Raw genomic sequence first — 105,671 nt, forward strand, 5'->3', positions numbered from 1 at the left:
GCCATAATGCTTTGCGAGGAGGGCTCTCGGCGCAAAGCATTCTGGGATATATCTGCCTCTTCTGAGGCCTTTTCTTCTCATACACTTCGTTGACACTTTTTCTCTTACGACCCTCTGCCATTTTCAAAGAGAAAGGTGAGCTTCAATGACTGTCGGAAGCCGTAGCTCTCCACCGATATACGCCGCATGTGCAAAAAAAGATATCTAAGGGGGCGAGCACTTAGGACAGCCTTATGTAAACATATCACCAGAATGATTGACAACTAGGAGGACCGCTTATTTAGATGATCCACCCGCAAATAAAAGATCTTCCTTTATATCTTTAAGTGTAAACCCTAAATCTGACCTGGAGCTGGTTATTCCTCCCTTATAGTTTGTTTTAGTTGTTTTAATAAATCGCATCCATCATCTCCAGTTGGTGCATAATGCTGCAGCAAGGTTTTTTGAACAGGAACTAACATTGAACGCATCACAGCAGTTGTTAAAATTGTTAAATGGATGCTTAAGACTCGGTTTAAAACTTTTCCTTTAAGACTGTGGAAAATCTTACACTCTATTCTGGTTAAAATGATCTTATTGTTTCTTTCAGCTGTTTTTTTTTTCTTTTATTATTTTATTTATTGTACATTTTCATTATAATCGTTTCATTTGCACTCTGTTACCCACTTAGATTTACTATATACCTGTGAAAAAGGCCAAATCAAGTTTCCTCGCTGTCTTACTTGGTATTAAAACTTAATTTAGTTTTTTATATTTTCATGTTTGAATTGTTATTTTACACTTTTTTTAAATTATTTCTTTGTACCTCTTTTTGCACAAAGCTTTGCAGTAAGTTTTAATTTGTTCTTGTCTGCTACAGGTGCTGGGTGCCAGATGCCACTAATAATGCTGCAATGGAACTGGTAAATGTTTGCATACACACTCAATATTGTTTTTTTTTTTAGGAGCTAAATGCTTATTTTTCCTTTTTTTGGCTATGGATTTTTACTAATACCGAAGTTCGTGATTTATAAATCCTATAAACACCGCAGGTAAGTCAGTTTTTCCAATGGGTTTGGGTTATATTTCATGTGTTACACTTTAATACTTGAAATAATGATGAATTTCTGAGGAAACGGGTGATAAATAAGCAACATGCAGGATTTATTCTAGATCTGCTCTGGAAAGAATATTAGAAGTTAGATTAAAGGTGCTGCAGCTTTACTGTCAGATGTCTGGACTTTGACTAGGCCGTTTGAAAATCTTGTTTTGTTTAGCTTATTGACTGTTTTTTTTCCAGTTTAAGTGAATTTATTATTATTTTAGATAATCTGTATCTTCAGAATGATTTATTTTTGTTAAATTTGTTTTATTTCTGTCCTGAATAAAGTTGATGAAACACCATTTTCTTTTTTAAGCCTCTTCTTTTTGCCCACAATGACTTAACTTCTCTGTTTCTTATAATTTCTTACTGTGTGTCTAACCGTTGGGTTCCTGCGCCTTGTTCACTAAACGTGTCTCTAAACAGCAGCGACGCACGAAACATCACATTTGCCTCTGACCTTTAAAGTCGAGTCGATGCCTCAAACATGAAGGAAAAAGTGTTGCAGTGAGAAATGTTGGGAGACGGGGAAGGGGGACGTGTTACTTTTCTTCGCCATGCCCAAGGCTGCTCATTACCATCAGGAGGGGAGGTAATCATCGAAGTGATCCACTTTCAACGCGGCTGATTGGGACCAAACTGGGGAATGAATACTTCACTGTGCTTCACTTTGTGGCCTTGTTCTTATTTAGCCCACTTTATGGCCCACTTCTGTTCTAGATTATCGATTTTTTGGGGTCAATAACCACTTTTTAAACTCAAGTCCCAAACAGTTATTAGTAAATATTAGAGATTAGGGCTTAAGCAAATCATCAGATTAATCGTGATTATTGGAGTAATCAACTTATTTGGTAATCGATTAGTCGTTTACTTGAGTGTCGAGGTTCTGAAACGTCTTTAGCTGACAGAGTGACCCACTTAGAGCAGAAATTATACCAAAATTATTAAAAAAATACATAAACATTTTGCTTTTAAGATAAAAATCTTCGTCTTTCAGTATGCTCTATCCAGAACTCAAGAAGAAAGGTTTTAAGTTGATCTGGTTTCATTTTGCAAAAAGTCTTCTTCCAATTATGGATTAATCGAAAAAATAATCGAAAGATTAAGTGATTTTTTTTTTTTATAATTGTTAATTGCAGCCCTAAACCAGATGTCAACCTGCGAAGAAACTGCAACTTTTTGTTTGTTTTAGTTATTTTTTTCTTTTCTTTTTGCATTTTTCTGAAAGTTTGTCCTTCATTATTAGACTGCCGCATACTTTTAATCAGTTCTCATGACTGTTTGCCTGCAATTTAACATTTTATCATTTTAAACCCAGCCCCTAATTAAGGGTTGTTTTATTGCATATTTTACTTATTTTTCCCCACATATTTAATGATTGACTAACAGAAAAACCTTGTTTATAAGAAAGCTGTTAAAATCCATATTTCTAAAAGTCTTGCAGCATGGTGCTCTGATCAGATGCTCTGGGCTGCAACAATAGACTTTAGAACATCTTCTTGCTGGAAGGTGAAGTCTGCTGCTGATTTGCTCCAACATGATGTAAATCACTTTTCCTCCATAGCTAGTATTTTTAAAGTAGGACCAAAAGTTAAATTTCAATCCGATTGCACTAGAGTTCATTCTTCATGTCCCTGATATGGTTTGTTGTTAACTGATGAGGAACTTATGGTTATCTTTAGAGCAGAAACAATCAGATTAATCATGTTAATTGATTATTGAAATAATCATCAACTAATTAAGTAATTGTTAATCGTATATATACGATATATATATATATTAATCGTTTAGAGTATAGAGACTTTAAAACATGCCTTTAGCTGTCAGATTAACAGTATTAAACTAAGATTGGAAATTAATAAATATATATTTTATCTTTAAGGTAAGAAAAACTTATGCCTGTCAATATGCTCTATACAGAACTCCTCAAGTGGAAAAGTTTTATGCTGATGAAGATTCTTAGTCTTTTAGGTCATTTTAGGTCATAGTCATTCCGTAAAAGTTTAAAAAGTTTATACAAGGCTTTGTCTATAAAAGACTCAAAAACTCACTTCGGATCCAGACATTTGAATTGAGAAAGCTTCCTAGAGAGGAAGCAAAACATCTTCAAATCTTGGAAACCGAGTCCAGTGGATTGTTTTTTTTTTTCTTTTCAAAATTTTTACGTAATGGAAAAGTTTGTTCCACCTGGTTAAATCCGGTAAAAAAATAGTTTTACTATCCGATTATTAATTGAAAAAACAATCTACAGATGAATCGATTTGCAAAATGGTCATTAGTTGCAGCCTTTAGTTATCTTGCCATTTCCACTGGACTATTGTGTTGTGAATTTGTCTCTCCTGTGAGTTTAGGTGGACAGTCGTGTCTTGGTAAGTTTGCTTAGACAATCTCAACTTTCCTCCTAACATACCTGCTGTTTGTTCACTAGTACTCTCCAACAGTCCTTCACAAAGTGACTTATTACTATCTAGGCTGTTTGATTTCATTTAGGAATAACATAATCAAAGGTTGTTGTTTTTTTGTTTACGTCAAACTTTTCCATATTTGTGTTTCATCTCGCAAAAAATAAAATCTGATAAACTGTAAATTTTGTGGTTATAAGTTGAAAAAAAGTGACGTTTGTGTTTATGTTGGACTTTATTTCTCATTAAAATCGTCTCTTTTTATCCATTTTAAATGCAGACACAGAACTTTTTCTTCTAAGGGTGTCTATAAATAGTAGCCTGGCTGTTTAAAAGAGCAGATTTTGGTAAAAATAGTGAAGATCTATTTTTTGCAGCGTGGTGGCACCGCCTCCTCTCTGTGCGTAAAGACGCATTAAGAGTTGGAGCAGCGCCTGATAATCCACACAGGAGCTGCAGCTCAGCCTTTCACTCATGGTTGGTTTGAGGAGCCGGGAGCTGGTTTCAACTCTAACTTTATAAAATTTATCAGATTCTCTCCTCAAACCTTTATTTTTTTTGTTGCTTATGTTTTTGCTTCCTTCAGCTTCTGCTGAGATGTGTTGCGCGCTCCTGACAGGGAGGTTATCGCTGTGTCACTTAAGGACATCTGGATACTGAGGGACTGGATGGATAGCATGTCTCCGCAGCAGCGGCAGGACAGCCTCACCCGGGGCGGCCAGCAGGAAAACAGACGGGTGAGATTTCCTCCATCCTCCACATGAATGACTGTTTTATCTGCATGTTTGAGGGGGAGACAGGGCAGGTCAGAGGTCAGGACTTTCACTCAACTGTTAGACTAGAGTTAGGGATGCCTAGATCTTCGCATTTTTGTTTTAATGTGAGCAAAAGATATTTGAATTGGATCAAATTAATCTAATAATTGTTTTTATTTGATAAAAAATATGTAGTACTATGCTGTCGAAGACTCTTTATAACGGATAGAGAAGAATAATGGATGAAATATGGAGCTAAATAGAAATATACAAAGCTGTTAGAATGGCCTAGTCAAAGTTCACACCTAAAAGCTGTTTACCTCACAACATGGAGGTAGTAAATACTTCAAATTAGTTTATTCTGTAACAGCAACTGTTAAAAAAAGTTATTCTATCAAAGCCCTGCTGCGAATTCTTCCCTCTCCACTGGTTTTATTTCCATTACCAGCATGATGTTTGAATAACAAACACTCAAACTGGATCAACTCATCCTCTGAGCACAACTGCATCTTTTTTTTTTTTTATTCTACACCACACAATAGCAGATCTCCTCTAATGCTTTCTTCTCGGATGTTGACCCAATGAAGAGTCCTTTCAGTTTACTGGAAAATGCCACATTTTTTAATTTATTTTACAAAACACACATACTTCAATAAATGCATGATGACACTCTGCTCTAAAGGCTTTTAATAGTGACCCAGGCCCACAGCATAACACGTCCTCTGCTGTACTTGACCTGTTTTGAACATATTACTCCTTTGCTTCACCCTAAACGGCCCTGAAGTGTTTATTGCTTCTGAAAAACACTCAGTTTCAGTCTCTTCATGCTGCTTCTTAACCCTGTAATGCCAAATGTATCATATTTGATACATACGGTTTCTGAAATGTTTTGCGTCTGACACCTTTTGCATAATTTAATGGTAAAAACTTTGCTCAAAATCCTATTGTACACAATCAGATATACCTGATAACAGAGGGCAGAAGACTACACAAAAAATAATCTTAACTTATCGCATAGTAATAAATTATTAATATCAAAAATGTATTTCCGTTTTTTCTTTTTACATATTTTGTGAAAAGGCCAAATAAGGACTTCAAACCAAAAAAAAGTAATTTTCTGTTTTGTTTTATTCTTGGATCGGGCTTTAAAGGGTTAAATACGGCTGCTCTCCTTGCTTTTAAAGTCACAAACTGTTATATTATGATAAGTTCAGCTCTAGCAGCTGCTTCCCCAGTTTAACCACACATTTTCTCATCTTTCACATGTTAAGTGACGTATAGAAAAGGTTGTTTGGGATTATTGACTGAAAGTTCAGAGACAGTAGGATCAATCTAGAGAAAAAGCCACACTAGAAAAACAGATTAGTGTAATTTATAGGGAATGTTTGGGGTAGAGTGACTATTTAATTCTCATCACTACATAAATGTGTTTTAGGTAACGTTTTCCAGTAAGTGTGTCTGGCTGTTTCCCCCCTCTGTTTATTAACCTCTAACTGATCTAGAACTGGTTACTGGTTCTATTATAGAACATCTATCTCCCCCCGACATTTGGACTGTTTCTGAGTTCTGAATGCTGACATTGTGAAGCAGGGAGGATCAGGAATGTTTCACCGCTGTGCGACCGTGTGAAATCAGTGATGTTAAGAAGTGAAACGATGGGATTGTTGATATTTGGACAGAGGAAGACGGATGAGTCTAGCTTTGTTTGTTTTCTGCTCAGTCCTTTTTAAACTTTGAGATCTGGATTCAAGCAATAAAAGAGTCCTTACTCCACTTTTAATTAGCAAATATTCTATGAAAGAGTTTATGACAGGCTAATTTCATGTGAATTTTAGTTGTGCTTGAAAAGCAAACATGCCGTCGGTTGTAAACGAATCATATTTATGCGATAAAGTCGGTGTTTAGCTTCAAATACCTGCTAAAATACTTAATAAATCTGCGATTCTCTTCGGTAACCTTTAAGACCACAGATCAGACCTTCCTTCCCATCAACTCTGAGCAATATTCCTCTTCCTACTGAAAGAAAGCACCCCACAGCATAATGCTGCTAACACCATGCTTTACTGTAGGTTGATGTGCAGTGTTATTGTTTTGCATGTAGGCTGAAAAGTTTGATCTCGGTTTTATCCGACGAAAACATCATCTTCTCCTGAATGCTCGCTGTGTCTCCAGCAAGGCTTCTGGGCAAACTGTGCATCAGGTGATCTCTACCAAGTGGGTTAATCTTACATACTATAAAAAAAAAATGACAGTTATGTAATGGCTGTTTGTTCCCCCGCTTTAGTCCCACAAATCCTTTCACAATTAGATTAAACGAAACCTATTGATCCCCGTGGGGACACGGAGATAATAGGATACCAATATGGCTGCAAGCAACAGCTGCTGGACTTCAGCGCTGCAGAGATTTGGAAATACTTAATAGGTGGAGAAAGTTAAATCAGATTACTCGTTTTTTTTTCTGTGAATTGGAAAACATTAGTAAGGTCAACTTTTTTTAACCTGCCGCTGCTTGAGAAAGCAAACAATGGCTTTGAAAAAAAAAAAAAAAAAGCATGCTTACCTTTAAACCTTCTATTTATTTATAGCCACAGGTCTCAATTAAATCAATCCTAAAGCATTTAACCAAACAAGCAGGTCAGATTTCTATCCAATTATAAGAAACTAAAGTGGGTCAGTTTATAATTGAATAGTTTCTATAAAACCTAAACATAAGATTACCCTAAAAGAATTTTCTATGGTAAATAAGATATTAGTTGGAAGAAACATCTGCAGCAGAAACCTTCAATAAAAAGAAAAACAGTCAGACGGCTCGCTGACTGCACGGGATTTGGCGACTGTTTCTGATTTCTCTTTGTTGAAACCTTGTTTTTGTTTCAGCGAATGAAGTTCCAGAGTTACCGACGTCAGTCTGCGCCGTCTCTGGTCATCACCAAGGCTCTCACCAGGTCCAAAACTCTGTCCAGGTACTGACAAAAAAATCCAACCCTGCACAGTCGGTCACTAGCATCAGACGTGGCTCATGAGCCAAACTCTAACTAGGGCTGAACAATTAATCGCATTTTCAATATAATCGCGATTGAAAAAAATGCAATTTCCAAATTGCGGACGTCTGCAATTTTTGGCTATGTAACAATTAGTTAATCAGACGCGTTCTTTAGGTGATAGTAAAATATTTAAAGTGGATTTGCCTCCACATGGAAGGGAAGACAGTTGCAGCAGTGAGATAATCTAATTTTATTACTTGTTTTAGAGTTTATATATTTATACATAGCACTAAGTACCAGTTAATCAGTTTAATACATAGACTGGTTTGTTGGTTGCACTTTGGACTTCATGTTTAACAAGGACTGATGTCCAAATCAGTTAAAAGCTGTTCTCTTGAATAATATTCTGATTAATAAAAACATTAAAAGTTCTTGATTTAAATAGTCCTTGTTTACAATTGTCTTTATTTAGAGGCCATTTTTGTTGCTTGTGGTTATGTAGAGAAAAGTCAAAATTAAATTGCAATTTTGGTTGAAATATATCGTAGGCAGAATGCGATCATTAATTAGGACACAGCGTGTCTTTTAGCACCTAATCTGCACAGCGATGAAACAGATTGATTTGTTGTTTGTATATGTTTAAAAAAAGACATGATCAATTAAACTGGGGGAAAAAAATTGCATTAAATCGCAATATAAAGAAAAAAAATTTGCAATTAGATTATTTTCCAAAATCGTTCAGCCCTAACTCTAACCTGTCCAAATTAGTCCAACCGTTGCTTTCTACCATGTTTATACCGCTCTTGTTGACATTTACACACGTGCAGAGTTTGCTCTGACTGCCAACCCTCTAAGTAAAGTGTTGGATCCACTCTAATTGATAATCCTGCTGTTGACAAACTTATCCAAGGATCAGGCGCCTATTAATAGAGTGTGCCTTTGGACATATGGAAGGGGAAAGTGAAGAATAAGTAACCTAATTAAAAAGCTCCTGCAGGAGATGGGGCTAACTACTGAACATTAACCAATCAGACATGTCAGGTCACCACATTTAGACTGAAACAAAGCTTTGGAATAAACACCTGTTAATTTTTTATTAGACAAGATGGTTTTAGTTCATAAGTCAGATGGCTGCTTATCCAATAGGGAAAAAATAATGGAGGATTTTTCCCGCCAAAAACCAAGAGCTTGCTTTTTTTCTTTTAGAGAGCAGGATTTCCTCTACTTACACTCAAAACTTGTAATTCTCACTTTGAAGACTTTGATTCTCTCAAATCTTTTCTCTTTTCCATCAAATGTTTGATTCTGCTCTCAGTTTAAATGCTTGTTGCACTGAAATTTTTCTCTCGACTCTCCTTCCTTCCTTCTCCTCGCGTTCAAACCAGCCTCTGCTTGAGTCAGAGATACATTTGCAAACCCATCAGCTCTGCTTGCGTCTTTTTTTTGCTCTTTCTCAGACTGGGGTCAGATCATTGCCTTGCAACCTTTCCGGCCAATAAATTACAGTTTTAGAAAGGGTGCGCTTATTTTCTTCTACTGAGTTTGCCTGTTACTGCATACTGATAATGCAATAATTTCCAAATGTTTTCTTCGAACCCAATCGTGTGCAATGGTCTTCGATATGGCAGATCAAATATTTATATGAACTCATAGAAAAAACTGATCAAGGAACCATTTTAGCCTCAATAAAAGTAGGCGACTTAATTGAGTGTCTTGGAATCGAACCATCTTCAGGCCTAAGGTAAAAATAAAATTCCTTCTTCCTATAATGCTAGTCAGGGCAGATGCTAATTCTGCCTCCAACAGAAAATTAGACGACTTTTCAATTTAATTCAGTTTATTCCTATAGCTCCAATTCAAAACACGTCATCTCAAAGCACTTTACAGTTCACCAGATCATACAGTAAAATTATTTCAAAGTTTTCTATCTAAGGAAAACTAGTTGATTGCATCGACTCATTCACTCTTCATTAATCTCTCACACTAAGCATGCCTGTAGCGACAGTGAAGAGGAAAAACTCCCTTTTAACAGGAAGAAACCTCCAGCAGAACCAGGCTTAGTGTGAGCGTCCATCTGCCGAGGCATTATAAACCCTTATAAAGGTTTAAGTTTTTATTATCGTTTCTAATTGATTGTGTTCTCAGCTTCTTATTTTATTAAAATGTATATCATTGCACAATTTTAATATCAGTAAGCATCAATAGGCCAACTCGGTAGAGGAAAACAAGTGCCGCCTTTCTGAGGCTGTCGTTCCTTTGGCTGGAAAGGTTCCTAGGCGACGATCCGACCCCAGTCTGAGAAAGGGCAACAAAAGAAAATTCACAAGCTGAGCCGACGGGCTTGCAAGTGTATTTCTGACTAGAATCAATATATATATATATTAATTTTTTTTAATCACGATTAATTGCATCAATGCCTAAGTTAACTCGCGATTAATCGCATTTTAATCACACATTTTTTTTCTAATTGAAAATCATTTAAATACTCTTGATGACATACAAAAAATACATACAGGCTAGGTTTGTGCCAATGTTCTTTTTTTTAAATGAGAACAGGTCACAGACACTGATTTATGCCATAGAAACATATGGCAAGAAGATGGGGAGGCATGTAGCAAAAAATAACAAATATGTAGCCAAAAAAAAGGCCCTGAAAACAGGCTGATGTAAAAGACAGTCTTTACAGTTAATACAGTCTTTTGAACAAAGACAAGCATTTTACCCTACTGCTATAAAATGTAGTAGAGTTAACATTAGATGTTAATTAACCAAGGTAATAATGAACAATTTTCAATCAATACATCAAAATCAATAGACCGACATCACTAGATGGAGGTAGTCTATGCTCTAGAAAGTTACTTTTCAGCCTCTTAACAAAAATGAGAACACACACACACACACACACACGCACACGATACTGACCTGTGATGTACACAGACAGCAAGAGTGCCGTAGCAGATTCCATTTCACCTCAGTAATCTGTTTTCTCAGCGTATTTCAGGTTGCTACTAGTTACCAGACACTCAACTTGTTTGTTGGAGGTGGGGCTTAAAGAAAAGGCACTAGCGCTACCCAGTGTATGAGCGTCTTTTTTCCTTGAGGAGCTCCGCTCTCGAAGCCTATGAGAAATGCATAGACTGGGGGAAAATAGCCCTGCCTTCCCGCAGGCTGCAGCGGGATGTACTTGGAAAATTGTACCATAAAACCACATAGCGTTAATCTCACGTTAAAAAAATGATCGCCATTAAAATGGCCTCGCGTTAACGCAATAATAACGCGATAATTTTGACAGCACTAATATATATATATATATATATACACTATATTGCCAAAAGTATTTGCTCACCTGCCTTGACTCACATATGAGCTTAAGTGACATCCCGTTCCTAATCCATAGGGTTCAATATGACGTCGGTCCACCCTTTGCAGCTAGAACAGCTTCAACTCTTCTGGGAAGGCTGTCCACAAGGTTTAGGAGTGTGTTTATGGGAATTTTTGACCATTCTTCCAGAAGCGCATTTGTGAGGTCGCACACTGATGTTGGACGAGAAGGCCTGGCTCTCAGTCTCCGCTCTAATTCATCCCAAAGGTGTTCTATCGGGTTGAGGTCAGGACTCTGTGCAGGCCAGTCAAGTTCATCCACACCAGACTCTGTCATCCATGTCTTTATGGACCTTGCTTTGTGCACTGGTGCACAGTCATGTTGGAAGAGGAAGGGGCCAGCTCCAAACTGTTCCCACAAAGTTGGGAGCATGGAATTGTCCAAAATGTCTTGGTATGCTGAAGCATTCAGAGTTCCTTTCACTGGAACTAAGGGGCCAAGCCCAGCTCCTGAAAAACAACCCCACACCATAATCCCCCCTCCACCAAACTTTACACTTGGCACAATGCAGTCAGACAAGTACCGTTCTCCTGGCAACCGCCAAACCCAGACCCGTCCATCAGATTGCCAGATGGAGAAGCGCGATTCGTCACTCCAGAGAACGCGTCTCCACTGCTCTAGAGTCCAGTGGCGGCGTGCTTTACACCACCGCATCCGACGCTTTGCATTGCACTTGGTGATGTATGGCTTGGATGCAGCTGCTCGACCATGGAAACCCATTCCATGAAGCTCTCTGCGCACTGTTCTTGAGCTAATCTGAAGGCCACATGAAGTTTGGAGGTCTGTAGTGATTGACTCTGCAGAAAGTTGGCGACCTCTTCGCACTATGCGCTTCAGCATCCGCTGACCCCGCTCCGTCAGTTTACGTGGCCTACCACTTCGTGGCTGAGTTGCTGTCGTTCCCAAACACTTCCATTTTCTTATAATACAGCTGACAGTTGACTGTGGAATATTTAGGAGCGAGGAAATTTCACGACTGGATTTGTTGCACAGGTGGCATCCTATCACAGTTCCACGCTGGAATTCACTGAGCTCCTGAGAGCGACCCATTCTTTCACAAATGTTTGTAAAAACAGTCTGCATGCCTAGGTGCTTGAATTTATACACCTGTGGCCATGGAAGTGATTGGAACACCTGATTCCAATAATTTGGATGGGTGAGCAAATACTTTTGGCAATATAGTGTATATATGTGTATATGTAAACATTTGCATTTAAGTGAAAAAAAGCTTATTCTTCCGTCAATATGCTCTATCCAGAACTCCTCAAGTGGAAAAGTTTTAGTTTTACCTGGTTTCATTTCGTTAAAAAAAATCTACTTTGAGGAACCTTTGGTTATCCCGATTATTAATCGATTAATGAAAAATGAACAACAGATTAATCGATTGGCACAATAATCGTTAGTTGCAGCCCTAATACAGTCCTTTAGTAGGAATGTATATGGTTCATCCTTTAAATTTTAAGCATATAAAGGAAATAAAAGTATTGAAACCTGATTAAATACTTTAGACTTTTAGCATTTTTGTTTTTATACCTTATTATATACCTATTTATATACCTATTTTATACCTATTTATATACCTATTTTATACCTATTTAGTGCCCTCTGCAATAACGCTGTATAATAATCATGTTAAATAAGAGACTGCATATATATATATATATATGCGTGTATGAGGACGCACTGTATATACCCCCATACACCTTCTCCTCCTTTTGGCATCTCCTTCTTTTTGACGATTGAGCCGATGTAACGAGTAAATTGCTCCACTATGAGGTCAATAAAGTCAATCAATCAATCAAATCCACAAGTTTATTTATTTGAGTTTTTCTGGGTATCTATACACTAAAGACATAGAACACTTTGGTTTAATTTGGCGTTTAATGTATTGATGGTGACATCTGGAAGACCTGAAAACGAATCTTTAAAATATCTGAAACCACTGTAGCAAAACTGATCATTTTAACTTTATAAACCTGCACTAAAGAAGCACTATCTCACTCTTTATGCAGCTTTGGGAAACTACTTTTTTTAGTTATTTTAATAAACCAGAGAGCTGCATGCCAGCCTCTCCAGGTCTTAGTTAGTTTATTAAATGTATAAAAGGAAAACGCACCATCTACATCAGCACCTCATAGAGCATCTGAGTCGAATATAAACTCCTCCATTATTGCTGATAAAGGAAGCTCCACCCATTAGCTCACAGTACCTCCATTATGACTCTAACCTCCTTGTTTTTTAGGTTCAAATAATCTTAGAACCAGATGATAGTTATTATCTCCTCTAGAGATGAAAGTGGGTGTGCTTTCTTTTCACCGTGGCTGTAAGTAAGAAAGCAATGAGTCGGCTGCTGTGCAGCATTACCGGTCGGTCACGCTGCTTCCAGAACGGGAACGGTCGAATCAGATCACAGAGTTTGTGGTTGCTTTATCTAAGGGAGCTAATATTAAATAACTTACTTTAGCAGTTAACTGCTTGATGTTGTTTGCACATAAATCCTGGACTTTGTGCTTGTGAATTCAGTTGCCCCGTGTTACCTGCAGGGTTAGGATATCTTCAGCTGAGTATTAAAGAGGTCATAGAATGATTCTATATGGTATTTGGTCCTTAAGGTCTCTGAATAGGGTGTGTAACATTGGTTGGACTGAAAATGGCATATTTACTGTTCTATGAGCCCTAATGCAAGCCTGGTTAAAAGCCCTAGAATGAAACGACAAGTTTTCTTCCATTTATGGTATGCTCATGAATATATAGATGAGCTGTGCTCTGATTGGATGGTTTATAACGAGCAAAGCTGCTGAGCAAAGACACATTATAGCAACAAGCACTCACTCCCTGAAACATTAAAATTTTTGATATGGTAGGGTGACCAGACGTCCTCTTTTACTCAGACATGTTCTACTTTTCATACCTGTAAAAATATCCAGGAGGAATTTACAAATCGTCCAGGATTTTGGTCGACTACAGTGCAGCACGTAGTTGAAACACACCAGGCATTCAAACCGAGCCGTCAGCTCCTGGGCAGTGGGGGGGCGGAGCGACCAAACCTGACCCGGTGACAGTAGCCTGGACAAAGGCCGCCCCGTGCTTCCCCCGGCATGACTCTCTGCTGAGGTCCAGTCCAGTCAGCGGCCCCGTAGTCGACACTTATTAACCACTGGGCTGGTCTGTATGTCAATTTCAGGGCATGGCAAAAGTACAGGCCAGAACCAAATAAGGCAACATCCCAGAGTTTACGTCAACTCGCTTCGTTTGGATTCGCCCGTTTTATGGTGAAAGTTTAGAATTGTGAGATTTTTGCAGAGAAAGGAGGTGTCGATGGGGTTTGAACATCTCCGTACGTCCATTTCACCCACTAAACTATCGTCCTCCATCTATAACAATGTAAACTCTGTTTTGCATTCTATGACCCCTTTAAAGACGCAGCAGGTTATGGCTTTATAGAGTCCATGTGTCGTTTGATCTTCTGCTGTCTGCCTTTTTTCCAGGGAGAGTTTCCTGGTTCCTGCGTTTCCAGAAACCTGCCCGTTAGTCCAGTCCTTTCTGGTCGGCCCCGAAAGGTTCTTCCTCCTCTACGGACACGCCCAGCTGAAGACGGGCATGCAGACCCAGGACAGACACCTCTTCCTGTTCAGTGACATCCTGGTGGTAGCTAAAGCCAAGTAAAGCCCCAACAGCGTGCAGCCTTGCCTCTGTGTGTTCAGTTGCATCAATCAGTGTGCGTTTGCGTGACGACTCTGTTTCCAGGTCAGCCAACAACTTCAAGCAGAAAGCCCAGGTGTGTGTGTGCGAGATGTGGACGGCGAGCTGTATGGACGAGGTGTGTGAAGGAAGCACCGCCCCGGAGCGGAGCTTCGTCATGGGCTGGCCCACCTGGAACTGCGTCGCCGTGTTTAGGTAACACACATTTACACCGCAACAAACAATAATCCACACTTTTATTATGTAAACACAGACGACATGGATGATCACACACCCCGCAGATTAGCTCAGCTTTTTTTTTTTTTTTACGTTGTATTTGTAGGATCTATTCCACATGTTCTAAGCTGATCTACCTAAACAGCTCTAGATGTTTGTGTTTCAACAGATAAACACTCCAGTGATGCTAAAAGCTGAGCCTAAATGCTTGAGTAGGTAAATAACAGGGTCTAAAGACTGTGGTTGGTGTTTTTCCTTATTATAAATATAAATTGTCTTAACTCTTTGGAAAAGTGTCTCACTTACTTGCTCAATTCAAGAAAAAATGCTGTTATTTTAGGAAAAAAGTGTGAGATGGTGACGCCACCGCTGTCAGAATGGATTTAGTATCAGTTATTTATTATTTTTTAAGCATATTTATTTTTGCAAAACTGCTGTCAAATTGGGTTAATTAACATTTATTAAATTTTTACTTTTCTTTAGCAAAAGTGCTGTCAAATGCCCTGGTTTTTTATTACTTATTCAGGGCTCGATGTTAACCTTTGCCCGATCACCCAGGGCAAGTAGTTTTTATTGTCGGGAGAGTACAAAAAAAAATATTTATCACTCAAAATTACTTTAAAATCACCGACATTCGCTGAAAACGACCCACAAGCGTTGCCGGCGCCATTTTTGTTGTTTTGTACACATTCTCGCGTAATTTGAAAAAGCTGCGTGATTTTCCGCTAGATGGCGTGATTCACCTCTTGGGGAGAGAATTCTGCAGAGCAGCAGCTGGATGATGAATTTAATCTATACTATAATACACGCTAGATTAAAAATGATCAGTCAGGGATTAGGAAAATAATAATAATAATTATATGCGCACAGTGTAAATATTTCTATCATATGGCAGTCTTCTGTACAGTGGTACGACGGAGTATTAGGGCCACACATGAAGAGAAAAAATATTTTTGCCATGACGAGATTAAACTCGACATGTCGACTTTATTCTCGACATGTCGACTTTAAAGTCGACATGTCGAGAATAAAGTTGAAATGTCATGTTGAGTTTAAGCTCGCTCTGTCGACTTTAAACTCGCCATTTCGAGAATAAAGTTGAAATGTCATGTTGAGTTTAATCTCGACGTGTCGACAATAAAGTTTAAATTAGTTCAAGAGAGCCAACCGCTGCACAGGATACATGCACAGAATCCTATACAGTTGCAGCACGTCAAAGACTACCTTCACTCTTAAAACGCAGACTGCAGCTGTGGAGCGCGGTTGCTCTTTTCTCCAAACTTTGGAATGTCGAGATTAAAGTCGCCACGATATATCAACTTTATTCTCGAAATGGCGAGTTTAAAGTCGACACGTCGAGATTAAACTCAACATGACATTTCAACTTTATTCTCAAAATGTTGAGTTTAATGTCGACATGTCGACTTTAAAGTCGACATGTCGAGTTTAATCTCGTCATGGTAAAAATATTTTTTCTCTTCATGTGTGGCCCTAATACTCCGTCGTACAGTGGTCATACATTAAAAAATGTTCATAATATTTTTTTCTCTTAGACATTGGAGTGGTGCATTTAAATGTTATAGAGCTAAACATGTTAAATTGGTGAGTAGTAGTAGTGTAAGTTTTTAACCTGTCAAGTTTTTTTTTTTTTACATTACAATTTATATTTTTCCAAGCACACAACAGTTTAAAGCAAAGTTTATTTTTGAAAAGAATGTGCAGGAAGGATTGAAAAGCATGTTAACACGGTAATGTAGGCTTGAGTTCATTATTTGACGCATTCAGATACACACCAGGAACCTGGAAACTTACTGAATTACAAAAAAACATTTAAAAAACAAACATGTTTCATTGATATATATACAAAAATGAATATTAGGAACTATATTTATCAAACATTATACTGGGCAAGTAAAAATTGTTTCTGGGCAAATGAAATATGAAAGTCACTTGCCCAAAGGGTAAAAATCCTTAACGTCAACCCCTGATATTACTGTTGTCAGAATTGTTTATTATTATTTATTTTATTATTTCTTTGCTACACTGTTGTCATAATGGATATTTTTTTTTTTTCTATCCATCCATCCATTTACTGTCATGATTATCCCAAACGGTGTTGCGACACCTAAGGACAATTTAGAGAAGCCGTTTAACGTGACAGTCATATTTGTTTGACTGTGGGAGGAGAGAACCCATGCATGCTCAGGGAGAACATGCAAACTCGATGCAGAAAGATCCCGGGATTCGAACCTGGTACCTTCTTGCTGCAAGGCAACCCACTGCACATCTTTTTTTTCCTAATCTAATTTCTTTTTTTACAGCATTGCTTTCAGAATCGGCTAATTATTATTAATCTTATTTTATTATATGCATTTTATTCTAATATTGCATCAAAATGGGATATTTATTAGTTTATTATTAAGCTGCTGTCTCATAGGATTATTTTTTTCTTTATCTTCTTATTAGTTTCCATTATTTGTAGTAATTTAGCTCCCAAATTTGGCCTAAAGTTCATGTTAATTCAAAGCTTTTAATGATTAATGTAAATGTATTTTTTGTATTAAGAAAAACTTTAAATAATTACAGAAACAGTCCAAATTAAACATTCATGCTCAAATATATTCAAACATTCCACTTATGATATAATCCAGCCCTTTAATGAGATGGAGAGAAATAATTTCACTATTAGCTAAATGGAATAACTTATTTTAAAACTTTCTCGCTGACAGGTAGATGAACTTTTTTATTGTAATCTAAAAAGTTTCATTAGATTAGTACGGAAGAGGATTAGGGCCACTGAAAAAAAAAAAGTTAACTGATTTTCAAATTTTATTTCAGTTTAACATGGGGAAAAAAGTCAGAATTCTGACTTTAATCTCAGAAGTCTGACTGAATTCTGACAATAAAAAAAGTTAGAATTCAGAAAAAAAAGTCAGAATTCTGAGATTAAAGTCAGAATTGTGACTATACCATACTGAAATAAAATAAAAAAAATCTGTTAACTTTTTTTTTGTCTAATCCTCTTTCGTAGATTAGAGGTTGAAAAAAGTCAAATTAATTGATGCTAAAAGGAGATCTGATGTATTTAGAACTTCATTATGTCCAATCTTCAACCATTTAGCTGTTTGTTTGAATGGAAGGTGAACATTTACCAAATATTAGCGTGATTATTTGTTTATTTAAGCGTCTAGATATAATTTGCCGTTAAAATATTTTTAATAAAGTGAGATATGAGACCAAACATGAATTCTGGGTCATCTAATGAGCTTTTAGAGATGAGAGCAGGAAGCCAAACCTGCAGTTCTTTCTCAGATTTCCAGCGAAACTAAAGAACAAGAACTCTGGACGTTCATTTTCTGGTTTTAACTTTCTGAGAAGAGCTTCTGTTTGGTGTAAACTCGTCCGTCTGTTATGTTTAACCCTCTTCATGCTTTCTCGTAGCTCATCTGAGCAGAAGGAGAGATGGCTCTCCCTCCTAAAGAGGTAAAAAAACTCTCCTGTTAGTTTTTCATTGTGATAAGTACAACAAAAATCATGCAGTGAGTTTATTTACGTCTTCCCAGTCGGATAAAGGAGGAGAAAGAGAAGGAGGAGCCTAAAACAATCCCTCTGAGAGTTTACGGGAAGGGACTGAACACCTTTGCTATTGTAAGTTTCTGTTTGGTGTTGTCAGTAGCAGATTGTTTTATTAAGATTCCTCCGTCTCACCGTCTTTCTCACTTCTCTGATCAGACCAAAACTCTTCCTGTCAGCAACTGGGATTCAGCCAATGAGGTGATCCGCCTGGCCCTGCAGCAGTTTGGCATTATAGTGAGTGAGCCAGATAAGCTCTGCCGTCGGGCATCGATCTGATAGCTTAACCTAAAAATATCCGTTTGTCTGATCGCCTGTCTGTTGATTTTAGGGAAATGTCAAAGATTTCCAGCTGTGGGTCGTCTCCAAGAGAGACAACACACCTTATCCTCTTATTGGTGAGCCACAAACAGCTAATTTAGTGCTACGTTTGCAACCACAAACGTTGGAATACTCTGAAATTAATCAAATTTGAAAGGGAATTAAATGTAAATATACTTTACAGTGAGGAGCATCATTTGAGCTTTATTTGCTGGGATGTTAACTGCCACACTAGATCCATTCATTGGCAGTGAGGAGTGTGACCGAGCTGCCGGGGAGAGACGAGGAAAGTTTTCATATAAGGCGCTTTGCCATCTCCTTCTCAGGTCATGAGTTTCCCTTCAGCATCCAGATGAGTCATGTGAGAGACTCTGGGGTTCAGGGAGGAGGAAGCCGGGACGTCGCAGCGCCACCTGCGGACAGACAGGTGGCCATGAAGGTGGAGCAGCTGCAGGTGTACAAGCAGTGTCAGTTCATCCTAAAGCCTCGGCCTGCAGAACCACCGCAGCAGCAGTTACCGGCAGGTAAAGTCTCTTCTACTCCCCGTATTTTGTTACTTATTCAGATAAAAAAGAGGTTCCTCATGTTTTCCCACTGCAGATTTCTCCCAGAAGTCGTTCAAACGGCGGCGTTCGCTCATCACCTGGGCCTTCTGGAGAGGCTCCTCATCTCACCTGAACGAGCTGTCGCTGGCCGGAGCCACTCAAGGCTGCTTGTTCGGTCAGCCGCTCAGCTCCATCTGCGTGGAGGACGCTCTGCCCAAGCCCGTCATGGTCAGTGGCTCCTCTACACTGGAAAAACAATCTAGAAATAAGTAAAAATGTCTCAAATTAAGTGTATTTACCCTCAATTGGAGGAGGTAAATGAGATAGTTTGCCAATGGAATGAGTATTTTTACTCTTAAAATAAGATATTTAGATGAAATTCACTTGACATAAGACAATGCAATTATGTTTTCTTATTTTAAATGTAAATTGTTTTGTTCCATCGGCGAAATGTCTCTTTTACCTTCTCAAATCAAGAACAAAATAAGAAAAAAAGAACTTATCTAGATTTTTATTTTTTTCCCCCAGTGTATTTGTAAGGGATTTGCACAAACCAGCCAGAAAACCACTGAAATTTTCCCCAAAAAGTCTTAATTTATTCCCAAAATGTTCAAAAAATGATAAATAGGCCCAAAAACAGAGGTAAACAAAACAGAATTTAATTCAGGCTTTAACATAAAGAACTGTTGACACCACCACAAGAGGGATAACTGACTAACAAACTAATAAACAGATAGAAACTGGCCAGACACTAAATATTCTTTAAATGTAACTAATTAACAAAATTACCCAAACTAAGAATATTTAAATAAATAATAAATACATTTCCCTTCCCATTACAAATGGTTCGACCCACGGAAGAGGATTAGGGCCTCTGGAAAAAAAAAAAAAGTTAACTGATTTTTAAATTTTATTTCAGTTTAACATGGGGAAAAAAGTCAGAATTCTGACTTTAATCTCAGAATTCTGACTTTAATCTCAGAATTCTGACTTTAATCTCAGAATTTTGGATCTTAATGTAGATGGGCACCATAAAGTAAGAGATGTGGAGCACTCAGCTTCACTGACAAAGATGTGAGTTGTTTGAGGTGGCCAGATACACATTGGTGGAAAATTATGGAATTAGGCAACTTTTTACGTGCCCGAGGGTCCCCTCATTAATGGAGGAGCAGAAGGTCATTAAAACAAGAGAGCTAGTCTCTACAACAGACATGGCTATGGCTTGATGCTAACATGTTTGTTAGCTGTCAGAATTCTAAGAAAAAAGTCGGAATTCTGAGTTTAAAGTAATAATTCTGACTTTTTTCCCATATTAAACTGAAATAAAATTTTAGAATAAGTTAACTTTTTTTTTTTCCAGTGGCCCTAATCCTCTTCTGTATCAACCCGCTGATTAGCCTGCAAAATCAATTGAGGAAAGCTGAAGCTCATTGCAGCCCTCCATAGGCAGATCCCAAGAAAAAATAAATTAATCAATTGCATCTTGACAAAAAAAATAACCTGACAAATAAAGTTAACTAAATGTTTGCACTGCAAAAAGCTAACTTAAAGTCAGGCTAATGAAAATAAATGAAATGTGCAACTCATTTTGAAAATGTAAAATGTAAGTTACCACACAGCTTCAGAATGAGACAGCAGGCTGTCACAGTATTGAATATGTGTGAAAATTCTAGGAATAAAACTCCCCCCAACTCTTCAGTTACATAATCAAACACCAAGAAACGGCAAGAAATTCAAGCTTTTATGTGATTAATTGGATTCCTTATAATCAGTCCCGCAGCATCACACATCCTCAACCCTATTTAACAGTTGACAGGAGGGGAGGGGCTTTCTCACTTTCAGATTAGTAAACTCCACTTTTAGGTTTGTGATGTTGGACAGAGATAAGCTTAGATCCTCTTATAGGCTAATTTTGCGAAGATTAACAAATATCTCTTTTTTTTTTTTGCTTTGAAAAGAAAACACCAGAAAACAGACATTAGATGACTATTAAAGGGGAAGCATCTTTTTTAAAACTGAGGTATTAATAAAAAAAAAAATACATTCAGATGGGTGTTTTTTAGGCTTTTATACATGGAGATTGATTTACCGAGGATACTTTTGATCATACTTTCAAACATCTGAGTAAAACAGCTTGTTATTGGTATGAAATCAACCCGTTTCCCCATCAGGACATGCTGATGTTTCTGTACCACGAGGGTTCCTGGACCCGGGGGATCTTCCGGCGCTCAGCGGGAGCCCGGGCCGTTAGAGAGCTGAGGGAGTCTCTGGATGGCGGACAGCTTCAGCTTCCTCTCACACGGGAGCACATCTTCATCATCGCCGGAGTCTTCAAGGTACGGAACCGCTCCATCTTCCAAAAGCAGTTCCACCCCCGTCACATTTTCTTACCTTAGAATAATAAATCCACACCAAGTAATGCGTTGTTTGAACTTTTTATTCTTGTTGCATATACAATCTGAAAAGTGTGGCATGCATTGAGTCAGGGAGGCTAAGCTCCCAAGTTCAGCTGAGATCATGTGAAAAAGGTCTGCTGGTTTTCTACCAACTATAAGGCTGAGAGCTAAAGGTTTTGTTGAGCTTTTCTAAAAACTCATCTTGTTTTCTGCTCTTCAGCTTAGTGATCTAGGTCTTGGTCAGCGGCGCTTTATAGATTGTTTTATCTGCTTATATCAAGTTTATTAAAGTTCCAGTAAACAGAGTATATAATTCGATGACAGATGTTTGATATTTTTGACCCACATCTGTAAGCATTATTTCTGCTCAGCCTCTGCAGGGAAGTTCCAGCAGGACAAGCTGTTCACAGCAGAACAGCCCCGGTAGTCTTATTAACGTAATCTGGATTATCATCTCTTAGCATCTGGACAGATAACGAGAGAATAAACCGTCATGTCTCCATGCAGCAGCAGTAGACTCTTCCCATTCACCTGGATTACTACTCTACATTTTGATTAGGTCACTCTGTTATGCAGCTCCACAGTGACCCCTGGAGGCGTGTGCAGGGATCACACGTGTGCATTTATTTGATGGCTTACCTGATTTGCTGCAGGATTTCCTGCGGAGAATCCCTGGGAGTTTATTGGGCTGTGAGGTGTATGAGGAATGGATAGATGTGCTGGAGGAAGAGGAGGAGGAGGAAGAACAGGTCCAAGACATAAAGAGGTAACAGCTTCTCCGCTTTTTGGGAAGAATTCAAACACACAGCTTGAAGGTTGTCGGTACTCTCTGCAGGATGATTCGTCGCCTGGCTAAAGAGAACGCGCTTCTGCTCCGCTACCTGTTAGCCATGCTGCATGCGGTCCAGGCCAACGCTCAGGAGAACCAGATGACCAGTTTCAATCTGTCAGTGTGCATCGCTCCCAGCTTGCTGTGGCCTCCTGGCGCCCCCTGCAGTCCCGAGGCGGAGGGAGAAGGAGCCAAAAAGGTTAAAATAATGCTTTACGTTTCTTTTGAGCTGCAGAAAAAAATATCTTAAGAGTTTGAGTTGGGATCTGCTGCTGTTATAGCTATGTCATCACAGCATTATGCTGCCACTACCATGCTTTGTGTTGGGGAGGTGAAGTATTAATTGTTGCATTGATTGTGCTCCAGGTGTAATCAGACCTGCTTCCATTTTATGATTTAATTCCTTCTGGAAAGCCTCCATACTTGTCCTAACTGCCAAAGCAGAATAAAACTGGGACTTTTTCTTTTCTTGCATTTGTTACACATCCCTCCTTCTCTCCATCAACTAATTTTAAACCACTTCATATCAAAAAGTGTTCTTGGAGCCTAGCTGGAGAACTAATGATTTTTTTTTTAAAGAAGTATGGATTAATAGCCTAATGCCACGATGTGGAATGTGACCCAGATTTTACACGTGGCTCCTCCTGGTTTGACTCCCGACATTTCAGATTGTTTTAAATAAATCGGATTCAGCAGTGTTACTGGAGCTGAATGAACACAATGCTGCTATTCTGTCTGAGGAGCTGGAATCTGCTGATCTCTGTTTTGTGAAACCTGCAGGTTAAAAACGAAACTTTTAATCATGTTAGCAAACACATCAACTCACTGGAAAACCTAAAAGCCACATCAAGCTTTGTTTTAGTAGATTATCCGGGTTTTTAAAGAGCTACATTTCAAAATCTGGAGTTTCAGTTAAGTCAACATCAAATAGCTGTTAAAAAAATAAAATAAAACAACAGCAACACTTTCCTTTGAATGCTTTTATTGGTTGGTTTCCTTCTTCCAGGCTGAACGTGTCTTTGGTTCCTTTGTGTTGTGCAGGTTTGTGAGCTGGTGAAGTTCATGATCGATCACTGTGTGCAGATCCTGGGGGAGGAGCCCTCCTCTCTGTTTGGGGGGCCTCCGCAGAGACGCAACAGTGAGGAGAGCGGATCAGGTAAACAGTGACGCTTTTCATTTAGCTTTTTTGATGAGAAAGTTGAATATTGCTCAGAGTTGGAAGGAAACGATGGCAAACTTTCTCTAATCCACACATTTTAAACACCTGTTATGCTAGATGAATGACACTTCTGCCTGTGGTGCTTCTATATTATATTTATTTTTTTGTTCCTGTTAGAACAATCATTTGGGTTTAGGTTTAAAAATCTAAATCTCATTATTATTATATACTGTATGAAGGGCTGGTAGATGGTTCCTCTGGTAGCAGAAGTACCTACAGCACTGATGCTGCCACCACCGTGCTTTTCTGATGTTGGAAGTGAACAGAACTACTTCTGGAAGTTCTGATCTTAGTCTAATTAAAGATTTATAGACATTAAGCTACAGAAATGCTGAAGGAAAGTGTCCAATTAAACCCATTCTGCATCACTTCCAGTAAATGTAAAAGTTTCCATTTATTGTTTTTTTTAAGCTGCAGACAGTTAGAAGATGGTCCATTAAGCTGTTCTGTTTTCTTGTTAGAGTCCTGGGTTTACCCTCTGACCGATTCGTCCTACGACAGTTTGGAGAATGAGCTGGACGACAGCAGCGGGGGCTCACCGGGTTTCTGCAGCAGAAGACCCCTTCGATCCAAACCCCTGCAGAGCAGCCTGGACTCCATCCTAACGTTCAGCGACTACGACCAAGACACCGACCCAGAGGTGCCGCTTAGCAAGGCTGAGGGCCTGCTGGGTGTCCGGCTGCGCTCGGCAGAGAGGCGCAGGAGGCAGGAGGCCCCAGCTGTGGAGATCCCCCCCTCCCTGGACTCTCTGTCCCTGGAAGCTCGGCATTCGCAGAGGCGGAGCTCAGAGCCTGCTATAGCGTACGCGGGAAAGTTCTGTCCGTACATGTCGGGCAGTACGGACGGGCTCAGCTGTGAGGAGGAGGACGAACAATCAGAAAGGCGGAGCAGCAACATGTCCAGATGTCAGAAAGCGAACAGCGGAGGCGCTCTGGGGGCCAGCTCATCCAGTTTGTCCTCTCTAGGGTCTCCAGCTCCAGTTCGCTCCTCCCTGGACTCTCTGGACTCTCTGGACTCCCTCAGCGCAAACCAGACCAAACCAACGCCTCCACCGTCCGGCTCTGCTCCGACCCCGAGCGTTCACGCTAAAGACCAAACACCCAAAGAAGCTCACCACCGGGGGGCGCTGATAGGCTGCATGGGCCTGCACCCAAACTCATGGCTGAAAAAGGATCGAAGGCTGTCCCTAACTCACCAAGAGAGCTTGGAGAAAGACGACGAGGACAGGATGGGGGTGAGTAGGAAGCTAACTCCTCTTCATTTATAAAAAGTTTAATCTGAATTACTGATAACAAATCTATGAGGTATAAATAAGGCGTCACACAGAGGGAGAACATGGCTGAGAACATGCCATTCACTTTAGCCTGATGTTTACAGATGTTAATAATTAATGAAGCTGCTTTAAGTCGTCTAAAATGATCTAGAGATTTAAAAAAGAAAAATGGTGGAAAGCTGGATTCAGTAAAGGACGGCTCTGAAGCTTCTGAGGGGAAGCTTGTGGTTTTTGCGATGCGAAAGGCGCCTTACCGCAAAGCAAAGTAGTTCAAACATTTTTGTATATTAAAGGCACACTATGCAACATTTTTCAGTTAATTAATGTGTTCCATAACGTTATGGATGATTAAATGAGTCATTTCAGGTTGAACAAAGGTATTCTCGGCCGCCCTGGTGATCTGTGGGGGAAATACCGCACTTGCAATTGCAGGAGCACCGACCCGCACCCACAGGCTCAGAAGTCTCGCGAGAGTCAGTCTTGCTTTACGGCGAGAACTGCTACACGCCCCCAGTTAAAAGCATTCTCGTTGCTAGCACAGTGGCGATCTTTGTGCAGTTATGCTACGTTCACGCAGCAAAATCGCGTCTGCTGCTTCATTTTTGCTGCTTGTACCAGTTAGTTCTGACGCGTGGCTGAGGCAGCTTTGCTCCTCTGGCTGCGCGGTGCAAAAGTGTGTCTGAGGCGCGTTGGGCGGAGCTTCACTATCCTTTCTCTGCCTTGCAGCTATATTTGCTGTGATCAGTGGGAATAAAGTAGTTTTAATGTGTTTAAGTGAGAAAATACACCTGAAAACGTAATCAGTGCCGTCAGTTCATTCAGATTATTATCCTGCCTTCAATATTGTTTCTGTCGGAGCCGCTCAGACCCCCACATACCAGCGGTGCGCCGACAGTAGGAATCCCTTCATCAGCAGCCTCTGGCCAGGTCGCCTCCTCGCGGTTCACCGCGGCAGCTGGTAGGTGTTTTTCATCTAAATAATCCAAACTGCATATTCTGCTGGCAGATTTCTGCATTTTAAGTTAATTTAGGCGTCAATAAACTGTTTAAGAGGAGAGATCATAGCCTCTGATCATCAGCGCTGTGTCTCTCTCCCTGCGTCAGATGATTAAACTGCTTCAGCTGCTCAGACGTGCTGCGCCTGCTGCTCGAAACGCGCCGCGGGACCTTTTGCTGCGCCTTGACGCGCGTCCACCATTGACTTTGCATGTAAACTCGCTGCTTCTGTCGCGCCAGCTGCGGTGTGGACGCAGCATTAGTCATTCGTTGCGTTCGCCTGTCTGCTAAGCTCAAAACAACCGCGCCTGGCTTGACGGAGAAACCAGGAGAACAGCTGTGCATATTTACGACAGTGCACTTTTACTTTCGCCCTCTGGGGGGAGCCTCGCTGGAAAATCAACACCGGTTGCATAGTGTACCTTTAATGTTGAAAAACCCAATCAGGGATTAAACATGAGTTTGAAGTGAATCGAAACAAGCTGTTTAAAAAAATCAAATTGTAAGTTAGAGAAAAGAAACTAAACTAGGGCTGCAGCTAGGGTTGGGAATTGAAAAGATTTTCACGATTCCGATTCCCTTTTCGATTCTATTAAACGATTCGATTCTTTATCGATTCTTTTTTCGATTCCAATTTGGGGGAAAAAGGAGAACAAACAGTTTGATTATCAGAATCAACTTTGTTTACTTAACTATTGCACAATCTTACAAACTCAACAAGATCAAGATGTCCACAGGAAATGTGAAACTGGAGTAACATCTGTGTTTAAATGAAAAATGAATACAAGAACAAACTTAATAACCAACAATGTCTAATAACAAATGATGGGATAATAACCTATTTTAAATAACAAAAAATACTAATTATAAAAAATTAGTAGGGAAAATTAACAGTTCTTTTGCAGAAAGATGAGCATATCTGCTTTTTCTGGAAGGATACGGGATCTTTCAGGGCTTATGGTGTCTCCAGCCGTGGAGAACACCCTCTCAGATGGGGTGCAGGAAGCCTGCACACAGAGGTAGTTTTCAGCCAGTCCAGATAGCAAGGGCAGCGTATCTTGCTTGTTCCACCACCACAGTGTGGCGCTATCCCTGCAGGGGATGGAGGGCAAGCTTTTATAGAGCTGGATTTCCTGATCTACCCTCTGGGCTAAGGAAAGACGGGGCTTTGATTCAAAAAGTGACCGCAGCTCGCTGTCTTCCTCCTCGAATAGTTATTTCCAAATTGCGTAACTTGCGTAACTTACGTAACGTACGTAAAAAACGTGACGTAAGTCATGCTCCCCAGAGCCGGCGCTCTAGGCTCTGGTGCTGCGGGAATCGAAAAAAGAATCGTTCAGCGAGCTGCCAAACGATGCCATGGAATCGGAAAATACGGAACCGGTTCTGAACAGGAACCGGTTTTCGATTCCCATCCCTAGCTGCAGCTAACGTTTATATTTGCAAACTGATTAATCTGTCGATTATTTTTTCGTTTTAATAATCGGATAGGCAAAGGTTTCATTAAAGAAAATATTTTAAGAAATCCAACCAAGTGAAACTAAAACTTTTCCACTTGAGTTCTAGATAGAGAATGTTGACAGACTGAAATCTTTAACAATCTTGGTATAATTCCTGCTCTGTCAGCTAAAGGAATGCTATAATGTCTCTATATTCAGTTAACAATTAATTGATCACTAAATTAGTGGACGATTATTTAAACAATCGATTAATCTGATTGTTTCAAACTAAACTAATTGTTTTTTAAACCGCCTACAAATCGCTTTAGTGCATGCAGTACTTTATTTTCTCCATCTTTCATTTTGATTAAAAAAAGCTCGTCTCTGCCGTGTTTCTTCACCCTACGCCACATCTAGTCCGGGATTGGGTTTGGCAATGCAAATGTGCAAAAATTAGATTTTTCCATCTGTGTGAATTTCTCTTTATGTACTTCAGAGAAGCAGCTAGGCTCTCTCTTCGCTGTATTCACTCGGCTAGAATCGTGACCTTCTCCCTGTCTGGGGAAAACATGTAAATCGTTAGCTCGGGGCGTGAAAATCAGCCTTGGTATCAACACGTCTTAAAGGTGCAGTAGGAGATGTTTTCTGACGCATTTTTTAACATGTGGATTTAAGATATCCCGCTTAGCAAGCAGTGAAATAGAAGGTCTGGAAGTGAAACTAAAATAAATGGCTACAGTGAGAAATCTGTGAATAACCCCCAACCAAAGACGGCCCTTGTCCCTCCGCCCTGTGCGTGTACTCTGACACATGAATGAATCGACCCCTCAATGCTCTAGCAGGACGCCATTGCTGGAAGCTAGCCACTGTTATGCTACGTTCACACCTAAATCAGCAGGAGCAGCAAAATTGCGCGTGCTGCTTCATTTTTAAAGCTTGTACAAGTTTAGTTCTGATGCGCGACTGAAGCATCTTTGCTGCTCTGGCTGTGCAGTGGAAAAAGTGGGTCTGATGCGCACTGGGCGGAGCTACCCTATCCTTTCTTTGCCTGGAACAATGGCAGCTATATTTGCTGTGATCAGTGGGTAAAAGTAGTTTGAATCTAGTTTGAAGTGAGAAAGTCCACCTGAAAACATCGTCTGTGCAGTCAAGTTATCCAGATTACCATCCTGCCTTCAAATATTATTTCTGTCGGAGCTGCTCAGACCCCCGTACACCGGCAATGCACTGTCACTGGGAATCCCATTCAACAGAAGCCTATGGCGCGGCCGCCTCCTAGCGGTTCGCGGCGGCGGCAGGAAGGCCTTTTTAATATACGTAATCCAATCTGCAGGCACCAGGATAAAAGCACACGTTTTAATAAACTGTTCAGAGGAATAATCATAGCGTTCTGCATCATCAGCGCTGCAGACAGCATTTGTGTTCATGTGTTTTGAAGACGTGGTTTCGAGGGGTGAGAAGGGAGAGGCATGATTGTGTATGTTCAAAAATAGCTGGAACCATTTTTCCAAGAATCTCCTACGGCACCTTTAAGCTTGAGCTTTTAGCAACAAAAGCTTCAGTTTGAGGAGAAAACTAGGAGGGTCAGGATCAAACATCCAGTGGTCTATGATTTAGAAGCGTGGTTCATTCTTTGCCCGGCCGTCAGAGGGCAACACGGGCCGTTTCTCAATTCACAAGAACGTGAGCACGGACTCGTGTCGTCCCCAAATGTATTCTTGAAAAGAACACAGGAAAGCGTGGCTCTGAGAGAACGGGACACGCAGAATTGGAAGAGCACAAGGGCTGAGGTTGATGACGTTTCACGAGCACATAAGAACGCACAAGTACAAATATCGAAACCACAGACCTTCCCTTCTAGCAGTAAATTCAGAGTAGCTTGTTCTCCTCCATTTGAAGAATGTTGATTGTCTGTGTATTTATACCCAGAGAGACTACTTGAAGGGTTTTTACCAAACTCTACAGACTAGCGTTAGCGAGTACATTTCCTCACAGGGTGGAACAGCTGAGAAAGGAGCAACGAAGCTGATCTCCAACAATCAGCCTAAAACCAAAACATCCCGCAGAGGCTCAAAGGACGCAGGAGACAAAGGGAACAGCCGACCCTCCAGACCAGAAGCCTCCAGCCCCTCCCTGCTCCGGCGAGCTGCTGGGAGCCTTCGCTTCAACAAACCCACCAGGGTCCAGTCTCCAGATTCTGCCCTGACGGTTCAGATCAGCGACCTCGGAGGTGATGTCGTCACTAAGCGGTGCGAAGCGCCCGAAACAAAGCAGCCGCTGTTCTACAAACACAGCGGGCCGTCGCTGTCCCTGTTCAGACGACAGAGGACTCCCACCGTGGAGGACTGTAACAGCCGGCTGTACCGGCGCCGCGGCTCCGAACCGGAGCGGCTGGTCGCGGACCGGGCCTCCGCCTTCACCAGGGTCCGGCTGCCCAGCGACCCGGGACTGAAGCCGCCAGAGGCAGATCGGCAGGCCCGTCTCTTGCCTCTCCCCCTGCACCACCAAAGCAGTGAGCGACTACTTCTCCTCCCACCCTCACAGCGATCCTCAGAGCAGCCAGGAGGTGGCGCTAGCCCTGGTGGAGGGTCAAAGAGAGCGGTTAAAGCGATGCTGTGATCCTACAGCCGAGCCTGATCTGGAGCAGCTTCTGTTTGCTGAAGAGTCGTACGTCTGACAGTAGGAAACACTCCAAACACTCATCGCTCTATGCCCTTTAAGTTCAGTTATAGAAACCAAGAAGAATTTCTAAGATCGTTTTAATCTGCTTCTATAGAAAACTTCTCCTCTTGCAGGTTGCTTAGTGCCTTTAAGGAAAAGTTCATTTTCAGCTCCTATCAGAACCTCCCACAATAACATTGTAATAACAGATGGTTTTATATGCAGCTGCCAACTTTACCTGCTGTTGCCTTTTTTCTTTTATTTAAATCAGAAACTCCACCTGTTGTCATTGGACTGTATGGTGGCTGTAAAGTTTAAGCAGATCAGTACAGATCTACTAACTCCTGCAATGTTTACTTAAGACTTAGATTTTATTTGTCATTTTGTTTACACAAGTGTAAAACAAAAAGAAATTTCGTTTGGAACAGCTCTCTGGACAATTTCATCTTTTTTTAAAAGTGCAAAATAGTAAAAATGACTGTAAATAAATTGCTATAATAGTATAAATGCAATCTAATATAGCTCCACTTTAAACTTTGCATTTATTTTACCTAAGTGAAGTTGCCCCCCCTCACCTTCTTCAAATGGATGTCAATTAACTCGACTCTGTGCTCGCTTGTGCAGCAAAAATCGATGTTTTTGTTGCTTTTGCCTTGAAGATATTAATGAAAGGTTAAAGGTCAACCAGTCCCCCCATTATTATGAAATCAGACAAAATTGGTGTCAATCACCTCGGCTATGTTTGTGTAGCAAAAATTTTAATTTGTGTTCCTATCATTGTAAAGATATAAAGAAAAATTTTCTCCAGGGGTCATCAGAGGTCAACCACCATCTTTAAAAGGATTTCTGCACAAATCAACTTTGTCTGATTTGAAGAAGGGGGGACAACTTCGCTCAGGTGTTTATTTTCACCTGAGGCTGTGTTGCTTTGTATTTTAGCTATAAACGAACTTCCTTACACTGTAAAACAAATAGAATATAGTTCAATTTAGCTTCTAAAGAGATTTTAAAGTGACTGATTCAGAGGCGATTCATTAGAAAGGTGATTTTTTTTTTATTATTTCTTTTTATACACCAGTGTGTTCCAGTCTTGTACAGACAAGACAAAATAGATCTGTTTAGGAATTAATTATTAAGGCGATACATTTTTTTTTTTTTACAGTGTTTTAAAATTAATTCACACGTGCATGTTAACTTTTACCAAGTTTGCTATGATTGTTAAAATTAGGAGACCAGATTATAAGGTTTAACTCGGTTTGTACATAAGTACATTGTATTTGATACTAGATAGACAAATTGCTGGTTACAGTTTGCATTTCACTCTAGAAAATGTTTTATAAAAAAAAAAATGAAACAAAAAACTGGACGACAGATCTGTGGTAGCCCACAGCACCACCACTTTCCTCCCACCATCGTGCATTCTTCAGTCGACGTTGCAGCGTCCCAGTTTAAGCCGAGCCGTCTTTGCTTTGCCGGATGTCTGCCACGCTCTCTGGGACTCGGGCCACCATGCCGTCCAGGGATTTGGTCAGGCAGATCTGGCAACCCAGACGAGATCTGCGGCGGATTAATAAGATCCAACACACATGCTTAGTTTGGTTAACTTTTTACTTACTTATATTCAACTTAATCTGTTAAAGTGGTTTATTTATAGGATCTACAAACAACAAGTTAAACATTTTTTTGTAGGATGGTTTGGGCCGTTTTAAACTTACTTTTGTACCTATTAAATATGGACTGGAGTTTCCTATAATAAATATCTATTTAATGAAGCACAGCCTTGGAACTTTCATTTTCCTTACAAAATACACCCAAAATGATTTTTTTCTTTAAATAGTTAAAAGAAAAAACTTTTTAAACTTCAAAGAAACCTTGTTTTAGGGTTTATATTATATATATATATATAAAGCTAAAAACTACAATGTATTACAATGTAATGGTATTTAATCTAAATATTGTTTTTGCCTACAAAAAAACATATTGTTTAAATTTGGTGTGTATCCAATATTGACACTAGTGATGTAAACAAATAATCCACTTATGATTAAAAGTCGATAAATGGTTAAATTGCAAGAGTGGAGGCTATGGAAAGCTGTTTCATTTAAAATTAAATAAATTCTGCTATTGATAAATATTTTAAATCATGAGTTATTTACCTTATAATGGAGTTGACACTTATTTTGTAAAGCTTCCGTACGTATTTCAGTGACTTTTTGATCTTTTTTTGTCTTATTTAAATGAGGGTGCGGGGTTTTATCTGCTGGTCTGACGTCAGTGATTCAAAGTAAAACGGGAATTAAGTTTCCAAATAAAAAACAGAGGAAGAAAAGAATTGATGCCATTTTTAAAAAATCTTTCTAAATTTATTCAACTGATTAACAACGTATGAAAACAGAAGCATCCCAGACTTAATGAGACAAGGTGCCTGTCTTGATAGAATTTTAGTGATGAAAACGAGAAAAAAAATGGAAAAAGGTTAAAAAATAAAATTCACTAAAATATGTAGTAGCTTTTCAAAATAAGTGTCAAAAAATAAAACTCCATTATGAAGTAAATTTATATTAAAAATGAGATCAGAAAAATAAAAATATATTGTAAAACATGGATGAACGGTCTTCGCCATCTACACGGCCGAAAAAACAGCCTTAATTGATATCAAGGTCTGACGGGGTCTCCGGGATGTTTTTTCCTTGTTCATATAGTCAAAAAAAACGCATGCCTAATTTTGTGGCTTAAAAACCTTTGACTATTTGTGCCCCCGTGTATAGGAACTATTTTTCCTCCATTCTGTTTCTCATATTGGTGACGGGAAGGACACTGTAGTATCTGAGCTACAGACGGTGAACCTTTCACTTCATTTCCAAAAACCTGAAGTAAAAACGAGCCAACCTCATTCAGTAACAAGTCGCTGTCACATAATTTGCTGAAAAATGTCTCACAGATTTCTGTTTTGTCAAACTTCCATGCTGCATATCAGCAAACATCCTTCTAAATGAAGCTCAACTGTCCAAAATGGGGGTAAATTCATGTTATAAAAAAATCTAACTGTTGGTTTCAGGATGGTTTGAGTAACGCTAAGCTGCTGTGACGAATGAATGACTTCCTTACGTCTCAGTCAAGCCATAAGCCAGGTCCAACATGTCCATCTCCTCGTCTGTGACTGGCCCCAGCTTCTTGTAGACATCCTCGTCGAAGATCAGATGACACGTGGAGCACGCCAGGGTTCCCTCACATGCTCCTGCAACACACACAAGCTCATTTAGGCCTCCAAAGTCTCAAACTGAGAGTCCTGCTCAGGCGGGTTTTCTTACCAAAGCCATCAAAGTCCAGGTCTTCGTTGATGACGACGTCTAGCAGAGAGTCTCCAGGCAACGCCTTCACTGTGATCTTCTCGCCGTCTCGGTTGATGAAGTTGACGGTCACTTTGTTGTCTGACCTGAGGCAATAACTGAATTAGAATCACATTTTAAAGCTTTGCTATCTACTCTATTGAGCCACACTTGGTGTTTCAGTCTTATTGAACTTCAGTGGGAGGATGAAATAATCTATTTGGCATCTATTCCTTTTTAAATATATGAATTTTCTGCAATACATCACTCCAAGAGTCACCTTGCCATTTAAGGCAATGAGAGGGAAGCTGGTTACACCCATTAAAATAAGGAGCAGCGCTGATGGTATCAATACAGAAAAGGCAAATGTGATTTCCTCTTTGTGTCATTTCCTCTTGCTGCCGCTCATGTTAAAGGATTCATATACTAATTCTTACAGCTTTATATTTGCTCATATTTCTGTTGTAAAATAACCAAAAAATGCAATTCCTTCTACCACCAGCAGGGGGCTGTAATCATACAAAGGTTTTCCTTGATCTCTGAGGGCCGGTTTGAGGTCAATAAGGAGAACGGGGCTGAAATCCATCAAATCAATGCAAGCCGAATCACAGTCCGACTAGAAAGAAGTCCCAATTAGTATAACTGCATTAAAATAAGTCATCAGGATCACCTTAAAGTCTCAGAGAGCCATGAGTGGATTGCCCTGTGAGTGACCAGAGCCTCAAAGTCCCGGTAACTTACATGTCTTTCCAATAGCAAAACAAAAACGTTTAAGATCATTAATCAAAGCAGAAACCACCATGTTTAACATCAAAATGAATGTACTGGGTCTGGAGTCTAAAGGCTAAACTGGGCAAACTCCAGCTTAAACTCTAGAAGGTTGGACTAATAGTTATGTTTTATAACGTCCCAGATCCTGGCTGGACAGAAATACAGCTGAGTTCTGTTAGCGGAGCCAAAAGAAGAGGGGTTCCTCTGCAGCCAGATAAGGAACGTTTCCGAAACAGCAGGACTAAACAAAACAAATCACCGCAGTTATATTCTAGATGCATTAGTCCCACAAATCCACCAAATGCAAACCTCTACATTCGATTTGTTCTTTAAAATGAATGATTATCTGGATGTTAGAATGATGATCACGACTGAAGCTAAATATTTTAAAGGTAATTTTTATCCTTGAGGTGTTTATGATAAAACCCTGGAGACGATTTACTCCTCCATCCTGTTACCCGAGCAGAACACCTTATCCCTGCTGAGTGATCCCATTTGTTAATGACTGATGTCCTCAGAGGACCAGCTGTCTCTTTTCATGCAAACATTACACTCACTGACTTGTGGAAAGCCTCAGAACCAGGGAGAACCATAAATAATCCACTATAAAAAAATGGAGGTATTAACCTGCTTTTCCTGCACTGCGTGACCTTATAAACCAAACACGTGTTCAACTTTGGACAGCCACATGGGTTCCTCGTCATGTTATTCACAACTCGCTCGCATTTGGATCTGACGTGGGTGTCAGAAGGTGAAACCTTCAATCTTCAATCTTACACAGACTAAATGTTAGTCATGGAGTAGTTGAGATTAAAAACATTTACACATCTAAGCGTATTTTTAAAGATTTGATTATCCTTAAAGTACTTCATGTAGATTGGAATAGATAATTAACTGCTTAGTTAGTTAGTCAGAATGATGGGATTAAGAGATTTAAAAAAAGATTGATAGGATTATAAAATAAAAAAGGAATGATGGGATTATGAGATAAAAAAAAAAGAATGATGGTAGAATCATGCTGTGGGAGTGCTTTTCAAAATCAACTCCGAAAACATTTTTTTCGGACATGTTGAAAGGTCAAAATCTGGGTTTTAACGGGGCTTAAAGCAGCTTCTAAGAATTCAAACCAGGTGTGAACAATGGCAACTTTAAAAGGGAGGTGATTCTAGCCAACTTCACCGCTGCACTTTAAGACGGGTGGTTGGAGATTGGACTCCTTGAAGACATAAAGAAGATAAATCTGCTACGGGAACAAATCAAAGCCTGGAGGGTCAAGTGGTGTCAACCAGACTGGTGATTCTTCATGACCGTAAGTTGCCAGCCACGCAGCCTGGATCAGAGGACGGAACAGAAACACCAATAACAGTAGTAGTTAACAAAACTTGAAAAATGCAAAATTAACATATAATAGATGGCTATAGTGGCCTTGTAACATTTGCTTTATATGTAGGTAATGTTCTTCTAGTGTAAATGTTACTTTTTTAAGTTTAGTAAGAAAACTTCTCAAGAAAACTTTATTTTTACTGTCTTTAAAAGTTTTATTCAGACCTTGTTTCCTGATGTATAACCCCTTCCGATTATTGTTGTGGAAACAGGGAGGGGACACGGCCCCCTCCCCGACCCACCGCAGTGGGTAATTCCAGGCTACGTCAACCACAGATGGAATTGAACTCAGACTCTGCACCACTGGCGCCTTACAGTCGCAGAAAATCCCACTCTGCTGTGACACCTGTCACACTTTGGATGTTTCTCCGGGCGCATTTATCTTTTTGTTTCAACTTCTACATTTGTTGGAAAAATAGTTTCCTCTGTGGGATTCGAACCAACAAGCTCCCAGCTTGAAAGCAGACGCTTTAACAATCACACCACAGGCCCTGTCTCTCTTTGCTCCTCTTCTCGTCACGCATTTATCTTTATGATTTCAATATTCACTTTGAATAACCAATAAAAACTTGAAGTTGCATGTATTTTTTTTAGAGTGTTCTTTTCAATGAGACAAAGCAGGAATTGAACTCAGGATCCACCCAACTCTAAACCAGCATCTCTTCTCACTGAGCTACCAATGCAGATCTAACATCTTTCTCTTTTTTGTTTTCGTAGCCATTAATAAAATGTAACCCATCTATATGCTTAGACAACTAACAAATACAAAAAACAAACATCAGATGACTCTAGAAGGCGCTGTCACTACCCGAATGTTCCAGAAACGTGATCCGTTCTGCACATTCGCAAACTGATATACATCCGGGGGTCCATAAATAATGTAATTATGGTACTAAAATTACTTATTTTTCACCAAAGAATGCTAATATACATCTTTAAAAAATGTTTTATGACTTCTTTGAGACCATTGTTATGCTTTTTACATTTTCTCTGTTAAACTGCTTCTCTGACTCATCATGGGACATGCTCAGAGCAGTCCGGCAAAATATGATTAAACCATTTTTATCTGCGTTTCAGTTGTTTCCTTCTTTAGATTACGCACTATATAGCATAAGAATAAAATGAAACGAAAACGCAAAACTCAAAAAGACTAGATTTATGTTGAAATCCAAAGCCGAAAAAGTTGGCGACCGGAAGCAGGGTAGGATTCACGGTGCAGATTGGGCAGAGACAAGTGATAAAACAGAAGGGATTTTAAGACATTTATTTTCTCAGAAATACATTATTAACCTTTAACACATTATATTTTATTACGTTTGCTATTTTGAGGGAGGTAAAAAAGTCATTTGGGTATTTTGAACTAATCATTTTGACTTAAAGAAGAGTTCTTTCAGCATTGCAGTACTACCACCACCATTAAAGGCACATTAGACAATGAAAATATAACTGTTCTTTAATTCGGCATCCTTATGTCAGAGCTGAGTCTCCTTTCTGGAACTCTACATTTCTATTATGGAGTTGATTAAGTTGAAATTTTTTAAAGGGTAAAAAGACAAGGTTAGCAGAGAAGTCTCTTTTCAAGTCATAAAAGAGTCAATGTGACATGATTCCTACAGTAAACAGGAAGCAAAGGGAGTCCAAGTCATGTTTTCAATGACTATCATGGTAACACCCAACACAGTCCCCAGCTACATAGTGAGACTAGACTCTAAAAACAAAATGGGAACATAACCTTTTCCAGAAAGGACAATCAGATTCATATTTAAATTGGGGAATCAAGACAAAAACTCAGAGACTACAGATGCATTAACTCCCCATCCTCTAATACTCAAGTCCACAGTCAGTCAATCTTCTCAATGAGAAGATCTTAGTCAACCTTCCCTATTCTAAGAAAATACTCCCTAGTGTATGGAGTCAAGCATCCCCACCTGCCATAACATTTATTGTTTTGAGCAATTGGGAGGTTTTACTGGAGGCTGCATTAGTCAGGGGTTAAACCTACAACCACAGGAACCAAAGCACAGATCCTTTATCCTCTGCGCCAACCAACCAGTAAAACACAACCATCATTGTGGTTAAATCTCATTAATATCTGCAGATGATGTATAAAAAAAATAATTTTTTTTTAATTCTCTATTTCAAGCATATTAAGACTCTGGTTTTCAGATTTAACCAGCATTGAAATAGTCATCACCTTATGTAATGTAGTGATGCTATGAGATGAGCCGAGGAGTGTGTCGAGCGTGATTCATTTAGAGGAGGGGCCAAAATCGATGACCTCCAAGGCCTCGCTACCGTAATACCACGTGACCGCTAGGAAGTGGTTCAAGAAGTGCAAGAATTCTGACAGGCATTTAAACAGCCTCAGTATTCAGTCAAGATGGAGTTTGTAGGAGCTGCTGTCAACTTGATAGAGTTTGGATAGATTTTAAGAATAGATTGGTTGTTTTTCCAACCAATCTAGTTGTTTAAAATATTTCGGTTAGAATAAACAATGTAGTGATCGAAATCTGAGCAAGCCACCCGACACAGTTGTAACGTTAGTGTTAAGTAGTATTTTCTCCATTGTACAGTTAATCACATAAGTGGCGTCATCTGTAGGACACAGGCTGCCTCTCCTCTGGTTGATGATTCAAAACCCACCTTGGACTTTTGAGAGTTGCTATTATACTTAATTATTTTGGCTAATGAGACTAATTTGCATTGGTTTGCCCTAGTAAAAATATAGATTGGTTAAAAACGCTGCAAAATTAGGTCGGTTTAGCCAAAAGATTGGTTGAACACAACTTCCAACCCGACTGAAACCAAAAAATGTGGAAAAAAATATTATGTTTGATTAAAAATGACTAAAACCTTTCCTTTTGCTCATTATTGCCCAATTTGTACAAACACTTTCACTGTCTGCTTGACTTTATTTCACTAAAATGGCAGAAAAACTGTGCACCTTAAACAATTGTTCGAATAAATTTTACACTTACTTACCAACCATAAACAATTTCAAATGAACTTAAAAGGGGGGAAAAAAGAAAAACAATTGCAAAAAAAAAAAAATCAGATTTTATTACTAACTGTAGTTCTGCACTCCACCAGTAGGTGGAGCCTTATGAACTGTGGGAATTGATGATTTATTTGGCCAAACGGATCAATGCCTCATGAGGCTTCATCTCACCATCATTAGAATAATTTCTGCTACCTCAGATATTCCAGCCAAATTATCTAATCTCATATGCCGCAGTGAACGCATACAGAGGCTGCCAGCTTTTCTTTTTTTATTTGCTTTTTTTAATGTTAAACTGTGACCTTTAAACTAATTTAGCCAAGCATCAGATCAGATTATATTAGATCTTTGGGCTTTCTATTAATAATATCTACAGTTAATTCTCAGGAAGCACAGTCAAAATACATGAATATGTTGTTCTAGACGTGATCTCCATTGGTATTTGAAATTATTAAAACATGGAAGTTGGTGTAATTGACCATAAATGTTAGTTTTTGTTAATTAAGAGTCAAGATAAGTGATTTTTTTCTATAGCTTTGTATAAAGAAAGACCTCTGGGTATAACTACAAGGGAAAAAACTAATATTTGTATAAAACAATACAAGCCAGTAACTTTTTTTTTTTTTTTTGTTTTTTTTTTTTATTATATACTAAACTCATCAGACTATACATATTGTAGTATTTGGTTTCAGACAAGCTGGGGGGGGGGGACTTTTTCAGTTAAATTGGGGCTCAGTCCCCAATGTTCCCAGGTCCTGGAAACGCCCCTGGTGGTTGGAGATTAATATTAGTCAAATACGTAACTGATCCGAGTACAGTGAAGATATAGTAGTTTAAGAAGCAGTTTTAAAAACAAAACAAAAAACAACAAAAGATCCTTTATTTCAAACAGCCTTTTTAATCCGTTAGTGGATTTGGGGGAGAATAACTCACCTGAGAGGCGGTGTTCCTGCAGAGAAACAGCGCTCTGCCGTCCGCCAAGCTCCCCAAGAAGCCGCCGCCGTGCTTCTCCGCGAAAATTCCCGTAAAGTGACCTGAACGAACCGCCTCCCCGCTGTTACCAAAGCCATTGGAAGATGGTAGAAAGTGAGGCGTTAAATAACGGAGCCGCTGGGATGTGAGGCGAAAGGCTCGCAGTGTGCTCTCTGGTGACCGACCACCGAACGAGTCCTCGAAGTTTGCTGTGGACAGAGGCTAGGCTAGCGGCGGGGCTAGCTGGTTTAAGTCGCGGAAAGTCACTCTGTCACTGTCGTCTTCATTGCGTAACGTCTAACATATGGCCACCGCGCGCTGTATCAACCTCCAGATCAATTAGCTGATTAACCTGACGGCCAATGGTGCCTGGGTTAGCCGTTTAAAGCTCCAAGGAAGCAGACACTCTCTACTGTAATCACACGGATGCCGTCAAGCTACCGCAGCTAAATGTTTCACTACTTCCCCAACGTAAAAGCTGCATAAAGTCTGAATTGGGCGTCACTATCGCTGCCATATTGCGTGTGGCACTATTTTTTCTCCTCACAGCTTGTCTTTAATATGACGGAGTATTAGGACCAGGCTAGATATTTTTATTTTATTTTATTTAATAAATAATAAAGCATTACGAGAATAAAGTCTCGTAATGGAACGACTTTATTCTCAAAATGTTACTTAATTCTCATAATTTTACGATTCATATTTTACATTATTCTCGTAATTTTACGACATCATTCTTGTATGACTATTCTCGTTGCGACTACATTCTCATCATTTTATGACTTTATTCTCGCTTAAAAAATTATTCTAGCTTGTCGTAAGATTGAGATTGAAAGCTACTCGATTTCATTGATCCCAAAAGTATCCGATACGTGAAGAAAAATAAAGAAAAAAATGTATTTTGTTTGGGAAGTTAGGAATATCCGACTGTCCTAAAACATGATTGATCAGTATCTGACTGAATGTAACACAAAGATAAATACAAATCCAACGTTCTTATTGATTGTTTTACTTACAATTCTATCAGCAGAACTTCCTAATTTTTTAATTCAAAATATCAATAACAATAAAATATATTGCATAAATCTGTATCTTTTCGACAAAAACACGTTTACAAGCATAGTTACGCGTGGTTACGAAGAGCTTGCCACTCACAATATGGCGGACGCACTTACTCATGGCTCTCAGAGAATCTAGACTTTTCCGTGTATTTGCATAAAACTACCAACCGAAAATGGAAATACATATCTTAAGTAGGTGAAAAACAGCAAAATACAGCGGCTTTGTTAAATAAATAAAGAAATACAACAAATGTTAAGATGTTTATTCTTTTTAATCAAAAAAACATGCCGTTTAAATGGCGGAATTCCTTTTAATTTTGTAAGCAAGATCGACCCGCTTCCTGCTTCCTTTGTTAACTTTATTCTGCCAACAGAAGACCCTCCATACTCATTCTCTTCTGTGCACATATTTTGCAATCTGGGGTTAATGTTTCTTTTTAAATCAATGTAAGCATCCTGCCAGGTTATTTAAAGTATTAAATGCTGGAAAGCATCCTCAAGGACAACTACACCAATGAAAAGGGGGCGGGGCACAAAAACAGACGTCAAATCTTATTGTAACCTTGAACTTTTGAACTGTTTGAAATCACAAAGCAGCTTGTTATGCAGCTTTTCAACTCTATATATCATTTGTACTTTATTTATTAGACCATAACAATTTTCACTGCTGAGCCAAATTGTCTGTTTGAGGATTTGTTTAATTATTGAACTAAAACTCAACATCTGAAAAAGTGTGGCACGTATTTGTATTTAGCTGCACTGTGTCAACACTTTGCATAACCACACATGAAGCAATATAGCCTAAAAATACTTTAACATTTTGTTCATTTATCTTTTTTTTTTTTTTTTAGCAGGTTGTGTAAATCAGAGACTGAAAAAGTGCGTCTGTTGTACATCTGTAACACAGATTCTCTAACAGATTTTGTTATGGATTTTATCCACTCAGTATAAAACTGCATTCATTTTAACCCTTTGCATGAGGTTTTGCAAGGGCAAAACTTTGCATTTCATATAAACTCTCTGCATATTGCCTGATTTAACCCACCTAAGCTTTAGATTTCTGCAGCTCCTCCAGTGTTATTATTTTCGGTAATTCCAGTTATATGAGCATCTTAGTATAGGTTTGATAGCGGTTTTAATCATGGTAAATAGATTTTTAATCTAACCCTGTTTTGAAATGTATGTAATCTCTGACCTGTTTATTTTGTCTTTTGCTTGAAAAAAAAATGTCTGAGGCCTTCATAAAACAGCAGATTTAGACTGAGATCGGACTGCAAGCACATTTGTTGCCGCTTTGTTTTGTCATTTCACGCTGCAACCACGTTTTCCAAATATTGATTGAGCTTCGCCACCTGAACCTCTGAGCAGTTCAACCTTCCCATCTTTCAAAGACTCCAAAAATATCTTGTTTACAACATGACAGAGCTGAAAGGGAAAACTTTACAGTTATCAGTAATTTATGTTGTATATCTTAGATCTGTTTTTCTGCACTATCATACCTTAATCAGGTTAAAGTCCACCAAATATCAGTACATTTTAACCAATAAGTCAATCAGATTAATCAGTAATCCTATGGACTGTAATAATAGAGGAATTTATGACTGAGGCTAGAACATAAAGGCTAAGCCTTTCTTTCACTCCACGCTCACAGTTGATCACTGCAGCCTCAGGTAAGCGGAGAATCTTTACAGAGAACAAAAAGTGCTACAACGATTATCGAGCTGATTAATAAGTGATAGGGTAGGTTTGTCTGGCATAAATATAAGAGAGAAAACAATAATTGAAAGTTGGTGTATTTGTCTTACAGGATGTTTAAGTTTGTGTTGCTGTTCCTGACACTGTCAGGTAAGATCTACACTGTATGTTTTATCTTTCTGGGTTGCTCACTTTATAGATGATACAACCTTACTTTAATATAGTGGGTCATAAATGGTTTAAAACAAATGTGGTGTCTTTTCGGTTACGAGGCAATTAATTTTTCGAATTACGGATTCCTTTTTAGTTATAAATAACAAATCCTTGTATTTTGGTATATTGCCATGGTAACATGATTGCTGACTGGTAAAAATCAAAGATGTTTGTAGATTCATTACAGGATTATATGATGACTCATGTGCTAATTACTTATAGAACATCTTATTATTGAATGGAAATCCATCTTTTATTGTGCCAGCAGCATTTAAGAGAATAAAATTTAGGCAAATTCAACTTTAATTTGACTGTTTATTAGTGAGTGGAAACTAATTTGAATTCCAAATAATTATTTCTCTTAACTCAATAAAAATGTCATTAGAAAAACTGAAACATTTTGAATTTCTTTTTAGTTTAACTGTTTTGTAAAGAGCATGTAGAAACTTTAATTTAGAGATTTGTAGTTTCCTGTTTCCTAGGGGTATGTATTTGAGGTGATACAGAGCTAAATCTTTTCTTAAAACTGATAAAATAAACATGACCCTCAAGGAGGAAGATTTGTGTTCATCTTTACATGTCAGTAAATAGCTAAAGGATATTATTACCAGCTTACATTTTAATTTAAAGTAGGAAAAAAACTGAAATCTTAAAGGAGGAATTAACTTAATGACCCAACCCTGTAAAATGTTATATGGAAGAAGACTACATGCTATTCTATTGGCTGGAATAGCTGCTGAGTGATGACTGGACTCCAATCTGAAAGAGCACAAAATAAACAAACAAAAAAATAAATCCTCTATACTGCCAGGGTTGCCAATAAATGTGATATATATTGATCCAAATGTTCATGCCTACAACCTACATAGGTCTCCAAGCTCTTCCGATCCCAGACCCTAGACGGCAGAACGCTCCAACCTACCATCTCCCAAATGGCTTTAGGCGGGGCGTCCAGCACCCTGATGCCCGTGAACCTGTTCCTGATGGATTCAGACAAGGAACAGAACCCTCAAGGAAATTCCTTGTTGACCTGAACACTGGACTTGTCAAGGAGCACATCAGTGAGATGGACAGGAGAGTGGGTGAGTGCAGACACAACACTGGACCTTTTGCAAACTATGTTGTGAATTGTTGATATTTAAGTTGGACTGAAATTGACTCAAACTGCAGGTGTAAATGATTCCATTCTATTTGTTTGAGCATGAGGGCTGCAAACCTTTTCATCCCCCATTTCTTCTGTCTTTCAGTCTCTGATGTTCCAGCCCAAAGAAAAGGAGCTGGTTGGGTACGGATGGAGAACCCTTCTGCTGTTCATCTTCTGGTACCTTTCAGAGGGGAAAAAGAACCTAGAAGATCAATCCCAGCTTTGTTCAGACAGGGAACCGAGCCAAAGATGTCAATACCAGTTGCTTTCAGACAGGGAACCGAGCCAAAGATGTCAATACCAGTTGCTTTCAGACAGGGAACCGAGCCAAAGATGTCAATACCAGTTGCTTTCAGACAGGGAACCGAGCCAAAGATGTCAATACCAGTTGCTTTCAAACAGGAAATCAAATCCAGAAGGTCAATCCCAGCTGGTTTCAGAGAGGGAACGGAGGAAAAGATGTCAATACCAGTTGCTTTCAGACAGGAAATCAAATCCAGAAGGTCAATCCCAGCTGGTTTCAGAGAGGGAACGGAGGAAAAGATGTCAATCCCAGTTGCTTTCAGACAGGGAACTGAGCCAAAGACATCTATCCCAGTTGCTTTCAGACAGGGAACTGAGCCAAAGACATCAATCCCAGTTGCCTTCAGACAGGGAACTGAGCCAAAGATGTCAATCCCCGTTGCTTTCAGACAGGGAACTGAGCCAAAGATGTCAATCCGGAATGATTCAAGCAAGAAAGTTGGGCAAAAAATATCCATCCCACTTGCCTTCAGACAAGGAACAGAGCCGAAGTTGTCAATCCCCATTCATTTCAAAAAGGAAGTTAAGAAAACAATGTCCGTTCCAGTTTCTTACAGACAGGGAACGGAACCAAAGATGTCAATCCCGGTTTCTTACAGACAGGGAACGGAACCAAAGATGTCAATCCCAGTTTCTTACAGACAGGGAACGGAACCAAAGATGTCAATCCCAGTTTCCTACAGACAGGGAACGGAACCAAAGATGTCAATCCCAGTTTCTTACAGACAGGGAACGGAACCAAAGATGTCAATCCCAGTTTCCTACAGACAGGGAACGGAACCAAAGATGTCAATCCCAGTTTCCTACAGACAGGGAACGGAACCAAAGATGTCAATCCCAGTTTCTTTCAGACAGGGAACGGAGCCAAAAAATTCAATCCCAAGTGCATTTAGACAGGGGACAGAACCATCTAGAGCCACCGTCAAAACTTCGAAAGTTGCCTGTAAAGGGGAGATCATCTACGGAAAATGCTACGAGTTCAACCCAAAGTTGTTGGCCTTCAAAGACGCCCAGGTAGGACTATTTACAAACCCCTGTAAGTATGTGTACCCTCTTAGAGGTTTTTGTTATTTCAGTTTTTTGTGTTCAGGCTAGATATTGGACATTTAACTGTGACAAAAAAGCAGAAACAAACATGGTTAGACTTCTTCCTAGCCTTTACCAGGAATAGTTGCAACCCCTACTGATTAAAATTGTTTCCATTTCTGTTCTCCTCACTTTGCTATAAATAATATAATATTTCCTCTGCACAGGCCTTTTGCAGAAATCTTGCCCCAGATGCTGAGCTGGCCTCTGTGACGAGCAGAGATCTCCATTTCCAACTGGTTTCCCTGGTAACTAGGGGTGGCAAGACCAGCCCTATGCTGACCTGGTTGGGAGCCACAGTCAAGGCAAGTTATTTTCTCAATCAAGAACTAACATTTCTAAATAAGGGGAAGAGTATTTCTGGAAATACACACAAAGAAAGCAGTATTACAGCCCCTCTTCTCTCAGACTACCCAAAAGCTCGATGATGCAAGCAGACTGGCCATGTACTGAGGCACTAAAGGAGGCCAAGGAGAATGTCATCAGATATGTTATCAACAAGACAGATAATGTTATTCTTACCTTGATGAAACATTGACCCTTGAACCCTTATTTGGAATAGTTTCACTCACTCCAGTTGCTAGGAGAGCCTAAACTGTAGACAGATAACTAGAAGATGAACGGTGTTATAAACTTATAAGGTCAAACTCACAGTTTTGAGATGGTTACTTACCTCATCACGGGCATAAATGTATACTTCTGGTGTTTTTGGATCTATTTAAACACGTTTTTTTTCCAGGTGATGTGTTAATTCAATAGCAATTATTTTACAGACATGAAAAGGAAAAATCTTCTCAACTTAAATCATGTAGATTAGCCAACAAACTCTTGATATATGTATATTTCATAAGAAAATGATTAATAAACAAAATCTATAAAACATAACATTAAAAAACATAGATAATGAACATACGGCAACACAAAAAGCTAAAAATTTAAACTTCAGCTTTGTTCTGTTTGAGCTGAAAATTTTCAATTTATGACATCATATGTCGATATATATTGGGGTCGTGATTAGGAGAGCTCTGGGTGAGCAGCTTAGTTATGCAAAATCTATACCATATGTCCTCATGTATCCACCCAGTTATAGGATATAAAGATTAAAAACAGTAGGGCCTAAAATGGAGCCTTGTGGAACACCATAGCAAGTTTCCTATATTTACAAGAATTTTTCTTTTATTCATCTATTGGAATGTTAGTTTAAGGACAGATTCAGAGTCCATTCAGTCTGAGCCTGTCTGATAAGAGGGCATGGCCGTACTAAGCTGCACTGAGGTCTAGTTGAAACACTATTCAAGGTGGGTCCTGATCCATATGATATCAGAAACTGTTTAACATATTTGGGAGTGCAGTTTCTGTGCTAATACTTGTTTGGTTAGTCTATTAAAACTGAAAACAAGGTTATTGGATGGTAAGTACAAGGTATTCAAATGTTTCAGCACGGCGAAAAGAAAAATGCTCACTTAGGATTTCAGGAGGAGAGCGGAGTTCTGCTTCAACATCTTCGATATTCACTCAAAGGCACATACAGACAAGTAAAAATGCCCTTTTAAGATCAAACTTGACAAAAAAATAAGTTAAAGCTACAGTGTGTAACTTTTAGCGACATCTAACGTCCAGACTGCAGACCGCAGCAACATGAACATCTCCCTCCCCCACCGCTTCTCCCCCCCAACAGTACGGCGAGCGTTACGGGACAAAATGTCTTCCACGACGTCCGCATCACCTACCTTCTCAAGTGATGAGGTTTGTTTACATAGATAATTTTACAGATAGTATTCTCAGGCATAATACTGCCATCTATTGTTCAGTACCGTCTCAGTTCATCTCTCTCAACTTGCCGTTGTTATTTTCGAGCGTAATGGGCGATCTTGCAATCGCTAGTTTGTTGGCTCTGCGCTGCCGTAGCGCAAAGATGTCTGCCTCCATGGCTGCGAGACCCGCTCCTATGTAATTATAAATAACGAATTCTAAGGCAACGCAAATATTAAGGTTGAGAGGCTGAGCTCGTAGATGATGATAAATAACATAGTTGTGTATAATATATTACATTTCTGACTGTATATCCCTGTAATTATTACACACTGTAGCTTTAACAGGCCATGATAAAAAGAAGAATTATGAGAAATGTCACAATGACGTTTTTAAACCTGACAATATTTAACTGTCACACACGGTGTTGGCAGCATCATGTGAGCTTGTTACATTTAGCAAAGAAAATAGAATAATGGTTTCTCTGTATTCTTGAATGAATAAAGCCGGTTACCATTACACCTCAGGGCCTCATCTTCAGAAACATTATTAGAAGCTAGATGCTCGCTAAGATACCAAAACATTTAAGTAAATCCAATCAGAACTTCATCACCGAATTGTTGATTTAAATAAATAAATCACTACAGCAGAGCAGTTGAAACTGATTTAAAACCCCAAAATAAAACAATATTACCCTAATACTGAATGTAAACCTTCTGCCAACATCAAGGTGATAAAACTGGTATGTAAAAAGAATGATTTCTTTGCAGAACCAGCAGGCCTCTTGGGTGGACGGGTCGGACTGGAGCTACTCCGACTGGATGCCGGGACATCCCAACATTCACACCGACAAACCAGTCTGCGTCGAGATGTTCAAGATAGGTACGAAGCACCCTCACCGGACATTCGCAAACACATTGAATAACATTCATATATTGTCTGAGAACGTCGTCTAGTAAAATTAAAGGCTTCTTATAGGGGAAACACAGTGGCTGATAGAATATAAAACAAAATGGCTTCTTCTACTTGCTTTTCACACATCTGTCCCTACTCACTTTTTCAGATGAGAGCTGGTGGACCGCAGCCGACTGCGAACTAAAGCGAGCCTCCCTCTGCTCGTACCCTGTCACTGCATAAAGATACAGTAGATGATGTGAGATACGTCTACTGCAGGAAAAATCATCCCTACATGTGTTTGTAGTGTACTTACCAAATCACATCAAAGGATCTTCCCTAATAAAACCAAGCATACAAAAAATGTGTTTCTCTTTTGAATCTAGGACAACTGATTTATTATTTTTTTTTTTTTTATGAAAAATATTAACGCCTCAGATGTTAAAATTTTAATAGACAAAGATTAGGGACGTGTTTTACGGTCTAATTTAAGTAGAAACAATTAGTGTTGCGCCGATGCCATTTTTTGGCCCCGGTACCGATACCTGGCTGTGCATAATTGGCCGATACCGATACCATCTGTTTGAAATTGATGTATGTGTGTATATACACTATATTGCCAAAAGTATTTGCTCACCTGCCTTGACTCACATATGAGCTTAAGTGACATCCCGTTCCTAATCCATAGGGTTCAATATGACGTCGGTCCACCCTTTGCAGCTAGAACAGCTTCAACTCTTCTGGGAAGGCTGTCCACAAGGTTTAGGAGTGTGTTTATGGGAATTTTTGACCATTCTTCCAGAAGCGCATTTGTGAGGTCGCACACTGATGTTGGACGAGAAGGCCTGGCTCTCAGTCTCCGCTCTAATTCATCCCAAAGGTGTTCTATCGGGTTGAGGTCAGGACTCTGTGCAGGCCAGTCAAGTTCATCCACACCAGACTCTGTCATCCATGTCTTTATGGACCTTGCTTTGTGCACTGGTGCACAGTCATGTTGGAAGAGGAAGGGGCCAGCTCCAAACTGTTCCCACAAAGTTGGGAGCATGGAATTGTCCAAAATGTCTTGGTATGCTGAAGCATTCAGAGTTCCTTTCACTGGAACTAAGGGGCCAAGCCCAGCTCCTGAAAAACAACCCCACACCATAATCCCCCCTCCACCAAACTTTACACTTGGCACAATGCAGTCAGACAAGTACCGTTCTCCTGGCAACCGCCAAACCCAGACCCGTCCATCAGATTGCCAGATGGAGAAGCGCGATTCGTCACTCCAGAGAACGCGTCTCCACTGCTCTAGAGTCCAGTGGCGGCGTGCTTTACACCACCGCATCCGACGCTTTGCATTGCACTTGGTGATGTATGGCTTGGATGCAGCTGCTCGACCATGGAAACCCATTCCATGAAGCTCTCTGCGCACTGTTCTTGAGCTAATCTGAAGGCCACATGAAGTTTGGAGGTCTGTAGTGATTGACTCTGCAGAAAGTTGGCGACCTCTTCGCACTATGCGCGTCAGCATCCGCTGACCCCGCTCCGTCAGTTTACGTGGCCTACCACTTCGTGGCTGAGTTGCTGTCGTTCCCAAACACTTCCATTTTCTTATAATACAGCTGACAGTTGACTGTGGAATATTTAGGAGCGAGGAAATTTCACGACTGGATTTGTTGCACAGGTGGCATCCTATCACAGTTCCACGCTGGAATTCACTGAGCTCCTGAGAGCGACCCATTCTTTCACAAATGTTTGTAAAAACAGTCTGCATGCCTAGGTGCTTGAATTTATACACCTGTGGCCATGGAAGTGATTGGAACACCTGATTCCAATAATTTGGATGGGTGAGCAAATACTTTTGGCAATATAGTGTATATGAAGAACAGCATACTACTTGGATGTAAAATAATTGCCATCATGGCTTTATCAAGCTGCTGCCTACCTTTGTGAAGCAGGAAAAAATACTAATAGAAAGTGAATCCGGTAGAACTTTTTATTGCCTACCTGGAATTGGTGACAGTAGTTGAATAAACTTTTGGTTCTCAAAATGGTATCGATGCCGATACCACCATTTTAGAGCTGGATCGGGCCCTGCCTGATTTTGGTATCGGTGCAACACTGGTTGCAAGTGCTTTTTGATCAAGCTTCAGGAACGAATTGCTGGATTCAAAACATCTGAAGCGAGGTGGTGAAGTCCTGAAACGGCAAAGGAGCACAAACAGATTAACACTCATTTCCTGCTTTTTTTTTGGGAGTCATTTTAATAGACAGACCAGTATTGCTCCACATTTTCTCCCTTTGTGAATAATGGTTCTTCCAAACTGGTGCAGGACTTAAGATTTTTTCACTTTGTACACACAATTGTATACAAAAAGAAATTTTGTTGAGTACAGCTCTCTAGACCGTTTCCTTTTTTATTGTGTAGCCTTGATAAAGGTAAGCAGCAGTGATGAAAAAACACTGTGGTGAAAAAAAGTGATGTAAACATATGACTGTATAGTTACAGTTCCAACAATCTCTTTTTTTAATATATATATATATTCTCCATTTATATAATATTTAGCAGTCTAAATTACATTTAATTTATTTTAAATTCAATTTAAAGACCTTTAAGCCTATCTTCATGTAGATAGGTGGGTACTATTGAGGTAGTTTCTCGTTTGGTCTAAAGTTAATCAGACCCGTTTGTGACAAATTATCCTTCTTTTATAAGTAATCATAATGAAGTCGTAATTAAACAGATAATTTTTTCATGCAGTTATAAATAAATTAAATATTTTTATGCCTTTTATCAACTTTTGTTATCTTTTTCATGATACATAAAATCCCTTTGATGATCTAAAACATTTAAATATGGCAAAAACCTAAATGTTAGATCTAAAAGTAGGGATTTTTTTTTTTTAATAGAATAAAACCATAAAAATTGTTTAATTTAGACAAGACTTTAATGATCGTTTCCCACATGTGTATACAAAGCAGTTTGTACAGATTAGGGAGCCAAGTTAAAACGACGCTACAACTTTTAGTACCTAGAAAGTGCAAAAAGGACATTTAAAAGACGCTGAAATAAAAATCATGCTGTACATTATATATATTTATACTGTTTTCATAAATAATCACAGATATTCACACATCCATTAAGGTGACGCTCACAGAGGATGCAGCTAAGACACAAAATAGTATTTCCGATTATTAATTGAGTCCTATGTCATTGGTTCCCATTGAGACTGTTGAGGTTGGACATGTGGAATGCTGCGCTAAGTTGGTTTTAGGGACAAATGGCTTCAATGATGGACCAAGCTCCACTTTGTTGACACAACTGGCATAAAGGCACTCTGTTTGTTGCAGTCGTGGAGCAGCTCAAACAGTGGTCTTTTATGAGAACAATAAATACGTATTTTAAAAAGGAAAAAAAAAAATGCATTCAGAAAACAATTTAAGCACCTTTCACAGAAATCTCAAAAAGGATGCAGTTTGGTCTTTGCACTACCCCAAGCTGTGACATTTAAATAAAAACTAAACAAGATGAAAAAAAAAAAAAAAAAAGAGCGACTGAGGCAAAAATGTGGTGCAAAAATAGCAATCATAGCTGCTTCATACTGCAGAGTAAATAACTCATAATAAATCTCTTACTAACAAGGCATGCAAAACATACATGACGCCATGTAAAAAAAAAAAAAAAAAAAACTTCACTGATAGTCAGTCATGGAGCAGAAGTGATGATAGGAAAATTAAACAAGACGCTCTGGGATACGGAAGCCTGGATTGTTCAAATTAGTGACACGCTATCCCAGTTAGAGCAGAAGGAAGACTGGAATCAGAGGAAGGAATTGTATTGCTGCTAACACTGACATCTCGTACAGCCCTTACGCATTTCTTCATTTTCACAAGTGTGCGGACAGCCAGAGGAACCCCTAACTTTGCCAAACTGGAGTCTACAGGTGAAGAAATCAGATAGAAAACGTTGCTACTCATAAAGAAACACAAGTTCAAGTAACTCCGAAACATTCAGCCGCTTGTTTTCCCAGCTAAATCTAATGGAAGTTAGGTGCTTCATAATGTAGTGTTTTAGCGATTAATCTTAGTGTTAAAGCCTCGATTTATAAGAAAAACAAACAAATTAAAAAGATTTAAGCAAGATTATATGCTTTTGTTTGTATATTTTGACAATGCTGGCCGTATTTATTGTTATCCCTGGTTAGGATGTTTCAAATGCCTTAAAACCAGTTTTAGTGTTGCAGCAAATTCTCGGTAAATCCTTAATTTTAAGTACATACGTTCAGTGGCATCCTTGCACTATTATACCTAGACCCACAGCATCAGAGATCCTCCTCAGTAAACTGAGAAATAAAAGGCTTTTCCTACGATTAAGCCTTTTATTCCACTCTAGAACCCCCCAGGAGTCTTTAAAAAAAAACTTTCATTTCGCATATTTCAGTTGAGATATGCACCATTTTAAAAGAATTGACCGTCGCACAAACATTTGCAGCCTTTGGATTTCCTGTAAATGGATGCAACTGAAGCATTTTTTTTTCAAACCTGCCCAAGTCAACGCCTACATTAACAATTAAAAAGATTAAAACTACTGGAACTTTCCTAAAAAAGACTGGATTAGGCTCAGGTGAGTTTATCCGCTGTCTCTAGTGAGCAGGATGGTGAAAGAGAGGCAGAAATCGGCAAAGCTCATCGTTAGAGAAGCGGAGCAAAGAGTACATCTTAAAATATGCTGAGATTTGCTATACTGGGATTTTAATTTGACACATTTTTCTACAGTAAACAAACTAAACACCTCCCCCCACGGTCTAGGATGTATGATGCTGTGGGCTTGCTTCCCTTAAAATAACAGGAACAATTAAAAGGTATGTTGTTTTTTTTTATCCCAGATTATTTAGAAGAAAGTTTACGGTCGAATCAACACTAAATAAATATTTTTGATTTCTACTGGTTTTTCAGTGCAGGATCTTTTCAGGTGTTCCAACAAATGAGTCCGTCTCTTTATACAAACCTATTGAAAAAAGGCATAGAGTTAGTTTTGCGAGTGCTGGAGCTGATTTACTGCATAAGGCTGGAAACCGAGAAGACTCCCAGCCGACATAAACAGAGCCATCTGTCCGACTCAAAATAAAGGTCACTTACATCTAGCTTGTTGTCTGTTTTTTTTATATATATATATTGGCGATACGCTTCTCATTCAGACAAACACACACTTGTTTGATTGTTATATATGGTGAGGAATGAAGAGGGGGGTAGTGGTGGGATGTTCTGCAAAGGAACCACAGCGCCAGCGCTTTGATGGTCAACCAAAGCAGGACAACACACCCAGAAAAGATGGATGAGCAGGATTTATGACGCCACTTTCCAATCAGTCGCTTGCTCAGCTAAAGAAAAAAAATGGAGGAACTTAAGGGAGTTTATGAAAAATGAGGAACAACCGGATGTGAGGGGTAAACAGGAGTCAGGGATCAGTTGCTCTCCTGATGGGTGTTGTATTCCGTCTCCGTTGAGATCTGAGTCATCCTCTTGCTGGAGCCCCACAGCTTTCGTGTGATCTGGCTCGATCGCATCTGGGAAGAGCGGAGGAAGAGGAGGAGGAAGTCGGAGAAAGGGAGTTCAGGGGGGGAGGGGGGATGGAGAGTGTGGGGAGAAAAGTGTCAAAAGGAACAAAAGAAGGAGGGAAAAGGGGAAAAAGGAGGGATGTGATTCATGATCGCAGCTTGATTGACTTGTGAGGTAATAAAGAAATACAATCAAGGCTTGATTGACTTTGGTGAGTCAGTCTAAGCAAAAAAATGAGGAAAAGCTGGAAGGTGCAATGATTAAAACAAAGCTCCCACATTTATAACTATTTTGGCACATCGTTATTATTATTATCAGTCTGTTTTTATGGCTTTAGTTTGAAGGAGTTTCACAGCATATTTATTCTGGATTGAATATAAGCACTGAATTCTCAATTCGATGATGTGGAAGAGCGGGAGACGACGTCCCTGAGGAGGAGAGGTGAGGCGTGCGGAGGAGGTTTCACATGTTTGGGGTGGGCGAATGTGTCTCTAATCTACAGTTTAAATCAAGGGGGGAGAAACAAACGACATGCTAGGGTCTCTGTGGACTGGAAGTGGGGCTGAACACCAACTGGTCCCGCTGGTGGAGCAGGCGCGTCGGCGAGCGAGCCCTCAGAGGGGCCAGCAGCGGGGAGGCCATAAGGGGCGACCCCTCCAGGCTCTGAGCGATGTAGTTCCGCAGAGAGTTCTTTACCTCCGCCGGCTTGCCCACGCCGACGATGATCAGCTTGCCGTCGTCCAGGCCCACCAGGACGTGGCTCTGCTCCTTGGTGACGGAGACGCTACGGACGGGAACTCGCATGGTCATGGGCTCGGAGCAGAGAGACAGGCTGGAGGAGAAACAAACGAAGCGTCACGGCGGTGCGTGGAATACCTGAACACAACCGTCTTCCTCACCTTAAACCACAAATTAAATGCATTTCTCCACTCACTGTTGCCCCCTACAGGCCATTAAGCAACACACTAATCAACTGACAATGGGAGGAGAGTTTTACCACTAGCTTTTAGGCCGGATTAAACGCACTTTTCAGATTTCACTTTTATGCATTAAATTCTGTCTGAGGTTTTACTGCAATCCTGCAGATCGTTTGCTTACCTGTACAGATCCCGGATGGACAGGTATCCTTGCTCACTCCCAATGATTACATACTCCCCTGAAACACACATATCAGTCACCTGCTCCTTCAGCCCCTCACTGCAGAGGTGCTTCCCGTTCACAGAGTAAAGATGAAGAGTGTTTTTGTCCTGAAAAAACACAACAAAAACTAAGCACAGCTCATGCATCTCCTGTATTCAGCCGGTTGATACGAATGCTACTACGTTTACTTTGAGTGTGGCCTTGCCCTCCAGGCACGTGTGGACCAGCAGGTGACCCTCCCAAGACACGGCCAGGTGGAGGATGGACAGCGGCAGGGAGCTGTCACACGGCGGCCGCAGGCAGCGCATGTACTGACCTCGGCGGACGGTGTGGATGATCACCGTTCCGTCCTGGAGGCAAAACAATTTGCATCTTTGGATATTTGTTCTGCTAATACCATAAACCTAATTACTACAGAGTTGTTTTTCTTCTTCTGTCAACCTAAACCCTGAAAATGGTGATATTATCTAAAGAAAACCAAAAATACAAACTGATATGACATCCTACCACTAGATGGCAGCACCATAAAGGATAAAGGGAATAGAAATAATGCTGCCGTCTTACTCTTGAGCCAGAAATGGCCATATCCAGCTCCGTGCTGATGGCCACGCTGACCACCTCATCCGTGTGGCCGTATAGCACCTGGATGGGTTTGGAAGAAAGACCCACAGGAGCTCCGTTCTTCAATAAAGAAAGCAGAACACAACATGAAACCACTTTTAACACACCGACCGTGTTCTTTGTTCAGAGGCGCCCATCTGCTCCGACCTGCTGCAGAACCTGCCACACCATGCAGGTTGTGTCTCTGGAGCCAGAGATCAGGTGGATGCCGCAGTGGTCGGTTGATAAGCAGGTAACCACATCTGAAGGGTGGAGATAAAAAAACATGCAAAAAAAAAAAATGAGGGAACTACAAAGAAGATGGAAACAGACGCTGATCATCTATTTCTTTACCCATGTGTCGGATGTGCTGTCCCACGGTCTTCCCCTTGACCAGCGAGGTGACCCTGAGGCTGTTGTCCCAGTGTCCACCACTGAAGAGCAGCTTTCCGTCATGGGAGACAACAAACAGGCCTGCTGTGAGCTCCACGCCGGGGGCAAACGGCCCTGACAGGAAACGCTGGGTTCTAGAAGGATATATATATAAAAAACGATGATGACTTGATGTCAGAAGTATCATTTCTCTACATGTAATAGGATCATCGTGCTCACTTGGTGTTGGACACTGTGGGGTCCTTAATGAACGTGAAGTAGTTGGAGATGTTCTTATTGTAAGGCAGCCACCCATGGGTCCCCACCAGGCAGTTATGACTCACCGTCACCTGGAGGCGCCATAACATCCAGAGGCGTTAATGCTAACATCAATATAAACCCTTTTATTAGAGGAAGGAAAAACTCACCATTGTGTCGGGGCTTCCCTGGCTGATAAACGAATGGGACTGGTTCTTTGGTACGACGGCTTTAACCAGCGGCACGTTGTCGCTGATGCCCTGCAGCGTGTGGGGGCAAACTTTTTTTTTAGTTTTTTTTTTTTTTTTAAATCGTTCTAAACTGTTAAGTGATTCTAAATACCTCAACAAAGAAGGACTTGAGATCTCCGAGGTGTTCGAACATGTTAAGAGGACTGGAGTCCTGCTGAGCCTTCCTCTTCTCCACCTCCTCTTGAGACAGACGGACCGGATGGGGCTCCTACAGTCCAAACGGAAACACAGACTCAATACGACTCTGGCAGTAAAGACGCAGGAGGTCATTGCATCGCATCGCTGCTGATTTCTTTAACAATAGGACTCCTACTAGAACTCCCACTGGCCATAAATTTGACAGGTGACATTTTTCGCAATGAAACGCGTTGATGTCATCAACTGAGATGGTTCTAGTGTGCGATATAAACCCATTGTGGATACGTAAACCTTAAAACAGGTCTAATATATATTTTTCAAAGCCTGTATTGTATACTAATATAATTTGTCTTCTAAATTTATATTAAAAATAAATCAGTAGAGTAAGACTGTTTTACTACACAGGTTCAAAGTTTGAAATTACAATTTTATTTACAGAAATTGATTGATTCCCCCCAAACATTTCCCGCAGAGCACCTTTTCACATTCACAGGGTTCCTACAGCATAAGGCAAGTTAAATTCAAGACTTTTTAAGACTTGAAATAGAAATTTAAGACCAAATTCACAAGAAACACAAGAAAAACCTGCTTGCGACAACTTAACCCAAAGGTTTATTTTAACATAAACCACTAACCTGACTCCGCCAGATGGATTTGCTCTGCATATCCATCTGGAAACCTTCCGTTGAAGTAATTTTGGGAAAGGGCGAAAATACTGGTTAGCTGATTGGCCTATGTTGGTGATAGACGGGCCAAATAAACCAATAAGATCAACGAAGCATATGACGTAACAGAGCGACGACGAAGAGGAGCCAATTGATAGATCAAACTCTTGCCGAAACCAGTCGGGAGAAGAGCAAAAACATCTTTTCCTCTGAGAAAAGCCTCCAGAGGAGTGTTCTCATAGGTGGACTAATGACCGGGCCTACCGGGCCCAGGCCCAGGGGGCCAGAGGCCCCAAGGGGCCAGGCCAACTTGGCCCCGCGGCCGCGACCCAAGCAAAACTACTTTTGCAAAAATAATAATCTTAGGCCCCGAGGGGCCAGGCCAACTTGGCCCCGCGGCCACGATCCATAGAGGGTAAGAGGCCCCAAGGGGCCATGATTCATAGAGGGTAAGAGGCCCCAAGGGGCCAGGTCAACTTGGCCCCACGGCCACGACCCACAGAGGGCCTGAGGTCCTAAGGGTTCAGGCCAACTTGGCCCCGCGTCCATGATCCATAGACGGTCAGAGGCCCCAAGGGGCCAGGCCAACTTGGCCCCGCGGCCACGATCCATAGACGGTCAGAGGCCCCAAGGGGCCAGGCCAACTTGGCCCCGCGGCCACGATCCATAGAGGGTCAGAGGCCCCAGGGGGCCAGGTCAACTTGGCCCCGCGGCCACGATCCATAGACGGTCAGAGGCCCCAAGGGGCCAGGCCAACTTGGCCCTGCGGCCACGACCCACAGAAGGCCAGAGGCCCCAAAGGGCCAGGCCAACTTGGTCCCGCGGCCGCAAGCCACAGAAGGCCAGAGGCCCCAAGGGGCCAGGTCAACTTGGCCCCGCGGCCACGACCCACAGAGGGCCTGAGGTCCTAAGGGGTCAGGCCAACTTGGCCCCGCGGCTATGATCCATAGAGGGCCAGAGGCTCCGAGGGGTCAGGCCAACTTGGCCCCGATCCATAGAGGGTCAGAGGCCCCAAGGGGCCAGGCCAACTTGGCCCCGCGGCCACGACCCACAGAGGCCCCAAGGGGCCAGGCAAAATTGGCCCCGCGGCCATGATCCACAGAGGGCCAGAGGCTCTCAATCATTATTATCAAAGCTAATTCTCAAATTGGATGGATCACACAACCTCACTCACATATTCTTTATCAATTATTAAAGGTTGTTTCTGAATTTTGATCACAGAACTTAATGCAAATATTCTTGATTGATTGACAAAGCTCATTCTCAAATTTTGATTACACAACCTTACTCTGACAAATTATCACTATCAAAAAGCTCTATCTCGAATTTGGATCACAGAATCTCACTCAAGTATTCTTAGCTGTGCCCCTCCCCCATCGAGTCTTTCATAAACCGGTCTGTTCTTTTAGAATCTCCTCATTTGGTATTTTGAACTCGTGAGAGACTGCTCAAAATTTGGTTTCCTTTCCCTCAGTTCAGACTCAGAGATAATTTGAAATCATTCAACAAGAAGTTTAACGCGCGCACACACACACACACACACAGACACACACACACTTGAGTTGAGCATTACTTGGAAATTCTTATATTTTCCATTTTGCTGTTACTATCAGCATCTTCCCATTTTGTCCTTTTCTTTCGAAAAAGTTTACAGTCTGACATTTGTCACTGCTGTCAGTTAATAACTTTTTGGTCTTTGACCCATTTTGTAATTTTCTCGATTCGATCGTCACTGACCACTCTCTCCTGTCTGGCAGACATCGTTGCTGCCATCATAGCTAGCAAGCTGCTTGCAGATAGCAACATTTTGGTGTCCTTTGTGAAAATATTTAGATAGAAGACAAAAGTGCACAAAGTTGTACAATCATTATCTTTTCAAAATATTTGTTTCACTGTCAGTGTGATTGACCGACTTTGCCGCTAGATTTCGTGTCTTTTGGCCATACCTGGCTAGCGACTAAAAACATAATTTAGCGACTTTTTGGTTGTGAAGATAAGTGGTAAAAGCAGATCTGCCTGTTGGTCTTCCCACATTTTGCCATTTGGTACTTTGCACTCTTGTTGGTCACTCCAAGGCATTTGTCCCTGCCTTCAGCTAGTCACTTGGCTCTTTTGGAATATATTTCACTGTAATTGGCTCTCTCTCTCTTTCTCCTCAGTACAAATCAGTCTGTTCCCTTGCCATTTAGACATTTTCTTGATTCGATCATCACTGACCACTCTGCTCTCCTGCTGTCTATCAGACGAATCAGTTGATTCTCTGCTCTCAATTGGCTATGCTAGTAAGCTGTTATTCTCTGCTTTGGAGTGTTGATGCTGGGTTGCTAGTTTTCTAAATCACCTCACACACTTGAAGGAAGCAGCACCGATCATAAACACACAAACAAAGTCACACACACACACACACACACACACACACACACACACACACATAGTTGGTTTATCTGTTGTGATAGGCAAAGAGCCAATGTGCAAAGAAAGAAGGGAAATATGGATCATAAACGTTTAAGTGGAGGAGCTAGAAAAAAAATTCAGCAAGAAAAGAAAAAAAAGGAATCAGTTTTACTTGAGAGTGTTCCAAATATCTCCAGCTTCTTCAGTACAAAGACATCTGCTGAAAGCAATTCTATAAATGCTACTGCAAATTCAGCTAAGGTTAGCAATGCACCTGAGCTAGCATGTAGCTCCCAAGATACTGAGACCACTACAATTGTAGACACTGAACCAAATGCTTCTGATGCTTATGATTCAACCAATTCAGCAGTAGCCAGTTGGTCGGATGAATGTGAGGTCACTGCACCTCTGGACAGCATAGAAAATGAGCTGAATCTTTCTTCAACACCATCTACAGTGACAACTCTACCTAGTGATCCCGCTAAATGGGCTGAGACCCTCACTGAGTCAATGAAGGAAGTTCTTATTCAAAGAGGTGCAAAATCATTTCACAACCGTCACAGCCATTATCCAGCTTCTGTGAGGAACAGTGGGCTAGGAGGCAAAACCCGATGCCTAAACAATGAACATTTTACTTCACACTTGCCCAATGGACAACGAGTACAAAGAGAGTGGCTGATGTACTCTCCCTCTACTGGTAATGTTTACTGCTTTGCATGCAAACTGTTTTCCCCAAAAACGCATTCTTTTGTGACAGGCTATTGTGATTGGAAACACTCAGAAAGATTTTGTGAACATGAGCGAAGTGCTGAGCACATAACCTGCATGCAAGCAGTCTTGAACCGCGCCAAAGGTGCCACAGTTGATGCAGACCTGTTCAAACAGTTTCAGGCAGAGAGCAGCTATTGGAGGCAGGTGTTACAAATAGTTGTTGCAGTCATTAAATTCCTTGCAGAAAGGGGCCTTGCATTTAGGGGTAAAAATGAATCGTTAGGGTCTCCTCTCAATGGGAACTACCTTGGTATTCTGGAGGTCCTGGCTGAATTTGATCCCTTTCTAAAGGATCACATCAGAAAGTTTGGGCAGATGGGTCGAGGTAATACCTCATATCTGTCCTCCACCATTTGTGAGGAATTCATTGAATTGATGGGTGCAAAAACCAAACAGGCTATAGCAGATGAACTGCAAGCAAGCAAATACTACTCTATCATTGTGGATTCAACCCCAGATTTATCTCATGTGGACCAATTGACATTCATATTCCGTTTTGTTAGCAAAGAGGGCAGTGTTGTTGAACGCTTTGTGGGTTTTGAGCCCATTACTAGCCATACAGGTGAAAGTTTGGCTAACTGTGTCATGTCTGTGTTGGAAAATCTAGGGTTAGAGCTTTCAAATTGCAGGGGGTAGGCTTATGATAATGCCAGCAACATGTCAGGGAGGTATAATGGGTTGCAGGCTCACTTAAAGAAAAGCAACCCATTAGTACACTATATTCCATGTTCAGCTCACTCTTTGAATTTGGTGGGAGTCAACAGCATTGACAGATGTGGAAATGAAGTCTCTAAGTATTTTGACTTGATTCAGTCTATTTACAACTTCACAACTGCATCCACACACCGATGGGACAGGGTATTTGGCAATTCCAACATAGATCTCACACTTAAAGCTTTATCCAACACGCGTTGGAGTTGCCGTGCAGAAGCTACCAAAGCACTGTGGCAGAACTACAGTAAAATAAAAGCAGCACTACAGGTTATTTCCACTGATGACACAGAGAAACGAGACACACGAACTGAAGCTGACAGTCTAGTGCGGAAGCTGGATTCACTTGAGATGGCCTTCATGGCAGGCTTTTGGGACACTGTTCTGTCCAGATTTCAGGCCACAAGTCTGCAACTTCAAAAAGCAGACATGGACCTTGGTACAGCAGTTAGATTGCTGGAATCTCTGCGCACCTTTGTTCTCTCCCAAAGAGATCTATTTGATCATTTTGAGCAGAAAGCCTTAAACATGTTGGGTGGCACCCCATCTTACAGGGCTGAACGGACGAGGAAACGTAAAAAGTTTGCTGATGAATCAGCATCCCCAGATGTTGTGCTTGAGGGAAGGCAACTGTTTCAAATAGAGACATTTATTGCCTCTATTGATCAACTGAGTTCAAGCCTTAATCACCGTCTGGAGGCTTACAAACATCTGAACAATTTGTTCAGTTTCCTTTTCTCTTTGGATACAGAGTCCAATGCTTCAGTCCTTCACAAGGCCAAGATTCTCACTGAATCATACCCATCTGACCTCAATGAAAGTCTTGGACAGGAGCTTATACAGTTCAAATCTTTTATACAGCTCAACAACACTGATGAGGAGAGGACCCCTTCAGGACTGCTCAAAACAATAATACATTTTGGACTACAGCCTACGTTTCCTAATACATACATTGCGCTACAGATTTTTCTCACTCTACCGGTCAGTAACTGTGAGGGAGAACGCTCATTCTCTCTTCTGTCAAGAGTAAAAAATGAGCTGCGCACAAGAATAACTCAGAAAAGATTAAATGCGTTATCTCTAATGGCAATTGAGAGTGAGCTGACAAGAGAGTTGGACTTCAATGATGTGGTGGATGATTTTGCAAAATTGAAAGCACGAAAGAAACCCCTTGCTTAAAGGTGCACTGTGTAAGATTTTTAGGTTATTACCAGAATTCGCCCATTCACTAATGTTAGGCTACCTGTTTTCATGAATACTTACCACCACCATAAAATTCTAAGTATCCATTATGACTTGGAGAATTGCACTTTCGCCATTTCTGGGAAGTGTCACCTGGATTGTGAAGATAGGATTGACTTTAGGCAGAAGCTTGTTGCTTTCTCTGGCAAACTGAACCTCAAGGAACTTTTCAACTTCCCCACTATCGTGAAGGGGCCATCAAAAGATTTCAGTGTGTCCAGCATGTCTAGTCTCTTACTCTCCTTTCTTTGAGCCATCTCGTTTCTCATCTGCCCTACTCTTGAATTTTGCCTTCATGAATTTACTCCAGTTGAGTTCAACCTCCCTTTTTGCTTGTGCTGCTGCCTTGAAACCTCTGAAGCTCCTGGCACTTCTGTAAAATTATTGACCTATTGACTGCGTTCAGTGTGCCCAACTTCTTCAGTTTGTAGTCCACCTTGCCACATTGTCTCTCCATCCCAATGTTGTGCACAGGGGTGCCATCAATGTTACTAGCCTGTTCACTGACAGGGTCCATTGGGAAGGTCTCCTCATCCATCCTCTGCCTGGCCAGGACAGTCTTCAGATGGGGCAGCATGAGATCTGTCAGCTGCTTCACTTCATCCAAGTATTCGGCAGCCACGTCTGACACTGAGTTCAGGACATGTCCAGTGCCTGTCCAGCCACTATAGCATTCTTGGAAATGGGCTATCTTGACCTGCATGCAGCCCTTGTACCATGAACTGGCCTACACCTTTCTTTGTGGTGCTCTCCGATGCATGTTATCATTTTACCTTTCTCCTTCTCCTCAAGCTTAACCACAAATAGATACAGACTTTGAGCCTCAATTTGCTGCACAGCTGCCGTTATGCCAAAGTGTTTTCCTAAGATATTATTTTATTTTTAATGATAGAAGGGAGGAAAAGGGGGCAAAAATCATGTCCGATTTAGTTTTTTGGGTGGGGTGGGGGGTTTATTTCATGATAGCTACCAACTTCCAATACATAATATCTCTCAAATGACCCAATGCACCATCACTGAAGTGGGCATAATCATTTTCCAAAATGTTTATTTTTAGGCCATTTATCCCCTCCCCCTGTGTCTGTGTGAAACCTGTGCTTGTCAGTGTCTGTGTGGTATACCTAATAGTGTGTGTGCAGTATGTGCACTCTTCTGTACAGGACAGTGTGCATGTCTGTTCACAGTATACAGTATTTCTTGCATAGTGCGTGCGTGTGTGTGCGCCCGCACGCGCGGGGGGTTGAGGGGGCAAGACCATGTCAGGCCCAGGGGGCCAAAATTTCTTAATCCGCCCCTGAGTGTTCTGCTCTTCTTTCAGTGAAGAAATACTCTGTAATTCCGATAAAACTTGCTCGATAGCCACGCTAACGCTAGTTTCATCGGCTGAAGCCGCCATGTTCTTTAGACTGAACTATCGCGCTTCTCGTTGCGTCACACCTCAACCCGCCTCAAAGCCAACGCTGATTGGACGTTCGTTTGGTGAACGGCCCCAAATTTTCTTCAACGGAGAGTCCCCAGACTGATTAGCGAGTGAAATCTTGAAAGCTCGCGAGATCAGGATGGTCTCACGAGGCTAATAAACCACTGCACTAATGGTTTAAATTTTGAAAAGCTTCCCATACAGGAAGAAAGCTAAAAACACACAAATGACAGATATATCTTAACAAATATTTAACTTAATTTACAAACTTTGTTTTAGCAAATCAGTTTTAAAGCCACAAAATAACCAGTTCTAAGCCTTTTTTTCAGCTATTTTTCTTTGTATCGTTTTCTTAGTATGTTTGCTTTGGTGATAAGTGGAGGCGTTGCAGAGACAAGGGTGGAACAAAACTGAGAAATACCAGCTGTTTCTCTGTAACTCCATTTTGACGCTTTCTGTTTCACGCTTCGCATGTGCGACTCCACTGCCTTAATTCCCATCGTTCCGAGCTTGAATCGCTTCTTGCACACAATCCACTGTGCCTCGTGTATGTTCCCTGGTACTGGTTTTAGCCATGGAGAACACTCTTGGCTGGAGCCAATTTCGGTTACATGTACATGTATAAAAATAATCCTATTTATGATGTTTTAAAAATTAAGACCTACGAAAGACTGATTTAAGACATTTTTATACCAATTAAGGCCTTAATTTTATTTTAAAGAATTCAATGCCTTTTAAGACTTTTTAAGCACCTGTGGGAACCCTGTATTCATGACAAACATCATATTAACGTTTTTTTGTCCAGCGCTGAAGCACCTGGCGCTGTTTTCTGTGCCTCGCCAAAGCTGCTCTTCAGAGGTGGAGGAGTTGAAAACCTGGTTTGCCCGCAACTGTTTTACCAGTTTAAGGATAACATTTCTGCGTGAAGAAGTGACATTCAAACAGCTCCTGAACAAAACCAATGCGTTTATAGCTGATGTTTCCAGGAGATCATAAATTACAGCCACGGGTCATCTTCCCGTCAGAGCTTTTACAGAATCCTTTCTTATCATCTGATCCGACAAATCCACGCCGACCTGTGTGTGGTTATAGTAGGCCACGGGCTCTGGTTTGGCTTTTGGGCCGCTGAGTGTACTGGCTGAGGTGTGGGCTGTGCTTGAACAAAAGTTTTACTATTGTCTGATGGGTCACGGATACGTCTGCGTTTTCCCGGGGGTGGGTGATCATCCTCGGACTCGCTGTCAGAATCTGAGCCGTTTCCTCCCCAGTCCTCCTCCTCGGTCTCTCCCCCTCCTCCCGAATTGCTATCATCAATATGTTGTTTTAATTCTTCCTCGGAAAGCCAGTTTTTCATATTAGCCAAAGAGATCTAGGTAGAATGTTGGTTGCTAGGCAACGGTACGGAACGTCAATCAACCGCGGGAAGAATTTACCATTGCAACTAATAGAGCCGTCAAAATGACGGTTGTGGGAGATTAAAGTAAAATTAACCATATTTATTTTTTTACGTTTTAATTTTATTTAAAAAATGAAGGGAAACATAGAAATATAGAAACAGAAAAAGCCAGTTAACATGAGCAACATAAGATTAATTTTAAATAAAGTTCTTTCCCTTTAAAACCTTAGAACCATCAAAATGACGGCCTTGGGAGTTCTAGTGTTAAATGGTTTTCAGGTAATATACATGCGGGGAAGGTTGAGGTTCACCTTGAGTAGCTGGCAGGGAGTCTGACCAAAGTTGCTGATCATGCCTTCGACGGCCTTACGCTCCTTTTCATCAGTTATTGCATCCAAGTCTACGGCTCCTGGAAGAACATCAGGCTTGAAATAAACAAACTGATCACAATGAAAGTCTGAAACAGAGCAGACTTTTTTTCCAGGAGAAGAAGGAACCTTTGGTTCTACTCTGGTTCCTTATGCTTTACCCTCATAAGTGCAGTAATAAAAGACGTTGAGAGCCTCCACAGCTGCAGGGCCCCTCTGTTTGTAACCGAATATCAGGTCGATCCACTCGTGCAGGTGGGCCGAGACGTGCTCAGACTCCTGTTACAGAAAACAAACGTGACCGTCCACCATCAGGTGGATCACATCCTTTAGAGCAGAACTGGGCCTTACCAGAGCTTTGCGGTGCTTGTAGATGAAGTCCTCTGGGGATTTGGCCCATTTAGGCAGAGCAACATCATTCACCCTCTCCTTGGAGATCTGCAGGCGGCCCAGATCGAAACCTCATAAAGAAGGAAAAAATATATAAAGAGCAAAAAAAAAAAAAAAAGGGAGGAAGTAGGCATTCATTTAGCAACGCCGCTCACTGTTTTGGTTCTCCAGAAATTCAGGGAAGTAGAAGAACTCCGGGATGAGCTCCTTGACGTCGTTGGGGTTGTCCATGAGGGTTTGCCACGTCGCTGGAATGGAATGGAACTGCCGGTCGGCGCAGTCAAACCTGGGAGGAGTGCATGGTGCCGTTAGTGTGCCCAGCTGTTAATAAGAGAAAATGATGCTTGAGAAATGAATCTTCCTTACCGCCCGCTCTGCAGCTGGATGTGCAGGGAGGTGAAAGGCTCCACTCGGATCATGTAGTGCATCACTCCAGCAGCGTTAGAGTAGTGGGTGCCGTAGTGGAACCGGTCAATAGTGCCTGTTGGGTCCTCAAAGCTTTCATACCTAAGGAAAAGACAGCAAAAGGTCAGACTCTGCTGCTCTGACATCCTAAAGCTCTGAGTACAATAACAGAGCAGGAAAACAGTGAGTACTTCTCTCTGACTGCTTTAGCGTTCCGTTCGTTCTGCACCGCTACCGGCTTGGACAGGTCCCTGAAAACCTGCGGGTCAGAGAGGTCCAGCTCCTCTGAGGTGTAGTCGGCCAATATCCAGGGAAACTGGACAAACACAGAGCAACCCCCTCAGGAACTCCGTAAATCACACATCGTTCTGTGTCGGTTCAGTGAACATACCACCGGGTACTGAGACAGGTCGTTGTAGGTTCTGCCTGCAATCGTGTTGAGCTGCATCAGGTAGTCAAAGTTGGAAATCTCTCTGTTCACCCATTTCTGCAACGACATAAAAATGAACTAATAATACATAATAATAAAGTTTTTCCTGTGTTTCTAATTCAATTATACCTTCCTGATAAGGATGCGCATTACGCAGCCAGGTTTCCATACTTTTTTTTACTCAATTATTATTATTATAATCCACTTAATTTCGAAAGTAGGACTAAATTCAATTGTATCTGCATCTAGATTTGACTCTCTCTCTACTCCAAACTGAATCTGTTTGTGTTGCAAAAGCTACAACATTCATTAAAAATGTCTGAAATCAAATGAACTTTCTAACCTGTGTGAGTCCGGATGCCTTCAGGAGCTCCTGAGGTGAACGGGTCCCATAAAGGCTGAGCGATCGCAGCAGCAGCATGCGGCTGTACACTTTATTCCTCACCTGTTTATTAAACAAAAAAACTATTTAGTCATCTATTTTTAAAAGAAGATTGAGGACTTATGCACTTTTATGATCAAATTAATTTATTACCTCTTTTTTAAAGTTTAGGAAATAATTTGTCTGGTCAATGAGGAAGATTTCTAGTGCTGAGCGTCGAAGGTTATATCGCCGGAGGTGGACCTCCCGGATTTGTGAAAGGGGCCACTTGAAGTCATGGCCCACCCCTTTAAGGGCAAAAAACAAAGTATTAAAGCAGGAAGGCAACAGAGTTTCTTCTCCAAAGGTAGGCTGCTCACCCTCCTCCTTCTCTTGGCTGCTGTCATAGAAATAGATGTGTTGGGTGGTGAGCTCAAGGCGCCCAGGAACCACATCCACCACCGTCACCAGCTCACAGTCCTCCAGCAGCACCATCTTCTCCTTTTGACCCACCTCCTCTGCTTCAGTCCTTCAGGACACAGCAGAGAGTAGGTGACGGTTACAAAACAGAGATATCGGTACGTATAAAACCTTCTATTTGTAAATGTTTGTCTAACTGGTTGCCGGCGGCAGCAGGGTCGTCCTCCGGCAGCTCCAATATGTCGTCTTCCAAGTCGCTGACTTTGACTTGCTTCACAGCCTCCAGCAGCAGAGGTTCTGGATTTGCACGTTGCTGGTGGACACCTGAGTGGACCAGAGAGATGACAGGATAAAACCCCTTTATAAAGTTCTTTCATTTCTTAATATTAGAGGAAACTAAGCTCATATCATCCTACCCAGGTTGTCTCTCAGAGCACTGGCCTCTCGATGAGGGTCAAAGTTGTAATTACGGACTAACTTTAGCCTCATTCTGGAGAAGTTCTCTGCGCTAGACACTCTCCAATGCATCTCATCTTGTTGTCTGTTGAAAAAAGTTCAGAAATACACATATAAGAGTCCTGAAAGCAATCTCCCATGTATAGGGCCGAGCTGATTTAGCTACTTTGATCACACACAGCAGAGAGAGAGCTGGACATTCAGGAGATACCAGAAAGGCCAAACAGAGTACAGCAAGGACGAGCTCTAAACTTTGAGATGTGAACCTTGCATCCTTTTGGAAATCTCAGAGTCAAAACCTTGGCCGTTTCTTAATTCACTAGAACGCGAGTACGGACTCGCGTTCTCGTCAAGTCCGGCCTTGACAAGAACACAGTAAAGTCTGGATTTGGCGAGAACCCGACCACGCAGCATAGATATGGGTCAATTGGAACAGAAGCGTACTCATGATGTCACCACACGCTCTTCTAGAGCGCTAGTCTCTGGATAGTAATAAAGTATTACTTTTTTCATTTAGTGGGGGAATAATGATGGATACAGTAAGATAAACACAAATCAGAAAATGAATTTTGCCAAATAAAACAAATAAAATCGCCATCAGAGCCAGCAGTCCTTCACACACGGCTATGTCGAGAAAGGACTGCTGCAGACGGGCTAACGTTAGCCCTGGCTACCGTTGGCTTTGGAGCTCAGCTGGTTGCCGCGGTCCTCTGACGTTTTAAAGTATAATATTCTCGCCTCAAATGATCTTAAAACGTACTTTTATTGAACAACAGCAACAGAAAAGAGAACTTTTAACTTTCAATGGAGTGCTTCATTAAAAGCTGCTGCTGCCGCGGTGCATGCTGGGACAGCTGTCAATCTCAAGAACGAACAAATCTGCTCTGATGCATACTCGATAAAGAGGGCGGGGCAAGAACAACATCCGGGGATTTGGTGCGTTCTCATGCTCGCATCCTCGGCAATTGACGAGTACACGAGAACGCTCAAGAACGCATATTGAGAAACGGCCCTTTTCTAAAAAATGTTCCCAAACTACCTGCGCTAATATCTAATCTATGCTAAATCGCATACAACACTTAACATTTCTTGTTGTCCGGCTCGGTTGGCTTCATTTTTAGAAAAGCTCATATCATCTCCACTTGTGACTTAGAAATTGTCAGACAGCTTATTTTACCAGGAAATTATGGAAATATTTTTCCATCTAGGCTAACACATACCATGCTAATGCTAGTTCACCAATTTACAATGTTTCTATAATATATCCAAAGAAAGCCCATCAGTATATTTTACACTAATCTAAGTCTGTACTATATTTTTGCTTAAAACTATAAACCATATATGACTGAACAAGGCAGAAAATGACAAAAATATTCACTCTTATTGTTTTTATCATTTTATCGTAATTAAATTAGCAATATAAAAAAAGAAAATCCAAGATAAAAGCTTATTTAAAGTGCCCTTCTTAGAGAAAAGGGGAGGAAAAAAAACAGGAAGTGCCAGGAGTTAACGTACCTGTCAGCCCATGGACCCCTTTCACACACCAGGCCGCGTCGTGCTGCCTTCCACTGCCTGAGGGTCGCGCTGTTTTGGCTGTGCTGCTGCTTCAACATATTGTTATAGCGCAGGTTTTCTTGGCGGCTGCGTCGCATGAACGGCTCCACAAATTGCTCCTGGAGAAAGGAAATGAATTACGCTTCTGAGACGGACCAGGGGACGGTCATCATCGGGTCGTTCTGCTGTTAGTTCACCTGGAAGCGGATCTTACTCTCGCCCCTCTCTCGTTCCCGCTTGTGCAAGCTGACCATGAACGCCTCATAGCACTCCTTCCAGTACAGAGCCATGGTTTCATGACCCTGACTGAACATCTCAATTTCATATTGCTTCATGTACGGAATAATCTGTAATCAGTGAAAACAAGGAAAAATGTTTACTTTTTTGCATCATAAATTCTAAGAAATAAATTAATCAGCATCAGTGAGTCGGACCCTCGTACATATTTATCGAGGTAGACGCGCCACTCGGGTGAGTCGCAGTAGAGCTTAAAGTCCTCGAAGAAAGAGGGACTTCCATTGGTGTCGGGCAGCTGAGGCAGGTGCAGCTCCATGTAGAGGAGGCGGTGGACTTTGGAGAGCAGCGTTCGGAGCACCGGAACCAGGAAGGAGTACGTCTCATCTGTCTGCTCCTGGACGGAGCGCCGCAGGATGCCCTCCAACTTCCCCAGCAAGTAGCAGGCTTCATCCTGGCTCGACACTTCTTTGGTTTGCAGGATGCCGTTAAGCTTTGCTGAGGCCAAGGCACACACCTGAGGAGAATTCATGGCATCATGGCACATGCTTGGAATTGTTCTTTGGAAGAATAGGAGACAAATTTACCTCCATGTCTTCTTGAGCCATGAAGCCCAGCAGAAGTCTCAGCCCTACTTGGGAGAGCTGGAACCACTGAGTCCCAGCAGAGTACCACACCATGAGGCAATCCATCAGAGTCACAGTCTCCTCTAACACCTTGTCTGTCCACAGGGCTGGGTTGACCAAACCCTCCGCCTGCAGGAAGTCCTGCACAACGTGAAGCAGCCGAACGGCGTTCTCTGTGTGATGCGGTAGCGAAGCGGCCGAGGCCTCCCGGTTATCGGTCACAGCCCACTCCAACATGCGCTCCAAGAGACTGGAAGACAGAAATCAAAACATAAGCAAGAGTCGGAGAGATGTAACTGTTAAAACAGTAGACAGGATGGTGACCTCAGCTTGATCTGGTCGACAGGAAGCAGCAGCTCTTTGGTAGTCGCGAGTTTGGTGAGAGCTGAGAAGACCTGCCCCCGTTCCAGCCACGCCGAGTCATCGGAGCCCTCCACGCCTCGCCACATCACAAACAGGACGATCTCCAGCAGCATGCTGCAGAGCTCCTCCTCTGCCCTCTAGAGGGCGACATTACACCACATTATTGTCCTCCTTTACTCCATCCTACTCTGTAAATCATGCATGCAGGAAATAACAGGATCCTGCAGAGTGGATGTAATCTGCCCCTCCTATTGATTTCTGGTGAACCGCTGAAACCCCCAAAGGTTTGCAGATGAAAGGGAGCTCCCTGAGGAAGCAGTGACATGTCAATAACTGATGGAAGCTCTTTTTATTTCCTTTCAGATATTTTTACAGATAAGTAAGGAGCACAGAAAACATGTGGAACAAGGTGTTCTGGTCCTGCTGTGGTGAAACTTTTCAACAGCAGTGAACTGACAGTTAATTTTACTCAATATTTAAAGGACAATTTTGCACCACGAACAAACGGCTACAAATAGAACAATTTGATTTAGATGCTAGAATGGTCGGGTCAAATCTAGACTTAAATCAAAGCCAGAATCTGGGGCTAAAACTGATATCTCCACACAATTTGATCACATGAAGCCCCCAAAACACTTCAATGATTTAAAAGGTAATTTAGAAAATAAGTTCATAAGGAAAACAAAACAAAAATGATAAGAACTTGGGATTGATTTTAAAGGCATACTATGCAACATTTTTCAGTTAATTAATGTGTTCCATAACGTTTTGGATGATTAAATGAGTAATTTCAGGTCGAACAAAGGTTTTCTCGGCCGCCCTGGTGGTCTGTGGGGGATATACCGTACTTGCAATTGCAGGAGCACCGACCCGCACCCACAGGCTCAGAAGTCTCGTGCATCGTGAGAGTCGGTCTTGCTTTACGGCGAGAACTGCTACACGCCCCCAGTGAAAGGCATGCTCGTTGCTAGCGCAGTGGTGATATTTGTGCAGTTATCATGGCAAAATTGGAACAAAATAAATGATTCATTGCGTTCGCCTGTCTGCTAAGCTCAAAACAACCGCGCCTGGCTTGATGGAGAAACCAGGAGAACAGCTGAGCATATTTACGACTGCGCACTTTTACTTTCGCCCTTTGGGAGGAGCCTCGCTGGAAAATCAACACCGGTTGCATAGTGTACCTTTAAAGATGAAAACAAAGCAGTCAGTCCGACCTCACCTCCACATTGTTGAAGGATTCCCCCAGTGAGATGTTGTCACTGAACAGGAAGCTGTCTTCAGTAAAAGAGGCTGTTGCATCTTTATCCCCCGAGTTCCCAGGGAGGGGCTTTGCAGTCTCCAGTGGAGAAGGAGTGCTGGGCATGCTTGCAGGCGTTTGGCTTCCACTCTCTCCGCCCTCACAGGCCTGAAGGTGTGAAAGATCTAATGTCAAGCCTCCTGATTTACTCAGCACCCATGGCTTGATGGGGAGCTGCGGCTCGGTGGAGGCGGAGGAAGACGGCGTGTCCAACAGCGAGATGACATCGGCATCCAAGCTGTCCACGGAGCGCGTGTCTCCTACGCTGAGCCGGTCGTCCTCCAGCCGGTCCAGGCGGCCGGCGCTTCCTGCTCTTGGCCTCCTCTCCAGCGGCAGCTCCAGGCGGTTATTGCCGCCGCAGCCGTTCCGGTTTAAATCCAAGCTGCAGTTGCTGGCTGTGTCGGAGCCGCGCAGCGTCAGGGAGCCGTCGCCTCGGAGGTACAGCCGCACGAGCGTGTCCTGCCAACACTGCTGCTTGGAGATCTGGCTGGCAGCTTCCTGTTGGGACTGAAGCAGCTGGTACACCTGAAGGACAGGGACGTTTATTAACCACAAAGGAGGTGGGACATGCAGCATGGAAAGCAAGAAGAGGCAGGGTAATATCAACACCCTTTCTTACCCTCTTACAGACAATAAGGCGCACACTAGGTCCAGCCCGGTGTGTGAGCTGCACAAGAGCCATCAGGTCCTTGTAGTTCACAACTTGATCTGCAGGATTCAGGACATGTTGATTGATCGAATGAAGCAGAAGTATCTTTAAATAAGCGGATTTTAAAACAACACTGACCTGTATGGAGAACCTGATTTAGGAGGCAGCGGATCAGAGTGGGGGTGATGTGAAGCTCGGAGAAAACCAGAGACAGCCCGTTGTAACCAGCTTCCCTCAGCCGTAAGCGCTGCTTGCTCCTTTCATACACCCGGTCGCAGCGCAGCATCCGCTCAAACAGCTACCCACAGGACAACCAGGGTTAATTCTTCAGAACGGCTGCGGCTTTGGCAGGAAAACCAGCAGACACTCACCTTAAAGACCAGCTCCCTCAGTCGGTCTGAGTGCTTGTTGTTGAGCAGAAGCGTGTAGCAGGAATCTGCAGCTGCAGGCTCAAAGAGGAGCAGGAAGAGCTGGTCTTTGGCCGGGCTGCTCTGAAGGAGGCTGAGTAACATCTCCAGAAGACCACACAGCTGCAATTAACAGAGTCACAGCTAAAGTAAAACATTTCTATCAATTATATTTTACATACCTTAAATCTACATCTAGTTTAATACCTGAATTTACCCGGATGCAGATTGTGAACATTCCTTGAAGAAAGATATCTTTGGTTTGATGTATCCAGCTGTTTTATTATAGTTTTTTTTTCATTTATATTTTCTGTTACTCCACTGTCTCTGATATTGTTCTATTTTGTTAAAAAGCTAAAAAAAATTGACTAGTTTTTCAGGGGTCAGGAAGGGTCAACTCATAGCTTGATGCTCTATGAGCGAGCGTCTCAATACAGTCGGCTATTGAACAGAAAAACAGCGTCTTTGTTGGGACCAATAATGGTAATTTTCTCCTTATAAGAACCTTAAGAGCAGAGATGATGATGCAAGCATTTAAATCTCATACTGGTGGATGATGACCAGCCTTTTAACAGCTTTAAAGTATTTTTTTTATTCACTTTCTGAGAATAATAATGAAAAATCAGTTATTTTAGTCATTTATTAATCTATTTTTTTTAAACTAATTAATGTAAAAGAGATCATTATATTAAATAAGGTTTAGAATTTAGGAAAAAGGAACTTTATTTCCCATTAGAAATTAATTTTAAATGAAATAAATGATGAAAGTATACATAGATGCACATAAAATGATGTGTTATATAGCTAATGTCTTAATTACTGCTGTTAGTAGGTTATTACATTATTAAATTACATTTTTAAGAGTGTGTTTACTAGAATTGAATGATTAATTGATTAATTTTTGGAAAATATCAAGCTTTTTTTTCCCCAACCAATGCACCTCTTGGGCTTCCATAGCTCAGACTGACATCATTTCATCACTTTTTGCTTTCAGATGTGTTTTTAGAGCTGTTAAACTAACTCATTGTGTCCCACCACCAGGGTTGTCAAAAGTATCGACACTCAAAAAAGTATCGATACTGAAACGTTGTATCCGGATACAATACTCGTTTTTAAAAGTATCGATACAGTGTTACCTCCTGTGGCACCTAAACGGTCGTTCATCTAAAGTGCAGAATAGAGGAAAACGCACCTTCTGAACACTGTGTGATTGAATAATTCTGTGCACTTTTCAGTTTCACACTTTTTTTTGTAACAGGTGCAGCTGCTGAGAATTATTTTTGTTTCTTAACCGGTTTGGCTAGTATCACTGTTATGTGTGCAAAGCATAGCCAAGGAAGGAACACTTAATTTTAGTTTTGTAAGTTTTTTATCAATCTTGCTTAATACTGTGCACAGCAAACAACCTCAAAATATTCTTCTTATTGTTTATTGTATTTATTTATTGTATTTTAATTATTAATCAAAATATTTCTCTTGAAATTTGGAGTTTTTATCCTTGTGGTATCAAAAATGGTATCGAGTATCGAATATTTTCCTTAGTATCGGTATCGAGTTGAAAAGTTTAGTACCGTGACAACCCCACACACCACTCGCTGCGAATATTTAGTGTGTTATATGTGTTATATTTTCATTGTTTTTGTTGTGAAACACGGTATTATAAGCATTCAAAGTTTCAAAGGGTAGATATAGGCCCCGACAACACGAAGCCAAACCCTGGCCTAAACGCACAAATTTTTAACCAAACCAGCCTCTCATCCATACGAAGCCGGCGTTTCGGGGGTCTGTAAACAATCTTTTTTTTATTCAGCCTTCAGAGTGGGAAGATTCTGAAACGCCGTTTTCGCGTTTCCATCTTTAAGCTCTAACCGCATTTTTCTTTTTTTACACGCATGCGTCATAGCGTCGCCTCTAAACACGCATGCGCGACACAGCATCACAACAACAATGGCGCCGTTGCTGCTAATGCTACTCACCCTGCTGTCGGGCTTACAACAGAATCTTCTTCTTCTGGAATATCTCCAGGAAGAACAGAGCAATATCGACGACATAGTTCAGCACCTGAATTTGACTGAACCACGAAAATGGACCCGCAGGGCAACCATGTATAAATATTAGTGCGCATGCCCAACATTTCGTCGCTTATTTTTGCTTTGGCACCACAGCGCCACTTACAGGCCTGGCATACATTTTGCAGCGTTTTCATGCATTCGTGTGGACGCTCACATTTATTTTACGTCTTCGTCTTTACGACAAACGTTTTGGAAAATATCAGCGTTTCGTGTTCGTTTTGACTTCGTGTGGACGGGGCCTTAGTTGCCCTTTAGGGAGAAAAAAATTTATTATTCTGGATCGCCGGTTCACCAGAAATCGCCCATTAATTTGATGATAAAATTAGAAGACAATTATTTTAACTATCAATTAATCACAATTAGCAGTCAAAGCCCAAAAAAAAAAAACACAAAGATTTAAACGTGAGAACAGATGGTGAGCTCCAACTCACTTTATCATCCCAGTGTAGCATTATGTTGGCGTAATTTAAGCAATATTGGAGACGCCACACATATTTTTTGGGATTGTCCAGTAATACGAGGATTTTGGAACAATATTAGAAATGAAATAGAGGGAATATTAAAGCATATATGTCTCCAGAACCTGTGTTTTCGTTTTGGTTGGGAGCCATAACTAAAAAAAACAGATCAGAGATAAATAGCAGAGAAAATAATGACTGGGCAGTGGAGAAATGTAAAACCAAAGCAAATGACTGCAAGCCTGCAGCTAAGTATGGAGACTGTTGTACAAAGATTGATTTGTATTTTAGAATATCTGGGAATCTGATGGAGAGGAAGATGGGATGAGATGCCACTGGAAGGAGAGGTCTAATGGAATTCCTCTATAGGAAGGGATCCTGCTCGGCCAACGATTACAGATTGTGGATATTGTCTGCTCTGCCTGTCATCATAATTCTGAAGACTTCTGGTATTTTGTTTTTGTTGTGACGTCTACTACTTAAGTTTCTGTCAGGAAATTTTATGTAAAATTATTAAAATGGTTAAATAAAAAGTTCTAAAAAAAAGATTATGAGCTGTAAACTCACCTGGTCTTCATCTCCAATGGCAGCGATGTATCCCAGAATGCTGTGCATCTCTTCCTGTGACATGCCCTTGCTGATGTAATACTTGACGAGGCCACAGAGGGATGCTCGGATGGTCCGGATGTCGTCCTCGCTCAGGTCGTTCTCCTTGTTAGCGTTCTTCCTGGAGGTCGGAGCAGGTGATAGTCAGCGGGTTACTATGGAAACAAACTAAAAAAACTGAGAGGTGTACCCGTAATAGAGGCGCATGGTATCCAGCAGGAATTGAACTCCGTATTTTTTCCTGAACTGCTTCCTGTCATCCTTGATGACGGTGGACATGTATTGGATATGACCTTGGGGGAAAAAACACATTAAAAATAAACCTAAATTCAGAATAAAGCTCAATCATGCAGGTCCTCACCGATCCGCAGAGGGAAATCTCCTTTGTTCCAGGTGTTGAAATTGAAGAGCAGATGTGCTTGGATCTGCTGCAGCAAGGCCTGGTTCTTCTCATGGGTTACCTGCTCAATCAGCAGCTGCACGGCGACCAACACGCTGACATCCACATGACCTGCAGGAAGCTGAAACCAGACAACACCGGAACGGGACCCATTAGCCGAAATCCACACGACACTTCCCAGCCGGCACACATGCAAACTGACGGGTCAGCGTGCAGCAGATTGCAAAGACGATAAGAAAATAAGTCATTTACAACACAAAGAGGAGCTCATAACACACAGGGAAGCTCTCGGTTGAGGCGATGTAAAACCGAGAGCTTTGACTCCACAAACAGATAAGGAGAAAAACAAACAACACATCAGTTTTATTTGGATCCCTACCAGCTACAGGGTGTGGTCACTTTGCTGAGAATTACCTTCACCACATCTAAGAGGTTTTAATTTAATCTGCGTCTCTGTGGAGGCTTTAATTTTCCCTCGGTGACAACACTTAAAGTCTTACTTCTATCCCTGCACTGAACAAACAAATACAGATGCAACTACAGCAAACAGACGACTGGAAAGATCAGGGCGAGTGAGACTTAAAATAAGGGACCAAAGAACGGATACAGAAGGCACAAAATAAGTGGATTACTGTGATTATGATGAAGACATTTTCTAAATTGTTTCAACCCAAACTTTAGAGCGTATGAGGGAACAAAACACACTTCCCTCCTAATCAGAATTTACTCCTAGACTGTGAAGCACTTAGAAAAGTTAACTAATCTGATCTGAAGTAGGAGAAAAGAGTCATAAAAGAAAAAAATCAAAGCAAAAGGAAGATTTTTGCCATATTTTCAATTGAAACCAGAACAAAAAAGTTCATGTCCTTACTTAGGAAGCTTAGGAACTCTTTAACAATGTTATGTTTTTATTTTGTTTTCCCTCTGCTGTTTTAGATCATATTTGCTTTTTAATTGAAGCTAAATAAACAGAATTTAGATTTAAATCAGAAACTGTATGAAACGATTCTAATTCAGGGACCTTTTGCAGAAGGACTCCCAGTGTTCCCACGCCATGCGAGTGGAGCAGATTCTCCTGGTTGATCGGGTGTCTCTGTAGGAAATGCTTTAGCATCAACAGGAAAGTGGCCACCAAGTTTTTCTCCAGGCGCGCCTCTGGAAAAGAGAGGAAGATTCAGATTTCTCAACATGTTGCAGCAGCTGGCTTTGTTACACAAACGCTGCGGCATGACGGACCTGAGGCTCTGTTGGATGGGAGGATGACCCAGTCTCCATCAGCTGGTGTGCTCACATCTGGTGTGATGAAGTCTGATGCAGCTGCAGGATCGCCCCCCTGCTGGTCAGGGGTCACACAGGCCAACTGCTCCAGCACTGGGAACAGCACCGGCAGGCCACCGACACAGTTGATCATATCCTGTTCCAGAAAAACAAGAGACAGATTTGAAAGCTTCGGAAACATTTGAAAAAAAATTCCTCTGTTAGAATAAAACGATCTGCTGCCCTGACCTTTATGTCCCAGTTGACGACTTTGTTCCCCGTCAGACGCCCGTGCAGCAGATTGGGAGAAAGGTCGAGGCAGATGGGATTTCTACAGGCCTGCCAGCAGAAAGCGAGCGTTTATTTGCAGACTTTACCTTCACTGAAACTAATGTAACCCCAAGATTTTACAACAAGGTTTAAGGGGATAAGAAAGGGAAAATGTGTTCCAATCACCTTAGGTGAATAATGCAACAGCAGCTTGGCTGAAATGTCACTCAGTTCTGATTCTTGGGCCTTAAATGGAGAGACGCAGTTAGGACCTAGAGGGATAAAACAAAACAGAGAAAAAACAAAAATCCCCTTAGGATCTTTACAGTAGTTGTTATCCTGGTTTTTATTTCATTTTTAGTCACTACTTTGTCAAAAATGCTTTAGCATCAAAGTCTGCAGGATTCTTAAACATTTTCATAAAAACAAAAATTCAAGATTATACAAAATGAGAGAAAGTGAGCAAGAAAGTAGGGATGGAAGAAGATAGTGGTGCAAAGGATCATTACTGGTCTGTGATCCTTAAAGAAATAGTACACCCAAAACATGATTAGCCTTCATTTTCTACTCACCCCCATGCTGAACAACACTCTGGAGTACTTTTTTAATATCTCAAATGCATCTGGAGATCTGGGAGGCTTCTTGCTGTCTGCTGACATTCAAATAATGGAGGTCTATGGCGCCCGAGACAGAGAGGTCCATAAAAGTCCACAAAAAACGTGTCAATATTCCTCCATACTGCTCGTCCAATGTATTCCAAGTGTCCTGAGTGGGTAGCATCCAGAATTTACTCGAAACGAAGTCATTTAGAATGTTTTTAGAGCATAAACAGTAGTGCATAGGATTTCCTGAAAGCGCGCACCGGTGCGTTCATGACGCTACGGAAACCGCGGCAGACCAAACCAGATGAAAGTGCGCATTCAGCTCGGCAAAGAACTCATGCTCTTCCTCAACACTGAAGTCCTCAGACATTTTTCTTTCGTTGTTTCTTTCTTTGCACAGGTAAACAGCACATTTCTTCTTCTACGCTTGCATTATTGGCAGAGCAGACGCTGAATGCGCACTTTCATCTGGTTTGGTCTGCCGGCTTCCGTAGCGTCGTGAACTCGCAGGCGCGCGCTTTCAGGAAATCCTATACGCTACTGCTCTAAAAACATTTCAAATGACTTCGTTTCGAGTAAATTCTGGATGCTACCCACTCAGGACACTTGGAATACATTGGACGAGCAGTATGGAGGAATATTGACACGTTTTTTGTGGACTTTTATGGACCTTTCTGCCTCGGGCACCATAGACCTCCATTATTTGAATGACAGCAAGAAGCCTCCCAGATCTCCAGATGCATTTGAGATATCAAAAAAGTACTCCAGAGTGTTGTTCAGCATGGGGGTGAGTAGAAAATGAAGGCTAATCATGTTTTGGGTGTACTATTCCTTTAAGGATTTATCTCCACGGTTTGGGACTCAAGTGGTCTGCGGACTAACCGACGAGATTAAATAAATAAAAAGGCGTGTTCATGTAGAGAAAGCCTGTATAATCCAATCAATTAAAACGGAGCGGTGATCATGGTCATAATTGGAAGAGAGGAGCTTGAAAAACCACCTGCAAGGGGAACGCCGTTTTTTTTTTTTTTTTTTACATTGGGCCCTTGATTTTACTTTATTACATCATGTTCTACTCACCCATATTAGTTTTTTGTCATTTGGAGCTAATATGCAGTTTTGTTATATCCAAGTAACGTCTTCCTTTGGCTAAACGACTTGAAGGCACAAACTAAACTGTTCATAACTTATTCTTTATGGTACGCCAGCATTCATAATATGTAGGCGAATCACTGTCCCCCAGACATCCATGGTTATATTTTTTTATATTCATATGTTTTAAAACAAAGCGGCGCGTGTATGACGTCATCTGTGCGCCGGACTGGAGTTGTGACAGGCAGCCCGGGCCACAGGCGGCTACGCTCTACTAATTCATTCGGCTAGCTAATCTGAATCGTTCAATTCCATTTGGAGAGTGAGATCATCTGTGGTAGTAGCACTAGACATCTTCCAGGCATGTGAGTAAAACTAGCAGCAGTTCAGTGGACAAGAGGAATGAATGGTAGCCGGCGTGCAAGGATGACGTCACAAACACACATTTTAAAAAATCTAAATCTAAAAAATATAACCGCGGATGTCTGGGGGACAGTGATTCCCCTACATATTATGAATGCTGGCGTACCATGAAGAATAAATTATGAACAGTTTAGTTTGTGCCTTCAACTTGTTGCCCATAGGAAGACGTTACTTGGATATAACCTAACTGAATATCTTCGGAACAGCTCCAAATTACACAAAACTAATATGGGTGAGTAGAACGTGATATAATAACGTAAAATCAAGGGCCCAATGTAAAAAAAAAAAAAAAAAACTGGTGTTCCCCTTTAAGTCGCATGTATGGGAGCATTTTGTCTTCCCTGTCAAATACAATGATGTTAGAGGAATGGTGGTGGACAAAACAATGAAAATGTGTAGCCATTGTGGCACAAGAAAGCCATATGAGAGTGGAATTACATCTAGCATGGTAACCCATTTGAAGCAACGTCATCCGAGGTTTAGCCGCAGTATCAGACCGGGCTAAAGCTATAGCAAACGCTACTGGAGTTTTTATAGCTGCAGACATGAGATCATAATCCGTTGTGCAAAACAAAAGCTTTAAACATATAACAATATGTGCTACAGTCACGGTATGTAAATCCCTCGCACATTCACTTTAGCGAAAAATGTGTTCCTCATCTGTAAGAGCAGGAAAAAAAAACGTGTTGCTGAACTTTTAGTTTCTGTTGCGCTCTCCACATGCAGGTGGACGTCCAGAGCAACGGAAAGCTACGTATACAATGACCTGTTTAAAGCGATTTAAAGAAGGTTTCATGCATTTTATTGCACTTTAATTAAATTTAATTTAATAAGAATTTTATTAGTTCTTATAAGATCTTTTTTAAGATTTTTTTTGTTAGTCAGCAAAGATGTTAAAATAAGTGTTAAACAAATCTAATGGAGAGCAAAGTTATAGTTGTCATTTTTTTTTTTCTGGTGATCCGATCCGTAACTCAAAACCATGATAAAATCCAAACTGTGATTTTTGTGATCCAATGCACCACTAGAAGAAGGGAAAAGGAAAAGAAGGACATGAGAAAGAAAAACAAAGAAGGATTTGGGCGAAAGTTCATCATGAATGAGAGTAGGAAGGATGACAAAGAAGAAAAGAACGACATAGAAACAAAGAAGCAACACAGGAATGGAAAAAAAAGGAATATACACTCACCGGCCACTTTATTAGGTACACCTGTCCAACTGCTCGTTAACACTTAATTTCTAAGCAGCCAATCACATGGCGGCAACTCAGTGCATTTAGGCATGTAGACATGGTCAAGACAATCTCCTGCAGTTCAAACCGAGCATCAGTATGGGGAAGAAAGGTGATTTGAGTGACTTTGAACGTGGCATGATTGTTGGCCAGAAGGGCTGGTCTGAGTATTTCAGAAACTGCTGATCTACTGGGATTTTCACGCACAACCATCTCTAGGGTTTACAGAGAATGGTCCGAAAAAGAAAAAACATCCAGTGAGCGGCAGTTCTGTGGGCGGAAATGCCTTGTTGATGCCAGAGGTCAGAGGAGAATGGCCAGACTGGTTCGAGCTGATAGAAGGGCAACAGTGACTCAAATAACCACCCGTTACAACCAAGGTGGGCAGAAGAGCATCTCTGAACGCACAGTACGTCTAACTTTGAGGCAGATGGGCTACAGCAGCAGAAGACCACACCGGGTGCCACTCCTTTCAGCTAAGACCAGGAAACTGAGGCTACAATTTGCACAAGCTCATCAAAATTGGACAATAAAAGATTGGAAAAACATTGCCTGGTCTGATGAGTCTCGATTTCTGCTGCGACATTCGGATGGTAGGGTCAGAATTTGGCGTCTACAACATGAAAGCATGGATCCATCCTGCCTTGTATCAACGGTTCAGGCTGCTGGTGGTGGTGTCATGGTGTGGGGAATATTTTCTTGGCACTCTTTGGGCCCCTTGGTACCAATTGAGCATTGTTGCAACGCCACAGCCTACCTGAGTATTGTTGCTGACCATGTCCATCCCTTTATGACCACAATGTACCCAACTTCTGATGGCTACTTTCAACAGGATAATGCGCCATGTCATAAAGCTGGAATCATCTCAGACTGGTTTCTTGAACATGACAATGAGTTCACTGTACTCAAATGGCCTCCACAGTCACCAGATCTCAATCCAATAGAGCCTCTTTTGGATGTGGTGGAACGGGAGATTCGCATCATGGATGTGCAGCCGACAAATCTGCGGCAACTGTGTGATGCCATCATGTCAATATGGACCAAACTCCCTGAGGAATGCTTCCAGCACCTTGTTGAATCTATGCCACCAAGAATTGAGGCAGTTCTGAAGGCAAAAGGGGCTCCAACCCGTTACTAGCATGGGGTACCTAATAAAGTGGCCGGTGAGTGTATATAAGGCAACAAAAACGGAAAAATGAAAGTCAGGAGTCAAGAAAGATTGATGGAAAAGTGCAGCATGAGAGAAGAAATAAGAAAAGACTTAAAAGTAAGGGAGGACACAGGAAGAAAGAGATGTAGAACACAAGGAATATCTTTAAACCCAGTCTCCAGTCATCCTTATCTGCTTACCAGCGCTACAGATGGCTTTTATGTGACTGGGTTGAAGCGGCTCATGAAACACCATGACGCTTCCTAGCTGGCCCTGCAGGGACGTCGGACTTCCCCACTCGCTGTCCTGAGTCCCAGCTGAGATCAGCTTGGTGACGGACTCGGGCTTCCCCCCCAGCAGCCCCCCCCAGGTCTGCGGCGACAGGATACCGCCCAGTGAGGTTCGAGCTGTGGGTGTGGAGGCGGAGGAGAAGGGCGGGTCGGGGATTTGCGAGGGAGGGGGAGTGGTGGTGCGTTGGCCTGCAGAGCCTATGCAGCAGGAAATAAACGGCTGCAGATGGAAAAAAATATATATATATATCAAGAAAGCATAAAAAGAACATCACCAGGTAAAAATCGCTAGTAGATATCATCTTACCTCCGTCATGATGGGGTACTTGAGGGGGGCGGACAGTTTCTGCTGCCCATCCACGTAAATGTAGACGAGGCTCTGTCCGAACGGCCTCTTTCCAGGAACATGCACCACGCCGATGCTGTGCTGGGAAACGGAAATCAAAGCGCCTTTATTGGATCATATCGGACTGCTCTACCTGAAACATTAACTCTCCACTATGGTGAACAAACACATTTTGATCAGACGTACCCAGAGGGAGTCACAGAAACAGTAGTCTGGCAGCATTACTGTGACATACTCCTTCTTTGTGCAGACAGCCACCACCAGCGCTCCAGCAGCGCTGATAAAGGCCTCAAACCCCGTTCCTCCAGGGGTGAAAAAGCTACGCAGACAGAATAAAAGGAAAAATTGAAGATTTAAAAAGCTAAAGGGTGATTTTTCTTTTTCTTTAGATAAAGTGGAGCCAAATTACTTCATCGTCAGCATTGAATTCAGCACTGACCTATAGAGCTGCTTCCTTTTGTCCTTGCTGAGTGGACCAAGCTGGTCCTGATCCAGAGACAACCAGGCGTGGAAGCTGAAGGCAGAACCCGGCCATCGCTGCACGGTGGGGACAACAATCCCCGCCATGCTGGGCGACAGATCAAAGTACTGCATGGCGTTCTCAAGTCCCTGCTTGCGAACCATGGTCAGGAGGGCCCTCAGGGCTGGACCTACATACGGATGAGCTTGGCTGGACTCCGTAGTCCTCAGGAGGCGCAGGAGTCCCAGCAGTTCCCGGCCGCTCAGAGACTGCGAGCCCAGCGAGCCTAGTAATCCGAACAGGCTTTCGGCACACGCTCTGTGCAGGCGTTCGTGGTGTTCCAGAGCAGCTAAAGCTCGCACCACCATGGCCGCGTTGACGCAGGTGGCACGGGTCTGGCGGTTGAGGCAGCTGAGGCGGCGCAGCCAGTCGGCCGTGAAGAGCTGCAGCTCGGGTGACTCCAGCTCTGGGAGCCACTGGACTAGAAGCAGCAACGGCTCCACGTTGCTGATTCCAAGGAGGCCCACAGAGGTGTGCTCCCCCTCCACTGACTGCAGGAGCAAACAGAGAGAAATAAGATGGAGACTTCGGAGAAACGACGCAGAAAAGGAAGGAGCAAACTCACCATGTTCATCAGCTCCTTGAGCAGATGTCTGGACGGCTGACCCAGTGAGATCAGAACTTCGTACAGGTGATTGTAGCCAATCCTCTCTTTGAAAACCTCCTACAGCAGAAACGGAGCAACCAATGATCAATCAGACCAAACAACCAATGATACACAACTACAGTACCTTCCACATTTATTACCACCTTCGAAGATGTTTAAAAACTGAACCTAAAACATCTTTATGTAAAATCTCGCACAGAAATTTTTTAAATAAATAAACTAAAAAAAAATTTTGTTTTCCACTTTAATGTTTCACAAGCTTGGGAAACATACAGAGGGGTTTAGAGCATAGATTGCTACCAAGTTTAGATCCAGGGACTGAGATGCTTTTCAGAGGTTGATTTTGTTTCTGTTGAACCATTTCTGTGATGCATTACGTGTTTTAAGACCCTGTCACACCGTGACAATTTAGCCAGCGTATGCATGACGTACGAAAAATCAGGCAAAAACGGTAGCATACGTTGGATAAGTTATGGGTCAGTTTTGCATAAGTTATGCGCACACTGAAGCACATGTCGACATACGGCAAGTACGTCCCAAAGTATGCCAGCGTATGCTCAAATGTATGCTATAAGTTACAGGTAAGTTATCTGATTGTTGACATACGTTAAGTTTAAGTTACTCGTAAGTCGTGGCATATAGTTTATCCAAAACCTATGAGTAACTTAAGCTTAGCTTATCAAGAACTTATCTCCAATGCATATCGACGTGTTTGAGTGGTTCCAGACGAGCTCTGAACGTGTTTCTAACTTACAGCTACTGTTTAATGGCGTATTGGTAGCGTTAGGTTAATACCGCAATATTTTTAAGCAGGCTGGGCGCGTCCAGGCGCATTGCTGCACCCGTCAGGACACTGGCTTGTGATATTTCATGGACATTGCGCTGCCGTGCGTTATGCATAAGTTAGGCTTGTTATAATTATATATGTATACGCCCAAAATTGAAAAAATACATAGAAAGTTCAGCGTATGCCAGCGTTTTTAGAAGATTCTTGGATGTCGAGGAATACGGTGGCTAAATAAGGTATAATCAAGGTGTGACAAGGGCTTTAGATCATCATGGTATGTTAAAGCCTTGCAAGCTGCTAATTTAGTGTAATCCTGTTTGTAGATGATAAATATTATATATATATATTAATGTTTTTTTGTTTTTTTGCAAGGGAAGTGAATTTTTTCAATTCCTTTATATCTGTCATATTGCACGTATTTATGCTGTGGCAGCATCATGCTGCGGGGTAGTAATAAACACAGAGAGTGCAGAAAATATTCTAAGCTAGAGAGCAACCTTAGCAGCTGGTGATTTATGCATAACAGTCGTCAGGGCTTTGATGGTGGCTACGGCCAACGAGTCAAGGCGTCCTTGAATCACCTGGAAACAAAGCAAACATATTAGTCATTCCCCAATGCCAGGTGGAGATCCATTTCTTTTTATTGCAATGACATTTTATGAATGGATAATAAGCATGCAGAGGATCAAAAGCACCAAATTAAAATGATCCACTTATTAAAGAATCTAATATAAAATTAAGGAGATGCCTTTGAGTTTGATTCAGTCAGTGGATGTGAGTAAAATCATTTGTAAAGTTTTTTAACCGCCATTTGTCACTGCAAAAGGAATCGGCTTCAAAACTCCTCCTAATAATATGATAAATTATGTCTTTCTGCTCCGGGCAAAGAAAAAAACACACACAGAGAGATGTGACTGGAGCAGGAAGCTAACCACGAGGAAAAAGTACATCCCCACACTGAAACACCTTCACACTCAGCATGCAGCCCAAGCCAAACCAGGATGCCAACGCGTCCCTCATCCAGCTCCGCCCGCCTTAAAATCTACCATCAGCTGCTGGCTCTACAGAGAAGTCAAACACAGAGTTCACATCACTGCGCAGACCTGATCACCTCCAACCACTAAAACCCCCGGGGAGTGAGGGAGTAAGTGCACACAAGCCCATAGACAGAACTCTTGGAGAACCCACAGTGTACAGAACACAATATGGAAGTGGGGGGGGCAAAGAGGGCAGATATGTGTGAGGAGACAGATAAATGGTAGATGTGATGAGGGCAAGATAAGTCATTCCACAGCAAGATACCAAGAGATGAGATTCTTATTTCTCTTTTTACGGCTTCAGCTTTTCATTTAAGTCCCTCAGATGAGCCAAACAGGCTCATCTATGAGCAAAGGACTAAGGACGAACAAGTTGGAGCATCAGCCTCTGTGTTCTGTTTCTGCAGGAAATCAGCTTTAAGGTGGCAAACATTGCAGAAACAGGATCATCCATCGCTTTTAAAACAGAAGAAGCATAAAAGTCAGCATTATCTTTGTAAAGCATGACAGGTAAATGATCTTGCTGTGGAGTGGCGTTTGCTGGAGTTGAGGTGAAAGGAGGTGGGATTTGGCAGCAGCAGATGAGGACAACGGCAGGTAGGTGGAGGGGGAGGGGGGGGGGGGGTGGATTTCTCGGCGGTACCTGAATCTCCCTCTCTCCTGTTTGTAACCTGTTGTTGGTTATATCTTTCTGGTCCTTGTCTGCCGCCGTGCACCTAGCGTTAACCAGCTGACACACAACAGGCGACACGTCAACTTAAATGTGTGGGACGGGGGGGGGAGTAAAAGAAGACGGAAAGAGTCACAGGGTGGGGCAGGGGGAGAAAAAAGGTGACTGGAGGAGAAGGTGAGAGGTTAGAAGCAGTGGACTTCGGCAGGGTGTCAGTGATCCAGCCTTGTGGTGAGAAAATAAACATGCATGGTGCTGCAAAATGCTTCCTGCAAAACTAAATCGTAGAATTGTAAAAAAAAAAAAAAAGCCAGATCAGACCCAGAAAAATAAAAAAGCAGATTCTATTTTCATCTGAACAGATCTACAATAACATTAAAAGAAAATGCCTTTAAGGGATAATAGCAAAAACAGCTTTAAATCAACATAAATCAAGATTATTGAGGATTACCATTAAATCTAAAATACAACAAGATGTTGAGGTGATTCCTGCTCTTAGCCTTTCTTTTCCTTTTTATTGAGAATAAATACATCAGAATATATTTAGAATAATTGAGCGAACTGGACTGCAGCTCCTAGTCTTACCTTGCTGTTCTGCAGCAGTCGTATCAGATGCTCAAAGCAGTTACTGTTGAGGAAGATGGCTTGTAGAACCGGCCTGTCTGAACACAGGAACATGTCCCTGATAGTGTCTGAGATTCAGAAAAGAAAGAGAGAGATAAGTAGACAGAAGCAGGGAAAATGCTCATTATTTAATCATTAACTTATGAATAAAGCCGCTACCTAGCATGTGCACTTGCAGTGCCACAAATCGGATCTCCCAGTGCCGGCCCAGCGTGGGAACCCTCCCCTTGGCTGGCTGCTGCTTCGCTGCCACCACGGCCGCCGGGTCTGAGTTGAGCAGCTTGAAGTAGTTTTCCAGGACGGATGGGATTTCCACCTGCCGCTGGTCTGAGCTGGAGGCCAGGAGGCCCTGCACCACCTCCCTGAGACACCCCAAAGTTAGCAGCGCCATCCGGCTGATGGCCTCGCTCTCCCAGTCCTCTGCCTCCTCTGACGAGCAGCTTCCCATGTAGCTGTCAGCCAGCACCCGCATCAGCACCTCCATGGTGGCTGGAGAGATGGCAAGCAGAGCGTTCCTCTGGATAGAAAGAAATTTACAGCCACGTGAATTAATACATATATGTTACACTTGGCTATATAATACTGTGGCAACTTGAGTGACTGAACCAAATTTAAATATATTAAATATTTAATCAATCTAAACTTGGACTAAAATGCAATAATATGACCTAGTTCATGTTGTTCTATAATGTAAAATCCACTTTCTAGAAATGATATATCTAGTTAAACACTGAGCTAATGTTTGCCTCTAACAGACCACAGCAGTTTAAAAGGATTATGTTTACAGCCTGTCAGCCTAAGCTCCCTCTGACCTCTGGGGCCAACAAGAGGCTCACCTGATCCCCTGCTACTATGGCTCCAAACAGGTGCAGAAGGCAGCATTTCAGGCTCTCCTTCAGATGCTCGCTCTCCTGGAAGCACTCTACCACAAAAACAAACAAAAAAAACAAACGCATCAACACATAGGCGCTTTCATTTGACCTTTAAACATGATCCAAGTTATGCAAATACAGCAAACTGTTCAAGTTCCCGTGTTTTTCTCCAAACAAACGTGTTTATGTGACACACATTTATGCATGAACGATTAATGGAATTTGTAACCCAGAAAGGAGGGGACCTCCATTATCATACCGAGGGCACAAATACGCACGCAGTCCTGCCATTAACCCCAGGGTCACAGTGGCTCTAGTCATCTATTAACTCACCTGTCAACACATCCAACTAGGGAATGAAATCTGACATTGTGGCTCCGGGACGTCTACTTCCTTTAACTTCTCAGTTACATGCAACCTTAACTAGTTACCAAGCAGAAGTCATTACAGGGTGCTCCGACAAAACAAACATAAAACAGAAAGCATTCCAGTTGGTCGGGCCGTGAGCGTTATCTTTAGCGCATAACCACAGCAGCCCCGCATACGACACAGGACAGAAGAGAGTCTTTGTTTAACATGGCCGCCAGCATCACTGAAGTGTCTTGACAGGCACTATTCACTATCTGCTCATCTCGAACAGGCCAGAAGCACAGAGAGCGGATTCGACGGGATCCATGGAGGAACGCGGAGTAGTGTGCGATTTTCGCATAGCTTAACTTGAGTCAAATAAGGGAAAGCCACAGAAAACGAAAGCATTAACATAAAGACTTACGGTAAAAGAAGGGAACAAATTCAACAGTGAGCGGAGCGGCCTTATACTTCTGCCTGCCCCTCTCTACGGCACCCAGCTGCTCCCTGAGGAGATAAAAAAAAAAAGTGAGGAAAAAACAAAAAAAATATTCATCCTTATGCTGATGATCTATTTGCCCAAAAAAATGCATTTAATTTCTGATGTAACTATTTAGAGCCCAATTAAATAATCATGATATCACATAAATATCACATAAATCAATTGCCCACTTACATCATCTTTCTCTTTTTCCTTAATGTTTTCAGAAAAAAACCTCAATATATCCAAAAAGCTGATCTAAAAGTATAATTTTATTAATTAGACCCAGATAAAAATATCTAAACATCTCCCTATCTACAGACTAAACCTAAGTGATTACTCTTGGCAGCAGCAGATGAGATTTTTGATAACTGACAGGAGGACCTTACATAGAGGAGAAATTATGGCCTGCTGTTCTGATTAGGTCTTTAATCGAGGCAAATTTGAAAGTTTCTCAGGTTTGGCACTCAGTTTATAGTCATGCCATGGAACCAAAATTAGAAACAAGTTTAGACTTTAACTAGGCCATTCTAAAACTTTAATTTCTGTGGGAAGTTTTTACCATTCAAAGGTTGTATGAATTGAATCATTGTATTTGTTGCATACTTAAGAGCAGATGGGTGTACATTTTTAATTAATTATGAGAAAAACAAACCAGACTGAAGCTTTATATTCTATCAGCAGCTGTTCTCATCATATAAATTTATGAAAAATGAACATACAAGCTCAGGGTTGATTAGTTTAAATGTTTTCTATAATCAGGCAGCTGTTAGAATACAATCTACATTTCATTAAAGCAGGGGAAATATTGCTGTAGTCTGTCACTAATTGGAATTATTTTTTAGTTATAGCTCAGAAAGGCTGAGTTGTTACCTGCTTGTTCGATGTCTCCAGTTGCGGTATGGGTCATAGAGGCTCTCGCAGAACGCCAGCGAGTGACGAACAAAGTCCTCCGCCTGACTGTGGTCCATCATCTCCTTCTCCTTGGTCCTGCTCTTCAGCTGTGAAGCAACAGGATCCTATTACACCTGCGTTTAGGTGTCACAATACCGCCATTATACAAGAGAGGGTCAAACCTGCTGGATGTAGAGTGTCGTCATGGTGATGATGTGATTGATGTAAGAGCATGTGCCAATCTCCTCAACATTGGACAAGTTCCTTTGAGAAAGAACAATGCGTCCGTTTGCCTTCTTTTAGCCAAACAAAACAATCCGTCACAGGATCAAATGTGTTTTACTGGGACAGAACAAAATAGTGCACCGTTGTGAAGTGGAAGAAAAGTGATAAAAGGTATTTTTCAAATAAAACTGAAAAGTGTGAAATAATTCAAAATATTTATATTATGGAAAGGCTGACTTTTTCCATCAGATTTGAAGCTGGAAAATGTAAAAATTATTGGGAAAATTGGTGAGGTTTTATTTCACCATGGAGATCAGACTTTGTTGGTTAATAGTGTGGGTTTGGGTACCCTAATAGAGTTACAGACTGTAAATAGTTTGCTTACAGTTCAATACATGTGCAGATTCTGTTGGATGTTGTGTTTAGAAAGGAAAACAAAAAACAAAACAAAAAAACTATAAAATCGGTATGTATACTTGTATGGGAAAAAATATTTTCAATAAAAAGTGCAAATATAAAAAAAAAAAAAAACTGAAAGGTGTGGCATGTGACCATACCTTTAGCACAACAAACCTTTAGCAGTTATTAGCATTTAGCTACATTAATTTCCATAATAAGAAATGTATCCCCACAGCATGATGCTGCCACCACTATGCCTCACTGTGTGGATGTGGTGTGTGTATATTGTTTTTTTTACATCCTCAATAGAATAAAAATTTATTGTTGAAACAGAAACTGAGAGAAATAAAAAAAAAAAAAGAGTTAAAATGGGATGACTACTACTGCAAACCTGCAGATAATAATGAGGAACTTCAGCAGCAGCAGAGCCAGGTTTTGCTGCTCGGGCTCTAGGCCGTCTGAAGCTTTCTGGACGCACTGCAGCAGCTGGTGGCGTAAAACCTGCAGGATGTTGTCGGGTAGCAGCGTCAGAACGGGTGGAACCTCCTCCGGTCTGGAAAAAGACATTAGGAAGCTGACAATGGAGAAAGACAGTCTGCTGCTGGGAGTTTAAATTAGCGGGGAAAGGAGTGACTCCACTGCCTCACATGCCTCAGCTAAACGACCGTCACCTGATACTCATGTGATCCCAACTGGTAGCACAGCCAGCCAAGATGTCAAGAATCAGATCATACCTGCAACTAAACCTAACAGCCCTGTCTCTGCCATGGCTAGTGTATATTTAAGCTTTAATTACAAATGTCTAATTCAGTCCTGGGGCTTAAAAAAACAACTTATTGATTCTTTGTTCACTTAAACAGATTAAATGGGTAGGTTTGCCGGCACTTACCTTGAGAGGGGCTTTTCGAAATCCACATCCAGACATTGTTCATAGGAGCTGATAAAAATCTCCAGCCATATCTTAAAGTAATCTGGATCTCTCTGTAAAATTAGGAAATTGAGGGACAAAAAGGAGGAACAGGATAAGAGAGTTAGCCATCTTTCCAAAAGAGAGAATTTTAGGAAGTAAAAATAAAATTAACAAACTTATTGGTACCTCCAACGAATAATATTTATTTAATGTTACTGAAGCATTTTTGTATTTCAAACTTTCAAACACGTTTGTAGGATGATCAGACTGATGATGAACCTTTAATCAATAATCATATTCCGTAAGGTTTCAATCAGACACAGAGGAACGTTTCAATTAGTATTCAAAACAGAAAAAGGAGAAATGGTACATTTTGATGTTCCTACTTAAAATGCGTAAATAAAAGAAACTGGGCTAAAAAGGCTGGTCAAGTCTCCATAACAACCACTGGACGCTACCTACGTGTCAGGACAAAAGCTTCTCTGTCCTACCATCACAAATGTGAACTATTGCAGACATTTTACAGGGTTCCTACAGCATAAGGCAGGTTAAATTCAAGACTTTTTAGGACTTTTTAATGCCACTAGAAATAAAAATTTAAGACCAAATTCACAAGAAAAACCCGTTTGCGACAACTTAACCCAAAGGTTTATTTTAACATAAACCACTGCACTAATGTTTCAAATTTTGAAAAGCTTCCCATACAGGAAGAAAGCTAAAAACACACAAATGACAGATATATTTTAACAATTATTTAACTGAATTCACAAACTTTGTTTTAGCAGGGAACAAAACAAATCAGTTTTAAAGCCACAACATAACCAGTGCTAAGTCTTTTTTGCTGCTATTTTTCTTTGTATTGTTTTCTTAGTATGTTTGATTTGGTGATAAGTGGAAGCGTTGCAGAGACAAGGGTGGAACTAAACTGAGAAATACCGGCTGTTTCTCGGTAACTCCATTTTGACGCTTTGTGTTTCACGTTTCGCATGTGACTCCCATTCCCATCGTTCTGAGCTTGAATGACTTCTTGCACAAAATCCACTGTGCCTCATATATGTTCCCTGGTTTTAGCAATGGAGAAAACTCTTGGCTGAATAGACAATTTTGGTTACATTTACACTCATATTTTCCAGACAAAAAGTTAATGGCTCATCTCCCAAATGTCGCAGCCACAACAACGCTTTTATTGGTTTCGCTATCGAGACGGAACCAATAATGGCGAGCCGTTACTTTTTTTTTTTCATAAAAAAAAATGTCAATTTTAATGTTTTTTTTAGATTACAAAAGTAAATCATAATAAAAATAATCCTATTTATGATGTTTTAAAAATTAAGACCTACAAAAGACTGATTTAAGACATTTTAATACCAATTAAGGCCTTAGTTTTATTTTGAAGAATTCAATGCCTTTTAAGACTTTTTAAGGACCCACGGGAACCATGTTTTAAATTAAATAGTTCCCTTAAGTGCTTTTCTGCATGGATGATAAATACCTAATCTACGAAAAAGGATTTTTAATTCTCTGAGTTTCATGAATGGATGACACCGTGGGCTCTTTAAAAATCCTGGGAAAATGTGTAAAAATATCTATTGAATCCTGAACATTTGCTCTAAATCAACATAGAAGTAGTTCACCTACAGATTAAGAACATAGAAGTCTTTTTTGGAGATATTAATGTGCATATTTCAGAAAGAGAAGGCAGGTGGTTACAAGAAAGGAATCAAAGAATGAAAAAAAAAAGGGTAAACAGAGGAGGTGGCCTCAGGCGCCATCTTTTTAGAGTCCCCGGAGGCACATTCATAGCCGTTCACACCTTCAGACATGTGACCAAACAACTTGCATGTTGTCATCGATATTAAGCGTTTCACACACAACAATGACTCAAACAAAGGGGTGGATGGGGTGGGGTATTGTTGCGATCCTTGGTAGAAATCAACCAAGCTTTCACCCCCGGTCTTTATGTGAATGAAAGCGGTGGTTAAACTACAGCTTTGAAATTCCCCTCAGGATCCGTTCTACTGGTTTGACAACAGACAGATGATCGTTACGCCCCGAGGCAGCAGAGACAGGCCCCTGTTACTAGAACCACAGACACAGCTGTGTGACCAAGGGAAAAGGAATGTCAGAGGAAAGCAATCTTATTACATCTCATCTTCTTTGAATGTGATAAGTGTAGCATCCACCTGCTAAAGGGGGAAAAACAGGCCTGGCTGCATTTTAATGCTGGGTTTTTAGCAACTGGGATATCAGGATTTGCTAAATTCCTTAAACAATGTCAAAGGGAAGACCGGCTTCATGTGGCTTCATAAAGCTTAAAGCATAACGAATGATAAACAATTGAGAACTCATATATTAAGTCTCATACTCTAGTGGTATCAGTTGAGGGTGAAAATACACATTTTGGGTTAAATTACAATAATTCACCCCTTAGATTTCATTTAAACTTAGAGTTTTAATGATACGCTACCAGAAATAGTTCACAAAGAGAAGAAAGTCTGAATCAGGATTTCGGAAGCAAAGTTTAAAAACAATATGGCTCATATGCGGCTATCAAGATATACAGAAGTATTCAAAAGATGGATTAGAATGTAAAATACATTTTTTATATGTTTTTCTTCAGTTTAAAGTTGGTTTAGCTTCAGTAACTGGGCTTAACGTTTAAACTGCATTTAATAATTAGCAAAGTTTTAGTGCAACAAGCATTTCCTTGGCTTTAGTTTCAGTCTATCTTCCTAAAAAATTGGAGGTTTTTATAACGATTTCTTAGAAAATTCCAACAGTCCTAAAGGTGCATTAAAATGAAAACAAAGCAAGTTGAGCCTTCCTATTATCTGCTCAAAGTCCTGCTCTCTCTCCTGAATCAACCAGACCTGTCAAAAAGCCCAATAATAACTAATTTATTTTAAAAAATACTTTAATGTGACTATATTTTTCAACACTTCTGTGATTTTAAAGATAACCAAGTCTGAGTTTTAACCTTTTTTTTTGTAATAAAGGTCTGAACTAAGGAGTTATCAGTGCAGATTGACAAAGCTAATGTTATGTGCTCAATATTTAGAAAAAGAAATAAAGTTTCTGACCAGAAAGTCACATGTTAAGTCCAATCAACTAATAAAAAATAACTCAATAGATGGATTTTTCTCTGAAAAACAACCTGCCTGTGGATTTTATTTTCCCACAGAGCAGCAGTGCTGGCTGATGAAAGAGTGGGCAGGGGACAGAAAGGCTGACGGCTTGTCTGCCTCTTTGAGAGTGAATCAGCCAAAACCAAGCAAACAAACCACGTGAATCTGCACAAGTAAAGTCATCGGGACAATCCTGCAACGTTGGCTTCTGCCTCTGTGTGTGTGAGTTAGAGCCCAGAACATATAGAACTAAAGGAGGGAGAAATACAGTAGCCGAATGAATGGAAAGAGCTAAACCTTAAAAGCTTAAAAGAGCTGAATAAATCTAAAGGGTTTCTAATTGGCTGCAGCTGAAACCAGTTTTTATTTAAGCAATAAACATCCTATTGTCCTCCTATTATTGCTTCCAGATCGTTTATAGACGATAATTTAAGACAGCCGCTTAACTTTCAAGAGGCTCCATCTGCAGGAAACAGTGAGTGAATGACTTTGCGGTGTGTGTGTGTGTGTGTGTGTGTGTGTGGAAGAATGTCCTCTTTTAGGCAGCAGCTTGGGAGCAAAGATGCCCATTGAGGGTTTGGACTGTGGCGGACGGGGACACACCCTGGCTCTGTGTGCCTCTGCTTATCCTCATCTGTCATCAAGAGCTGGGCGAAACAACCTCTAGTTACAAGCAGCCATCCCCAAACTCAGCGACCTTGTATTACCTCTCCCAATGATCTGTTGTCCGCGTACAAATAACCCTTCAGACCTCCAATCTTATTATTATGAAAACGACACCAGGATCTTTCCCAAAGGAGCGCACAGCATTCCTAATGATCTGTTTACGCTGACCTCGGTAAAAGGAGGCTGCCAGAGCCGATCGATGCTCTTCATTCTTCAAAATTAGATTCCGCATTGATCAGGAGGTTTGTGCGATAGTTACAGTCAATGACTGGGAACCTCCATCTTCAATTGTCACTGAAGAGAGGTCGGACTTTAAAAAATAAGAATTAAAAGTCTTGCATAAAAGTAGTTCATTATCTGTGCTTTTTGATTAAAACATTACAGTTTAGCCGGATAAAAATATAACATTTCTACTGAAGGTTAATTAACTTCATCCAGGGCGAACTAAGAAGTAAAAAAATATGTTTTATTCCAATAAAACAAACGAGAAAGTAATAAAAGAGTGAAGCTACACCATTAAAAGTCAGAAAAGTTTAACAGTAGACAGGTGTGGCCCAGCAGCCTGGAAACATGCGGCTCGGCTCCGTCTGACCACCGTTTCTGTTTCTGCTCCCCTTTTGGGTCAAAATCACTTCCCATCTGTCTGCGACGGCTCCTCACCGTGATGTCACTCCCACACGTGTATTTATAGAGGCCGGGGGGAGGAGCTTAAACCACTCCAGGGATGACCTCACTGTTATTCCAGAGAGATTCATGACAAGGAGGTATAAAAAAAAAAAAGATGGCCTCTAGTAACGAGTTTCCAATATGGGGCAAGGAAATGAAAGGGTGAAAGTTTGTGTGTGATTGCAACAAGCCGCACTTTCAGTCAAGCAGCAGCTTCCTCCCAGCAGAGCAGAGGTTTATGCTAATTACTGCTGCTGCTTCTTGCCTCGACTCGAAGCAGGGTGGCTGCTCTGTGATCCTGGAAGGAAATGAGTGCGTTAAGACACTACAGGGTGAAATGATCCTCCAGGCTTGTTCCCCCATGTCTGGGAGTTATGAAGGATTTTCTGCAGCAAACAAAGGCTTTAAGAGCATAAATGGCATCATTAGAAATCCAGCTAAATCCTGAACTTTCTTCAGCAGCTGCTTAACTGCTATCCTAATGGTGGAGGGAAGGTTAATGTAGCACTGTTTTGGTTTCTGCTCTGTTAACCGACAACCCTGACACGAGCCAATGGAAGACAGCTAAGAGGATAGCGGGTTATGCAACAGTCTTAGTCGTCTGTGACCCGCCTGCAAGCTGGAGTCGCCTCCGACAGCTGAAATGGTTTCAAAATAGAGCCATGCGAAGACCCACTACGCCTCTGGCTGCATCAGAAGCATGTTTGGAGGGCATAAGCGTGAAATGGAAGGAAAAGGACATCCTTTTTGAAATGACAATCTGGACAAAAAAAGAGGAAAGCTTTTGTTTTCATCCTCATCTGCGACCTTTGGCTGCATTTCTGCATTTCCCTAAAGGGGAAATAAAAGCATAGGAAACCTTTAATTCCTGCAACAGATTCTCAACCTGTCAGAAGCAAGACTTTAAATAGGCCGCTGTGACACATCAACATGCTCTCAAATGAATGTTTCATCCTGTTAACGTTCCTATAAAGCTGTTTGTAATATATCAAATTTAAAGAGGTATGAATACTTTCACCTTAGCACCTGCAGGAATCTAAAAACTGTTGTCTTTAAAGGTTGCAGGAAGAGCGAACAAGTTCGAAGTATGAAAAGGTAAAAATCTGACGTTTTATTCTCAGTGTAAGCTTTATGAATCCGACATGATTCACTGACAGCAGCGAGTCCTTCATACTTCAGCTGCCCCGCCAACAACATCTGACCTCATCCCTAAAGAAGGCTGCCACCCTGACAGCTGCGGCCGCTAATGTGTTTCGCATATTCCACATTTCCTCCAGATCATGAGAGAAAACAGAAACCAAGCTTCTTCTTCCTCCTGTCAGTACCGGGAACTTCAGCGGCTGTCAGGGAAACAGCCTTCGGTCTACCAGACCAAACCGGGTGAACCAGTTCTCCTTAAACAGGTTGTAAAAGCTCTTATTGTTACCGTCCACATCCAGCCGACATCCGTCTAAACCAATGTTTATGTTGGGATGTCGAAAGTGGCAAACGGATGGCTTTCTTGAAAAACCAGAAAATATTTAAGCTCAAAAACATTTAATCGTCACACTTTACCTTCAAACTACGGAAGAGGATTAGGGCCACTGGAAAAAAAAAAAAAAAGTTAACTGATTTTTCAAATTTATTTCAGTTTAACATGGGGAAAAAAGTCAGAATTCTGACTTTTTTCTCAGAATTCTGACTGAATTCTGACAATAATTCTGAGAAAAGTCAGAATTCTGAGAAAAAAGTCAGAATTCTGAGAAAAAAGTCAGAACTCTGACTTTTTTCCCCATACTATACTGAAATTAAATAAAAAAAAATCTGTTTTTTTTTTTATTTTCAGTGGCCCTAATCCTCTTCTCTATCAAACTGATTAATTGATGGACTATAAACAACATTCAAAAGATGCAAAAAATAAGTGATTTTGACTAATCCTGACCTCATTTTTTCTTTTCTTCAATCTCTGACATGAAAAGTCAGACTTTGTATAGTTCAGACTTTTTTTTTTTTTTTACAGGCTACAAAAAAGAAATAAAGAAAGAAAGTGCAGAAGGTTATTTTAATGGAGATATTAGTGCTGAATTACAGGATTAGCCTGTTTACATGATTTTTATTAAAGACCTGATGTTAACTAATGTGTTCTAAATGGAAAATAGTGGAAGCTTGTTGTTTCTTAGTTAAATGAACACATTTCACCTGACATTTTTTTTCACGGATCTCAATCCTTTCAGCTGGAATGTAAAGTTTTATTCTGACTGAATTAAACCCTGACAAACTTGAGAAAGTCTAGAATAACCATTTCAGATATCTAACAATGTTTCTTTTTAGTATTATTTCGCATTATTAAGCAAATGAAGGAGATGACAGTGCATCTTAAGATGATAGAAGCAACCATACAGGACCTATTAGATCATAAAATCTAACTGATTTAGCTCTAACTTGCTCTTGAGAGCTTAAACGGGATTTAAAGTGACAGTACTGTCACCCAACAATGATTTATGTGTTTATTCATTTTCTAAATCCAGAGCAACACAATGTGGAAAGTTCTACTTTAGGACACATTTTTGGGGAAATTTGCTGCAAGTTTGAGCTGGATAGACAGAGTGAGAGGCTGGAAGGCTGCGGAGGGGGGTCTGGGCCTTTCACACAAACATTCCTTGTCTGATTTAGCCCACATGACTGCAAGGTTCTTACAGACAACATATCTGGGCAACCCCCACACACACATACATATAGTTCAGGGAACCCCCATACTACAGAACTAAAGTTTTAATATTTTTTTGTCCCGAACACAAACTTCAAAGCTTCTTATTAAATGGGACAAATTAACGGCAATAATATAAATAATAATAAATGGGAGTTAAGCTATGTTTGTCAGGAAAAATAACACTACCTGAATAAACCCTCCCAATGGTGAAGCAGGGTGGTGGCAGTATGATTCTGTGGAGTTCTAGACAGTTTAAAATGTGCCATCTTATTAACAGTTTAGCATAACACATATTGCGTTTGTCTATCCCACTAAATCCTCATTAACATGCTAAAGTCTGTGGCTTCAGCTTAACTAAACATGCCAAAGTTCAAGCAGCATGACTGCTTTACAAGGACCTGTAACATTTAGCTGCTCAAAGTGAAAGTCAGGCTCATACGCCTACATTTATTGAACCGCCTCCCTCTCTACAACTCTTAGGCGACACGCAGAGATAAATGCTGGCCCTGTGGACCCTGGCTCAAAGCCAAGGTGAAGTAAAACGATCCTGTCTTAGTCAATGCAAATACAGAGCCCAGCTTGAACAAATGCCTCCAAGACAGGGCTGCCATTTTCACTAATGATTGTAACTATCGCAACACAGCAGCCTATCGCCTGTCAGGAACCCGGCCGGCGCAGGTGGAGGATGCCCTCTCTTCATCATTTGATGCCATGTTCTGCGTTTGTGAGCAACAGCACTGCCTTCATGCGCAGAGGATTGTGCATCGTGCGTACGGGACTGTGTGTAATGGTGAGGGATTACCGGGGGAAGAAAGTGAGTGGCCGCAGCCAGGCTCACGTGAGGAGCAGCTTAGCCAGGCTGTTTAGATTGGACGGCAGAATGTGCGCGTGCTTTATCGCAGAGTGAATTAAATCTATCCAACAGCTGACACAAGGAATGCCCGCTCTGCTGCTCTGCTGTCCCTAGTAAGTAGCCCTATGAGCACTCATTAGGATCTTGCAGCCCCATTGCAATTTCCAGTCTTTCTCCTGGTATAAATGCAAATGTTCTCTTTGAATTTATAGCTGATATTATAACTATAGAGCCGTTCTAAACAACAGAAGACAGACACTTTAAATCCAGTGGTGTCAAAAGTACACCCAGTTTAAAAACAAGTATCAACTTGACCTCTTTACTCAAGTAAAAGTGAAAAAGTACGTGCTCCAAAAACTACTTAAAGTATAAAAGTATAAAGTAACCTTTTTAAAAGAACAGCTAGATGCCACTATATGAATTGAAAGCTCAATTTTTTGACTATTTCGAAAAATTCTTTGAGATAGGGCCAAGGATGAGGGATACGCTCTCGCCTGTGTCCGAACTTTCAGACGTTTTAACATCTTTTTCTGAATCCCACATTGTAGCACGTTTGCAGTTCGAAGAACACCTGCTTGCATCTGATGATTTCCTTTAGCTAACCAATGAGTGTTTGCGTTCTATGACTCATCCATTTACACTAGTTTTCACTACTGCATTGGATGTGAAATAAATATTTATAAACATTAAACTGAAGCCAAGAGTAACGAGTAATGTTTGTTTAAAAAATATAAGGAATAGAAAGTATAGATAGTACCTAAAAAGTGTACTTAAAGGAATAGTACACCCAAAACATGATTAGCCTTCATTTTCTACTCACCCCCATGCTGAACAACACTCTGGAGTACTTTTTTGATATCTCAAATGCATCTGGAGATCTGGGAGGCTTCTTGCTGTCTGCTGTCATTCAAATAATGGAGGTCTATGGCGCCCGAGGCAGAAAGGTCCATAAAAGTCCACAAAAAACGTGTCAATATTCCTCCATACTGCTCGTCCAATGTATTCCAAGTGTCCTGAGTGGGTAGCATCCAGAATTTACTCGAAAGGAAGTCATTTAGAATGTTTTAGAGCATAAACAGTAGTGTATAGGATTTCCTGAAAGCGCGCACATGCGCGTTCACGACGCTACGGAAGCCGGCAGACCAAACCAGATGAAAGTGCGCATTCAGCGTCTGCTCTGCCAATAATGCAAGCGTAGAAGAAGAAATGTGCTGTTTACCTGTGCAAAGAAAGAAACAACGAAAGAAAAATGTCTGAGGACTTCAGTGTTGAGGAAGAGCATGAGTTCTTTGCCGAGCTGAATGCGCTGGTTTGGTCTGCCGGCTTCCGTAGCGTCGTGAACGCGCATGTGCGCGCTTTCAGGAAATCCTATAAACTACTGTTTATGCTCTAAAAACATTCTAAATGACTTCGTTTCAAGTAAATTCTGGATGCTACCCACTCAGGACACTTGGAATACATTGGACGAGCAGTATGGAGGAATATTGACACGTTTTTTGTGGACTTTTATGGACCTTTCTGCCTCGGGCGCCATAGACCTCCATTATTTGAATGTCAGCAGACAGCAAGAAGCCTCCCAGATCTCCAGATGCATTTGAGATATCAAAAAAGTACTCCAGAGTGTTGTTCAGCATGGGGGTGAGTAGAAAATGAAGGCTAATCATGTTTTGGGTGTACTATTCCTTTAAGTACCGTAACGAAGTAGAAATACTTTGTTACTTGCCACCTCTGCCTAAAACCTATTTTCAGTCATTAACAATGGGAGAAAATCTTTCCCAAACAGGAAATCTGAGCCTCCAGTGCCAACTAACTTTTCCGCTTACAGACTGGAAAAGCAGTAAGGATCTAGACCTCCAAATCCTGTTTAAAAGCAAACACTTTGCTCTTCAACATTTAGCCGGCTATCCCACAGGATGATAAGGACAGGAGGGGGATTGCCTCACCTTGGTGCAGTAGAGCATCCACACCTCATAGAGTCTCTCATTGGATGCCATAGTGCCAAGGTGAGAGCCACCTCAGGCTGCTGTGCCTACAGAGGTCACTTCCAGGGCCGGGCCATGGCTCTCAGGCGTGACCCGGAGGCATGATGACTGTCTGGAAGCATCCACAGTTATTCCATAGCAGATCAGGGCTGGCTGTTCATTCCTGTGGAGGACGTCAAGTTCCACGGCCTGTACTCCCACTCCTTCTTCCTGCTACTGTTCTGCTTTAGAGGAAAACACGGATATTTACACAGTATCAGATCATGTGTGCACAAATCCAGTAAATATCATTTATGCTCACAGCAGTAGACTGAAATAACACTTCACTTTACCCCGGGATTAACATTTAACCATATTAATCATATAATAGACCTTCGGGTCCTCAGGGGAAAATGCTAATAAATAAACCCAAGCTAGCTGAAAAACTAGCTGTCATAAAATAAGCCTGTTTTAATTTTTAAGCCCCCTTTCCTCCTCCTCTTCTTCTTCTTCTTCGTGTGACAGAAACGCCTCGAGCCCCAAACCCGTCCGACTATAACCCGACTTTTGAAATAAAAGTGAAAGTCAAGAAAAAAACATATGGATATTAAATTCGTCCCCAATTTGAAGCCCACTTACCTGTGGGGCAAAAAAAAAACACCCAACTGTCACCTCCGCCACGGTCTCCAGGGCTGTTGTTGCTGCGGGAAGCTTCCGGTCAGGATGTTTGGATTCTTTTCAAAATAAAAGCCCCAGTCTCATGTCTTTCGATTTCTGTCTCTGCGAAATAAAAGTTGGATTTTTACAAAGGAACGAGAGGTTTTTTTTGTTGTTTTTTTTTTCGTTTAGAATTTATTGCTTCAAAATATTTATTTCTTGTCAAATTTCACCTTAAAAGGACAATTGTTGATGGACTAGCAAGACAGTTACACAATTTCTTATGAATTTCTAAAATAATTAACAAATAAATAATAAAATTATAGATACATTAAAAGAAATAAAATTGAATTAAATAAATGATTTTGATAACTGTTAGGTGGAAAGGACTGAAACTTTATAGATTACATTAATTATTCTAAGTATAATTATTTTATATTTTTTTTTAGATTTATTTAATAGTCGAAAAAATGTACCCTGGTCCAACAAAACGTAAATTTCTCTTACAACATTTTAACAAATCTATGATAACCAAGATTAGGACAAATTATTTGAAATTGCCAATTCCTCCTAAATATTAAGAATTAGAATTTAAAATAATGAATTACAAATATCCTTCAAATGAGTACTTAAGAGAGAGATTTAAATTCAATGTTGGGAATCGTGGTTTCTGTACAACTCAATCGGAAACTACCAATCATTTGTTTTATGAATGTAAAGAAGTAAGTTAGTTAATGATTATAACCTTTGATGATAACCAAATATTACACCATAAATGTCTTTATGCAAAATGTTCCCTCTCATTCTCTGCTCTCAAAAACAGACTTTCCTGCTTTAACCGATGTCTGAAAAAGATGCAGAACCTTAAAGCAAATAAAATGTCTGATTTAATGGAAGAATTTCAGTTAGTCCTCTCTTCTTAAGTTAATTGTTGAGTTTGTTTTTTCCTTGTTCTTGCCTCTAATTTCTATTGGAGTTAATAGTTGTGATTATTTTTTCTTGTAATGTTCATTATTGACGTATTGTTTGAGATTGTCATTGATATTCTTATTTTAATAAAGAAAACAAAAAAAATCTTTCAAACAAAAAGATAGACGTATGTTTATAAAAAAAAAAATCTATCGTTTTGAACTTTGATTTTATTTTGGTAAACCGGATGAGCTCGGTTTAAGCTTTAAAAGTCCCACCTAAATAAATCGCTCTACTTTTTTAATGTAATGGGCTTGAAGTTAAACTGTAATTTTGTTTTTATTTATGCATTTATTATGTGTATTTATAACATGATTAAAAAATAAACGCATTTTTTCCCAAAGTCTCCTTTTTGCGACACATGCTTTTACTTTACGTTGTCGATGTGGATCTACGTGGTTGCTAAGAAATGTGAACCAGTTTTTACGAATCTCTGTCGCCATCCTCAGGAGCTAATAGGTACTGCATAGTTCGGAGATTGTAAAGATGACATTTAAAGGGACAGTTGTTTTGTTTTTTTGCAGGTTGTATCGGTTAATGGTTTAAATCATGTTAAAACTTCTCTAAACTCACTTAAACAGAATGACATACAGTAACCTTCTTGTTTTTTATGTTATCAAGATAGGAATTAAGAGTAAAATGGATGCAGCTTCCTCTGCTCACCCAAAATGAAGTCTCAAATGTAACATACAGGAGAAAAATAAACTTCCCCCCTTTCCAGCAATAGCCTCCAGCTTGTTTTTGGGGGACCTTTTTTTTTTAAGGTTCCTAGTCCAGTCGGCATACAGAGACATGTTTATTCCTTTAATGATGACATCCTCCAGTCTGGAGGCTTCATGAAAACTATTTCCAAGTCTTAAACTCCAGCAAGCTGCACTGTGTGCCACTTATTACGCAAACAGACCCAATTGTAACTGTAAAACCAAAATTACCACAAGATCGCAATGACCACTAACCCAAGAGGTCACAAAAAAAAAAAAAAAAAAACAGAACTAGGGCTTCAACTAACGATTATTTTGCAAATTAACTAATCCGTTAATTATTGTTTCGATTAATCGATTAGTAATTAGATAGCGAAAGGTTCCCTTAAGAACTTTTTGATTACACCAACCGAAAATAAAGCTTTTCCTTTCAAGGAGTTCTGGATAGAGAATATTGACAGTCAAGAGATTTTTATCTTAAATGCAAAATTTTCTTACAATTTTGCTGCTCTAAGTGAGTCGCTCTGTCAGCTAAAGGCACATTTTAGAGTAGGGGTGTTAAACCGGTTCCAGAAAGGGCCATGTGGCTGCAGGTTTCCTTTCCAAACAAGCAGTAGCACACCAGACTGCAGTCATCTCATCAAGTAATCATGTTCAGATTGGACTCACTTGATGAGATGACTGGAGTCTGGTGTGCTACTGCTTGGTTAGAAAGAAAACCTGCAGCCACACGACCCTTTCTGGAACAAGTTTGACACCCCTGTTTTACAGTCTCTATACTCCAGTTAACGATTAATTGATTACTAAATTAGTTATTTCAATAATCCGATTGTTTCATGCCACTTGGCACATTAAAACATCAACCATCTATACCTGCTCCATTTCCTTTCACTTGGTCCCCAGAGGGATTTTCATACCTGGGAATAAGAATTACCCCCTCATTTGACAAAATGTATAAGGCCAATTTCACCCCCTTATTTGAACGTATTCGGCTGGACCTTGAAAGATGGAGAGTGCTGCCTCTCTCCTGGTTGGGCCGCGTGTCTCTTCTAAAAATGAATGTCTTACCCAGACTTTTATATCCCATACAAATGATTCCAGTTCTTTTTCTCCGTAAAACAATTAAGGCTCTAAACGGATGGCTAAGTTCTTTTATATGGGCGGGAAGGAAACCACGCTTAAAAATTTCTACACTGTGCCTCCCGGCCGAGTGTGGGGGCCTTGCTCTCCCAGACATACGAAAGTATCAGATCAGCGCTCACATGCGTGCTGCTGCTGATTGGACAGGGGAGCCTACTTCTCTGTGGCTCGATATAGAAAGCTCTATGTCCAGGTTCCCTTTAAAAAATTTACTTTTTTTTAGGAAAAAACTATGCCATAAAGACATACTGCAGTAACCCAATTACTATTAACACTGTGAGGGCATGGCAAATGGTCCAAAAACTTGAGGACAGGTTCCAAGTTATATCACCTCTTACACCTATTTGTGATAACCCGATGTTTCTGCCAGGCGTTATGGACTCTGGCTTCAAAACATGGTCAATAAAAGGAATTCGTACGCTTTCTGACTTGATGGAAGGTAACACATTATTATCTTTCTCGCAACTATTGGATAAATATGATATTGGGAGGCAGGATTTCTTTCGCTATTTACAAATTAGAGATTTCATTCAGAAAAAAACCACACTCGATGTGGACCAAACAATTTCAGTGTGTGAAAAACAGCTTTTTTCCTCCAGGGTAAAAACTTCAATTAAAACCTTTTACAACTTGCTGAAAGAGCACCCCTTACCAAATACATTTCTCCTAAAAGAAGTTTGGGAAAGGGAATTGCAGTGTACAATAAATCAGGAGGGATGGGATGAGGCCTGGAAGAATGCAAAGTCTCTAAGTATTTGCAATCGGGTTAAGGCCATACAATTTAAAATTTTACACCGTGTGCACATTTCTCCTTCTCAGCGAAGTAAATTCAAAACAAGCCTCTCACCATTGTGTTTGAAATGTAGAGTGGATATTGGTAGTCTCACACATTGTTACTGGTCCTGCAGAGAAATTCAAAATTTTTGGCATACAATAAAATGTGAATTAGATAAGATTTTCTCTATGGGCACACAATTCAACCCATTGTATTTGCTACTTGGTTTAACCGACACCGGTATTATTGGTAAACATCAGTGTCAACTCTACAGAATGCTTACTTTCTGTGCAAGAAAATGTGTGGTACTGAATTGGATTTCTGACAAGGCACCAAGTAAATCACAATGGCTAAATATAGTACTGGACTATATATCTTTGGACTATTTGACGAGCAAACTGCACGACAAAGAAAATAACTTTTATAAAGTTTGGGAACCTTTTATTTCTTATGTAGGATTTGAAACCTCGGCTCTTCTCCGGAGAGGATTTATAATTTGAGGATGTCCGAATTGTAAACATCTGAAATGTTCTGGTTCGAACCATTTGTTTTCCATTGCTGTCCTCGTTTTTTCTCCCATCTTTTCTCTTTGGTCGGTATGTATATGTGCGTATGTGTACGCATATGCTCGTATATAGGTATTTAATTTTAAGAGCTGGATTGT

General features: G+C 40.9%; 4 protein-coding genes across 10 annotated transcripts; 2 read left to right on the plus strand and 2 right to left on the minus strand.

The window, feature by feature from the left end:
* The first annotated feature begins 4,010 nt into the window (after nucleotides 1-4,010).
* Nucleotides 4,011-31,546, plus strand: LOC119796975 (rho GTPase-activating protein 20-like). Of its 2 annotated transcripts, XM_038305781.1 has the most exons (16): nucleotides 4,011-4,220; nucleotides 7,116-7,201; nucleotides 14,093-14,266; nucleotides 14,352-14,501; nucleotides 17,964-18,005; nucleotides 18,086-18,170; nucleotides 18,255-18,332; nucleotides 18,427-18,493; nucleotides 18,743-18,940; nucleotides 19,017-19,189; nucleotides 21,133-21,297; nucleotides 22,011-22,123; nucleotides 22,193-22,385; nucleotides 23,228-23,342; nucleotides 23,867-24,639; nucleotides 29,109-31,546. In XM_038305781.1, the coding sequence occupies exons 1-16, from the start codon at nucleotides 4,152-4,154 to the stop codon at nucleotides 29,730-29,732; spliced, it is 3,105 nt and encodes a 1,034-aa protein (XP_038161709.1). In that variant the 5' UTR covers nucleotides 4,011-4,151; the 3' UTR covers nucleotides 29,733-31,546. The 2 variants fall into 2 exon arrangements, with proteins under 2 accessions (XP_038161709.1, XP_038161710.1); XM_038305782.1 differs by lacking the exons at nucleotides 4,011-4,220; nucleotides 7,116-7,201 and having other exon boundaries at nucleotides 14,120-14,252.
* LOC119796978 (adrenodoxin-like) lies at nucleotides 30,805-39,692 on the minus strand. Its single transcript, XM_038305784.1, has 4 exons — nucleotides 39,189-39,692; nucleotides 33,086-33,210; nucleotides 32,883-33,012; nucleotides 30,805-31,331 (listed from the first exon to the last, which is right to left on the minus strand). Exons 1-4 carry the CDS (start codon nucleotides 39,323-39,325, stop codon nucleotides 31,223-31,225), a joined length of 501 nt encoding a protein of 166 aa, XP_038161712.1. The 5' UTR covers nucleotides 39,326-39,692; the 3' UTR covers nucleotides 30,805-31,222.
* Nucleotides 39,693-41,862: 2,170 nt separating this feature from the next.
* Nucleotides 41,863-47,739, plus strand: LOC119796974 (signaling mucin HKR1-like). 3 transcript variants are annotated; one of them, XM_038305780.1, is made up of 8 exons: nucleotides 41,863-41,958; nucleotides 42,096-42,133; nucleotides 43,066-43,278; nucleotides 43,444-43,910; nucleotides 44,037-44,657; nucleotides 44,897-45,034; nucleotides 47,252-47,363; nucleotides 47,545-47,739. In XM_038305780.1, the coding sequence occupies exons 2-8, from the start codon at nucleotides 42,097-42,099 to the stop codon at nucleotides 47,616-47,618; spliced, it is 1,662 nt and encodes a 553-aa protein (XP_038161708.1). In that variant the 5' UTR covers nucleotides 41,863-41,958; nucleotide 42,096; the 3' UTR covers nucleotides 47,619-47,739. The 3 variants fall into 3 exon arrangements, with proteins under 3 accessions (XP_038161708.1, XP_038161707.1, XP_038161706.1); XM_038305779.1 differs by having other exon boundaries at nucleotides 43,444-43,658; nucleotides 43,743-44,657; XM_038305778.1 differs by having other exon boundaries at nucleotides 43,444-44,657.
* Nucleotides 47,740-52,160: 4,421 nt separating this feature from the next.
* Nucleotides 52,161-101,037, minus strand: nbeal1 (neurobeachin-like 1). 4 transcript variants are annotated; one of them, XM_038305791.1, is made up of 54 exons: nucleotides 100,748-100,798; nucleotides 90,785-90,876; nucleotides 90,287-90,448; nucleotides 89,454-89,535; nucleotides 89,251-89,378; nucleotides 88,321-88,403; nucleotides 87,513-87,598; nucleotides 86,836-87,193; nucleotides 86,638-86,744; nucleotides 86,026-86,112; nucleotides 84,843-84,926; nucleotides 83,517-83,615; nucleotides 82,871-83,442; nucleotides 82,618-82,750; nucleotides 82,393-82,512; nucleotides 81,996-82,305; nucleotides 77,484-77,569; nucleotides 77,277-77,366; nucleotides 77,007-77,184; nucleotides 76,792-76,925; nucleotides 75,732-75,891; nucleotides 75,561-75,663; nucleotides 75,332-75,491; nucleotides 72,199-72,357; nucleotides 71,966-72,125; nucleotides 71,798-71,886; nucleotides 71,101-71,703; nucleotides 69,843-70,018; nucleotides 69,480-69,768; nucleotides 69,101-69,409; nucleotides 68,856-69,005; nucleotides 68,620-68,777; nucleotides 67,065-67,189; nucleotides 66,846-66,972; nucleotides 66,609-66,757; nucleotides 66,403-66,536; nucleotides 66,211-66,312; nucleotides 65,829-65,924; nucleotides 65,629-65,753; nucleotides 65,399-65,539; nucleotides 65,188-65,318; nucleotides 64,994-65,103; nucleotides 64,804-64,921; nucleotides 64,586-64,683; nucleotides 55,629-55,745; nucleotides 55,457-55,546; nucleotides 55,269-55,378; nucleotides 55,011-55,183; nucleotides 54,825-54,919; nucleotides 54,621-54,737; nucleotides 54,245-54,406; nucleotides 54,015-54,163; nucleotides 53,613-53,748; nucleotides 52,161-52,924 (listed from the first exon to the last, which is right to left on the minus strand). In XM_038305791.1, the coding sequence occupies exons 1-54, from the start codon at nucleotides 100,796-100,798 to the stop codon at nucleotides 52,823-52,825; spliced, it is 8,265 nt and encodes a 2,754-aa protein (XP_038161719.1). In that variant the 3' UTR covers nucleotides 52,161-52,822. The 4 variants fall into 4 exon arrangements, with proteins under 4 accessions (XP_038161719.1, XP_038161721.1, XP_038161717.1 ...); XM_038305793.1 differs by lacking the exon at nucleotides 86,026-86,112 and having other exon boundaries at nucleotides 100,748-101,037; XM_038305789.1 differs by having other exon boundaries at nucleotides 66,403-66,757.
* Between the last annotated feature and the right edge of the window lie 4,634 nt (nucleotides 101,038-105,671).

Source organism: Cyprinodon tularosa, unplaced genomic scaffold (assembly GCF_016077235.1).
Source record: "Cyprinodon tularosa strain WSP-4 unplaced genomic scaffold, ASM1607723v1 ctg564, whole genome shotgun sequence".
In the NCBI taxonomy this organism is placed as follows: domain Eukaryota; kingdom Metazoa; phylum Chordata; class Actinopteri; order Cyprinodontiformes; family Cyprinodontidae; genus Cyprinodon; species Cyprinodon tularosa.

Bases quoted from the DNA above. Each gene is read 5' to 3' on its own strand.
- LOC119796975 (XM_038305781.1), top strand. From the start codon at position 4,152: ATGGATAGCATGTCTCCGCAGCAGCGGCAGGACAGCCTCACCCGGGGC. The intron at 18,333-18,426 runs GTGAGTGAGCCA...TGTTGATTTTAG, and splicing joins TGCAGCAGTTTGGCATTATA to GGAAATGTCAAAGATTTCCA. The intron at 18,941-19,016 runs GTAAAGTCTCTT...TTCCCACTGCAG, and splicing joins GCAGCAGCAGTTACCGGCAG to ATTTCTCCCAGAAGTCGTTC.
- LOC119796978 (XM_038305784.1), bottom strand. From the start codon at position 39,325: ATGGCTTTGGTAACAGCGGGGAGGCGGTTCGTTCAGGTCACTTTACGG. The intron at 33,211-39,188 runs GTGAGTTATTCT...TTATTGCCTCAG, and splicing joins GCAGGAACACCGCCTCTCAG to GTCAGACAACAAAGTGACCG. The intron at 33,013-33,085 runs GTAAGAAAACCC...TGTGTGTTGCAG, and splicing joins CCTGGACTTTGATGGCTTTG to GAGCATGTGAGGGAACCCTG.
- LOC119796974 (XM_038305778.1), top strand. From the start codon at position 42,097: ATGTTTAAGTTTGTGTTGCTGTTCCTGACACTGTCAG. The intron at 43,279-43,443 runs GTGAGTGCAGAC...TCTGTCTTTCAG, and splicing joins TGAGATGGACAGGAGAGTGG to TCTCTGATGTTCCAGCCCAA. The intron at 44,658-44,896 runs GTAGGACTATTT...TCCTCTGCACAG, and splicing joins TGGCCTTCAAAGACGCCCAG to GCCTTTTGCAGAAATCTTGC.
- nbeal1 (XM_038305789.1), bottom strand. From the start codon at position 100,798: ATGGCATCCAATGAGAGACTCTATGAGGTGTGGATGCTCTACTGCACC. The intron at 70,019-71,100 runs GTGAGGTCGGAC...GTCGCCCTCTAG, and splicing joins AATCCTTCAACAATGTGGAG to AGGGCAGAGGAGGAGCTCTG. The intron at 67,190-68,619 runs GTACGTTAACTC...TTTTTTCAACAG, and splicing joins AGGGGTCCATGGGCTGACAG to ACAACAAGATGAGATGCATT.